The sequence below is a fragment of the Sorex araneus genome, chromosome 6, assembly GCF_027595985.1.
Source record: "Sorex araneus isolate mSorAra2 chromosome 6, mSorAra2.pri, whole genome shotgun sequence".
Classification (NCBI taxonomy): domain Eukaryota; kingdom Metazoa; phylum Chordata; class Mammalia; order Eulipotyphla; family Soricidae; genus Sorex; species Sorex araneus.
Window position 1 is genome coordinate 83,458,887 of NC_073307.1, and position 101,681 is coordinate 83,560,567.

General features: G+C 39.9%; 1 protein-coding gene across 1 annotated transcript; it reads left to right on the top strand.

Moving 5' to 3' along the window:
* Positions 1–23,466: 23,466 nt before the first annotated feature.
* Positions 23,467–92,181, top strand: SENP1 (SUMO specific peptidase 1). The gene is made up of 19 exons (XM_055144139.1): positions 23,467–23,889; positions 24,605–24,744; positions 29,398–29,445; positions 33,535–33,665; positions 34,285–34,369; positions 39,048–39,207; positions 44,220–44,391; positions 54,027–54,130; positions 54,211–54,497; positions 57,168–57,222; positions 62,395–62,433; positions 63,853–63,937; positions 64,168–64,323; positions 65,164–65,295; positions 81,189–81,392; positions 82,236–82,315; positions 84,446–84,530; positions 85,380–85,475; positions 86,974–92,181. The coding sequence occupies exons 3-19, from the start codon at positions 29,442–29,444 to the stop codon at positions 87,034–87,036; spliced, it is 1,938 nt and encodes a 645-aa protein (XP_055000114.1). The 5' UTR covers positions 23,467–23,889; positions 24,605–24,744; positions 29,398–29,441; the 3' UTR covers positions 87,037–92,181.
* Positions 92,182–101,681: the final 9,500 nt, after the last annotated feature.

Genomic DNA, 101,681 nt, shown 5'->3' on the forward strand with positions numbered 1-101,681 from the left:
CTGCAGTAAGGAGGAATTGCAGGGTTCTAGCAGTGAAACCATGAGTAATCAAGTCACCAGGATCCACCCGCCGGAACATGAGTCAAGCCCTCCCAGAGGGAAAGGAGCACCTTTACTCAGATCCTTTCCACTCTTCCCTTTCTTTCACCCATACTTGACTACCTCCCGGAGCCTCTTTTCCTTGCTCTTTCACACTCCCTCCTCTTGCTTTTGTTTCTACCCCCTGCATGTTCTGGTTACAATGAAAACTTAGGAATAATTAAACAGTAAGACTAGGATATAAAACCAACTTGATTAACAAGGTTGACCTTTGTGCCACAGTATGGTCATCAAAAGGTGAAAAGAAAGCCCTCCAGAATGGCAGTGCCCAAACTCTTGCAACTCAATCATAAGAAAGATTTTAAAATATTCTAATAAAAATGGGCAGTGTGGGGCTGGCGCAGTAGTACAGTGGACAGTACCTTGCATGCAGCCAACTGCGGTTCGATCCCTAGCATCCACATCATCCCCAGAGCACCACCCAGAACTAAATCTGGAGTGCTGCTAAACTAGAAGTAACCCCCAAGCATCACCGGGTGTGGCCTCAAACAAAGCAAAACAGGGCAATGGGGCCAGGAATGTAGCTCAGCTACATAACACTTGCCTTGCGAGTGTGAGGTTCTGAGTTCAACACCTGAGACAGGGAAATAATTGATAATAAAAATAAATTTTTAAAAAAGAGACAAAAGCATAAACCTATACCAAAAAAGAATACAGATGGCAAACAGTATATAAAATGGCATTCGACATTAGGTATAATAAAGGAATAGCAAGCTAAGACAGTGAGATATCGCTATAACCAATTAGAAAAATAAAAACAAAAAAGTGACAATGCTGACAAGAATGCAGAGAACTGTGCAGAAACAGGAATTCTCATTCATTATTGATAAGAATGCAAAACAGGACAGTTACTTTAAAGAAACTCTGTCCACCTCTCAGCATCATTAGGTGTGCTCTCCCAAACTAAAAACTTAGAGATGGGGAGAAACACCATTGTTATAGAGTCTGGGGGGCCTGAGAGATACTACAGGGGGAAAGGAGCTTGCCCTGGATGTGGCTGATGCCCGTTTAACCCCTAGTACTACATTGTCTTCCAAATACTACCAGTGGTCAATACTGGGTACAAAGCAAGGAAGAGCCCCTGAGCTCTTCCCAAACAACCAGGAATGGTCCCAAACAACCTCCCCTCCACACCAACAGAGAACAAATATTGCTTAACATCTGATACTAAATTACACTGCTTTTACCTAAATGAGTTGAAAACTACAGCCATATAAAAATTTGCACACAGGGGCTGGAGTGATAGCACAGCAGGTAGGATGTTTGCCTTGCATGCGGCCGACCCGGGTTCGATTCCCAGCGTCTCATATGGTCCCCTGAGCACAACCAGGAATAACACCTGTGCATCGCCAGGTTTGACCCAAAAAACAAAACAAAACAAAATTTGCACATAAATATTAATATTAGCTTTATTCATAACTGCCCCAAACTGGAAGCAACTAAGATGTTCCTCAAAAACTAGCATATCTATATAATGGGATACTATTCAATACAAATAAATGATCCTGGGGGCTGGAGAGATAGTTCAGCAAGCATGGCACTTGACTGGGCAAGCTGCTGACTCCAGTTCAGTCCCAACACCTGTGGTCCCCAATATCACGAGGAGTGATCTGTGAGCACAGAGCCAGGTAAGCTCTGAGCACAACTGGGTTTGGCACGAAACAAAACAAAAAACAAAATATCTACCGAGCCAGTAAAAACATGGAGCCATGCAGGAACCATTGATTAAGACTGCACCTGAATCTATCAAGTTGGGAAGAGCTGACATCTTGACAATTTTGCTTAATGAAAGAAATTAGTCTTAAAATGCTAGGTATTATATAATTATAAGTACATAGCATTCATAAAAAAGATGAAACAATAGAGACAATTTAAAGATCAGTGGTTGTTAAAGGCTTAATGTAAAGAGGCAGGGATGAATAGATAAAAGCATGAGGGATTTTTAAAGCAGTGAAACCATTCTGAACGAAACTTTGAAATTGCATACATGACTGTAAGCATTACTCAAAAATTCACAGATGTGAAAAATCAAAAGGCTAAACCATAATATAAATAATGGGAATTAATCAATAATACATAATATTTGATCAAGAATATCAATGTTTTTTTTCGGGGGGGCGGTCACACCCAAGATACACAGGGGTTACTCCTGACTTTGCACTCAGGAATTACTCCTGGACCCTCAGGGACCATATGGAATGCTGGGAATCAAACCCAGGTCGGCTGTGTGCAAGGCAAATACCCTACCCACTATGCTATTGCTCCAACCTCTCAATGCAGAATGTTAAAAAGAGCAGAGAATAGAATACAAAGAAACTGAGCAATTTGCTTAGATTTCTTTCGGCATAAAATACATCTAAAAGATAGTCTATTAATTTAATATTTATTTTATGTTCAAAGAAATATAAAATAATGATTTAAAAAATCACCCACCTGAATTCAATCCCCAGCATCCCATGTGGTCCCCCTTAGGAATGATCTCTAAGAGCAGAGCCAGGGGTAAGCACTGAGCACTGTCCAGGTGTGGCCCAAAAAACAAAAACTGGGGCTGGAGCGATAGTACAGCAGGTAGGGCATTTGCCTTGCACACGGCCGACCCGGGTTCGATTCTCAGCATCCCATATGGTCCCCTGAGCACCGCCAGGGGTAATTCCTGAGCGAAGAGCCAGGAGTAACCCCTGTGCATCACTGGATATGACCCAAAAAGCAAAAAAACAAGAAAAAAAACCCAAAAAACCCTTAGAACCCTTTTATATTACTGGTAGGAATGTATTGTGCACTCACAATGGAAAACAACTTGGCAGTTACTCAAAATGCTAAGCATAGTTTCTGTATGACTCAGTAATTCTCTGAGTCATAAATCCCCAAAAGAAAAGACATGTATATATATATACACATAAGTGTGCATACAAAAATATTCATTGCACTGATATTCATAATAAGCAAAAAGTAAAATTTGCTTAAATGTTTATTCACTAATGAGTGGAAAAATAAAATAATTATCCATATAATGGAATGTTACTTGGCAATAAAAATAATAACATATTGGTAAAGAATATTGGATGGGGGCTGGAGCGTTAGTACAGCGGGTAGGCGTTTGCCTTGCACGTGGCCGATCCGGGTTTGATTTCCAGCATCCCATATGGTCCCCCGAGCACCACCAGGAGTTATTCTTGAGTGCAGAGCCAGGAGTGACCCCTGAGCATTGCTGGGTGTGACCCAAAAAGCCAAATATATATATATATATATATATATATATATATATATATATATATACTAGATGAACCTTGATAACAGTGCAAAATGAAAGTCATTCACAAAAGACCACATACTATATGATTCCCTTTTAATGCAATTTTTAGAATAGGAAATCTATAGCAACAGAAAACAGGTTAGCAGATCCTTGAGGCTGCAGAGAAATTTAAGAGTAAAGGATTTGGGGGCAGGAGAGAGAGCTCAACAGGTTGAGCATGTGGTGAAGGCTGAAGTCTGATCCCTCAGAACCACCAAGAGTGACCCCAAGCAGAGAAAAAGGAGTATCCCCTGAACACTCTGGGTATGGCCCACAACTTCTTAGAAATAAAAAGTACAGAATTTCATTTGTAGGTGATAAAAGTAACATAAACTTTACACAACTGCACAACTCTGTGAACATACCAAAAAATAAAAAGGTCAGTGAATTATGTTATTTTCATCTTAATAAAATTGAGCTTATCAATTTTTTTTCATGGATCACATCTTTGGGCTTACAATTAAGAGGCATCACCATGACAAGGTCATTTATGTTTTCTAGTGTTAGTTCTTCGACTCTCATAGTTTTGTACTTTACATTCAAGTCTATGATCCATTTAGAATTACCTTTTTTAGAAAGGTGCTAAGTATGTGTAGGTTAAGCATTTTTTGGTCATGGATGGCCAACTGTTCCCATCATCATTTGTTGAAAATTGTCTTAGTTCCTTGGGGCTGGAGCGATAGATAGCACAGCGGGTAGGGCGTTTGCCTTGCACGCAGCTGACCCGGGTTTGATTCCCAGCATCCCATATGGTCCCCTGAGCACTGCCAGGAATAATTCCTGAATGCATGAGCCAGGAGTAACCCCTGTGCATCACTCGGTGTGACCCAAAAAGCAAAAAAAAAAAAGCCTTAGATCCTTAATCAAATATCAGTAAACTGTATTTTATGGGGGTCTATATGTGGGCCTTCTATCCTGTAGGTTATTCTGATTGTTGAATCTTTCTTTGTTTGTTCATTTTGTTGTTTTGTTTTGTATGGACTGGAACGACAGCACAGAGGGCAAGGGATTTGCCTTGCATGTGGTCAACCCAGATTCGATTCCTCTGTCCCTCTCAGAGAGCCCAGCAAGCTACCAAGAGTATTCCACCCCCAGGGCAGAGCCTGGCAAGCTACCCACAGCGTATTCGATATGCCAAAAACAGTAACAAGTCTCACAACGGAGACGTTACTGGTGCCCGCTTGAGCAAATAGATGAACAACCGGACGACAGTGCTATAGTTGTTTTGTATGGGGAAAGGGGTGCCACACCAAATGGTGCTCAGGACTTATTTCTGGATCTGTGCACAGAGATCACTTGTGGCAGGTTCAGAACCATATGGGGTGCTGGGGATTGAATTCATGTTAGCTGCATGCAAGGCAAGCACCTTACATACTATCTCTCTGACCTCTTTTTTTGTCTTTCTTTACAATCATTTTGTTGATAATCCACAAAGTAACCTGTTGGAATTTTATTGGAACTGATCTCACTTGATCTAGTTGGGAAAAACTGACATTTGGACAATATTGTGTCATACTATAAAAAACCATTTCTTCATTTTATTTTCAGTGCTTCTATTTCATTGATCAGTTTTACACCTTTACTGAAATAGACCTTATTTATATTTAGTTAAAATTATATACATGTTTCATTTGGGAGGAGCGCTAGTGTACATGATGCTGCCTGTCTTAAATTTTCAAATTCCATTTGTTTATTGCTGGTATAAAGCAGCAACTAACTTACATTCTTAAGTTTTTTGTTAGCTACATAGAGGATCATTTTACCTGTGGACAAAGATAATATATTCCTCCTAAATTTGTATACTTTTTATTGTTTTTTCTTGTCCTATTGCAGTAGCAAGAATTTCCAACAGATGTTGAAAGAAGTTATGAGGAGCTGGAGTGATAGTAAAGAGGCTATGGCATTTGTCTTGCACATGGCTGATTTGGGTTCAATCCCTGGCATCTCATATGGATGGCCCCCTGAGCACCCCCAGGTATAAATTCTGAGTGCACAGTAACCCCTGAGAATCTCCAGGTGTGACCCAAAAAAGACAGAAAAAAAGAAAAAAGGAAAGTTGAGGTTGAACATCCTTGCCCTATCTCTGATCACAGGGGAAAATCTTCAAGTTTCTTGCCATTCAGTATGATGCTTGCTGCAAGTTTTAATAGACAGCCCTTAACAAATTGATAACATTCCTTTTATCCTTAGTTTACTAGGAAATTTTTTTAGGAATAGGTCTTGGTTTTTGTCACATCCTCTTTATTTTGGGGGGACTAAGAGGTTCAAATAGTTTTATCAAACTTCATAGACTAGGGTGAGTTGAAATTGTTTATGTATATTCCCTCTAGGCATCTTGTCATCTCAGTGGTTTGGAACATCTCAACGGAGGAAACCCTCAGTAGTAACGCCTGCCCTACTTGTCATATCCTTTTCTTTGGTCACATGAAAGACTCCATGAAAGTCTGTGCATGACTTAAGATCAATCCATCTATCTTGTAAGACCGTAACACAAAGTTCATGTTCAACCGATGGACCAATTTGGAGTGGTGATATTGATCAACCCTTACATTGGGAAGAGATCATCTTTTCTAGCTTCAACACTGATGGGTTTTGAGGATCCAGGACAAGGAGGCACAAGTTCCAGCTCTGGATTCAACTGTTTTTGATCACGTTTTCTGAAGATATTTTCTTCTATGCTCATAAAAGATGATCTTTAATTTTCTTCTTTTTATATAGACCTTGTCTAGTTTGGGTATTATAGTAATGTTGATCTTAAAGAATGAATTAAGAGGAAGTATTTCCTCTTCTATCTTCTGAGAGAGATCACAGAGAATTGGTATAATTTCTTCTTTAAATATTTTTAAAAAATTCATCATTGATGCCCAAGAAGATAGCTCAAAGGGTTAATGCATAGACTTGCCATGTGGGAGGTCCAGGTTTGATCCGATATCACATGATTCCCTGACCACTAGTGAGAGCCAGGATATAGTCAAAAAACAAATTTCCCCAGTGAATCCATTATTGGCCTGGAGCTTTATTTTCTTCTCTTTTCTTCCTTCCTTCCTTCCTTCCTTGTTAATAATTATTACTTCCATTCTTTTATAGGTCAATTACTATAAAAAATTTTTTTCTTGTGGACATTTTGGAAGACTGTGTCTCTAAATAAATTGGCACACTTCATCTAGGTGTCGTCACAGTATTATTCCAAGTATTCCCATTTGGAATGGAGGGGATGTGGGAGGATGGGCCAACTGTACTCAGGGCTTACTACTGGCTCTGAGCTCAGGAATAAGTCCTGGTGGGGTTAGGGACTATATGGAATGCCAGGGATCAAACCTGGGTTGGCTGTGAGCAAGTCAAGCACCTTACCTGCTGTGTTAGTGCTCTGGTCCCAGTATTTCTTTATTAACCTTTAGTTTCCATAGGATCTGTAGTAATATCTCCTCTTTCATCTAATAAATGGCAGGGGTTTTGTTCGTTTGGGGGCCAAACCCTGTGTTCAGAGCTTACTCATGGCTCTGTGCTCAGGGATTACTCGTGGAGGGCTTGGTGTACCATAATGGGGCACTGAGTATTGAACCCAGGTTGGCTGTGTGCAAGATAAGTCCCCAATGCACTGTACTATCTCTCTGGCCCTGTGTCCTATTTTATTTTTAACCTAGCTAGAGGCTTATAGTTTTTTTAATCTTTTGAAAGTAACAGGTCTTGGTATTACTATTTTTCTATATCGTTTTCCTGTTTTCAATTTTATTAATATTTTTTCTAATTCTTATTCTTTTCTTCTACTTACTCTCTGGATTTAATTTGCTATCTTTTTCTAGTTTCATAAGGAGAAAACATTCATTTTAGTTATTATTCTTAATATATATTCAGTGCTATAAATGTTCTTCAAAGTATTATTTCTGCTGCATCATATATTTTTACAGGTTGTGTTTTCACTTTAGGCTGGAGCGGTAGCCTTGCACACAGCTGACCCGGATTCGATTCCTCCGCCCCTCTCGGAGAGCCCAGCAAGCTACCAAGAGTATCTCGCCCGTGTGGCAGAGCCTGGCAAGCTATCTGTGGTGTATTCAATATGCCAAAAACAGTAACAACAAGTCTCACATGGAGATGTTACTGGTGCCCGCTTGAGCAAATTGATGAGCAATGGGACAGTGACAGTGACTTCAGTGACAGTGTTTTCACATTAATTCAAAACATTTTTTCAAGGGCTGGGAAACAGTACAGCTGGCAAGGTGCTTGCATTGCACATGGCTGACCTGGGTCAATGCCTGGCACCACACAGAGTTCCCCTGGCACTAACAGAAGTAAACCCTGAGCACAGATGGCTGTGGCAAAAAAAATTAAGTTGTTATAAAAATTCTTTGATCTATGTATTATTTAGAAGTTCATTGGTTAATCTCTATGTATTGAAGGATTTTCCTATTATCTGATATTGATAGTACTGTAACATATCTAATATGCCACAGGTATCTTGCCAGGCAAATGCCCTACTCGCTGTGCTATCGCTCCAGTCCATCTGATATTGATATCTAGTTTAATTCCAGTGTGGACTGAGAGTAGACATTCTGTGATCTCTTTCTTTAAAATTTGTTGAGGTGTGGTTTACGGCCCAGAATGTGGTCTATCTTGGCGAGATTTTTATGTGAGTTTTAGAAAAATATTTGTTATTGAACAAATTGGCAATATCAATTACATTCAATAATCTTAGTGTTGGGTTCTTTTTTGTTTGACTTTTGGTTGTTTTGTTTGGGGGCCACACCCACCTGTGCTTAGGGCTTTGTTTCTAATACTCTGCGCTCAGGGATTACTCCTGGTGGGACCTGGAGGACCATATACAATGCCAGGGACTGAATATGGGTCAGCAGCATACAAGGTAAGAACCTAACCCGCTCTACTACCTCTCCTTTACTGAAAATATTATTAAATTCTTACTTATTTTTGTCTACAGAATCTATTCATTCTGCCTTTTTTTCCTTTTTCCCTTTTTGCTTTTTGGCGAACCCAGCGATGCTCAGGGGTTAGTCCTCGATCCTCACTCAGGAATAACTCCTGGCAGTGCTTAGGGGACCATACGAGATGCTGGGGATCAAACCTGGGTCAGCTGCATGCAAAGCCAATGCCTTACCCACTATTCTATATGTCTGGCCCATAGAAATGTCTAAGACATGAATGTTGTAGTCTGCAATTGTGGTACAGACAAGTCTTTTTTATACTTTCTAGGAAGTATATTCTAGGAAGTTTTGCCTTGAATAATTTGACACTTTGCAGTTAGGTGTACAAATATTAAAAACTGTTACATCTTCTTGGAGAACTGTTGTATAATTATATAATGCCCTTCTTTTTTTTTTATAATTTTGCATTCTCTAAGTCTTCTCTATTTCAAATTAATACTCCTGCTTTCTTTTGATCAGCATTAGTATGTTAAATTTTCTCCACCTTGTTACTTTTAACCCATATACGCTTTTATATTTAAAATTTGGTTCTTGGAGACAATAATTATTTTGGCTATATTTTCATCATTTCTGAAAATCTGCTTTCTTTTTTTCTTTGTTTCGTTTTGAGGCCACACCCAGCAGGGCTAGGGGACTACTACTGGCTCAGTACGTGGAGATCCTGCAGTGCTGGAGATGGAACCTGGGTTTCCTGAATGCAAAGCATACACTAGGCCCATTGAATTTTCTCCAGTTCTAAAAGTTATTTTTTAAGTTAATATATTTAACACATTGATATTCAAAGTTATGATCTGATACAGTAAGGTTAATATCTAACATTATTTTCCATTTTTTTCACTTACTCCATTCCTTTTTTTGTTGTCGTTTAAATCCTGCAGTGCTCAGGGGTTACTCCTGGCTCTGCAGTCAGGAACAAGTGCTCTCCTGGAGTGGTCAAGGGACAATATAGGATGCTGGAAATCAAAGTTGGGCCAGTTACTTGCAAGGCAAACATCCTACCTGCTATACTGTTCTACGGTCCCTTTGTTTATATTTTTGTCTTCCATTATTTTTGTTGTTCTGGTAGTTTTAACAGAGCATTCAGATGATTCCATTTTCTCTCCTTTCTCAGTATATTATAAATACTTTTTACTCTCTCAGTGGTTGTTCTAAGACTTGCAATATATATTTATAATACATATAACTTTCAAATAACATTATACTACTTACTGAGCCAGAGAGATAGTTCAATGGGTTAAGCACATATTTTACAAGTAGGAAGTCCAGATTTAATCCCTCAGGAAATCTTTATTCACTCAGGAATCACCAGGAGTAACTTCTATACACAGAGCAGAAGTAGCCCCAAAGCTCTACTGGGTATGGTCCCAAAACACACACACACACACACACACACACACACACACACACACATCTTCACTGGTAATAACAAAATTGCCCTACACACACACACACACACACACACACACACACACACATACACACTCTTCACTGGTAATAACAAGATTGCCCTAATTTCTTTCTTCTCAAGACTATTGCTCTTCATTTCATTTATATTCATAATCAGATACATGACTGATATTTTTTATTTTGAACGAATTTCATTTTTAACGTTCCTTTATTTTCAGTTTTGGTGTCATAATCAGCTGTGCTCAGAGAACCATATGGTGCTGGGAATTGAATCCAGGCCTGTGAGAGGCAAAGCATGTATACTAGCTCTTTGAGCTGTCTCCCTAGTCACACTGTTCCTATTCCTGCCTTGATGTTCTTCTTTTATTTATATAGATCTCCATTTCTGATCTAGAGATTTTTTCCTACCTCAAAAGAATTTAACATTTGTTACAAAGCAGTCTTACAAGCAATAAATTACTTTGATTTTTTTCTGACAAAGTCTTGATTTCTTCTTCATTATAGAAAGATAATTTCTCAGAGTACAGAATTCTAGGTTGGGGAGTTATTTTCTTTTGGTATTGTAAATATTTCACTTCATTTTCTCCCTGCTTGTATGGTTTTTCAGAAGATGTCAATTCTTACCTTTGTTCCTCTACAGAGAAGGTAGGTTTTTTTCCTTTTGGTTTCTTTTAGGACTTTATCTTCGAGCTTCTACATTTATAGGTAAGAGATTTATCTTTTTAGTGTTATCTGAGCTTCTTTGATCTGTGCTTTAATGTCTGATAGTAATTTATGGAAATTATTCAGCTACTCTACTTCAATACATTCTTCTGGTACTTTTTCTTTCTTTTCCTGGTATCACCATTATGCATACTATACCTCTTAAAATTGTTTCACAGTGCTTGTTTACTTTATTTCAGTATTCTCTTTGCTTTTCAGTTTTTTATGATGCTACTGTTATATACTCCAGCTGAGATGATATGTCTTTTAGCTCAGCCATGTTTAATCTATTAGTATGTCCATCAGATTAAGGTAGTCTATTGCTTCAATTACAAGGTACTCTTCATTTCTATTACCCTTAATTTCTATTTCAATCTCTAGTATTTTTTTTCTTTCTCAATAGTTGATTTCTCTGTTTGCATGCTCATGTGTTTTAGCATTCTGTCAATTTTATCCACATATAGACTTTAGTATATTAATTTTAATAATGTTAAATTATCTGAAACATTGTAGCCAAGTTTATTTCCAATGTTCTCTATTTATTTAAAGTTTGTCTTTTTTGCTATTTTACATACCTAGTAACTTATTTCCTCAATTGTCAGTTATGATATGCTAGTCTTTAGAAATGGGGTGGTGAAGTGGGGGAGAGAGAAAATGTTCTATAGTCCCATTTTTAGGTTGCCATTTTTTGCTAAGCTTATGCTTCTGGAAGGTGAACTTAACAGAAATTTTCTACTTTTTTTTCTTCTTCCTTTGGTGGAAGGAATTGGTTATTTCTTTTCCTCTAGGTAGGTTTTAGAGTGGGCTGAAATTGGTTACTTCTTTTCCTCTAGGTAGGTTTTGATAATGCCCCAGCAAGTTAGGCTCTAGTTAACCAGCTGTCCTCCAAAACAGATCCTGTAAAGAACAGACCAATGTGTATATTTCAAAAAATGGTTCTGTTTTTCCTCCCCTGCAAGAAGCCTATAGGAATTTCTTCCAAATTTGTGGTAGAGCTTTGTTGAGCTTGTGGAAGTAAATCTCACAATGTTGTATAAGCCTCCAACTTCCCCTTTGAGCTCTCTGGAGTTTTTAACTTCTAGATTTTCTGTACCTGCCTCTACCAATTTATAATACTGAATTGGATGGCAAAAAATTTCCCCAGGTTCTCCCTCCTAATAGATTCAAGAGGAGTTGTTGGTTTTTCAATCTTTTTTTCCCTTGTTATGATGAAATGGCAACTTCCAACTCCTTACACAAGAATTTAGAAAATGGAAGTTCAAATTATACATTGTTAAATGGGCAAATTTTATAATATGTGATTTATATCTGTGAAGATACTTAGAAACTTTTAAAATCTAGGTTATTTTGGTGGCAGGGGGTGGGGGTATGGAGGCAGGAACACTGGTTATGATCAGGGTTTACTACTGGCTCTAGACTCAGGGATCATTGCTGGTGGTGTTCTAGGAACTGGTACGTGATGCTGGAGATGAAGGTGGGATCAACCAAGTTTAAGGTAAGCCCCTGACTCCTGCATATTTTCTGCTCAGATTTTTTAATTTGGAAAAGGAAAAATCCTGGAAAGTTGCCTATGTATTCTGGAGTTTCAAACCTCAATGATAAAGGTGAATACTGAAACTTGAGGGGCAAGCTATCCCTTCTCTCACATATATACTCTAACCACAGCCAACTCCTACGTCTTCATTGAAAGTGTTTATAATGAATCACTACATTGATGCCATCCCTTAATTAGGTTAAGGTAAGGAAATGTCATTCAGTTATTCACAGCCTTATACCAAGACTCTTGATCCTTTAGGTCCCTTTTTCCATCCAAACTTCAAGCATCTTAAGAGTTCCCAGAAAATTAAATATGTACAAAATTTAGGCAACGTTATATCAAGAGGCACTTCATGTCAGATTGAGGTAGAAGTTTCAGAAAAGAATTTTTTTCAGAAATATTAAGACTTGTGTATGATCATCTTAGTGCAATCCCCAAATTTGAAGTTTAACAACTTTTTGAGCCAAACTAATAAAAATCCACATAAAATAAAGTAGCCTAGGGGAAGAAATATATAACATTAAGAAATGGCTGTAAATGTCCAATATATAAGGATCTTACGTCCTTATATATTAACTAATATATTCAATAAATATTTATTGAGGACTCATTATGTGCCAGTCACTGTCAGGTACTAGGGTATATTAAGATCTCACTGAGTTTATAATCAGAGGGACATTCAAAGTTTCACAGGAAGGTTATATTTCATTGAACTTGGGATATAACTAAAAAAATAGATAATACAATAATGGTAAAGTATCTAATTATTACATACATATGTTAACAGAGGGTAAATGACATTTGAAAAAAATGTATGGAGACCTGGAGTGTGAGAATTTGGCAATGTTTAGTCAGTACTACTGAGAACAGTACTAGTATTCACCAGTGAATACAAATATTCTAGCATTAGTATTAGATATCATGAAAAGTGATAGTTCCTTAAAAATGGATTTTATGGGACTGGGGAAATTTCTCAAAGTATAGGACACACAATTTACATGTGGGAGACATGTAAATTAATCTTTAATTTAATGGTTTAATCCTTAGCATGGTCTCCCAAACTCCATAATAGAGGAACCTGAATATGGAGCTATGTATAGCCGTTATATTTCAAGTGCACCCCCAAAAAAGATTTTACTTTAGGGTGGGAGTGACAGTTCAGCAGGTAGGCCATTTATCTTGCATGTGGCCAACCTGGGTTCAATCCCTGGCATCTCATATGATCCCTTGAGTAATGCCAGGCGTAATTTCTGAAAGAGAGCCAGGAGTAACCCCTAAGCACCACTGGATGTGGTTCCCTTAAAAAGAAGAATTTTACTCATGTTCTAAACTCTATACCATACATTTAAATTTTTCCATTTTGTTTACCAAATAGGATTTTTCAAACTATAAAACATTTTTCAAAAATAAAGTATCAGGGACTTCAATACCTGAAGGGGTATTTTATATAGCTATTTGGACTTCTGAAGGGAAGTTTGCACAGATAATTTGATCATGGACTGATAAAAAAAAAGAACTATTAGATATGTGATGTTCTAGAAAACCTGGTTTATGGCTAAGCCTCATCCATCCAAAGGGTCAAATTAAGAAATGTCTCTCAGGGCAGGGTGTTGGTGCATGAAGCACACAGTAAACAAAGAGATATGCTTACCAAGGAAATATACTTGAGGAAGGGGTCTAAACATTTATATTACAAGCTAGTGTGTTTATGGAAAGTGTCAGAAGTACAGAGCTTAGCAAAATTAGAGGACTGAAAATCATAAGAGCAAAGTAGCAAGTCAGTTACACAAGTCATGGTGTCAACAAATTTTAAGGCAATTAGTCTAATCTAGTTGCTGAATTCATATGCATGCCAAGACTATTTGCATTATTGGTATAGTTTAATGGGGTTAAAAAAGGAAACCCTGAAAAATTCTGTGTTTTCACTGGAGAACGGCTTGGGAAACTTTGACACAAGCTTCTCAAGAGGACTCTGGCATAGTAATTAGATACGGGTTTGTCCAAAGTAAATACTATCGGATTTCTTCACTTTTTGAAATCTATAGCAAGAACTCTGGATATAGAGGAATTGGCAGAGAGTGAGGAGAGGAAATAATTAAATCCAAAATGTTATTTCCAAATTACCTCTTTTGAACAAGAAAGCCTTATTAGTTAAAGTTGCCTACTCTATCCTATACTACACCTGGTGTTTTTCAGCATGTCAGGTAAAGCTAATGAGCACAAAGAAGAGCCACATTTATCTCACTTTATATGTCACTTATTGGTATCCAGCAGTGAAAAGCATATTTGTTAAATTAATCCCCCGTGTACAGAGAGACATTTAAGAAGGTCCTCTTAGGCATCCAGGAGCCCTCTGTAATAATAAGCTACTGAAGATTTGGCATGGAGTTCAGGAAAACAGCACAGAAAATATTATAATTATTATGAAGTATAATGAGAAATTATAGACATAAAATATGTCTAAAGAGAATTCTGCAGCAGCTAGATTAAAAACTACTTCAGCAAAGTAAATACCAGGTTCATATACTTTAAAGATATAAAATAGAGCTTTGGACAATACCCTCAAAATCAGGATAAAATCAGATATTACTGCCAAAACACTGAAGAGTTTATTAAGACAATAGATCTCTTTGATAAGGAGATGCCAATGGCTGACAAATATGAGAGGGGCAATAAAGAACAGGCTGAATATCATACTTATATTACTAGGATAGTGTCATGACCATGAGATGTGCCTACATAAACTGTAATGTTGATGAAGATGGTGTTAATGATTCTAGGGATGATGTACCAAAATATTTTGAAAAGAGAAGTAGACCTGATAGTCATCCACGTCAAGGAGAACAGTAAATAGTATATATTTATAGGTTTCATACTCATAAACAGTGCTAATTACTAATTACTAGGCACTGTTCTAGGTGTAGGGGGATCCAAGAGCAGGAAAATAAACCTGTCTGTCCTCATGAAGCTTACGTTCTAGAGACAGTGATAATAAATTATTTAATAATAGCTATATCAAATTGAGTGTATATACACACACATATATCACTAAATTGCATAATGGTGATGAGTGCCACGAAGAAAAATAAAGCAGCAAAAAATATGAGAGTGACAAAGATACAATCTTAAGTAGGGCACACTGGAAATACCTTTCTGAGATAACATTTAAGAAGAGGTCTGATCAAAGCAGAAGCCATGCTAACATTTGGAAGAACAGTTTCAGAATAGCAGAAGACAGAGGGATAGTTTTAGAATAGCAAAAGATAGAAGGATAATTGTTTCGTATCAGAAAACTACCAAGATTTCCTATGGACTAGAACTGTAAATGGGCTACAGTGACTTGGATTGAACTATGAGACACATCAGTTTGGCATGGGCCTCTCTCAGGGTTGAAATAAATATGTATCTTGCTATCTCATTCTATAAGACCGCTAGATTCTATCTAGCTATTATCTGACTACATAGTGCTTATCTATTTTCCTCCACTAGAATGAAAGTTCCATAAGGATTGACTCTGGGCACTGGTCACACTGCTGTGATCTTGAGCTCTAAGTAGGATAGGATGATCCTTGGATACAGAGCAACCTCCACTTACAACTAATTTTAAAGCTTCTGGACACAGGCTTAAGATATTGTCAGTCTTAGTCCAGCAGACTCAGCATTATCCATGTACTTATTAGAAATGCAAATGTTGATCAATATTCACTAAGCACTATGAAAGAGTTAATGAAGTTTATTTTTTTCAAATACCTTTATTTTTATATGTAAAATGACTTAAATATTTGTTGAATACATATAAAATGCTCAAGATAAAACAGTGTAAGAAAAGGGGCTGGAGGGGGCTAGAGCAATAGCACAGTGGGTAGGGCGTTTGCCTTGCATGCGGCCAACCCGGGTTCGAATCCCAGCATCCCATATGGTCCCCTGAGCACCGCCAGGAGTAATTCCTGAGTGCAGAGCCAGGAGTAACCCCTGTGCATCGCCAGGTGTGACCCCCCCCCAAAAAAAGGGGGGGCTGGAGCATAGCACAGCGGGAGGGTGTTTGCTTTGCATGTGGCCGACCCGGGTTCGATTCCCAGCATGCCATATGGTCCCCTGAGCATCGCCAGGAGTAATTCCTGAGTTCAGAGCCAGGAGTAACCCCTGAGCATTGCCAGGTGTGACCCAAAAAGCAAAAACAAAAAAACAAAAAAAAAGTCTAAGAAAAGACCAAAAATTTTATAAGAAATTTTTATCCTAATTTTACATGATGATATTTTTACGAGTATTCTATATATATGCACATCTATCTGTATATGTATCACAATATTAAAAAAGTAAACATATACTGCAAATTTTAAAAGGAGTTGTTAAACAAAAGGGAAAAAATTAATTCTAATTCTTAGACATTACAAGGTACCTAGTGAAATTAGATTCTATCTAGCTATTATCTGACTACATAGTGCTTATCTATTTTCCTCCACTAGAATGAAAGTTCCATAAGGATTGACTCTGGGCACTGGTCACACTGTGTTATGTTGCAATGTGTTTCAAAATTCTCCAGGGGTAAGAAATCACAGCTAACAAGATGAGCCTCACTGCTGAATAAGGAACTACTTTCAAGTCGTAGCTGAGGCAGAAATTCTTTAGCTAAGGTATTTGGTTTCAAGCTTTGACCAGATAATTTTTTTCTTTCCTTAAAAAAGTAATTGGGAGGGGTGGCAGTAATATCAAAGCAAACACAAATAAGCATTTTAAAGATAATCCTACAAGTCCTTCACTTTAGATTTGCTAATACCTTTACAAGAATAATATGGGAAGGCTTAGCTATTTAGTATATGGCCCAGGGAAAATATCTTTAGACTTTTAAGTATATATCTTCCTAGGTTAATCAAGAAGTAGTTTAATAGGACCACCAGAGTATAGATGGACCTAGAGGATATACAAGATCTTTTTCTTTTTCATTTTAGGACACACACAGCGTTGCACAGGGGTTACTCCTGGTTCTGCACTCAAGAATTACTTCTGGCGGTGCTCAGGGGACCATATGGGATGCTGGGAATTGAACCTGGGTCGGCTGCATGTAAGGCAAATGCCCTCCCCGCTGTGCTATCACTCCAGCCCCAAGATCATCTTTTTTAAAATCAATGAAAAATGGGAAAACTGCTAAACAGTTCTACTGGCATCCTTAAGTATTTGGCTGGAAGCAAAACACCTCAAAGGCTATTTCTACCAAATGATCTTTCCTATTCAGTGGACATTATAAACAAGAACCCTGGAGTTTTTAGCTTCATGAAAATCCAAGTTCTCTGAAGCAGATCTTCGAAAGATGGGATGAGGAGATCAATGAATAACAAGTAGGCTGAGATTAAGGTAATGCTGCTAGTGGCTAAAATCCCATTGATTTTCCTTTAGCAAGTTTACAGGTTCTTGGATCACTAAGGTACAGTGTCTATATAGAGAAATCTTGAGTCTAATTCAGAATTCAAGTATACATGCTTGGATGAAAAGTAGACTGGGGAGCAAATAATTCCTTCATATCAATTGCATTCAGTATTAGGAATCTTTGTATTCTTATCCACATAAATCATCTAGGTGTGATTATATTGTTACATAAACAGAAGGGGAGCAAGGACAATACTCGGATGAAATCAAGATTATGGAGCAAGGGTTTATATTTCTGGGGAAAGTTGAGACACAGAGGTCTGACAGTCTTGGCATGCTACCTCATTAGCTGCCAGTAAAGTATCACTGGAGTCACTAGTTATCAAGGCCAGGTGCCCATCATGAATGGAAGAGTCTTATGCATAGGAGAAGTTTCAGGACAAGTGGAAAGTTGGATCTGCTAGACTAGAGCCAGGTCCACAAAGTTGCCTGCTGCCCTGAACCTTTTTCCTGGTTTGTTGTCCTATACTCAACAAACCAGGAAAGGTTATACTCAAAAGTTAAGAATCAGGACCTAGGGGTAAAGAGAGAAGTCTAGGTGACATTCTAATTTCCTTGCTGTGTCCTAATGGCTTATGTTTGGATATGATCCTCTGCAAGCCGAAAGTATTTATAGGTCAGAGCATACACCATCTATATTATAGTAGTACTAGCACAGCTTATTGATGGGTAGTGAGTTGGAGAAAGAAGTGCAATAGGTGTTTTCCTGCCAAGTGTGAGGCTAGAAATACTATAAACATTCTATTGCTATTTTGAGGACTAGAAATCAGCATCTCTGTATTTAACTTTCCTGAGAGCAAGAATCAGAGCATTCTGGGAGGAGTCCTTATATGCTCACCTCTGCCAAGTACACTATTTGATGGCACAATTTTCTCACTTGTGCCCTAGAGGATCTAGGCGTGAGGACTGGAACAAGGAATTCCTAGCACCAGAGGCACAATGATCTAAAAACACAAACGTGTTTAAGATCCTATCACTCATCAGCTATTTCTCAGTGCCCAAATCTACGTGGTCGGATATGATTTGGCACCAATCATTTGGCACCAATCTGCATAGTACACTCCCCAGCTACTCTTCCCTTCATTCAAGTCACAGTAGTTTAGTCTGCTACAATGAGCCAAACTTCTCACTTCAGAGCATACTCTTCTTTTTCATAATATTCTTCTTCCCACTTTGCTTGGCTGTAATATTTATCTCAGATGCTTTGTTTTAATGACACACCTGATGGTACTCAGAGTTTAATCCTGGCTCTGGGCTCAGAGGTCACTTCTGGGGTTGCTCAGGGGACCACATGCAGTGCTGGGGATTGAACTGGGTTCGGCTGCATGCAAGACAAGCACCTTACACTCTGTGTAAAAATCTCTTTTGCCCTTCTCAGATCTTCTTAAGAAAGGTTTTTCTGCATTCTCAAATCAAATTATGTCCATGGCTTTATATTCTGATTACATGGTACTATTTTCTTTCATTATAGCAGCATCATGCTAATTACATAAGCATGTATGTGTGATTACTGTTTTATTCCCACAAGACTATAAACTTCACAAGGGCAGACAATGAAATTTTGTTTACCTCTTTATTCTCATTACCAAGAACAGGGCCTGATATAATATGTACTCAACACATTTTTTTTGGAAGAAAAAAAAGAAAAAGTAGAAAAAATAAAAAGCAGAGCAGAGATTAAAGAAGGAAACAAGGAAATAATGGAGAAGAATAATGGAAAGGCAGAAAAGGAAAAATGGAGGCACCAATGGGACTAATTAGAAAGATATTTGACCCTCTAATGGGAAAGCTGAAAAAGAGTAGCTCTTACCTCAATTAAAGGCAGAAGTTGAACATCAGATTTTTGTCCATGGGATAATGTTGAGTTCAAACCAGACGCAGGTCCAAATGGGTCATCAAAGCAAAGGGGGTCTGAGGTGAGTATTAGGTATAGAGCAAAATGAGAATGAAAAAAGCAAGGAAGGTGGAAGAAAATAAGAAATAATCTACATAAACGCAAGAAATTGTAGAACAAGGTTACCAGTTGAACCTAACCTTTTTATGCATGGGAACAAGATGTCTGGTTAAAGGAATATAGCACACAGTTTTATATATATGTATATATTTGTATATATATACATATTTATATGTAGCTTCAATTGCTGAATAAATTTATATTATTGTGTACAAATAATTTTATTGAGTCTTAATGACTTCGAACATACTAACAAACCTGAATAAATTAGAGCTTGTGCCATTTTATTTTGTTTTTGTGTCATACTCAGGTGCTCAGGACTTATTCCTGGCTCTATACTCGGGGACCACTACTGGCAAGGATCAGGGGAATATACAGGATGCTGGAGATCCAACGTGGGTCAGCTATGTGTAAGGCAAGTGCCCTACCCACTGTGTTACTGTTCTCAAGCTTATGCCACTTAAAAACCTAGGACTGATTCTTGGACCACATTGTGTCCTGCTGATAGAATAAATAGAGCTCAGTGAATATAAACTCTACTTAAGTAGTCAGTTGGCCCCTCCTCTCCCTGCATCTTAGTGGCATAGTCTTTTGAAATTCAACATTTTAAGTCAAAGTTACCAAGCATTTAACTTATACTTTGTCATATTATCTTCTGTCTTGATCATCAGATCCTGAGATTGATAAGGAAAGTGTCTAATTTATGTCTGACTTCCTAAACTTGATAATTTTTAAAAGGTTTTCAAAACAATATTGAATATTTTTGTGTATTTCATAGGTACTGAAATAATCTGATTTGTTAGTTTTTTTTCTTCTCAAGGTGCCAGGGATGAAGCTCAGGGCCTCATATTTGCAAGCACTTTCCTATTGAGTTACAACCCTGGCCCCTGGATTTGATGACTTCTTTTTAAAAAAACAAAACAAGAAAATACCTTAAATTAGGGGCAAAAGGGATAGTACAGTGGGAAGGGTGTTTGCCTTGCATGTGGTTGACCAGGATTCTATTCCCAGCATCCCACAGGGTCCCTGAGCACTGCCAGGAGTGATTCCTGAGTGTAGAGCCAGGGGTAATCTTATAAGTAGCAATGGGTATGCCCCCTCCCCCCCAGCAAAAACAAACAAAAAACCAAACAACCAAACAAACAAAAAAAACCCTTAAATTCCTTCTGAAAATATAAGAAATTGAACTAAATCAACATTTATAAACTAAAAACTATTGGGACAATGATAAGACTGTTTTATATAAATATTTACAACCTCTTGATCATTTTAGTATATTACTGAGCATATAGTAGTAACTCCATAAATGTTTGCAGTCAACATACTGTAAAATAGATGTACTAGATGTACTTAAATTGAGAAGAATGAGATGTTTCTGAATTTTTATATAAATTGCTTACGAGTTGAACACTGTTTAAAATACACAAGAGAAATTTGTTCTACATGGATTCCTAAGATTATTTTACACTACTTGAAATCACTTTATAATATAGTATATCCTCCAGTTTTATATTTTAACATAACACATTTTCTGCTAAGTCAGATAGTTTATAATTATGAGGAAGCTAATTGAATATTATTGACTAAATTCAGTTATTTTTCTGGGCAGGGTAGAACATATGGCCATACTCAGGGGCTATTCCTGGCTCTGTGCTCAGGAATGATCCATGACAGTGCTCAGGGGACCATTTGTAGTACCCAGGATTGTTGTACGCTGTGTCAGCAGCATGTAAGGCAAAAATTTTAACCCCTATATTATCTCTCCAGCCATTATTCTCAACTGGGAAAACTTCTCCTATCTAGTTTCACAGATGATTTCCTACTCTGTCTTCTTATTGCATTCCTCTCTCTCTCCCCCCTTTGTCTCACACACACACACACACACACACACACACACACACAATTTTATTCCTTGTGTCTTAATTAGTATTTCAAACATGGAAGGTCTATTTAATTTTCCAATAGTCCTTTCTATATTCCCTTCCCTCCACCCCCCTTTCCCAATCCTGCCACATGTAAGCACAGGCCTCACCCTCTCACCCTTTTCCAATGTAGTTATACCTTTCATGGTGTCTGTAGCACTCATTGTAACTTCACTCTTCAGTGCTGGTGGTGGCTCATTTATGGGCATGGTGGAAGTTGAAGCATTCCCAGCTGAGAAGCAATATCTTTAGGTCACCCTCAAAAAGGGACTCAGAGGGTGCTCCTTACTCTTTTTCACTCTCTCAATAACATTCATCTATTCAGGGCCCCCTTCCCCACTAAATCCAGTAAAAATTAGAGAAGTGATAAATCCTCAATAAAGTTGACACATCAAAAAAACTTCTACTCCTTTGGGTCGGGAGGAATAGTTTAACAGCTTGGAACGCATGCCTTGCATGCCCTGGTTCCAGGAAAGCATAACCCATACATAGAAATTTTGAAACTGGGGTGGGAAGAGTCCACTTTTGGTTTTGGAGTATCAATTACAATAACAAGCACGTCCATAGATGAATCTGAAAAATACAACCATGGGCTATAAATCTTCTCCCTCAACTATTAATTCCTTTTATGTGCCTTGGACCTTTCCCCATCACAACCAGGCCAAAAATCTCACTTGATACTTGTATAAAAAAAGGACAATAACAGTGAAAAATAAAGAGATGGGGATTTAAAAAGATCATTTGCTTCTGAAAGGCTGTATTTACACAAATAACTCTTTAACATCTAGGATTGAGACTGCCTGCAAGAAAACCCATTCTGGAATATGATAGGAGACAATACCTGTTTTCTGAGGAGTCCTGACTACCTTGCGACTCACATACATGCAATAATAACTCAGGTGAAATCCCTTTCTATGCATGGTTGCCTCCTAGAAATAGAGACACAGTTAAACGAAATGATCAAATATGTGCAATGAGTAATATGAAAAACTCTGATTATGAATTAGGCATGCTCACTACTAGTAGCCTTAGAATCGGATTGCATAATAACCTATTGCGTGATATAAATGTGCTTTTCCTTCTCACAAATCAAGAAACCATGAATTCCGGGTTCTTTTTTCCTCAGTTGCTGAGTATTTGAGAAGAGCGATCTCCAGAGGCTCTCATTCTTCAAGTCCGAGCTCAAAGCCCCTCTCTAAACCTTCTAGATAGGGCCCAAGTGTCCAACAAGTTGGTTTAAACGAACAAATATGGTTTCCCATTACTTTCTCTTTAAAAACACTGAACATCGCTTAATCATTTCAGCTCCAGGAACAGCACCAGGTCCATTGACTTCTTCAGAGGTTATACTCGTGAGTCCTTCCTTAGTCTCACTCACAAAAGCAGATCTGGTGGAGCCCCACCCCCGGCCCCCACGAATTCTGGAAGCTTCTACCTGGTTCTAGAGCCTACCCCCTCTGTCACTTCCAATCTTAATCGGTCCCTGTTCTTTTACCCTCATTGGCCAGTCACGCGTGATGTGGCTCGGAAAGCACGGGGATGCAACGGAAGCTTGTTTCCCATCGGATGCGCTTTTTTTTAGACCAAAACACCTGCGAGTACCTGTGTAAGCCCTAACGTTCTGATACTCAGTCACAGACAAAATGAGCCTGAGCTCGATTCCGCTCGGTCTTCATCTGTCGCGGCGGCTACCGGCTCCCAGTCAGGGTCAAGCGGCAAGCTGCCATGGTAACCGGGGCATAAATGCTACATTCGCCAAGCGGAACCATAAAGCGGCGGGGAAAGAGTCCTAGGGAACAGAGAAAAACGGGGGACGATGGGCACACGAACGGTCTCGAGGCCCCGGCCTCGCAACGAGGAGCAGCCCGACGCGAGGCGAGAAGCGGCGGCTTCAGCCCCGGCGGCCCGCAGGCTCTCTCGGGCCTCGCCCCACTGCGCAGGCGCCCCGCGAGTCTTCCCCTTTGCTCTTTGACCTCCCGCCCCACCCCCTTCCACCCGCCTTCCCCGCCGCCGCCGCCGCCGCCGCCGCCGCTGCCGCTGCCGCTGTTGAGCGGCTCTTCCGGTCTTGTGGAGGCGGTTCCGGTTCGCGGCGGTTCCCGGCTTTTGCGTTCCGCGCCCGGCCGGAAACCCTTTCGCTGAGCAGCCGGTTCCGGTTCGGTGAGTGGCGGCGGGAAGCTGGGGGAGGGGGAGGATGGAGGGCGCCTGGGCCGAGAGGCGGCGCGGGCCGGGCCAGGCCGCCTGCGCCGGGCTGGGCGGAAGCGGGGCCGGCGTGGGGGGGGCCGGCGCTTCCCCCGGGCCCCGCCCCCTAGGACCACCACCTTCCCTCCCGCCCGCTGGCCGGCCGCCGCCGCCACGGGCCGCCCGGGGCCGTTAGCGAGGCTGCCGGCGGCCGTTCCTCCGGGCCGCGTCGGCGGAGAGGCCGCCCCCTCGCCGCGCCGCCCGGCCCCTCGCAGCGGCCAGCGCCGGCGGGGAGCGCGGAGCTTTCCCGCCAGAACAGGGGCTGCTCGGGAGGGAGAGCCGAAGTCGCCGGGGAGCTCGGCTCGCTTCCACCCGCCTCACCCCCCGCCTTCCTTGGGACCTGAGAGACCTTTCTCGACCCTGCTCCTGCGTCTCACGTAAACATTTCTCCCACTCTTCCTCGTGCGCTCTCGCCCTCCCTCCCCCTCGCCCGCCCCCCCTCCTCGCCCGCCCCCCTCCGCGCGCTCCCTCGCCGAAACGCGCCGATCGCTGGCGCTGCCCTCCGAGAGGAGCCCCCCGCCCGGCTTGCTCGGCCCGCCTCGCCGCCCCGGTGGCCGGCTTGCCTACCTGTGTCATCGCCGTCCTCTCCCCGTGCCCCCCAGCGTGCTCTCTGCCAGACGCCCGGCTTCCCCCTCGCCCGGTGCGGGTGCGGTTATCGGCGCCTGCAGCGATCCCCCTATCTCGCTGGCCATGACGCCCCTTTATCACTCCCGACCCAGCCTCGTTATCCCCCCCCTGACGGTCGGTAACGCTCGCCTGCTGTTCGGGGGCCAGCGGGGATGCCCGTCCAACGGGCCGGAGGCCTCTGGCCCGAGGGTCGGGTCCCCGCTGTCGAGCTGGGCGTTCTCGGGGAGGGAGAGTGATAATGGGAAAGACCGTTTGTACCAAGGACTCTGGCTGGAATACCGGTTTCCTGAATTTGCAGGGACCGTTTAGGTGGAACTGGGGCTTCTCTGTTAGCAGGAATCAGTGACCTTCGGATTTAGAGCCCCGGCCCCAGCCACGCACTGCCCACGCATATCCCCCCTCGCATATCCCCCCTCGCATATCCCCCGCTCGGCTCCTGGAAGCTTGGTTTGTTTTTGATCTCAGATGCCTGCTTCAGTTGCACCCGATTCAGTGGATTTTCCTGACTAGAAAGCGTCTTCATATCCCCTCTCTGGTGAATTAAACCTAAAAGGAGTAAATGGATTAAAAAAAAAAAAAAACAGGTTCAGCCGCTTCGGGTTCAGGTGATGTAACTCTTGACTGCTGCTCCGGAAGGTCATCCTCCCGACTCCCACATCTCCTACCAGTTGCACCACCAGCTTTATTGTCTCTTCATGGATATGGTTTCCCAGCCACACTTCTCAGTTCTTATTTATCTTTGCATTTCCCGTATTCTGTTTATGGTTATGTACAGTGAACGTATATGACAGAAATGGAATACTTAAGGTGTTACAGTGTTACGGTGTTTAGAGGCTAATTGGCAGGGATTACATGTAAAAAATGTGAAAATCAAAAACATACATGATCATTTAACACAAATTTACGTATTTGTTACCCGGGGTACAGGATAGAATTATATGATCACTTTTATACCCTTCTAATATCATAGGCTATTATTCTAACTACATCTTAGCTCTGGATAAAGCTAATTGTAAAGGCCCCTGATATGTTTTGTAGAAGCTGTATTATAGCTGTAAACATTCTCTTTGCATGTATGTAAACATACATGTTTAACATCACGAGATATTTTACAAAAAGGACCTTGCTTTTTTCTATTGTATTCATCTACAAACCGGACTACATCCAAATACCTGTTACTGCTTTTTACTCTTTCAGTAAAATAAATGATTTAGGAAATGAATTATTAGAATAATTTTTGTGAATCAAAATAGATTTTATCAAAACTTATTGAGAACAATGTGAGGGGAAAAAAGAAGTGTGTTCAAGAGAGAGAACACAGGCTTCTCCAGAATGGAAGGAAATAAGCAAGCACAGAAACAAAAAACAAGCAAGCAACATACAAATTCAAGGGAGAACACTGGCTTTGAGAAACATAGAATAGGTGAAATTTTTTCTGCTTGAAAGAATTGGTGGCATTAATGATTCCAGACCCAACATTTTTCATTCAGTCTTGTAAAATATCCCGTTACCCAGTGTTTCTGCAAAATACCATAAACACACTGAAGAAACAATGTCTTAAGTGTGGGTTTTCCAGAGCTAGCAATTGATTACTTTTACCTTGACAAAGTGTGGATCCTTTAGGATATGCTAAAGGATGTGAAGTTTCTTAAGCACATTTGCTTGGGAGTCCAAATATCTTTATCTTTTTCATTCATTTGCTCTATCTAAAGTGGTTTCCGGCAAGTCACATAGCTTCTGGGCATCATCTCTAAAATTCTTTGATTTCTTGTTTGCCTCTCTTTGCTTCTGTCTCAGCAATACAAAGAAAGTTAGAGTGGGATTGTTCTACTGACCACCCAGATTTAAAAATGACCTTACTAATTTAACAACAAACATCTAGTGATAACAATTAGGAAATGACCCCAGTGAAATGTGAAAGCTCCAGCTAGGTCATTGATAAACTCCCCCCACCCCCCAACACACACATGTTTTGAGACCCAGAGAATTCTTTTATTTTTTTTTCTAAGAAAAAAATTAACAGCCAGAGAACTATTTGGTTAAAGGCTCGCCTTGCCTTCGGCTGACCCTGGTTTAATCCTCTGCACTGCATATGGTTCTCCCAAGTATTGCCAGGAATGATCCTTAAGCTCAGAGCCAGAAGTAACCCTGAGGACTGCTGAATGTGGCTCAGTCCCACCTCCATTCCCACCCCCAAATGAAATAACCTGAAGAATTTCCATATAGATGTCTTTGTTAAGTTAAATATCTAGAAACGTTTTTGAAGCCTAAATCCAAGGTTGAATTCTTTGGGAATTTGCCCTGAAAAGACTAGGTTATCAGATGATTTCTCTGCTTAGCCTGTAGTTAACATCTTACAATAATTAAAGCAGCTTTTTAAAAATTCCCTTTCAGGGACCGGAGTGATAGTACAGCAGGTAGGGCATTTGCCTTCCACGAGGCCGATCCGGGTTCAATTCCCAGCATCCCATATGGTCCCCCGAGCACCACCAGGAGTAGAGTAACCCCTGTACATCGCTGGGTGTGACCCAAAAAGAAAAAACAAAATTCCCATTTACTTAAATGGGAAAATTTAAATTTTCTCGTGGCTGGAGTGAATCGTACGGCAGATAGGGGGCTTACCTTGAGCCAGGCCAACCTGGGTTCTGTCCTCTGTACCACATATGGTCTCTTGAGCCAGCCAAGAGTGATCCCCAAGTGCAGAGCTAGTAGTAACCCTCCAGGTGTGGCCCCCAAACAAAGTTCTCTTGAAATAATGCTGGTATATAACATTACATATAATTTATAACACGTACATCACTATAAATCAGCATTTGTGTATTCTACTTTATTTTACTAAGGTTAAAGATTTTTTCTTTCCTTTATTCCACAGTTAATCTCATATCCAATATACCTATCTCTATTTTCTCTAACCATTATTTCTAGTCTGGCCTGCAGTCTAAGACTTTGTTTTTATTTTGTTTATTTAATTTGTTTTGCTTCTTTATTTCATCAAGAAATCAGACCGTGGTTTGACTTATTTCACTAAGCATAGTACCTACTATGCCCATCTGTGCTCTTACAAATACCACAATTTCATCCTTTTAAAGCTAAATACTACTCCTTTGTATTTCTCACATGTTCCTTACCTAATCACTTCTCCTTTTGTGTGCCTCACAAATATTGCTGGGGGCTAGAGGTCAGTCTAATTGTTGTTCAACCAGCCAGAATTGTTAATCCTAAAGCCCAGCAATTCTGAGGGTCACCAGGGCCACCCATTGGTGCTCAAGGGGCAGTGCTATACCAGGTGTTAAATGCAGGACCTTGCATTGACTCTTGAACTCTCAACCCCAGTCATCTCTTGATGGACTCTTTATCCAACTTTAGTTTTTTGTCAGTAATACAGTGATGAACATGGGGTGCTTATATATTTTTGAATCAATGTTTTCATATTTGGGGAATAAATACTTAAAAGTATAATAATGGAATCATAATAAATTTCTACTTTGTGGGGTGGAGAAGGGGAGAACACCAGATTCTGCTCAGGAACGCCTAAAGGTGCTTGGGTGGACCATTTGTGGTGCTGGGAATTGAACCAAGGTTGTGGCTACAGCTGCATGCTAGGTATGAGCCTTAACCTATGTAGAGTATCTGTGGCCCTGGAATTTCTGTTTTTAATATCTTGAAGAATCTGTACTGTTTTCCATTCTGACTAGACCAATTTTCTTTCAATCAACAGTGTACGAAGGTTCTCCTCTTCCTGGCCTCTCAAACACTTGTTTATATTTTTGATTTTCACTGCTATCACATGTGTGAAGTGATGTCATTGTGGTTTTAATTTGCATTTCTCTATAATTATGAGAGGATGGATTTTTTTTTCTCTCTCTGCCTTTTGTATATCTTCTGCAGATATGTTTACTCAGATCCTGTGCCTGTGACCTGGTGGTTCAGGCCTGACGGTTGAGTGTTTGGTCTGACAGTGAGCGCTGCCGTGACTGGGTAGTGCTGGGGATATAGTCCAGTGGTACATGGGGGAATCACCAGGGCTACTATTGGGGTACTTGGGTGGCTGTGTAGTACCTGGGGCCCCCAGTATATAAAGCATGCAGTCTAATCATTTGAACTCTCCAGTCGTTCTCTGCTCTTTTTTTAAAACCATGTTTTATTTGTTGTTGAATTATGTAAGTTTTTTTAATATAAATGAAGATTAACCCTTTGTCAGATGTATGATTTGCAAATATATTTTATGTTGTAGGATGCCTTTTGATAATTTCTTTCATAGTCAAATGCTTTTTTTTTTTTTTTGGCTTTTTTGGGTCACACCTGGCGATGCACAGGGGTTACTTCTGGCTCTGCACTCAGGAATCACTCCTGGCGGTGCTCAGGGGACCATATGGGATGCTGGGATTTGAACCCGGGTCGGCCGCGTGCAAAGCAAACGCCCTACCCACTATGCTATCACTCCAGCCCCTCAAATGCTTTTTTAAAAAGGAAAAAAACGATCTGCATTATTATCAAAAAAAAAGACATTCAATTTTCTTAATACCTTGAAAACATGATATTGTTTATGTAGGTGATAAAGTACTCAATTTTTTAAAACTACGGGGATAAGAGTATGAATATATATATATATATATATATATATATATATATATATATATATATATATATATATATATATATATATATGGCCATAGCACCCTTAATCTATTGGAAATCTGCCAAGAATCATTTATGTCAAGGGTGTGTTTATTGACCTAGCTGAAATCAGCTAGACTTTTAACTTCATGTAGGTAAATAATTTTTGGTTGTGATAGTTTAATAATGTAGGAGAAAGTATCTAATGAATCTTAAAAGATAGTCTTTAATTGTCCTCACAAATATTAATCCATTATGTAAGATACATGAAAAAGAAAGTCTATAGGACTGCCACACATAATATGAGAACAATAGATGTGAAGAACTTCTAGGTTATAATTTGATTTCCATCAGTAATTTTGTGATCTTAAGTAACAAAATCTCTAAAGGGCTGATTCCCAATTTTTCTAATATTTTATGATTTTGTTGATAGTTTATATTTCTGTTCAGGATAGCACAGGTTGCAGGAATGTTTGAAAACATCAGTCTTGTTTTAATTCCATTATCTTCTCATCAAGAAACTTCCTTTTATAATCATATTTTTTCTACTATGAAGTCACACCTCACTTTTGGGTAGCTTTTTTTTTCATAATACTACGAAGATGTTTTGTATGTTAACATTTAGTTTCCTTCTTTTATAGGATTTTGTATCATTGCTAAAATCAGTGATGTGAAAAGACCTGACATGGGTAAGTCATTCATTTCTTTTAGTTACTCTGATTAATTAAGCTGGAATAGAAGTGATGTTTCCTAATATTTTCCTATTTGTGCATCTTTATGCTTAGTAATAATTTTAAGCAAGATCTGTTATGCAATACTGTTACCAAGAGCTTTCCTTTGGTTTGCATTTCTGTAACATTACTTTAAAGCATGTTCATAATGTCAGATATACAATACAAAATACTATATGCAAGGTTCTTTCTAAGTACTTAAACTCCATTTATTCACTTGATTTTTATGTGTCCATAATAGTACTTAATGTTGCAGGTACTATTACTACTCCATTTCTGTCAACAAGGAAACAGATTCAGAGGTTAAGAAATTTGCCTAGGATCACACAAGTATGACTTCACTTAAATTTGGGAAACTTGGTTCCAGAATCCTTGGCCTTTTGTACGCTACTGTACTGACTACTATATGAAACTCATTTGATTAAGCCAAAAATAAAAATTTTACTTTAATTTTGAGTTTATTTACACTTTTTATCAGTTCCAGTCAGGAAGCAGCAAATCAGAAGTGGTTAGGAGTGCTCCTGATTAAGGTAAATTTTAAATTTCACACTGCTAGTAGGATTGAGAATTTTTTTTTTTTCTTTTTGGGTCACACCCGGCGATGCACAGGGTTTACTCCTGGCTCTGCACTCAGGAATTACTCCTGGCGGTGCTCGGGGGACCATATGGGATGCTGGGATTCGAACCCGGGTCGTCCTCGTGCAAGGCAAACGCCCTACCCACTGTGCTATCACTCCAGCCCTAATTTTTTCTTTTTCTTTAATCTTTTCTTTCCCCAGTCATTTCTTTCCTTTTTCCTGTCATTACCGATATCAGTATAAGTCATTTGAGTTACTGAGTTTCTTACTCTGATTTGTTGGGTTTTTTTGTTTTTTATTTTTTACTGAATTTCGTGAGGTATACCATTACAAAGCTGTTCATAATTGGGTTTCAGTCATACAATGATTGAGCACCCATCACTCCACCAGTGCACATTTCCTCCCACCATCCCCAACACCATCCTACTACCTCTCTGGCTGGCGCTTTTCTACTCTCTCTCCTTTTGTGTATTATGGTTTGTAATACAGATACTAAGGTAATTGTGTTTGTTCAGGGCGTTCAGTATTTTTATCAGGATGGTAAGGCTAGAGTAGCTTTTTTAACTGGGTGGCAGCTTTGGGGTGTGGACCTGACTGCCAAGACTTCCAGAAATACAGGGATGTGAGGGTAGCCCATCCCAATCCTGAGAAAACCTGGAGATTTCATAGTCACAAAACCCAGATTTTCAGCAGAATATGAGTGAGGTCGGTGAGGTCCATCCCAAGACGGTGGAGTCTGGTCAGGGGCATGGTGGCAATTTTGGATTGTGAAAGCAAGTGACTGCTGGAGGCTCTGCTTGGGTGGGCACCAGGTTGACCTGCTTCCCTATGATTTACCCTGGTCTATTCAGCCTTTTGCAGGTCCAAGATTAGCTGTGGCTTTTGATCTTTTTCAAGATTTATTTATGGGTCTTTGAAGCAAGGCTGGTTAAAGAACTTACATGGTCGCGCTGGAGTTGGTTCGTGGGAGTGACTGTCAGTGCTTTCAGAAGTATAGGGAAATGGGGGGAAGTAGTCCATCCCAAACCCAAGAAAGCCTAGAGTTTCAGTCACAGAACCCGCATGCCTAAATTTTCAGCAGTTTATATCTTGGTGAGGTCCATCCTGAGACAGTGGAGTCCAGCCAGGGGCATGGCATTGATTTTGGATTGTGGAAGCAAGTGGCTGCCAGGAGCTCTGTATGGGTGGGCACCAGGCAAACCTGTCTCCCTCTGCTGTACCCTGTTCTGTTCAGCTTTGTGCGGGTCTGAGATTAACTGCAGCTTTTGTTCTCTTTCGAGATTTATTTATGGGTCTCTGAAGCAAGGCCAATAAATGAGCTTGTATAACTGAACCAGAGGTGGTTAGTGGGCGAGGCTTTCACATACCAAACTTTCAGTCATTTAATTTCTCAGGAAACTTGGTCCCAAGTTTTTGGGGTTCAGCCAGAGGCACAGTGGCAATTCTGGGGTGTCAGGAAGCCTGAAGGTACCATCAGGCTGCTGATGCACTCATTCCTTGGGTACAGGTTGACTTGCTAGAGGCACTGCACCCCATCTTTTTTTTTTTTTGCCTTTTGGGTCACACCTGGCGATGCACAGGGGTTACTCCTGGCTCTGCACTCAGGAATCACTCCTGGCGGTGCTCAGGGGACCATATGGGATGCTGGGAATCGAACCCGGGTCGGCCGCGTGCAAGGCAAACGCCCTATCCGCTGTGCTATTGCTCCAGCCCCCCGTCTCTGTTTTTATAGCAACAAAAGACCTAAAAATATGGTTATGAAGTAAGGGTTGCTATATTATCACAGAAAGTGGTTATCTGTTAAGAGCTATAAGAACAAAATCATGCAATTTTCAGCAACATGGATGGAACTAGAATATATTATGCTGAGTGGAGTCATTCAGAAGGAAAGGGATTGATACAGAATGATCTCTGTCATATGTGGCATTTAATGATACACAGCACGGTAGCAACAAAGGTCCATATGCATAATAATGGCAGAACTAATCTGCAGATTGTGTTGGTGGGAAGGAGTTGGGAGGGAGAGGTGTGTTTCTTGAGAGAGAGAAGGGTAATAAAAATATGTGCATGAGAAACTATTATTAATGGCATTATAAACAATTTTTTAAAAATTTAAAAAGAGGAGTGTGGTGAGATAGGACAGCCAGTAAGGTGCTTGCCTTGCACAATGGTCACCTGCGTTCTATCCCCAACAGCCATATGTTCCCCTGAGCACTGCCAGGACTGATCCTGAGTGCAGAGCCAGGTGTGAGCCCTGAGCATCCCTCCAACAAAAAAGAAAGGAAAAAAGAAATGTGAGACTATCACAAAAACGTCTTATGAGTCATATGAATAAATTTGACTTTTGCATAAAAATAATATTCAGTTTAAAACTTTTTTTTTGTTGTTGAACCACTGAATTACATAGTTGCAGAGTTATTCATGATTGAGTTCCAGGAGAACAATGTTCTAACACTAATTGCTTCACCAGTGTCCACTTTCCTCTGTCAGTGTCTCCACTTTCTCTCCTGTCTCCCAGCTCACCTCTATGACAGGCACTTTTTCTTTTTTCCCTTTAGGTACTGTGGTTTATACTACTTCACTGATAGATATCATGCATATTACCTCCTTTCAGCACCTAGTCCTGGTCCAAAGTGACCGCTTTCCTCTATCATTGTCGTAATGGTCCCTTTTCTCACCTGTCCCACCTCTCCATATCCCCTAGGTTTGTTAATTTTTAAAGCATCTGTTTGAATTAAAATAAGGAAAGAAACCAGTGTTAACAGCATTTTTTTCTTTCTTTCTGTAGGTATTTGAACCACTCCTGGCAATGCTCAGGGCTTACTACTGGCTCTGTACTCACGCATCAACTCCGGGCAGGGCTTGGTTGAACCATGTTGGGTGCAGTGGATTGAACTTAAGTATGCTGCATGCTAGGCAAAGATCCTACCTGCTATACTATCATTCTGGCCCTAACAGCATTTATTTCTTAGTGTAAAATTATATTTCCTTTGCCTTGCATGAGACCAACCAGGATTCAATCCCCAGCACCACAAAAGGATCCCCAGCACTTCCAGGAGTGATCTCTGAGCACTCAGCCAGGAGTAAGCCCTGAACACTGCCAGTTGTGGCATCCAAATAAATGTGTAGTTAACATTTTTCTATTATTTAAAATATTAAAAATAGCATTTTTGGAAAATTATTTTAAGAACTTGAATGAGTTATTTTGTATAAACTCATAAACTTTGAAACATCTTTTTAAAAATTTGAATTACTTAGTGGATACTAGTAAATAATAATATTAATTAGCTTCGCACTTGGATATCTTCTTATGACCAATGATATTTTGCAGTTTCTTGCTTGTAAGAGGTTTTATTTGCCTATAGAGTTGTTTGAGGGGAAATATTTTTATTAGGTAACAGGATTGATTCATAAGAAAATAGTCATTGAAGAATTATATAACTTGAACTAATCTGGACTCTTTCCCCAGATGAAATTGCTGATAGGATGAGAATGGATGCTGGAGAAATAACTTTAGTGAACCATAACTCCGTATGCAAAACCCATCTCCTGTCACAAACAGGTTTTCCAGAGGACCAGCTTTCACCTTCTGACCATCAGGTTAGGAACAGTTTTATTCCCTGAATTAATAAATTGTTTTGGCTTAAATTTTTACATGATATGGTTTAAATCCCACACTAAAAATACAAGGATATTTGTAAAATTTTTCAGAATCAGTACTTCTGGTATTGGAATTCTGTTTGCTGTGTTGAAATTAAAGACAGGTGTTAGGTATGGTAACATGGGTTAGGTTCCATGGTAAGCATACCATAAAACTGCAGTTCTTACAGATAACACAATTATGTACATACAAATTCTTTTAAGCTAGTTATCTCAAAGATGCTGAGGATTAAATGGATGAGGGTAAAATATTAGTAGATAGATAAAACCAGGTTGACTTTGGCCAACCGCTTTGATATATATCATACAACTTGCTTTTAGAACAGAGTTCTTTGAATGCATACTTAACTTCTAATGAACATCCTTTGAGTTGATTATGATACCGAAAGAATGGGTATTTTGTCCTCATTTTTCCTTAAGTCTAACTCATTTTTTAAATTGTATCTTTTCCTTTTTATTAACATGCAACTTAATTTATAACATATGCAAATATGAATAGTTTTATTATCAGGCTTATTTGTCATGAATGTGATTTAAGAAAAATCTTCTCCTTTGTTAGATTTTACCTTCCAGACAAGGAAATTTGGACCCATCTTTTACATGTTCCACAAGAAGTGCAGCTTATAATCCAAATTACTATTCAGGTATGATACATTACTTGAAGTCCAGGCATTTTTCCTTTCAGGTTTCTCCAGATTATTGTGTTTATGATTGCTAAAGTAAAAGCATCAAAAGGAAAGTGGAATCTTCTCCACTAAAGCATCATTTTAATGAAGTCATTATCACTGTACACACATGTGTGTTGCTGTAATATTTCTTTAGTCTCAATCAAAAACGAATATTTTAATGATACAGGTTTTCTATTGGAAGAATAATCCATCATCTATTATGCCATTGTAATAAACAGTACCGTTGTGTTTTGCCTGCTTGCCTACCTGCCTTCGTTTTTTCCTTCCTTTTTCCTTCCTTCCTTCCTTCCTTCCTTCCTTCCTTCCTTCCTTCCTTCCTTCCTTCCTTCCTTCCTTCCTCCCTTCCTCCCTTCCTCCCTCCCTTCCTCCCTCCCTCCCTCCCTCCCATGTTTGTAATGTAAAGAATATTTGGTTTATATTGATTTAAAATGTAAATGTGTATTATGCTGGAAATCATGAGTCCTGAAAGTTAAATTCTGCCCGAGCTTGTCCTTTCATCAGGGCAGGATTTGTTGGTTACTTGTTTCTATCTGTACCTGCCACAGCCATGCTTGCATATTTCCAGGACTCGCCTATTCAGTTTGTGACCCATGACAGAAGGTAGCATTCTCTAGGCTATTTCTAACCTCTGGCCTATTTGACTTTTCATCTGCCCCCTCCTAAGATTTGGGCTTCCAGTGATCTTGTTTCTCTGTCTCAGGGAAATCTAACCGTATTTTTGTGGTTAGCCTCCTGCCAATAAACCCAGGTGACTATAATCTTCCCATGTTTTATCACTCCTCATTGTTTTAATTTTTCTCACCTTAATCACAAATTTGGTAATACTAGTAATACAATTGAACGTTCCTCAATGGGATTTTTCTAAGGATTAGTTGAGGTACTATGAAATGCAAATAATAATTACTGTTATTTGGCTCCTCAGGATTGTTTATCAGCAAAATGAGATCTCCCTTAAAAAGGTGTTAGTATGGTGATCTTTTAGAGTTATATATAAGTGTCATATAGGTGTGTGGTACTGAATTGCCTTTCTTTGGGTAGTAATGGGCTCCACACAATATTGTGTAATTTGTACAGAAAAAGCAGTTAATTTGCACAGAAATTAACTGTCATTATTATCGAAAAGATCTTTGTGGTGGGCAGTTAGTCTGGAAATCTGGTGTATTAATCTTAAAAGAAGGATACAAATGTTTATAAGACAAATTAGTCATAATCTGAGCTCAGATTTGGAAGGTTTATAATTTTATTGATTAGATAGATTTAGTAATTGCTTAGTAAGAACTATAAACAAAATGTCCTTATCATAACTCAGTTTTTATTCATGATGAAGAATAAAAATAACAATAGAAAATAACAAAGTCTTATTATTTTAGAAATTGTTGTTAGAAAATAACAAAAATAACAAAGTCTTGCTGAAAATGGGGGTGCTGAATTCTTAGATTCATTCTTTATATTGTAGCCTGAAGGAGAGCCAAATTGTATAAGTCCCTGGCCAAACAAACTTTTGGTCAGTAATAGCCCAGACTTCTAAGGATGTTCCCTTAACAATGAGAAATTTGAATTTGAATGCCAAGAATCTATATACTTTTTCTCCCTTCAAAAGTCTTTAATTCATACATATGTATTTTTTTACCTTATACTTTTAAAAGCTTTGTTTCTTTGTCATGCCCTTTCCAATTAATCTCAGGTCCTGCAGAATTTTCTCTTTGCCATCCCTTTTGGATATGTCTTTTCTGATAATCATCACATTTATTTTTGTGTTCAGTCATTTCTTTAAGGGAGACGGATTTGGGTGACTCCAAGTGGTGCCCAGGGCTTATTCCTGGCTCAGTTCTCTGAGGTTGCTCTTGGTGGTTCAGGAGACCACGTCTGATGCTGGGGATTTAACCAGAGTTGACTGCATGCAAGGCAAACTCCAAAACCCCTGTACTATCTCTCTTGTTCTTGTGCCTGATCTCCTGATTAAACAGTCTCAGTTTACCTGCCTTCATTTTATTCTGACTCTTCTCTCACCCTACTATCTTCTCTTCCACTAAGAGGAAAACTTCAGTATTTAGGGTCTGAAACTTTTTTACTGCTTTACTGGACCTAAAATTTTTTTAGGTCTAGTCATACAGTTTAGTGTGCATGTCTTATGCGTGTGAGGTCCTATAGTCTATTCCTTGCCACTGAAAAGTATTCAGAAAGTGAAGAAAATACAATACTTTAATGATTTTGTTATGGAGTTCAAGGGTTTTTGATTTTATTAAGAGGTTGACGAGAAAATGAAAGTGTACTTTAAACAAGGAAAGTGGATTGAGACAAAAAATTATTTTGCTCATGCTTGGAATCATTATTACTGTTCTGTCTTTAGGAAATTAGGTTGCCAAATTTAATGTTTTGTAGGCAAGATGTTTTAAGAGTATTGTTCAAATTAGTAAATCTTAAGCAATTCATGGTTAACTTTGGTAAGTGGCTACCTGACATACTTCTTTTTTTTTCTTTGCCACACTGAGCAGTGCTTAGGACTTACTCCTGTCTCTGTGCTCAGGCTTCATCCTTGGCAGTGTTGTGGTGGACCATATGTGGTGCCTGGAATTGAGCCAGGGCTATCTGCATACAGGGCAAGCACTTTAACCCCTCTACTATCTATGTGACTCCAGAAAAAATTCTCAAAATATAAAATGTATTGCATATATTTATTACTTAGATATATGTGTGTTTATATGCATGTGCACAGTGATCTTATTTATAGCATTTACTAAATTGATTTATTGGTGATGACAGAAGTGATAGTACAGCGGGTAGGGCATTTGCCTTGCACGCAGCCAACCCAGGTTCGATTCCTCTGTCCCTCTAGGAGAGCCCAGCAAGCTACTGAGTATCCCGCTTGCACGCCAGAGCCTGGCAAGCTACCTGTGGCATATTCTATATGCCAAAAGCAGTAACAACAAGTCTCACAATGGAGACGTTACTGGTGCCCGCTTGAGCAAATTTATGAACAATGGGACAACAGTGCTACAGTGACAGAATGCTATTTTAAACCTTGGTCTTAAAAAATTATCTGTAACCTACTGCTCATTCTTTCCCAGCTTTGCTTACTTATATCATTCAGTCATTTCATTGAGCAGGGGATAGAACTACCTGATTCTGTACTGGTGCCTGATTCTGTGCTTTTGCCCTTCCATTTAAAAGCTGAAGCTACTTCAAATGCTGTTGAAGAGGCTAATCTATCTTATCCTTGGGCTCAAATATCATTATCTGTCAATAGGATTTACATTTTTGGCAGACATTTTTCTTACCTAGACATCTCTGATCAGATTTTAGCCCAAAAAGTGAGTCAAGGATTACTGCTGTTATTACTTTGTATTCAAAGGTAATAATTTTAATTCTTTACTGAGATTCATCTTCATTATCCTTGTAGCTCTATCTTTAAAGTAATACAGATAGGTGTTTGGCATAGATAGTAGTTACAAAAGGAAAGCTTATAATTTCTTTTGAGTATAGTAGATAAGGCTCATTTACTGATAAGTCATCTGTGCTATTACCACCCTTAACTGCTACTTTTTTCTCTTCTTTTGCCTTAAATCTTGATAAGCATGACCTACTGAAACATACATATATGTGTCTGTGTTTATGTATATATATATGTATATATGAAACATTCTTGGCTGCTTTACTTTTTTGGACAGGGTTCCAAAAACTCCATTAAATATCTTAAATAGTATAAATATATAATGTGCAAATTTTATATTAATATGAAAATTGAAAGAGGATCTTCAAAATGTCAATATTGGACACATATTCAACAGTAAGAGAATTATTTGTCATTTTTCCAGTTGATGACTCTCCAGTTTATAACTTCACATATTTTCAAGGTGCTATTTTCAGTGACCTAATCCTGCTGATAAGTAGAGGTGGGCACAGAAATTATTCTATTTCTAGCGGAAACTTCAAGAGGTTTCTGTTACCACTGTTCGGAAGCCACAAGTCATAAAATTCAAATAATTAAATGAAAAATCACTTAGTCTGATAGCAGTAGCAAACCTTGGAGTATTGATTTGTCTGATCATTATGACATTAAATGATTGAAGGTTCTCATACCAGAACCAACCAGATGGGTCATCCCTGCCAGTAGCCAGCCAGAATAAGCAGCAATTAGGTTATCTCTGCTCCTAGAGAGAACCCTTGAGCTGTGAACATGGTAACTGAAGACAGGAAAGTGACAACCAGCTGCTTATTAAGCAATAAATGTTGTTCATTTGAATTACAATTCTCCTTGGCCCTCCACCTGCTTTCTTACTGGTCTGGCCTACCTTCTTTCAGGCCCAGGCCTGGGAGTGCTTGCAAGATATAGTTGGGGTAAAATGTTGACTTTTGGTGGACACCACGGAGTCACATTGATGCAGATAAGGCACATGGCTGTGGCAGGATTCAGCTTCTTCATCAATTTTCAGGTTAGTATGGCAGAATCAACTATAGTTTGTAGAAAAGTTTCCTTACTGCAGACTTTACTGGCAGTTGAGACTGGGATCTTTCTTCCATGAGAGACATGATGATATGCCATATTACTTTGGAATACCATGTTCAACATGGTTGCAGTCCTTTGGAGAACCAGTTGAAGGAATTTAACGTACTCAATTTTTTTATTTTTTAGACAACCCTCCTTCAGACAGTTTTCTTGGCTCAGAAGACTTAAGAAACTTTGGTAAGAGTGCAAATGGCCAGTGGAGAAATTCCACTCCAGCATCAGGATCAACTTTGCAGAAATCAAGAAACAGCCGAAGTCTTTACCTAGAAACCCGAAAGACCTCTGGGTAGGTATTCTGGCTGCTTAGTTTATAAGTCCAACCTCATATATAAGAAAAAGTGGTTATAAGATAGCTATTACAATGGCATTTTAAAAGATTGGCACCTTGTTTTAACCTAAATCCCCAAAAATACAGACAAACCCATTTCCACTCTTAACTTACTTGGTGTTGAATTTTGGTGACGGACAAATACTATTACTAGATGAGAGAATTTTTGAGGGAAATATTGGGGGCTCTTCTGGATCACCGTGGCTATTAAATATCTTAAGGTGACTTTTATTCTTGTTTCTATAGCTTTAGTAGCAATGAAACTAGCACATTTTATAGACTTATAAGAGAAGGGATTTGACTGAAAGCATCTCTGCTTGGTCTAAGTCAGCTCCTTAGAAACAGCTTGGTCTAAGCTGTTTCTTAGAAAATCAACTCATCTTAAAGAACTGATTTTACTTAGGCCAACTTCATAAGCCCTACCTACACTGTTATAATAATAAAAATAAAATACTTCTTTTTTGTAATACTACTTATGACAGTTAAGATTCTCATGGGCATGTGAGATGGTTTAACAGGCTGGAGTCCATGCTTTATATATGGGAGGGCATAGCATTTCATGGCACCCCAAACACCACCAGAAATGACCCCCAAGCACTGAGCTGAAGAATAACTTCTGTGTACTTCTGGATATGATCCCAAAAACAAAATAAATAAAAGTCAGCTTTGATTAGTTTTAAGCATATTGGATTATTTCATTTTCTGCTTAATCTGTGCTAAGCTTTCTGGCAGTTGAAATTACAGACACACAAGATAGCTTTTTTCAGTGCATGGGCTATACGAGCAATAATATGTCTCAATACTCTCTCTCTCCAAGAGTCATCTTTCCCAATTAATTTTCTTTTTACTTTATTGGAGAGTGGGGCTGTGGGGGGTTGAGCCACACTCAGCAGCCTTCAGGGCTTATTCCTGACTCTGTTCAAGGGTCACCCCTGGCTGTGCTTTTGGGAGATCATATGTAGTTGCTGGGGATTGAATTAGGGTCAGCTGCATACAAGGCAAGTTCTTTAAACCCTGTACTATCCAGTCCTCAACTTAATGTTTTTAAAAATCATATAAGAACTCATTAATTCTCATTATAAAAATGAAAACATGATAGTAAAACTTAATAGTACGCACAAATTTATAACCTTCCCTTCAGTGCTTTTTTTTCAAGCTTTTTTTTTGGTGCTTTTTTTTTCTCTACTTTTCTATGTAAAGTATATGATATTTATACTTTGGCTTATATATTATTTTGTATTAAAGAATAACACTGCAGAAGTATTGTACATATGCTTTCAAAACATAAAATACAGATAAATAAAAATAAAGGTACTACATTACCATAATATATTGATACAGATCCTTCTAGATATTTTTCCTATGGATTTACAAATTTTAAAGATTAACTTTATTCTTTTATAATCTGATTTCTAGTCTTTACATTTAGTAAAACACTTTTTCACTGAATTCGTTTTAGAAATTTCTAGTTGACACAATAGTTTGTAAACTGTAGTTTGTCCAAATCAATATTAATCTGAGCCTGCATCATGTAGTTATTACCCATATTCTATATAATCTGTGATATACCTCCTGTACCCTAAAATTTTTTAAATCATTTTTATTGCAGTACTAGGATTTATAATACTGTTAATTATACTTTCAATGCATCCATCATTTTCACCCCACACCCACCACCAGAGAGCTGCTTCCCTCCACCTGTTCCAAAGACCGCCCCCCTCCCATGTAAGTGCATTTCTACAGATAAAATCTTTAGTTCAATGACAGCCCCTTTTAAATTTTATTTTCTTTCTTAATTAGTTAGTTAGTTAGTTTCGGAGTCACACTCCATTGTGCTCTGGGTTTACTCCTGACCAGTCCTGGAGGTGCTTGAGGAATCATACGGTCAAACCTCAGTCAGCTGTGTGCAAGGCAAATCTCCTACCTGCTCTACTGTCTCTGGTCCATCCCCTCCTTTTTTTTTTCTTTTGGTTCTTGGGCCTCACCCAAATGTGCACAGGGCTTTCTTCTGGGGCTCTGCACTCTAATTTCTCCAGGTTGGGTGGCCATGTGCAAGACAAGCACATTATCTGCTATACTATTTCTCTAGCCCCTTATTTTGTTCTTAACCTAACCCTCTATTGTAAATTAGATTTTTGACTTGTATAAAATCGAATGCTGTTACATCATATTAGGAAACCTATAGTGATCACATCTTCTGTCATTAATAATAGTGAATTGATCTCTGAATTATGGAGATACAGTTTGGCGTATAGGTAGGTTTAATTTCTGTAGTTAGGTTTTTCCTCTCTGCGACAGGAATAAACCTAAAATGATATTATTTTGGTATTAATGTGAGTGACTAGTTTCACATCAGCTTAATGGTTTCTAATATCAATTGATATTAAAAATGAGGATGCTACCTTCACATAATGGCAATTTTATAGCAGTTTATGGAATAGCATTTTTCTTATATCTTTTTACTTTATTATATCTTTTTTACATATTAATAGCCATTCAGCTATGAAGGAAAGGTTATTTCCCTGATTAACTGGGAATATTTTGTTGTTCTGAAATATATTTCCTATTAGGAGAGGATAAATGATTAGCTTTTTTTGTTACTGATATTCAAAGTTAGTTTTTAAATAGCCGTTTCATGTGGTTCAATTTAATTTTGGTTCTGCCATTGTGGGTTCATGGTGTTTTAAACCAGAATAATCATTCATTTCATTTGTGGGGAAATGGAACTCATGTGGTGCTCGGGAAACCTCTACTGGGGATTCCAAACTTGCTGGGCCAGTGGTTCATTGCAGTGGTCTGTGGATATAGTGCTGCTCCAGCCATGTGTACTGAGTGGTGCCTGGGGGCTCCCAGGGTTGCATCTGGTGGTATGTAGGGAGCCACATGGTCTGGGGATCAAACCATGGCCGCAGTCTTTTGTAAGGCATGCACCTTAACTCCCCCTGTACTGTCTGTTCAACCCAAACCATTGTTCTTTTAACGTTCATACTAGCCAGTGCTCATTTTTTCAGGCTTGCTTCTGTGTCTCACTCAATCATATTAATTATTGGTTGTGTGTTTGTGTGTGTGTGTGTGTGTGTGTGTGTGTGTGTGTGTGTGCGCGCGCTCGCGCGCGTGTGCTCTCAGGGTAAGGTCAGGTATTTGCCTTACTTACTTACTCTTGTAAGGTATTTGCCCTTAATTGTTGGTAGGATTTTTTTTGGGGGGGGCATTGCAAGATGGCCTCATAGTATTGCTTATCTTTGGGGTGGGAAGCACACTCAGTTATGCTCAGCACTTACGATTCTGCACTTGGAGTTCACTTCTGACAGTGCTCAGGGGACTGTATGAGGTGCTAGGGATTGAACCAAGATCATTGTGCGCAAGAAAAGTACCCTATCTGCTGTACTGTCTCCTCGGCCTCTCTTCCTGTGTAACTTTTAAAAAGTAATCCTTTGCATTAAACACACTGTCTTACTCTAGGAAATACAAATTCAAAAGACATGCAAAATATGTATTATATCTTTACCAAAGAATATTGCCCTTACCATTTTCATTCCACATCTGCTCATCATATGAAAATAAGTTTATTCCTCAAACTTATTATTAATGAGTTCTTGCTTCTTTCCCCACTCTAACTCATATAGAAACCATACATTTGAAGAGTTGGAGAACATGTGCTTCTTTTTTCCTTAGGCCTGTTCTGATTCCATTTGGGTCCAGATTACACGTACTGATTTTAAGAACTGATTTTATTGAGTTCAACTTAGTCAACGCTATCTCTATTTTGTGACCTCAGTGAAAAAAAAAAAAAGAAAGAAAATTGTCATTATGCTGAGGCTGGTACTTCAAACTTGCTGTAATAACAGCAATAATAGCAATAAGAACTTTGTCAAATGTCTTCAGTTTTATTCATTTCCTCCAAAAGTCTTGGAGGAGGGAGCTGCTTAAAGTAGAAAGTACATGTTTGTGTTAACATAAGTAGTTTGCAAATATTCTAATCTGATATGCTAGAGTTGGAGTCTCACTTGGCACAGCTTCCTAACCATCTTGGCTGCTGGGCTGCTGTAGAGAAACCCTGAGTCCTGGCCTTGAGGAGAGTAAGCTGTTGCCAGGGCAACCAGCATTCCCCAGCAATTAGCATGGCTCAGTGGCCTTGAAACTGCCTGTGGCCGAGGTTTGAGAGTGGGAGAGCAGACACCTGTAGTGTCTGTAAAGCTCATTGTTCCTTCTCTGCATTAGCTCAGAAACCCCATGACACCTTGTGACACTTTGTCCCATCTAGCCCATATAAACCATAGATTCCACTTCCTTGTCCCATTAATGATTCGCACGTAATCCGTTCTTTTCTGCCCCTATGTAACCATTATCCTTGATTAATAAACTTTGCCATATGACCATAAGTTCGTGGCCTGCATGGATGGCATCTCCCAGCGTATCCATTGTGTGCTTATCTTGAAACCAACAGCCCTAAGTTGCATAATAGTCTTCTGTTTTCCCAGGTCTTGTAGCAGCACTAGCAGCTACACCACACAAACTCTGTTTCTTATTTGTTTTGTTTTTGTTTTTGGGTCACACCCATGGTGCTCAGGACTTAACTCCTGACTCTGCTCAGGGATCATTTCTGGTGGTGCTCAATGGACCATATAGGGTGCCGGGAATTGAACATGGTCGGCTACATGCAAGGCAATCATCCTATCCATTGCACTGTTATTCTGGCCCATCATACCATTTTATTTCTAACCAAAGGAACTTGTAGATTATAAGGATAAGAAATAAAAATTTTAGTTGTTTGGTAATTAAATAGTTTATCGTCACTAAGAGCTCATAAATGACAACTCGATGTAGCAGTTTATATTTTTTACAATTTCCTTCAAATGGTATATCTACAATTCTACTTGCTAAGTTTTGCTTTTGCTATACCTTAAAAGTGAAAGTAATAGATTAGATGTTCTTATTTATTGTTACTTTCTTACGAACTTTTATTTTAGTGGATTGTCAAACACTTTTGCGGGGAAGTCAAACCATCATTGCCATGTGTCTGCATATGAAAAATCTTTTCCTATTAAGCCAGTTCCAAGTCCATCATGGAGTGGTTCATGTCGTAGAAGCCTTTTGAGCCCCAAGAAAACTCAGAGGCGACATATTAGTACAGCAGAAGAGGTAAGGAAAACTTGTAACAAAAACTATCAAAGATTAGATTGTCTCCCAATATTCAGCCATTATGTTTTCATTTTCGGTACTTACTAGCCATTCTTTTTACTTACTCCTTTCTGTGCTTCTCTCTTTATGTTTGTTAATTTTGTGTGTGTGTGTGAAGTAAGATAATTTTATTTAAAGAAATTTGCTTAGTAGAGAGATATGAGAACAAGATATTTGTCTGAGACCATGTGAGCTTTTCCAGATAGAGAAAAGTCTCTTCATACTTATTTTGAATGATATCTTTTCTAAAGAAGTTAAGGAAATATTTCAGCAGACTTAATAATTTTGGTGGGGGTTTGGACTTGGGGACCATACCTTGTAGTTCCTCAGGGGCTACTTCTGTCAAGGAGCTCTGTGATTGAACCCAGCCTGAACTTTATGTGCTTTAGCCCTTTGAGCTATCTTCCTAGCCCAATCTCTCATAATTACATGACCATATTCTATTCCTGTTGAATAGCAGGTTTAATCTTCAATATTTTTATGGCTTCTCCTAGAGCAAACTGTTTCTTCTCTCTCTCTATTTATTTTTGACCCTTCCTAAACTGTTTCATGTGGCAAAACTGTTAGCCTTACTGGATATAATGAAATATCTGCCCTCATCATTAGGAATATTTTTACTAATATAAAAGAAAAATCAATGAGGCCAATTAAATAATTTATATTCTTCATTAAGAATATTTTTAAGGACCAGAGAGATAGTGCAGGGGTTAGATGCTTGCCTTGCATGCAGCCAATTGCTCCTCATTTCCTAGCACTGCACATGGTTCCCTGAGCACTGCTAGGCGTTATCCCTGAGCAGAGCCAGGAGTAAGACTTGAGTACCACAGGGCATAACCCAAGGACCTCTTGCCAAATAAATTTAAGAGTGAATAATATTTTTTACATCATTGACCTTCTCCGAAAGAAAGATGTTCTTTTAAAACTGGGTGAATTCAATAAACCTAAAAGAAAGACAGTTTTGTTAACACATTGATGCTAGTTCATAGCATTGATTGCTCACACTTTTTATGCTATGACAATACAGAAATATTATAATAAACTAAATCAGTGAGTAATCACCAGCAAAAGAAGCAACAGAAATGTTTTCTGTTGTCAAAATTCATAATACACTTAAAGTTGGTGCCATTCAACAAAGCAGAGCACTACTAATGAAGTCACCAGATTACACAAATTACAGTGCAATGTTAATATGAATTAGAATGTAATTTATACAATAGGAAATGTGCCTATACCTGTTCACCTAGATACTTAAAAACCATGTATCTGCCAACTTTGTACTGCTTGCTGTGGCAATACATGGGAACAATAGTGATCTTACATTTACATAGCATTAGAGATTTTATTGTGCTTTCACATATATTATTGTTTTTAAGCTTTTTAACACTATGAACTAGAGATGAGGTAATATCTGTATTTTACAGATCTGGAAAATAAAGGTCAGAGAGTAAAGATCAAGGCATGGTCAGCCTACAGCCAGGTCTTCTGAAGGAGTCTAGTTTGATATACTCTGTTTTATAACATAGTGATGTGGTTCCTGCCATTAGAGCATATCTAGATCATGGAGTCAAGAATACAGCATTACCTGGTAAATAATTATATATAATTATGTAGAGAACATTTCTTAGGTGGGAAAATTTAATTATTTGTGACATGGTCAGAGCATTTTTTTGTGGGGGGGGTGATTAAATTTTCATTGAGTCTAAAATATTTGAGCAAAGGATGGCAGAACTAGTAATCATATTAAGTACTGGAGAAGGGATAGGCAAGAGACCTGTAATATTTGCATTTGCTGTTATTGAATAGAGCTGGGCAACAGTTATGAAAGGGGAATTTTTTTCCGCTATATTTTTGTGCTGTTTATTTTAGTACCAACTCCATATGAAGTATTAAGACAAAATATTGAACCAAACTACTGATTTTCAACACATCATTTAGATTTTTTATCTAAATAATTATATCTTCAACTGGATAAAAGGATAATCCAGTTGAAGATGTAATGCCTTTCCCTCATGACTAAAAAGTTTATTGATGGGAGTTTGCATTTGAAGGAATATATATATTTTCCTTGGAAATGTTAGTACCTCCTGGGAAGATGTGGTTGCTTATGTTAAAGAAGAAAGATGAGGGGCTGGAGCAATAGCACAGTGGGTAGGGCATTTGCCTTGCATTTGGCCGACCCAGGTTCAATTCCCAGCATCCCACATGGGCCCCTGAGCACCGCCAAGAAGAATTTTCTGAGTGCATGAGCGAGGAGTAACCCCTGTGCATCGCCGGGTGTGCCCCAAAAAGTTTAAAAAAAAAAAAAAGAAAGATGAAATTAATAAAATTAAATAAATTTAGTTATTTATTTTTAACTACTCATTGGGCAGAGTGAGTAGTGGTTTTCATATTGAACAGTGTAGGCAGTTCCGTGACAGGTTTTGTTAAATAGCACCATCACAGAGAATGTGAATTTCTGTTTGGGAAAGAGACATTACATTCTGGGCCCTACAGTTGTTTTTTTTAACAGATCTCATCAGCTTAATTATACTTCTACTGTTCAAATCTTTTTTAGTCCTTAATAAAGGATGTTTTAAAAACATAACATTAGTCAGTTTCCTTTAATATATTTTCAATTATTGATCATTCCTCTCAATTTCTCAATGTGCCTTTTTAGTAGAAAATAGTTTAGTAACACACACAAGAAAATGTTTTATTTTCTAGTACCAGAAGCTCAAAAAATAAGGGGAAGGAGGATGGGTGTCTTGTGTTTTTTTTGGGGGGGCGGTTGGGCCACACCCAGCCCTGCTCTGGGCTTGCTCTTGGCTCTGTGTTAAGAGATCATTCCTGATGGGCTTTGGGGAACCACATGGGGTGCTGGGGACCCAACCCAGCTCAGCCTCCTACAAGACGAACGCCCTCTCTGCTGTACTGTCGCTCTGGCCCTTTCTTTGCATTTTACTTTGGAAAATGTTCTATAAATTATATATTTTATATGTTATTTTAATTTTATGCTGTATGTGTTTTGTTTTGAGACCACACGCAGGGGGAGGATATGCTGAGCTGGGGATCAAGCTCAGGTGGCTACATGCAAGGCAAGCTCTTTACCAGCAGCTGTACAGTCTCCAGCCTGGTTTTTGTGATTCTTTGTTTGTGGGCATACCTGGTTGTGTTCAGCTACTCACCAGATCAGGCATCAAGGGGTCAGTTAATATTTGTGTTGCTGGACTGGAGTGATACTACAGTGAGTAGGGTATCTGCCTTGCACACGTAACTGACCTGGGTTCAAATCCTGACACCCTATATGGTCCCCCAAACCTCATCAGTAATGATTACTGAGTGCAGAGCCAGGAGTAAGCCCTGAGCACTACCTGTGTGGCTCAAAAAAACAAAACCAAAAATACTTCTTTGCTCAGGAAGCCGTGTGTTGCTAGAGGCTGAACAACCAAATCCTAAGCCTCCTTAATGCAAACCATGCCCTCCAACCCATTGTGCTATCTCTCTGGTCTATCTTTAAGTCTAAAGTGGTTCTGTGTGAAGAACCACTGTTTTTCCTTTTTTAACAAAACCCAAAAGAAAAAAAAATGCCTTGCCTCAGAAAAGATAAATTCTTTTGACTTTCATTAATGTGTAGAACATGAAATGTATTTAATCTTTATTCTGTATTAGCTTTTTAAAGCCATATATTAGTTTAAACTGAAACTATGAAGCTTGATACTGCCTAATTAACTAGGAATAAGAAGCATTTATTTCTAGTTTATGTTGCCTACTGATTTTGATATTGTTCATGCTCGTCTTTCTTTGAAGCTATATTAATTTGGGATTTATGGAATTTTTTGGATGTTTTAAATTGATTTTTTAAAAATTAATTTCTGGGCCTAAGAGATAGTACGTTGGATACGGCACTTTCCTTGCAACCAATCTGTGTTGGATCCTCTGCATCCCATATGGTCCCCCAAGCACTGGCCAGGAGTAATTCCTGAATGCAGAGCCAGGAGTAACCCCTGCACATCTCCAGGTATGACCCAAAAACAAACCAAAAACATCTGTTCCATATAGGCTAGAGAAATAATTTATGAGTTTAGATGCTTTCTTATGGCTGACCCATTTCCATTCCTTGACTGTACAGTCCCCTGAGCACTGCCAGGAATGACCCCTGAGTATGGAACCAGAAGTAACCCCCAAGCACTGCCAGTTTGACCCTGTTCTCTACTATCATTAATCAGTTCCTTATATTGTATATATTGAATATACATTTCTTATAATTTTAATAGCTGAGTCACTGAACGGCATTTTGGTTTTTTATATTTTATGTGTAACTTTTTCCTAACGAAATGTTTTTCTACCCAATGAGAGCGAGGAGAAAAGTAGTTTTACTTTTGTTGTTTTTGTTACTGTTTAATATACCAGGGACCAGATCCAGGGCCTCATCCAAGCGAGGCACGTTCTATGTTTATGTCATTGAGACATTTACGTTTCCATGTATTCTATTTTTTGATCAATTGTTTAAAAAAATTATTATCATAAAGTTGTTCATAATAATCGATCACATTTTAATATTTCAACACCAGTCCCACCACCATTACACCTTCTACCACCAGTATTTCAAAGTTTCCCACCAACATTCATGTCTGCCGCACAGGAGATGCTAGATAATTTATTGTGAATTGCTTGTTATGAATAGTATAAGATGTCTGTAAGGGTTTGTTCAATTTTTTTTGTTTTTGTTTTCTGCTTATTTTGTGCCACACTTGAGTACAAGGCTTACTCCTACTCTTAGCTCAGGGCCTGATGGCACTTGGGGGACCCTGTGGGGAGCTAGGGATTGAACCTGGGTTGGCTGTGTGCAAGGCAAGTAACCTGCCCACTGTACGATCTCCAGGCCCAATATTCTTATTTTTTATTTTATATGGTTTCGTGCTACACCCAACAGTTCTAAGGGCTTACTCCTGGCTCTGCTTGGTGGTGCTCAGAGACCATATGAAGTGTGTGCCAGGGATCAGGGATTGAATCGGGTCATCTGCATGGAAAGACAAGTTTGCCTCAATTCCTGTGCTAGCTCTTGGGTCCTGACCAGGTTTTTTGTTTTTCATTTTTAATTGAATCACAGTGAATTACAAAGTTATAAAGGTATTCATGATTGAGTTTCAGGTATACAATATTCCAACACATCTTCCTTTACATCTTCACCCCAAGTATTCTTATACCAGTTTATCTGCTTTACTTATTATCTTCCCTAAGGTATCATAATATGTTATCAAAACTTATAAAAATCTGGTTTGGTAGGACAGTGAAATGAACTAAAATGATTGACTAATTTAGATTTAGTTGATAAGGCCCAAGGGTCCAAGTTCAGTAGTGGAGTGCTTGCCTTACATGAGTTTTATAAAACTCAAAAGTCTTGAGGTTTTTTTTTTTTTTTAACTCAACAAAGGGATAAGAAAGAAGAAAAGTTAATTTCCAGGATCAGGCAATATTGCTCTTTTGATTTCCTTACCCTCTCCCTATTTTATCACCTAAAAACAACATACTGAACATCCATTTTATTATGGATTCAGTGATTTAAATGACTAGGTTATTCTGGATTGGTATAGTGAAAAAGTTCATTCTTCATTTTTAGGGCCTGGGTGACCCTTAAGGCCTGAGATGTGTGCTTAAGTACTGGAGGCCCAGGTTCAGTTCCTAGCACTATACCGTCCCCTGAGAACTATGTAGCATGTGGCATGGAAGAAAAAAAAGATTTTCACTGAGAAGTATTAAAAATCTCAGTCACAGAGCAGAGAAATAGTACAGGGTAAGGTAAGGTCTTATCTTGTACCCTGCCAACCCTAGTTCAAATCCCTGGCACGTTTGGACCCCTGAGACCCATTGGGGGTCTGGGGCAAGGTGGGGGTCACTCCTGAGCACAGCAAAGAATAGAAGGAATAGGCTCTGAACATTTCTGGATGTGGCCCAAAAGCAAGCAAACTAAAATCCTAGTCAATAAAAAATAACTTAAATACTGTTGTAAGCTGATACCTCAATTTAATTTTTTTAAGAAATAATTTATTTTAAATTTAAAAGAAAAACGGGGATATGGTGCTACCAGCAGGTCAACCTATACCTGCAGGGCAAGTGTATCAGCAGCCTGATACCCCAAAATTGCCGCTTAGGACCCCAACAACTTGGGACCAAGTTTACCAAGGAACTAAATGGCCAAAAGTAGGTGTGTGGAAGCCACCCTGGAAACCACCTCTGGCTCAGCTGAACAAGCTCATTTATTGGCCTTATTCAGAAACCCATAGATAAATCTCGGAAGAGATCAAAAGCCGCAGAAAAGCTCCGACCTGTGCATGGCTAAACAGGCTAGGGTAAATTGGAGGGGGATGGGTTGGCCTGTGCCCCCCCCCCAAGCAGAGCCCCTGGGAACCACTTGCTTCCACAGTCCAAAATCCCCGCCATACCCCCAGCCTGACTTTACCGTCTCAGGATGGACCTCACCAAGATACAATTGCAGAAATTTTTGTAACGTGCATCTTGGCGCATCAACAGCCCTGACCCAGAGACACAGCAGGAAGTCTTGGAAGACATCACAGCACCAGAAATCTCTCAGGGCCCTATACCAAGCCAATTTCACCAGAGCATCCCAGATGGAGCAGGTGTGCTCTCCCCACCTACTCCAGATGGAATCCCGGTGACCAAGAGCTTCCACAAGCAAGGCCCAGGTATGCAGGTTCCAGGACTAAATCTCCAGGCCGCATGTGGCAGAACACCTGGGCTGTCCCTCCCCAGGTCCCTGTCCACCCAGCAGACTGGCTGTCACACCCACAATTTGCCTCAAGGTGCCATCTTAGCACACCAACAACCCTGGCCCAGAGACGCCCAATTGAATCCCAAAATGGATTAGTGCCATACAGAGATGTCTCTGGAACCAACCATTTATAATATAGAAATTTACATTTACAATTGTGGCCAGTGTGAGTTCTCATGATATTCAAAATGACCAGTGGAAAATAAATTATCTAGCATCTGCCCCTGCAGGTAAGCTTGAATGGTAGCAGGAAATTTCGAGTAAAACATAATACCTAAAATTAGAGAGTATTGAGGAAATTGTCTGCCATAGAGGCAGGGTGAGTACTGGTATGTGGGTGGTAGCAAATGTGCACTGGTGGAGGGATGGGTTCATTGTATGCTGAATCTCAGACAAGAAAGCTCTGTAACTCTATCTCAAGGTGATACAATTAAACAATAATAATAATGTGGAGTTCATGCCCAATTCATTCAGCTTAATTGATGACTGAACAAATAGCAGTACTCCTACATTATTTTAAAAGAAGAAAAGAAAAGAAGTATTACCAGATAATACTCTATTCCTGTATCTAGTTAATAACTGAATTTGGTTTTAATTCAGTTGTCTTCTAGTTAATATCTGTATTAACTAGATACAGGAATAGAGTATTATCTATAACTCTAAATAACTTAAAAGTTATTAATACATGGATGCTTTATTCTTCATATTATCTACTTAAAACGTTTATAATAACAAATATGAGTTTAGTAGAGATGCTATATTTATTTCAGGATTTTTTTTTTTAGTCCATACGTAGTGGTTCTCGGTAGTATCCAGCTCTGTGCTTCTGGTTGATCCCAGCAGTGTTAGGGGACTGTGCGGTACTGAGGATGGAGACCAGCGCTCCAGCACAGAGACAGAACCCATGCTCTGGCCCCTTCACCTACCTCCCTGGCCCTAAACCAGTGTTGTTGTTTTCATTGTTGTGTCTAACACGTTTTTCGGCTACTTATAGTCTCTCCAGCAGAGTAGGCAGAAAATACAGATTTGATATTAATTTGTACCTGGTAATTACCTTTTTCTCATTATTTTAAAATAAAGTGTTACACTATCACTGAAATGCCTATTACTGTAGACAGTCTCTTTGCAAACACTAGAAAACCATTTTCATCTTAAATATAATATTTGTGTCTAAGAATATAGATGATGGATTAAAAAAAATAATTTAAAAAAAGAGAACTTTGCAAATGTATGCCCTCTTTTGCCTTATTTTTCTCCACGTGCTCAACTAATTTTACTTATTATTGCTCAGTTGGGGCCACATTTGGTGATGTTCAGGGGGTTACTTCTGGCTCTGCACTTAGGAAAGACTCTTGGAGTCATTGATTCAGGGAACCATATGAGATGCTAGTTATTGAATCTGAGTTAACCACATGCAAGGCAAAATGCTATACTTTCGCTCCAGCACCTTCATTCTGCTTTTAGCAGATATTTGTAATTGAATAAAATGCTTACATACATGTTGAAATGTCACAGTGAAGGTTACTACTAGCCCTGGCACAAAGTATTGACATTTTTGTGATTATTGATAGTTGCATTGCATTAAACTATACATAGATTTTTTAAAATTAAGCTGAGGCATGTTGTTTAGTGAATGCACTTCATTGCAGTGAGAGATCTATGTAGATGCTATACTGTGTGTTAGAAGTACTTTTGTATTCTGATTATCTGTTAAGTAAACTAATATGATTTTCCTGATTCACACTGACTTTGAAATACCTTGAGTATATAAAGCATACTCCTCTTTTCAGGCTTTTGCATTTACTGTTTATCTACCCTAGAATATTCAATATTTCTGTAACTGACTTCATCCCTTCACTTAGATTTCTGTTAAAGTGGCACTTCTTACCTATTCCTAAAGTTCTCTTTCAATCACATTTTGTTTCTTTAATTTTCTTTATACAACTTGATTTATTCTTTGTCACTCCTTTAACTGCAATATTTCACAAGGGCCAGAACTTTATTCCGTGCTTTATCTTGAGTGCCTGGAATATGGTAGGTAGATAAATCTATAAAAGAATTGGGTGCTGGAGAGATAGTGTAGGGGTTATGGTACTTGCCTTGCATACTGCCGACCCTGGTTTGATTCTGGCATTGCATATGTTCCCGAGTACCACGAGGAGTGATCCCTAAACACAGACACAGGAGTAAGTCCTGAGCACAGCCAGATATGACTCTAAAACCAGAAATACATAAATGTATGCTTTTTTAATTATTTAAGAAATATATATTATGAATAATACTCCTGAAATTCATTATTGGCTTTCACACTAAAAATAAGTAAATATTGATGATAAAATCAGCTCTGGAAAATATATAACACTGATGTAGTATATAGAGTCGAAAACCGTTAGATATATCAATCTAATATTGACTAGTCCAGTAATTTATGATTTTTTAGAAACATGTCAGGAGTCAAGGAGTTTGTTGAAATCCTAATTTAGAGATCTCAAATATTTTCTTTCTGCATATCTTTTGGTTGATTCAAAGTGATTGCCTGCTGTCCTTCTGGTTTCCTATCATGTGACTTCTCTGTTAATTATATATCTGTCCCATAATGTTTTAAAATATAGCATCTACTCAGCTCCTCTTAAAGTCAATTTATAATTTACTGAACTGTACTTAGTGAAGTGTAATTCTTAGTTGTTGTTTTTTTTTTTTTTTTTTTTTTAATTCTTAGTTGTTTTGAGAACTCTGCCTTTGGCTCTACAGAGCTTCTAGGGTCTAAGTGTGTCTTTGAGAATCACTTGCTCTTTGAATATGTTTAAAATTTTTCTTTCTTTTACAGACTGTTCAAGAAGAAGAAAAAGAAATTTACAGACAGCTGCTACAGATGGTTACAGGCAAACAGTTCTCTGTAGCCAAACCCACTACACATTTTCCTTTACACTTGTGAGTAATAGAAAAATATTTCAATAAATGTAATCCTTATTTTGTCATTTGATATTGAAACTATTCTCTTTTTTGGCTAGGTCTCGATGTCTTGGTACTGGTAGAAATTCTTTGAAAGATCCAGTCTTTAAAAATGGCAATTCTTATGCTTCTCAAATCATTGGTTCTGATACTTCGTCGTCTGGATCTGCCAGCCTTTTAACTCCCCAGGAACAACTGTCCCACAATGTGTTTTCCATACCATCTTATACCCCAGATGTTGCTGCATTTGGATCCAAAGATTCTGATCCTCACCATCAACCCCAGCATCACTACTCTCTTTCAGTTCAGCCTGATAATTTATCAGCTTCAAATACACAATCTGAAGGTAAAATGTCATATAACTATATAATAATAATTTCAGTTCTAATACTTAACTGTTAATTGAATCTGTGAATTCAGACCAGAGGCTGGCAAGCTACCCGTGCGTATTGGATATGCCAAAACCAGTAACAATAAGTCTCTCAGTGAGAGAGACATTACTGGTACCCGCTCGAACAAATCAATGAGCAACGGGATGACAGTGACAGTGAGTTGAGTCAAGATTGTAATACACATATAACTTAACATGTAAGAGACCTTCACTGATACCAGTTTTGCCACTAGTAAACTAAACTTACAAGTAACTTAGTATTTTCTTATGAGAAAATGCATATAATTTGATAAATTTTTATCTTAAAAACTAGTTTTCTGAGTAGAGTCAGAGTACATTCAACCCAGTTACATTCATTTCGTGTTTCTAAATGCTTCAATAAAAATTGAGTATTCTGAAGTTTCAAAAGTTTTGGAATACATGAAATTATGTAAAAGTTGTTCCAAAGTAATACTTAAAAAACATGGATAGTAGGTTTACTGCATTTTAGAATAGTTGTCAGCAAGTGTTAGAAAAACAATTTTTTTTTTTTTGAGCACAGGCCGGGGTTTAGTTTTGAGGCCATATCTGGCAATGCTTAGGGCTTATTCCTGGTTCTGCACTCAGGAGTTACTCCTGGATGTGTTGGGGGACCATATGGGATGCCAAGGATAGAATACACGTGTCAAGCACTCTACTCACTGTACTCTCTCTCCAACCCCTGGAGTTGTTTTCTCCCTATCTTACATCTAACCAAAATAGCCTTTCTTGTAGCTTTCTAGTTAATTAAAGTTTTGCTGTCAAGAGTTTTATTTGCTTGGTTTTTCCCTTCTTCAGATATATATTTCTGTTTGATAGTCTAGCCTCCAAAAAATGTCCTTCATATCATACCACTTAACCTATAAATACATATCTAGTCACTATCATTACTGTCATCCCGTTGTTCGTCGATTTACTCGAGCAGGCACCAGTAACGTCTCTATTACACTCAGCCCTAAGTTTTAGCAGCCTCTCCATATTCGTAATCACCATATAATCTTGTAATTGCCATGTAATCCCACCATCGGCCAACATCCAGAGACTCTAAGACCAAACTCCCAGAAGAACAAGCTCTAATAGCTTTGTTCTCTCTTCAAGAACCTGACAAGTGTAAGAGTGTATTGCCCGCACTACACTTGCAAGCTTGCAAGCTCCCCATAGCATATTCATATCCCAAATACAGTAAAAGATATATATCTGCCTCTTGGAGAGCCCAGCAAGCTACTGAGAGTATCCCACCCGCATGACAGAGCCTGGCAAGCTACCCATGGCATATTCAATATGCCAGTAACAGTAACGATAGGTCTCATTCCGCTGACTCTGAAGGAGCCTCCAATCGTTGGAAAAGACGAGTAAGGAGAGGCTGCTAAAATCTCAGGACTGAACAGCTTGGAAACTGGCCTCACATGCTGGGGGAAAAGGCAGCTCAGGTAGAGAAGGGAACACCAAGTAGAGGATATTGGAAGGACCCATTCAGGTTGGAAAGTGCAAACTAAAAGTAGACTATAGATCGAACATAAAGGCCACTCAATACCTCTGCTGCAAACTACAACACCCAAAAGGAGAGAGAACGAAAGGGAATGCCCTGCCACAGAGGTGGGGTAGGGGTGGAGAGAGTTCCTGGGATCATTGGTGGAGGTGAATGGGCACTGGTGGAGGGATGGGTAAACGATCACTGTATGAGTGAAATTCAAACACAAAAGTTCGTAAGTTTGTAACTTTACACCATAGTGACTGTCTAAAAAATTTTTTTAAAAAAATAAAATCTCAGGGCTGAGTATAATAGAGACATTACTGGTGCCTGCTCGAATAAATCGACGAACAACGGGATGACAGTGATTAGATATGTATTTATGGGTTAAATGCTATGATAGGAGGGACATTTTTTAGAGGTTAGACTATCAAAAAGACTCTTGAGTGTCCTCCTCTCCTTCCTTTGGTCTTTTATTTTTAATTTAGTCCTCACATTTCTAAGATATACTTGGGATTAAAATTGGAAATATGTATGTACATGTATATATAATTTTTTCATAAAGACATTAAATTTCATGGTATGAGAACTGTAATAAGGGGAAAAAGCTTTTAAACTCAACATACATTTTGTGATGAATACGTATTTACAACTGGAACAAATAAGCTACACTAAGCAATTCAGTTAGTTTGCTGTGTAATTTAGATTCTTTTGTTCCTCTTCTTTCTCTTTTTGCCTTCCCTTCCAAATTCTTCTTTCTTTTCTCTCTTCTGCTCTTCCCTCCCACTTTTTCTTCTCCTTTCTTAATCAATCTCATATAGTTCGTGAACTTTTAGAAATCTTGACATGCTCTTATTCCCCAAGAACAGGTGGAGGAAGCACTAATAGTAAACACAGCCAAGAGTAGGTGCCGAAGGGCATATGTATCATATGCATTCTGTAGTGTGACTGTCTTATTTGTAAGACAGACTCTTTCCTATTCCTGTTTCTGACTCAGTGAAAATAGACTTGCTTCTTTCTTTTCTGTCATACCTCTGTGCTTATGTTGCTATGTTATTATTATGGAAATAGATTATAATGGAATGTACAACAGTGTGAAATTTTATTAATAATCAAATACTCTTATGGTTGTTTAGGATCAGACTCTGTGATTTTACTCAAAGTGAAAGAGTCCCAGACTCCAGCTCCCAGGTAAACTTTCTTTTCCCTCTACTTAATTGATTTCTTCACTAAGAGATATAAAAATACCTTAATTCAGACCTCTCTCATGTTGATTTGTTTGGATAGATTTTGTCATACTTTCTCTGACTTCCAAGTTTTTCTTCATTCCATCTTTCATCTGTTCTGTAATCATTTTTCTGCTTTGTCTGTTTTCCATTCCTCGACAGGAGTGATCTTCCTAAATGTATTATTCATTTACCTTTCTCAAGGGTGGCTTGTAAGACAAAATCAAGCGTAAACTTATTATTATGGTACACAAGGTACTTTCTCCACTATTCTTCATATCATCACATTCTTTATCTACTATTTATAGAGACACTGTTGTGTTAATGCCATATAGACATTGCCAGTAACAACAGTGAACAAAAGTAATAAGTTGCTCTCAAAGAACTTATTTTCTAGTTGTAATGGGTAGGATGTAAGGGAGTGAGTGGAGGGGCAGATAATGAAGAAATATATATGCCATTGTAGCTGGAAAGATAGCTTATAGGACTGGAGTGAATGCCCCGATTGCTTAAAGCTCTGAGTTTGCTCCTAAGTACCACATGCTGTGCCCCTCCCGTCCAATCCTCTGCCTCTCCAACACTGCCAGCTGTGCCCCTGGGAACCTCTGAGCACTGCTGGAGAGGCTCTGGTTTTCCCAGCACCACTGGACTCCAGCAGCACTGCATCATTAGGGTCAGTTATCTCTAGAACTGTCCCTGGGTGTGGCTCCCCCAGCCCCACACACAATGGATGGCATTATTTGTCTTGGTTGACCAGGGCAAGTCTAATAAAGTGACATTTGGTGACAGACATTGTAGAGGTTAGAGAAGGAGCACTATGGAAATGTAAGACTCTAACTTATCACATGCTAAACTTCCTTAAGTGGGATGTGTGCTTCCTACCTTCATATACAGTGTTCTTTCAGTCTGTTTTGTCCTCCCCGTGATGGCCTGTCTCTTTGGTAGTGTTCTCTATATTATCTTTTAGTCTCTGTTCAAGTGTGATCTTCTAGACCTGGGATGTAACTCAGTGGTAAAGTGTATTTTATATATATATATATATATATATATATATATATATATATATATATATAGCTCTAGTTTTGTTCCTCACATTGAAAAATAGCAACAATAAATGAGAATCTTGTAAGCAGAGTTATAGTTGATAACAAAAGCAAATGCAGCCTTCTATATGAAACTTCTTCACAGTTGTTATCAAGATCTATGTTCTGTGTAATCCTACTTAAAATCTTCTCCCTTTTAAAAACTTTTACCATATATGCCTAAGATAGTTCAGTTGTTAGAGTGATTCAGTTGTTCTCCTGCCTTTTCATTGAGAACACTAGGGATAATAAAATAATGTTTTCCACCTTAGTTTCCCTACTTCTTGACAGTTCCCATACACATTTGAATCTTTAGGTATTAAAAAAAAATTCTCTATTACAGTTTCTTAGGGGGATTTGACAATTTAAAAATCTGTTTTGTTTGTTTTTGTTTTGGGGACACACTCAGCAATGCTTAGGGTTACTCTTGGCTCTGCATTCAGGAATCATTCCTGGCAGTGCTCAGGAGACCATATAGGATGCCGGGGCTTGAACCTGGGTTGTCCATGTGCAAGGCAAGCACCTTATCCACTGTACTATTTCTTTGTCCCCTAAATTATTATTATTTTTTAATATAATGGCCCTGATTTATGTTTGTGCCTTTTCTAGACTTCATGTAACTTTGAACAAGTTACTCTTCAGCGTCTGTTTCCTTAATAAAATGTCAGTTTTGATACCTTATTCTCAAATTATAGTGAAGATTAACTTAGAAATAGAGATAAAGCACTTATAAAAGTGTTTTACTTACAGTACATAATAGGAGATGTTTTTTCCTTGGAAAGAGATTGATCTCAGGTAGAATGCTCTCAGTTCCCTAATGGTTCTTTACTAAGTCTGTCTTTTGTTTATGGAGGATTTCTCCTAGTGATGATTGAAGAATGACATGGAAGGAGAAATGGCCTATTGGGTAAGGCTAATTGAATAATGCTGTTTATTAAAGTTGGAGCCTGTTCACCCAAGGCTTGATTGGTTGACTTTTAAATCTTAATTTCCCACTACTGCCTCTAGTTAAGTTCCAACAAAGAGGTCTGCTCGTATTTTCTAAAATATGCCATGCTATTTCATGCCTTTGCTACTTATTGTACATTCTGATCCATTTCCCTGGAATTCCCTTTTTCTTCTTGCCCACCCACTAGTTCAGCTTTTCATAATCTGACTCGTATTATTTTTTTCTCCGAACATTTCTGACTTCCCCAGATAGCAACAGTCTTCCCTTCTAGGTACTGCTATCCCTGTACCTTGTTCTTTACTAACACTTCTGCACTTGCCACTCAGTGCTCATAATGGTGCCTGCACGTGATGGTGCATACATCGCTTTTAAATAAATGGATTTCCTTGAAAGCCAGAAGTGCTTTATTTGAATAGCCTAAGTACTCAATTTGTTTTGTCTTAGTACTTAAGTCTATAGAAAAGTAATTTGCTGTAGTAGAAAGAAGAGTTTTTAGGGCTAGACAGATGCAGTTGCAGGTTTTTGTTGTTTGCTTTTTGTTGTTGCAATTGAGAAATTGAACCCAAGGCCTCGCACATGGAGTACATATGCTCTACCACTAAGCTACAGCCCAAGCTAGCTGCAGTTTGGGTTTCATTTGGTGGAGGCCCCAAAGCAGTACTCAGGGAGCACTGGGGCCACTACTGGCAGTACTTGGCCAGACAAGACAGTTCAGCATTGGGCCTCAAGATAGGGCACTGCTTCAAACCAGCTGAGCTGGGAGCCTCTAGCGATGTCCTGGAGATGTTCAGGGGCCATGTGGTGTCAGGGATCAAACTTGTGGCATTGTACATGCAAGGTGTGCACTTTCTGACCCCTACGTTATCTCTCCAGCTGCAGAGTTTTTTAGTTATGGCTTTTCCAAGACAAGTTGTCCTACACCTCAATTTCCTTTTCTGTACTTTATAAGTAACAGGTTCTTATTAACATTGTATTGAACTTTAAGTAATAAGGGTATAATTGTGAAGCTTATTTGGTAATTAAAACACCTAGAAGTTTTATTCACAAAATAGGTGATAGATAAATGTAGTAGTAGTTATGCTTCAGTTATGAACAGTAATGATTAATGTGTTTGAAAAGCAAAGATTTGGGCTGGAGTGATTATACAGTGGGTAGGGTATTTGTCTTGCACACAGTTGACCTGGGTTTGATCCCCAGTATCCCATATGGTCCCTCAAGCAACACCAGGAGTAGTTCTTGAGTGCAGAGCCAGGAGTAACCTCTGAGCATCACTGGATGTGACCCAAAAAGCAAAAAAAAAAAAAAAAAAAGCAAACATTTTTGCTTTTCTGTTTTTTGTCTTCCTAAACCAGCAGATACCTATATTTATTAAAAAGGTGCCTTCCCATACATTGTTATTTTTTCCATAATTGCTAATTGCCCACTGTGTACCAGGCACTGTTCGGGTGTAGAGCATATAGGGATAAATAGAAACAAAAATTCCTATTTCCAAGTTTATATTCTTAAAAGAAAGGCAGACAAATTTGAATAGCATGATCCTGTACTGTGAAATTCTGCATGGTTCTTGGTAACTCTTTTTTTTTTTTTTTTTTTTTTGCTTTTTGGGTCACACCTGGCGATGCACAGGGGTTACTCCTGGCTCTGCACTCAGGAATTACCCCTGGCGGTGCTCAGGGGACCATATGGGATGCTGGGATTTGAACCCGGGTCGGCCGCGTGCAAGGCAAACGCCCTACCCGCTGTGCTATCTCTCCAGCCCCCTCTTTTTGTTTTTTGATTTTGGATCACACTGGCTGTGCTCAGGGCTTACTCTTGGCCATGCTGGAGGATCAGTCCTGGCAGTGCTTGGGGAACCATATGTGGTTCCAGGGATCAAATTTCGGTCCTTCCGTGCAAGCAAGCACCTGGCTTCCTTTACTATTTCTCCAGCCCCTTTTCTTTGTATTGTAATAAATGTATTCTCAAGTTGCTGTTGTATTGTGATTGTTGCATCAATTATTGATCATATTAAAGGGATAGACCACCTTCTTGTATGTTCTATTATTAACCATTGTAATAAAAATCAGAGGCAATAAAATTTTTATTGCTAAATTCCAGCCAAAATATGATTAGGAAATTAATTTTCAAATATTTGACTAAGGAGCAAAATGTTTGACTGAGTCCTTGGTCTTACCTTTGCTATGATAGATTTTAGAATTTCAAGAACCATGCTAATCACTTTATTTCACAAATCCAGAAACTAGAGCCCATGGAAATGAAGTGGCTTGCTTGGGGTCACAGTGCTAATCAGAAACAACTCCAGTTCTTCCTAAACTTGTGCTTCATTCTTCTGTATACCCGAAAACTTTCTTACTCCTCTTCTACTTGTTTTTATGAAAGATCTCTTACATAAAACTGGAGTCCCTGGGACAATTAGATTGTCAGCAAGAGCACTGTGGAAGAGAATTGCTCTCATCTTTGGAACGGAGTTGGATTGTTGATTTTCCTCTCTGATTCATTGACTCATTAGCTAGCTATCTGGTACAGATTTACTATGACTGGGGATTTTTAGTACTATGATTTTTTTTAATATATTGTAATTTATGTAGTAAAATTGACCATCGACCCATAAAACTTAATTCATACTTAACTGAACCATTTGTGAATAAATTTCTAGCTTAATATATATTGACAACTTATAAACTACTCTCACATAATGATAATCTCATGTAAGTAGCTATGCTAAAGTTACATTTTGTTTATTTTTGTTTTGGGGCCACACCTGGCAGTGTCAGGGGTTACTCCTGGCTTTGTGCTCCGGAATCACTCCTGGCCAGCTTGGGGACCATATGGGATGCTGGGGATTAGTCAGCTGTGTGCAAGGCAAGCACCCTACCACTGTACTGTCACTCCGGCCCCTGCTGTGCTGAAGTTAAATTTCTCTGCTGAACTTTGGGTGATCTTTATAGCTAACATATATGCAAATAACTTACTTGTATTCTTTTAGTTCCTACATAGAAGTATTTGTGCTGTAGGTAACATAAAGCAGTTTTGCATGCTGTTGGGGATGAATGTTTGCATTTTCTCATACACCTGATTTGTTATATCTTTCTCTTCTTACTTATAGCCCAGCTTTTTTCCATGCAGAGCTGTGGATCAAAGAATTGTAAGTTAATGATTTTGGTATCATTTTTCTTTGTTTTTATTTTCATGTTTTTGTTTAGATGAACTAAAAAATTAGTCACTGTGCCTCTATGTAGCCAGTAAAAGTTCTTTATTTAAATCTATGTTTTTTTAAAATTATAGATTATGTCTATCTTTTAATTTGTACCTGTTTAAACTTGTTTTGGGGTCACATTTCATGGTATTCAGGTCTTACTCCTGTTCTGTGCTCAGGAATCACTCCTGGCGAAGCTTGAGGAACTCTTTGGTGCTAGGGATTGAACCTAGGTTGAGTGTGTGCCAGGCTCTATGCTCTCTCTCCAGCCCTCTATTTTAACTTTGAGTTTATATTCATCTTTGTCTGTAAATTGTTGAGTGTTTAAAGTTCTCTTGGCATTGAAACATTTCTGTGTTGAGGTTATTAAATCTAACTGTTGTTTAAACTAAATAGAATTTAATTCAGAATTAGTATAAGAAAAGTAATACCGGGGCTGGAGCAATAGCACAGCGGGTAGGGCGTTTGCCTTGCACGCTGCTGACCCAGGTTCAATTCCCAGCATCCCATATGGTCCCCTGAGCACCGACAGAAGTAATTCCTGAGTGCAGAGCCAAGAGTAACCCCTGTGCATTGCCAGGTGTGACCCAAAAAGCAAAAAAAAAAAAAGTAGAGAAAAGAAATACCTTTATTTTCTAGAATTTGCAAAATCTCCAAAGTTTTAGTCTCCAGTTTTTAAATACTCACTTGGAGTTGTGCAAAACTGTGGTCTTAATGATCCCTCCCTCCTTCCTTCTATCTCACCGAGCAATGTTCGGGGATTACTCCTGGCTCTGCACTCAGGAATTACTCCTGGTGGTGCTTGGGGAACTTTATGGGATGCCGAGGACTGAACCCTAGTTGGCTGTGTGCAAAACAGATGCCCTACCTGCTGTACTGTCGCTCTAGCCCCTTAAGGATTTCTTTAAAGAAAAAATTCAGTATTTTAATTAAAACCTCAGTAATATCTTGTAACATTTTCTCCATTGTGATTTAGTCTCATTTTCTTTGATTTCTAAAATGAAACACCACTATGTTCATAATCTTAGAAGCATACTTACAAAAGAGTACACATTTACAAATCTCCAGTCAGCTGTACACTTTTAGCAACAAATTTCAGTTGCTAAGTATAGTAGAATAATTCCAATAGTATGTTATTTCAGTCTGTCATAAAATGTGTAGCAATAAGTTGGTGTGAAAATTTTGAGGGTTTTATATTTGACTTTCTACATGTGGGTTCATAGTGCATCATTTATTGTACTTAATGCTAAGATGTCAATCTTCCAATTCAATCAGCTTAATCAATGACTGAACAAATAGCAATACCCCTACATTATTAAAATTTTTTAAAAGATGGCAATCTATTTTTGTGTTTATTTCAATTTCTAGAACTAGTGTATATGATTCTCGAGCACGGGAAAGATTGCGCCAGATTGAAGAGCAAAAAGCACTAGCATTACAACTTCAAAATCAGGTAAGACAAATTGGGATAAGCTCACCCAGTTGGGAATAGCTCATCAAAGTTGGAACTGTTTTGAAAGGTAATATTGATTAGTTAACAAAATTGTTGTGTTTGTAAGATTGTGTGATAGTTAAACAATGAATAGTAATATATGTTCTTGGTCTTTCCAACCAGTACCAGTCAGTATGTATGTAAGACATAAGATTTATTTATCCCACTTATTCTGAAGTTCTGCTTTTCAGAGACTGCAAGAACAAGAATGTTCAATACATGACTCAGTAGAACTGCATCTTCGTGTACCTCTTGAAAAGGAGATTCCTGTCACAATCCCTCAAGAAACAGAAAAGAAAGGTTATAGATTAAATGATAGTGAAGATGAATTTCCTGAAATTACAGAGGTAAATTACATTTTATAAATTCCACACTGGCAGTTGTTGGGCTTGAAAAGATGAGCGATATTTTAGACATAAAAGCAATAGAACAACTGATAACTGAAATTGTTTTGCATACTTTTGTCATTTGTAACACATTTCAGCCTTGGTCCTATTTATTTGGCTTTATTTTTAAAGAATTACTGAATATTGAGAAAAGCATTATTGCTGATTTCAGTAAAAAAATTTGTGGTTTTTTTTATGTGCTTTTATTAAAATGCATGCTTATAGAAAGTTAAATAGTAAGCTGTTCTTTTTTTAAGTAATAAAAAATCATTCTAGATGTATATATTTTTCAATTTGGAAAATATATGAGAGTATATACATTTTAAATGATGAGCTCCTTAATTTTGGCCTTAGATATATTTTCATGTAACTTGTGAGTTCATATGTTTGTTAAGAATTTTGCCAGATTCCTTATTATGCATTAAAAATAAAACAAAAACTAGGAAAATGCTTTAAAAAGACACTACCTTTGTTCTTTAGGAAGGACTATTTTATGAAATCATCTGGACCAGAGATTAAAAATTAAATTGGGTATTGCATGGACTTAGAAAATTTGATAATAGAAAGTTATCTTAGACTTGAGAAAAACTATGGAACAAGGGTCTGGAAAAAAGAGAAATGAGAAGATCAGATAGAATGAAACAATGAAGTAGTCCGCAGATAGGACTAGAATCCAAAATTAGGCAATGCAAAGAGTTAACTATTGATAAATAAGCATAAAGATTGTGTGGGTTTTGATGAGAAACATGGTGTGTCTCAAGCAATGAGTGCTTGATTTTTTAACACCTTCTGGTTCTCTAGGAAATGGAGAAGGAAATAAAGAATGTATTTCGAAATGGAAATCAGGATGAAGTTCTGAGTGAAGCATTTCGCTTGACCATTACACGCAAAGATATCCAAACCCTAAACCATCTGAATTGGCTCAATGATGAGGTAATTATTTATGTTACCCATTTTATGTTCAAATAATAAGTGAACATTAAGAGGAATTAAATCAAGGTATTATTTGGCTTATGATTTTTTTGTTTGTTTGTTTTGTGGGAGTTTGTCACATTTGGTGGTGCTCAGGGCTTATTCCCTGCTTTGTGACTCAGATACCATGAGTGTTGGTCAGGGATCAAACAGATTGGCTGCATGCAGGGAAGCTCCTTAACTCCTTATACTGTTTCTCTCGCCCCCAGGTTTACATTCATAAGTTGTGGTGCTTAGAAGATCTGCATCAAAATCAGTTCTAAAAGGTCTCTTTACTCTCCTGAGTAAGTGTAAGGCAGTGTGTAATGAGCATATTAGACAGATCTCTTGGGCAACTTATGTGCATCTTTTAAGTCTGAAAATTGCTGAATTCACCTTTGTATATATTGCAAACTTGGAGACTGAGGGAGTGGACATTTACTTAATTGGTATTCTCGCTCTCTTTAAGACATCTACTTCATAGATGACATTTTCTGAGCATATGTAATAGCTGAGTATAATGCTGCATGGAGGAATAATGTAGCATTCCTACATAGATTCCAGGTCTGCTTCCCTTTCTTTCTCTACTAGCTTTAGGTCACCTAGATTATGATAAGTACATTTACTAAACTAGCATACATACTTTTTAAAAGCAAATACTGAAAAGGTTTTACTATAAATATTTTATGGATGGGGAAAGAAAGTTATGGCACTTAACTTCTGATAGTCTGAATATTTTAAGTAGATTAATCACTATAATCTGATTTGTCCTATTTATAAACCTATAGAAACATTTTATTTCAGAATGTATATATAAAAAATGTTTTCATATTTTTTATCTTTGTTTATAATGCTATATAGGATTTCAGGGCTATGACTTGATACCACTATATACACATATACATATGTGTGTGTTTATACATACATATATATATGTACATACATATGTATCTGTACATATATTATGTATGTTTCACTGTATCAACCACCAAAGTTACAGTGCTGTTCCCATCCCCAAGAAGGGATAGCACTGTCCTTTGCCCAGTCCTTCTGCGGCTCCTCTGCTTTCTCTTCAGTGACAGCATGATTTTCAGTAAGTCTAGGAATTAGTTTTGTTGTCTTTTGCTAGTTAATTTGCTTTAGTTATTTATATTTCATGTGTAAGTGAAACCACAGTCATCGTCTTTCACTTTGTTATTTATTTCACTTAGTATAATCACCTCACGACTATACTAATATTAGTTTAGTATAAAATTAGTTCTTTTTTCCCAGAAGGCACAATTTCATCATTTTTAATGACAGCAGTATACTATTGATTATATACCTTGCACTTTTTTATCAAGTCATCTTTTGATGGACATTTAGTTTGATTCAGTGTTGTGGGTATTGTAATGTTACTATCGACGTAGGAATGTAAATATCTTTCTGAGTTAGTGTTTTCATAGCTTTTGGATAAGTTATCTTGGAATGTTATTGCAAGATCATATGGTATTTTTTTTCTTCTTAAAACATCTTTATACCTTTGATGCCCAAATTTACCACCAATGGTGTACCAGAGTTCCTTTTCCCCTACATTCTTGCTTATACTTTTTTGCCCAGTGCGTTTTGGGAGGGTGTTGAAGCCCTGCCAGTAGTTCTCAGGGACCCAGGGTTACTCTGAGCAATACATTTGGGGCCTTATGATTCGTGTTCAGGGTTGGAAGTGCTCAGGGAGCTGTGTGGTGCCAGAGATTTACTTGATGCCTCACATTGCAACACTATGCTCCAGCCATCACATTTGTTTTGGTAAGGGCTACTATACTCTTTTTTTTTTTTTAATTTATTTATTTATTTTTTGCTTTTTGGGTCACACCCAGCGATGCTCAGGGGTTACTCCTGGCTTTGCACTCAGGAACTACTCCTGGCGGTGCTTGGGGGACCATATGGGATGCCGGGGATCGAACCCGGGTCGGCCGCATGCAAAGCAAACGCCCTACCCGCTGTGCTATCGCTCCGGCCCCAGGGCTACTATTCTCACTGATGTGAAGTGACATACTGTTGTGGTTTGGTTTTGGTTTTTCATTTATCTTTCTTTCTAATTCCTAAGTGATACAGAGCATATTTTTCATATGTCTGTGAGCCATTTGTCTTATTTTGAAGAAATATATTTTTATATCAGAAGGGTATTTCAAAAGCAGAATAGAACTAAGTTACATAGCTTTTTCTAAGTACCTGCCTCCTTTTTAAAGGCCCAGGGGGAGCATCTTTTCCTAATAATTTAGGGTGATTCTGGCTATCAGGATTTTTATATACTCGGGCTACCAACCACTACATACTCAAGTTCCCTATATTCTGTCTTGTATGCATAAGACTTTGGAAAATAACAGTGTTGGTTAACATGTTCAGTATTTGCCTCATATTAAGTAGTATTCAAATGTCTTATGTGTTCTATTCATAAAACCTACTGGTCCTTTGAGGTAGACACTGTAGTTTCATTACTATTCCTTTCATAATGGGATCACACCCAGCAGTGTTCAAGGGACTACTCCCAAATTGCTTGAGTCATTCCTAGTCAAGTAAAGGGGACAATGCTGGCGATGGAACCCAGTTTTTCTGCATGCAAAGAATGTGCTCCAGACCATTGATCACTATAGATGGTACAGTTTTACAGTCCCTCTCTGGCCCTAGGCAGTATAGTTTTATCGTCTCCATTTATAGTTAAACAAATGAAACATAGAAAATAAGAAACTTTCAAGGTTGATTCATGGTTAAGAAGTAACAGAGTTATGATTCATACTCAAACATCGGGTCTTATCTGTTATATCATACTGCCTGAAAATATTGTTTGTTACTTATTTTTGCTTGATTTTGTTTTGGGGCCACACTGTGGTACTCAGGACTTACTCCTGACTCTGCTCACAGGCATCACTCCTGGCAGGGCTTGGGGAACCATATGATATTGGGGATCCGACCTGGGTCATGCATGCAATGCATGCGCTCTACCCACTGGACCATGGCTCCAGCCTGAGAATATAGGATTCTGTTTTAGGATTAGATGTATGGAATTGGAATGTCATATATTATGCCCAACATGTTGACTTTCACCAGGACCAGCTGGACAAGCCTGATTCTCTTTGCCACTAATAAATTTATAGACTAAATTTCAGTAGCTCACCACTTCCTGAATAATGTTTGACCAAGAATAATCAAAAAAGGTAGGATTTGCTACTTTTTTATTTTAGGGGAAATGACCCTTGCTTCATTCAGCCTAGAAAAATGGATCATGAATTGGATCAAGTTACAAACCAAAAACAAAATGAATATCTCAAGTATTGAACAATTTGTAAAGATTCTGTTTTAATTTAATTTTGGTAATACCTGGTGCCCCAAATCCTCTGGGCCTGGATCACTGTGTGCAAGGCAAGCACCTTATCTGCTGTGCTGTTTCTGCAACCCTGAAAAAAATTGTTTCAGAAATAGTAATATGTGGGTTTTTTTCCGCATTTTGTTTCCTACTGCTAGATGGGAAGAGGTCTGTGTTCTCTATAGAGATTGGAGCCCTGTTTGTTGTAAATCATGTAAAATCTTCCAGGGGGCAGCAGTGAGTAGGAAATGAGCTGCATTCTTGCTCCTGCGATGGTCACCTTACAGAGACTACATTCATCAGTACATATTTTCCATTCCCTGGGCCCATCAGAGCCTGAGTTTTTAACAGCAGAGTTAATGGAAATTTCATTTTTTAAAAGAGACTGGGAAGGAAAGATTCCTTGTCTAGTTTATAACAGCTACTTATGACATTTGTAGGGAGCATGTATCCTCTAAGTTCAGAATATTGTTAACCTTGGAAGCAGGTTCAAACTAACAGCTATTTTTTAAAGCCACCATCTAAAAAATACCAGATTTCTAAGTTACTGCCTTCGAGAAGCTAATTTTCTAATGGTGAGTTAGTAGCTAATCTCTTACTTATTTATGCTCATTTAAAATACTTGTTTCTCTAGTTAGAATTCTCAGTATTCTTTTTCAAGTAGCAAGTTCTCTCTTTGCTCCTATTCTTTTTCTTAAATAGTTTCATTAATAATCATTTCTTTTATCTCAAATGTCAGTTTAATAGATGAATTAATATTTTCAAAAAATTTTTTGAGAATTTCTTCAAAGTAGGTCCCTGATTCTTACCATTTTATAGACAAGGAATATAAAATTATGAAAGTTAAATGTCTAAGATTTAGTTTATAAAGAATACTAAATACAGAAAATCATAATATTTAGCATGTACATTAAAGCCATCGGCTATCCTTTGTCTGGCCTCTTTCTGAATTTGAATTTACTTTTATGTCCTTATAGTTTCGCTTCTTCAAGGGCTTCATAAGGGAAGGTAATTTTTTGTGACATAAGATAAATTTAAAATATGTGGGTAATACTTAGGCATTCAAGCAAATAGGTTTGACGTCTATCATAATAGGATAAATGGATCAGGTTTACCCTTTAACTTATTTAGAAAACTAAACAAAATGTGAAGTAACTTTTTTTTTTTAATTTTAGGCACCTTGATCTGCAACAAATTAGTGATAGGGCTTCATACACACAGTATTTCACATTACATCCTCCACCAGAGGATGTAATACACAGTATTTCACATTACATCCTCCACCCACCTCCCAGCCTAGACTCAGTGACTCATTGCTAGAGCTTTCACCTTGACTAAAATGTGCAAGGCTGGCACTCTACTCATGCCATGTTTGATCCCTGGCACACACCTCCTACCACCACTGTCATTGGGTGGAGAACAGGGGGAGTGCCAGCCTCGTATCCAACTGCAGGGTGCAGTCCCTATTTGGGAAAAAAAAATCTGCTTAAAGACCTTGAGATTGAACTAAAACTTGACTGTATAAAAGAGTAAACCCAATAATATTTAGAGGAATACTGCAAATTTTAATAATAACAGTTGCTGAAAACTAGTGTTAAAGAGGAGAATAAAGCAATCAGTGAGAAAAAGGTGATGAGACCATTCTGTCAGAATTGCTGATAGTACAGTTGATAGGGTACCTGCCCCTGGCTCACCCCGTTTGACCCCAGCATTCCGTATGGTTCCCAGTCCCCACCAGAAGTGATCCCTGAGCATAGAGCCAGGAGTAAGTCATGAGTACTGCTGGATGCAACCCCAAAACAAAGAATACATGGAAACAAAATCACATTATAGTTACATTTTAACTACCAAAAGGGTCGGGGAAGTTGTCAACCTAGATTCTGTATCTAGCAAATACATCTTTTTTTAAAATGGAGGGGGGCCTGCATACTTGTTTAAACAAACAAAAGCTGACAGAATTAATAATAAGCAGATCTATACTATAACAAAAGGAATATCATAAATGCTAACAGAATTTATTACCAGCAGATTTGTACTATGAAAAAGGGAGGTATCTTGCTGAGTAAAACGAGTCAAAGGGAAAGAGATAGGCACAGAATGATCTCACTGATTTGCAGGATGAAAAGGGGGAGGTATTGGCTCTCTCCACTTTTCTCTCTTATCCCTTCCTCCTTCCCTCAAAAAGCCTCTAAATAAAATCTGTTTACTTCAAAAAAGGGGAGGTATCATGCGGCCCAGAATGATCTCATTCATATGCGGATGTAAAGAAACATAGTAGTAGGGGAATGACTAACACCCCATGACACCATGACACCCCATGTAAAGCAGAAGAACTGGACCTCAGTGGGAAACTTGCCACTGGAGGTGGGATGGAGGCTGAATAGGTCAGGGAAGGGACCACTATGACAGTGATAGAGGAAAATGGTCAGTCTCGAGGACAAGATGCTGAAAGGTGGTAAAGTGATCTGCATGATACCCTCTCAGTAACAATACTGGTGAAGAGATTGGTGTTAGAACATTTGCATACCTGAAACTCAATTATGAATAACTTCATAAATCATGATGATTAAATTTTAAAAATTTTAAATAGAAAAATGTCAGTCTGCATAAATATGTAGCAGTAGATGAGTAGCACTGTTGTCCCGTTGTTCATCGATTTGCTCGAGCGGGCACCAGTAACATCTCCATTGTGAGTCTTGTTACTGTTTTTGGCATATCGAATACGCCACAGGTAGCTTGCCAGCCTCTGCCGTGCGGAGTAGAATGAGTAGCAGGTATTAATTTCGCTGAAAGTTAACAGTGTGTGCAAAGTAGAATAAAGCTATTAGTGTGGATTTTATAATGTAAAATTGAAATACATATGTATGTGTATATATATATATATATATATATATATATATATATATATATATAGGCTACAGTTCCTAACAAGTACATGAAGAGGTGTGATGCTATGTAGATGGCCTGTAATAAGTTAAGAACATCACAATCAATCACAATCACAATATCCGGTTTATCACCGATTTCTCCGGGCTCAGTAACATCTCATTTTGTCCTTTCCCTGAGATCTTAGAAGTCTGTTTCGACTTGGCCCTCCTACTGATATTGCCCTGGGGGCTCTTCAGGGTCAGGGGAATGAGATCCAGCTTGTTACTGGATTTTGCATATGAATACACCATGGGGAGCTTGCAGGGCTGTCCCATGGGGGCAGGAAACTCTCAGAAGATTGCCAGTTTCTCCTAGAGGGTGAGGTAGGCTACAAGATATCTCGAGACCGCACGCTTCTGAGAGCTTGCTTTAGTCTCTGGATGTTGACCGTTGATGGGGTTACACACACCTGGGTTCCTCTGCCTGTACCTTCATGCATGAGGCATGTCCGAACGTGTGGAGAGGGGCCTTGAGCATGGCTGCAGCTAGGTTCCAGTGGTCTTTGGTCACTGGGAGCTCTCCTTGGGGTGGGGAGGGAAGCTGGAGCCCATCCCCTCCGAGGGGCCTCGGGGAAGACAGCCAGGCATGCAGGCAAGAGACTCTCTGTTTTTGATACACATATGAAAATATTATTAATTCTAGAGGCATCAGTAAAACAAAAAATAGGTAAAGTGAATAAGTAAAAAAGCCAGAAGTAGATAAAGTGTAGCACTGTCATCCCGTTGTTCAGCGATTTGCTCAAGCAGGCACCAGTAATGTCTCCATTGTAAGACTTGTTACTGTTTTTGGCATACTACCCAATACACCACACGTAGCTTGCCAGGCTCTGCCATGTGGGCGGGATACTCTCGGTAGCTTGCCTGGCTCTCCGAAAAGGACGAGGAATTGAACCCGGGTCGGCCGCATGCAAGGCAAACGCCCTACCAGCTATGCTATCACTTCAGTCCAGATATAAAGTGGAATTTTAAAAATAGTTCAAAGGAAGGCAGGAGAAAGAAGAAAAGAACGTTTTATAAAACTGGTGGGATAGATTTAAAAAAGGGCAAGATACTAGATTTTAGCCCAGCTATATCATTAATTATGTTTGTTAGATGTGAATGATGTAAGTTCACACTGTGACCCAATAGAAATATGTGAACCACATATGTGATACAAAATTTTCTAGTAGTTATCTCTAGAAAGTAAAAATTGGGGATGGAGCGATAGTATAGCAGGTAGGGCATTTGTTTGCCTTGCATGCATTTGATCCGGGTTTAATCCCTACCATCCTATATGGTCCCTCAGCACAGCCAGGAGTCATTCCTGAATGCAGAGACAGGAATAGTAACCCTTGAGCGTTGCCGAATATGGTCCTAAAATAAAACAAAAAATAAAAATTCACTATCCACTGTCCTCCCATTGTTCCTCGATTTGCTTGAGCGGGCACCAGTAATGTCTCCATTGTGAGACTTGTTGTTACTGTTTTTGGCATATCAAATACGCCATGGGGTAGCTTGACAGGCTCTCTGAGAGAAACGGAGGAATCAAACATGGTCGGCCATGTGCAAGGCAAATCCCCTACCCGCTGTGCTAAATAATTTTTGATAAATTTTAATTAATTGAATAATGTTTTTGATCCGTTATTTTGGCATGCAACATATTAAAGTATTATTTATGAGGTGTTTCACCTTTTAAATGTGGAAATGTTTTACATTTAGAGCACAATTCATAGCACAATTTGGGTTAGTTATCTAGTGCTTAATAGTCACATTCAGCTAGGAGTTCCCATATCGAGCAATGTAGATTTAACATCTAATTTAAGTATATTGTCAGATTGGGTAGAGAAGTCTATAAGAAAGTTTGATGTTTTGGGACGGGGACTGCCTTAGAGGGTTGGGGGTCACTCCCAGCAATACTCAATCAACCAGGCTAGGGTTCAAGTGATACAGTCTGAGGATGTGGTGCTGCTCTGCCCTTCACTACCAGGGACTTTCAGGGCAACACTGCTGGTGCTTCTAGGATGCCACCCTGGATGCGCAGGAGGCCAGGTTGTATGGGGAATCAAACCTGGGTCAAGCACATTCAAGACAGGCATCCTAACTCCTGTACTATCTCCCTGGTCCCAAGAAACTTTAAATTTTTGTTTGTTTTTGAGCCATACCCAGCTGTACTCAGGGGTTATTCCTGGCTCTGCACTCAGGAATCACTCCTGACAGTGCTTGAGGGACAATATGAGATGCCAGGGATCAAACCTGGATCAGCCATGTGCAAGGCAAGCATGCTATCCACTGTATTATCTCCCCAGCCTTGAAATCTTAATTTTTTAAATTTTATTACTAGGGTAATGTGATTTATAATAGTAATAATGCTTATGCTTTAGGCATCCAGAGTTACTGTAACACCACCATTGAAATCGAAAAGGCCGAGTCCAGTCCTTAGGTCTGTTCTAGTCTACCACATCCCTCCCCTTCCTCCACTGTGTTAACTTCAGCACCTCAGCTCTGTTGTTAGACAACAAAGGAAACCTTTTTTAAATATAAAGACAGGTTAAAAGTAAAAGGATGGAAAAAATACATACCTGAAAACACCAATAGAAAGGTGAAATAGTTTCTGTTTATTTTTTGTTTGTTTATTTTATGGGCACCCTGTGGTGCTCAGAGCTTACACCTGGCTCTACATTCATTGATTACTCCTGGCATTGCTCAGGGATCATATGGGATATTGGGAATTGAACCCAGGTTGACTGCTGCAAGGCAAGCACTCTACCCAGCTGTGCTATCACTCTGGCCTCTGGAATAATTTTTAATATCCAGTTAGCCAAATAAATTTTAGAAAAAGGAATATTTAGAAAAAGAATTATATTGATAAATGTGTGAGTTCACTAAGAATTCTGATGATCTACCCTAAATAATTTGTACGCCCTCAAAAACAGAAGCAAAAATGAGGGGGAAGAAATAGTACAGGGATTAAGGCACTTGCTTGTATGTAGTTGACCCCAGTTTGATCTCCAGTAACAAAAATCACTAAGAATGCAGAGGACTGAAACAGGTAGACAAATCCCATGTTCCCAGAAGTCTGTAAGCAGAAAACAGTTTCTTTGCTTTGCAGTACATGCATGTGGAGAAGTAGGGCTGAAGCAGCATTTCTGATTTTCCTCTAGGGTCTTAACATACCTTTACTACTAATTTAAATGGATGTATTGAGAAAAAAATAAAAGCAAGTAGACATTTTGGGGATCTGGTTCCACTTTGCAAATCTATGTTATTTATTGCCAGTTGTTTTCAAAATGAAAAGTATTGATCTATTGAAATACCACATTTCTAACTTCACTGATTGGGAAAGATCATATGCAAAAGTCTTAGAACAAATATGGGGAGTAAAGAGTATGCTCCTAGGAGAAATGAAGGTAGAACCTACACAGTAGATTGTAACTCACTGATGACACAGTTAGCCAGACAGTTTTATCACCTATTTTGTATGTCTAGTATTGCAGAAATGTCTTTCAAGCTATTCTGCATTAAAATAGGTTAGTAATTTGAGACAACAAATTACTGTCTGTCTGTGTTGAGTAATCAAGTATTAGAGTCAGGTTAAAATCAGAAGTAGAAATCCTTAAACCATCCAGGAATTTAAAAGTTTAGGTATTTTTGGAACTTGTTAAGCAAAGGGGCTGCAGCGATAGCACAACGGTTGGACTTTTGCCTTTCACGCGGCCAACCCGAGTTTGATTCCTCCGTCCCTCTCGGAGAGCCCGGCAAGCTACTGAGAGTATCCTGCCCACACGGCAAAGCCTGGCAAGCTACCCGTGACGTATTGGATTTGCCAAAAACAGTAACAAAAAGTCTCTCAATGAGAGACGTTACTGGTGCCCACTCGAACAAATCGATGAGCAACGGGATGACAGTGATGACAGTGACAGTAATTTGAGAAAGTATTTTTACATAACTGATCCTGTAGAAGAAAAAAACTTTGTAAGGGATCAAAAAAAATTTTTTTTTAATTTTTTATTCTTTTTGGTTTGGGCAGGGGGGCCACAGCAGCTGTGGTCAGGGCTTACTCTTGGCTCTGCACTCACAGATCACTCCTGATGGACTTGTGAAACCATACGGAGTGCTGGGGATTGAATCCAGGTCAGCAAGGCAGGTTCCCTACCCACTACAGCTCTGCTCCCTAATCACCAAATTTTTAGTTACAGAATCAGGGACAGTACATTACTGAGATAAAGAGCACATTACTCTTTATCTAACATTTTAATGCTCACAACATAAATCTTCAGCGGAAATGGGAAATTGGTAATGCTCAGAATTTTAAAAAATTGTTTAGAGGGAAGAGTTAAATCCAAGTAATGCCTAGTAAAGAGAGAAAATAATCTGTAAACAGTTAAGTCCAATTAGACAAGCTGAACACAGGGGAGAAGTTTTCCATGGGTGCTAAAGACTGATCACATAAAAGGGGGGAAATAGACAAATTAGATAAATTAATGATTTATCTGCACTAATCACTGAACTTTCACAGTAGAATAAAAACATGGATTTTTAAAAAATATTTTTAATAATTTACCTCTTTAAAATATTTAATAGAACTAGTCCTGGTAAATAAGAGATTTGAGTCATTACAGTTGTCATGACACCATAAAATTGTCTGGTTTTTGCTAAATTTTTATCAGTAATGATTTGTTAATTATATTAACAAATGATAAAAATCTTTTTTTTTTCACAGTAAAAAATGAGCTTACTTCTTCTATTATTAGGTTAAATCATTTGCATGAATGGCCTTCTGACTTACAGTATTCAAGTTCTACCATTTGGCTACTCTTTGGGGCTTATTACTGACAAGAATAGATTTAATTTAAAAATCAGGATGGGAAAGGCTAGAAAATTTAGAGATAAAATAGGAAAATTTAGAAATAAAATATGAAAAATGACATTTTCTCGTTGAAAGTTGACTTGGTTTCTCCTCAGGAATGCCCTCATCTTTAGTGCTCTAGAAAGAAAAAAAAAAGTGTTTTTCTTGGTAACCAAGTAGAAGGCATGTAATTAGGAATTAAAATTAGGAAAGACTTGGGGGCTGGAGCGATAGCACAGCGGGTAGGGCGTTTGCCTTGCACGCGGCCGACCCGGGTTCGAATCCCAGCATCCCATATGGTCCCCTGAGCACGGCCAGGGGTGATTCCTGAGTGCAGAGCCAGGAGTAACCCCTGTGCATCGCCAGGTGTGACCCAAAAAGCAAAAAAAAAAAAAAAAAAAAAATAGGAAAGACTTCAAGTTAAGACTTCACACTAGTAGGGGAATATTTTGCTTCCAAATGCATCAGAAAACAGTAGTTTGTTTTACTAGCAAGACAAAAGATACAGATGGCAACAAGTCATTGATATCATTGTGGTAACATGCAGGAAAAATAGAAGTCCTTAGTTTGAAGCATTATAGATTTTTCTTTTTAAGAGAAACTTCTTTTTTTTTATTTTTAGCTTCAGCTGGCAGCTCTTGAAATAAAATCACAAAGGAACAAGATACTGTAAACAACCACTCTAACCCCAAATAGGATTGCATAGACAAGTAGGCGCTCATGGCATGGCAAAGGCTGTAATAGCAGGAAGGATAGGCCCCAAGAGCTACAAAAAGCCAACAGAGGCAAGTAAAGCCCCCAGAGAGTTACAAGTAGGAGAGTACGAGGCCACAAGTGCTGGTGTCTTGGCAAGATAAAAGGTAGGGATAGGGCTATCTACTACGTTTAGCTCCTTGTTTCAAGGTGAATCAGTTAGTGCTATATAGAGCACATGTCCTAAAAGTGGACAACTTGGATTCTGTCCCCAGCACTGGAAAGCAAAACAAAGTAAGAGAATTAAAGATCCTCTGGAAGTAAGGCTTATATGCAGGAAGGCTGTCACCGCTGGGGGAGAGGGGGACCCTGTCCTTCACAAAATACAGACAGATGCACTCACCACCACTGCTTCTCTTTCATCTTAGGCATTGTGATGATCCCGTCTCTCATTTCTTCATATTAAGCCCTCTATAAGATAACATTAGGGTTCTTTTTGTTCTTTCTTGTTTTCTTGGTATAATTATGTCTTGGCTGAGTTGTAACAATTTTCCTCTTTGGGCAGAATTCTTAAAAAAAAAAAAGTCAGAGAAACTTTAACTTCTAATTCAGGTTTCACATGTTTAGCTTTGGGCCATGGAAATGTGCGGGGAACATTGGGACCACCAAAATTCTTCCTCCTGGGACATGGAGAATGAAAAAGAATCTATATCCAGTTAATAAGCTGACTTTGGAGAAGGCCATTTCCCTCTCAAGAGGAGAAACATTGTTTGGAGACAGAACTAAAACAACTGAAAAGAGATTCTCATAGGACACTAATTGCTTATTAGATTTTTCTCCTCTTCAACTAGGATGGTCTTGTTTTATTCTTATAAAATCACGATCACAATCACGATCATGAAATCCTGTTGATCGTCGAGTGGCTTGAGCAGTCTGAGTAACCTATACAGTCGTCCTATCCCTGAGATTTTAGAAACCTCTAAAGGCTTCAGTGTCAGGGGAATAAGATTCAGCTGGTTACTGGCTTTGGCATATAGATACACCATGGGAAGCTTGCAAGGCTGTCCCATGTGGGCAGGAAGCTCTCAGTAGCTTGCAAGAGTTTCTTGACCAGAGGGAAAAATAGGTTATAAGATATCTTCTGGGAGCTTGCTTTTAAGTCTCTGGATGTTGGCCGTTGATGGGATTACACACACCTGGGTTCCTCTGCCAGTACCTTCATGCGTGAGGCCTGTCCGAACGTGTGGAGAGGGGCCTCGAGCATGGCTGCAGCTAGGTTCCGGTGGTCTTCAGCCGCCAGGAGCTCTGCTCGGGCCAGGGAGGGAAGCTAGAGCCCATTCCCTCCGAGGGCCCCGGGGAAGACAGCCAGGCATACAGGCAAGAGACTCTATTCTTATAAAATAAGACAATAAAAGCCAAGTAAGACTGTAAATCCAGCTAACATTCACTTGTTTTCTGGAAACCCTTTTTATTTAGTTAATTACCTTGTTGGTCTTGGGGCTAAATCCAACGCTGATAAGAGGTCACTTTTGGTGGTGATTGGAGGGTGATGCTTGCCAGGATTGAACCCAGAGCCCTTCCACATGCAAAAGCATGTGCTCAGCCTGTTGAGCTATCTCTCTGGCTCTGGAAATCTCTGAAAATAGGATACCTGCATGTACCATGATATTTATGGCATCCTCTTTTATTTATTGATACCTCTCTGATAATGGGTGCTGGGGGTGGTATCTCTCCATGGTTTTCATATGCTTGGCTATCCTTACCTCCTATCTCACTTGTAGTTCTTATTGCCTGTTAAAATATATAATTTGTATGCCTTATGGAAGATTTGGCTTACCATGATGGTCAGTAATCTTCCTGCCACTTAACCTCCTAGAATGAGGGTACAACTTCATAACATTGCCAGTATTTTTGGATGGGTAAAATGCCAGTAAAATCAGTCCCATCATTATTTTCTCTCTTACTTATAAACAGATTATAAATCAAGAAATCTGCAGAGCAAAATTCCCTGCACTCCTGACTGCCTACATAAGCCTTCTTTAGCAAAGTATTTTTCAACTGGGACCATATAGTCCCCTAAAGGTCCCCAGGATATTTCAAAGAGGCCACAGGTGAAAAGCATGTAAATAAGGTACCGTGGCATAAGACTAGGGAGACAACATAGTCTTCTGTGATGGGGCTGGAACGGGGGAAGGCAGCACAGGAAGGAAACAAATTCAGAAGTTAAGGGAAAAAGGCGGAAAGACACTGCTTTTTCCTTCGTGTGGAATTTGAATGAATACTTAGATTTGAGAAATCTGTTGCCTTAATTGTGTCTTGAGTCATCATGATTAGTAACTGAATTCCAGTAAATTTGGAGTATCATGTAGAACTGTCTACAACATAAGATCTTCAGATCTGCGCGGCCTGTTGCTCAGTTTTTGAATGCAGGTAAAATAGCATTTTTCTTCAGTCCTACCCTCCTCACCCCACAACCACACTCCCAGAGCTCTTTCTCTTGACTCTGGTTCCCCTGCAGCTGCCTAGGCATCCTCATCTGTAGACCCTTTCTCTAGTCTAGACCAGGCTCCAGTGTATCCCTGGCAGTGTTCCCTACTGACTACCCTGTATGTAGTTGACTACTGTTAGGCAGTAGCTCACTGCTCTGGCATCCTACTGTGTAAATATTTGTCAAAGGATGGGGGTATTTTCCCATTCCCCAAAAAGCATTCTGAAAAATGTCCCTGTTTTCTTAGTCATATTTCCAAGCTGTGAATCAGTTAGCCCATTCATTCCTTGCAATTAACAGACACTGGCCTGGTCTCAGCTAGCGGCATAAAGTAAGTGTATAGTAGCTTCTAGCCCAAAAATTTTCTAGCTTTAGTACCAAGGATTCCTGGATCTAAAGAAACCATAGATGACTTAGTCACCGTTAGAGAACACATAGTCTCATTAATAGGAAAAGATCGAATATATCTCATACACACATTTAAATTTCTTTTATTCATGCTTAAGAAAGACAAACATATAGGGGGAAACTTTATTCTCAATGTTTCTGATTTTCAGACCTCATGCTTGTGGGCTTTCATTAAAAAAAAAATCCGTGTCCAGAGCCCGGGGATAGTACAGCAGGTACTGTGTTTGCCTTGCATGCGGCCGACCCGAGTGCAGTCCCTGGCATCCCATATGATACGCTGAGCACTGCTGGGTGTGGCCAAAAATAATTCATATCTATCTCGATAAAGGTGACATTTGCAGATCTGATGTTGTCTAGAGATGTTTTTTTTCTGGTATAGTGTTTATTCTGAGATTCAGTTCTACTTCGGATTAAAATAATTCACCTCTGCATAATGGCTGAAAAAAGGTAGTCTTTAGCCATGGAGCAGTTTCCTAGTTTAGTGCAAAACCAGGTGGCCCAAATACAAGGTTTGAAATTAATCTTAGTTTTATTAACTATCAGCTTTTTTTTCTTCCTTCTGGTTTGTGAGGCCTACCTGGCAGTGCTCCAGCATCATTCCTGGTGGTACATAGGAGACCATATATGGTGTGTGAATCGAAGCACAGAGGCATATAAAGCAAGTGCTTTAAATGCTGTGCAACTTGGGCTGAATGAGGGCTAGAGACTGAGCACAGCGGCCACTCAACACCTTTGTTGCAAACCACAACAGCTAATTAGAGAGAGAAAGCAGAAGGGAATGCCTTGCCACAGTGGCAGGGTGGGGTGGGGGGGAGATGGGATTGGGGAGGGTGGGAGGGACACTGGGTTTACGGGTGGTGGAGAATGGGCACTGGTGAAGGGATGGGTTCCCAAACTTTGTATGAGGGAAGTGTGAGCACAGAAGTGTATAAATCTGTAACTGTACCCTCACGGTGATTCTCTAATTAAAAATAAATAAATTAATAAAAAAAAAAAATTAAAAAAAAAAAATAAATAAATAAATGCTGTGCAACTTGGCCCTTTAGTCAGAATTTTATGTAAGGCCTTGAAGCTGTTGGGCATTGGAGTCTTAAATTGATTAGGAAACACATAGTATGCAATGCAGCAGTTGCTTTCCTTTTACACAACTATTTTGAAAGCCATTCTAATATGTGTGATTTCTTCCTACAGATCATCAATTTCTATATGAATATGCTGATGGAGCGAAGTAAAGAGAAGGGATTACCAAGTGTGCATGCATTTAATACCTTTTTTTTTACTAAGTTAAAAACAGCTGGTTATCAAGCAGTTAAACGTTGGACAAAGAAAGTAGACGTATTTTCTGTTGATATTCTTTTGGTTCCTATTCACTTGGGAGTGCACTGGTGTCTTGCTGTGAGTACCTCTTTACTTTTTGATAAAACTGAAGTCATTATAGTTAGAAAGTACACAGAGTAGTGAGTAGTAGTTCTTCTTTACTGGATTACTGAGAGAAAGAGCAGTATTTAGTTAGCTAAAATTTGGATAATCAATGAACCCTCTGTGAAGAGTGGGAGTTGCTTTGAAGAAAGATGTGGAATTTCCTTTTCTAGAAATATTTGAAAGGGATTTTATAAATCTAAGCCTACTCAAGGTAAAACAGGGGGAGAAAAACTTCCTGATGACGCTGCCAGCTCGTATTCTGTGACTATTTCCTGCCTTGCATGTTTGGAATTCTAATGTTTTTTTCTGACTCTGAGAACAAAATATATTAATGTAATAATAAAAATTATCTCCTCAGAAGTAACTATTTTGAGTCAAATTAAAAAGAATAAAGCCAGGGGCTGGCATACAGCATGTGAGGCATAAACACAACCACGCTGGGTTTGATTCCTAGCACCCCATATAGTCCCCCAGACTGCAATGATCACTGAGTGCTGCTGAGTGTGACCCAAAAACTGGGGGTGGTGGAGCCTGTGGGGAGGAGCATAAAACCAAAAGTAGGTTCACCTGGTAAAGAAATCATAATATTCTGTCTTTCTGAAACTACGTTGATAGATCTAATGTCTAGGATCTAATGACTAGTCTCCAGCACAGTAATTCCTTCTTCTTGCAGATTAAATTGGTATAATGCAAGTTATCAAATCTATCCTAATGTCATGGGAAATTTGGCAAATAGTTCCAAATTCTTGGGAGGGATAAAGCTTCTCTGAAAAAAACAGTTTTCTTTTTATAAATACAGATATTTTTGGTTTCCAGGTTGTGGACTTTAGAAAAAAGAATATTACCTATTATGACTCCATGGGTGGAATAAACAATGAAGCCTGCAGGATCCTCTTGTAAGTAAGGACTTAAGGAATAAAGAGCTTGGTGCCATATGTATATTATGATTTTATAGCTATTGAACTCTCTTTTTAATGCCTTCAGTGGAATGAAAAATATGTTAAGGAAAAATGAATAGTTTACATCTAAGTAAAGTTTAGCAACCATTTAGTATCAGGAAACATGCCCCAATGGGGAAAGTTACTGTCCTGGTACACTATACCATAATAGACATATGTGTGTGGATAAAAGAACCTACCTAGAAATTACCTAATCCAGCCTCCTAATTTTTTCAAGACCTTGGGCCAGAATAGTACAGGGGTGAAGACACTTTTGTTATGGCCCACATTGGCTTGATACCCAGTATGACATTAGTTTGATACCAAGTACCCTGAGCACAGAGCCAGGATTTAGCATTAAAAGCACGGCTAAGAATAACCAGCACCCTTTACCATCGACGTGTTTCCCCCTCTCCCCCCCAAAAAATAGATTTCCTGGACTGCAGAGATGACGTTTTTTTTGGCTGGGGGGCTCACACCGGCGATACACAGGGTGTCTTCTGGCTCTGCACTCAGGAATTACCACAGGCAGTGCTCAGGGGACTATGTGGGATGCTGGGAATCAAACCCGGGTTGGCCAAGTGCAAGGCAAACACCCTACCCGCTGGCTATTGCTCCAGCCGCCTGCAGAGATGACTTTCGATATGCCCAAGTCCTACTAGTGAACGGCCACTTTGCAAACCAGAATGAAAATATCTTTATACTCATCTCTTTTTTTTTTCTGTGATGAATTGTCAGCTCTTTTTATTGTAAATTTATGATGGATATTTTAATTAATATTCTACAACCAAATTAACATTTCTTGGAAAGGCCAGAGAGATAATAGAGCAGGTATGGTGTTTGCCTTTACATGACTGAGCCAGGTTCAATTTCTGGCATCCCTCGTGGTCCCCCCCAAGCACTGTCAGGCGAAATTCCTGAGCCCAGTGCCAGGAGTAACCCCTGAGCGTTTGGTGAGGCCCAACAATCAAAAGAAAAGAAAAGCAAGTATTTGGATTTCTAAGGCAAAAAAATGTATCCCCATCGCTTTGGTATTGACCAAACACTCACTGTATCTCTCTGGGGGCAAGGAGAAGATAGGTTTCAGAATGAAGCAGATGAGCTATTTGCACTTTAGAAAGGGTGTTTCATAATGAGATGTGTGCTTTGTTGTTGAGTTGATTTTTTTTTGTATAAGCAAATCCAAGACTGAAGATGGGGTCAAAGAGCTAGTATAGCAGGTAAGGCTCTTGCCTTGCATGTAACTAACCCTGGCTCAATCCCCAGAGTTGCACATGTGCCCCTAAGCACTGCCAGCAGTGACCTCTGAGCACAGAGCCATCAGTAGCCTGAGCACCACTGGGTGTGGCCCAGCCCCCCACCCTGCCAAAAAAGACTAAAGATAGTACATTGTAATATTATACATCAGTATTGTTAGAGAACCATTCGTTGTTGTTGTTTTTTTATAATTTTAGGCACCATGATTCACAATACTGTTTATGGTTTAAAAAATGGTTTACTGCATAAAACATTTCAACACCACACCCTACGCCTGGAGTGTTTGCTTCCCTCCACCATGGTCTTAGTGTCCCCTGCCCCATCCTCCCCCATTGGTAAGCTTCCTACTTAGCAGTGAAGAGAACCATCCTTATTTTTCAATAAACTGAATTCTAAAGGACCTCATAAACCAAGGAAAAGAACTACATATGCTAATTTAAAAGAATCTGAGTATCAGAGTGGAGGATGGGAGGTGATGGGAGGAACCTGGGGCACTGGTGCTGGGAAATGTACACTGGTGGAAGGATGGGTGTTGGAATACTGTATGGCTGAAACCTAATCATGAATCCCTTTGTAAGGGTCTATCTCACAGTGATGCAATTAAAAAAAAAAGAAAGTCTAGATATCAGAGGCAGAGATGTTGGTAAGATAGCTATGAATTGTGGGAGCCTCATAGGAAGCACAGTATTTTAAAAGATTCCCTGCCGCCCCGCATTATATACTGTTTTCCTCAAATGTGCAGATAAAACTTGTTAAGGATTGTCCACTGCAGTCTCTTGAATGGCTATCAGTGTTCCCCAGGCTCATTTTATTCTCTTCTAATTCCTTTAGACAATACTTAAAGCAAGAAAGCGTCGACAAGAAAAGAAAGGAATTTGACACCAATGGCTGGCAGCTCTTCAGCAAGAAAAGCCAAGTATGGTTTCTTTTATTTTCAATTTTTCTTTCCCTTTGAAGCGGTGTTCAGGAGACCCAGAAGCCCCTCCAGGTGATGTTCAGTCAACCAGACTTCCGGCAGTACAAGAGCCTGAAGATACGGTTGCCTGAGCCCTGTTGTGCTGGGAATTACCCAGAGTAGGGCTATGGTGCTTGGGGGCCTTGTGCACCTTGTGATGCTTGGGGGAGCACTGTGTTGTCTGAGATTGAGCTGCATGTCATGCAGTCTATCGCTCCAGCCTGACATTTCATATTTTTTCGTTGTTCTTTTTGGGCCACACCCACTCCCTGCAATGCTTGGGCTTACTCCTGGATTAGTCTTGGCTGCTTCATTGGGGGAACCATATATGGTGATAGGAAGGCAGTTGCCCTACCTGATTGCTCTGGCCCTATTTCATTTTAATGATGTGGAAATCCAGAAATTTGGATATTGGGGGGGAGATTTGATTTCCTTTATGTATAGTTGTTTGGTTCCCTGAGGAAAATAGAGTAAACTATTTGTGGGAAAACTGTATTTTTATGTAAAACTAAGTTCATTAAATGCTAAGTTTATCACTCCTATGGAAAATGTTTACTGAATGTTTGACCTCTTGGGGGTGTCAGTTTTTATACCGTTGTATGCCATAGGAACCTAGGATTAGATAGTTATCTTTCATGAGATAAAAGTATACTACCCTGACTGAATGCCTTCCCCCCCTCTTGTTCTAAGTAAGGAACCAGGTTTACCTCTTCACAGATACCTACAAAATTTAAAATCTTTGATTTTTATTCTTATTCTAATAAGAAGGAAACTTGAGAAGATGTCACTTTTTTGTTTTTGTTCTTTTAGGAAATTCCACAGCAGATGAATGGAAGTGATTGTGGGATGTTTGCCTGCAAATATGCTGACTGTATTACCAAAGACAGACCAATCAACTTCACACAGGTAGCTTGAGTCTTCAAGAGGGAGTCTGTGTTTACCCTGTTTCCAGGCTGACTGTGTATATATTTTTCTGTCCCCTTACTCTGTTTAGGGGCTCTGCTTCAGGCCTGGGGGGCATAATACTGGTAGTTATTGCTCACATCACATCACATTTCCCAAGAGAAAGCATAGCAATAGGCTGTCTTGTGTTTTGGGTTACCCATACATAACCTGTTGGAGTCAGGGAATTCTGGGCATAGCAGAGCCTCCTGCCTTCCCTCTCTCTTACAGATACCTTCAATCTTTTTTTTTTTTTAATTTATTTTATTGAATCACCAAGTGGAAAGTTACAAAGTTCTCAGGCTTATATCTCAGTTATACAATGCTCAAACAGATACCTTCAATCTTCTACTAAACAGAATAGGGACCCGAGCAAGTATTCTTTAGTTACCCTTATTTGGCTAATAGTAAGGTTTTGTCATTGGTGACAACTTGATCTGTTACAAAGTATCATTAATTATACTGCACTCCACCCCTGCTCTTAGTTTATGTTTAGTTGTTTCTCTTCATCTAGTTTTTCAGAAGCCCAAAACATTGTCACTGTCACTGTCACTGTCATCCTGTTGCTCATCACTTTGCTCAAGTGGGCACCAGTGACGTCTCCATTGTGAGACTTGTTGTTACTGTTTTTGGCATATCAAATACGCCACAGGTAGCTTGCCAGGCTCTGCTGTGACCCAAAACATTGAGATTAGAGATTATGGATAGTCTATCTCCCATCTAATGCTTTCACTGTCACTGTCACCCCATTGCTCATCGATTTGCTCAGGCGGGCACCAGTAACATTTCCATGTGAGACTTGTTACTGTTTTTGGCAAATTGAATATGCCACAGGTAGCTTGCCAGGCTCTGCCGTGCGGGTGGGATACTCGTAGCTTGCCAGGCTCTCCGAAAGGGGCAGAGGAGTCGAACCTGGGTCGGCCACGTGCAAGGCGAACACCCTACCCACTGTGCTATCACTCCAGCCTACCTATGAGGGGTTTTCTTTACTGTATCTAATGCTTTAAGTAAAGATATTTTGGGCCAGTAATAACAGCTGCAGTATTGGATGAGACTCCAATTTCAAAAATTAATTAATTGCCTTTCTAGAAACGGTCAAAGCCCTTGGGTGAAACTGATTTGCAGTTCCCACAACTCTTTCCCTAAAAAGTGAATTTGATTTTCAGGTTTCAGATGTCATAAAGTTATTTAAAGTTCAGCCTAGAGGACTTAATAATTGATGCCATTCCCAAAATGACATTTGGGTATAGAAAATCCCTAATAAAACTTAGAACAATGGAATAAAGCAATAGAAAAATGCATTAGAGGAGAAAAATTAATGTGTAATCAACATGAGAAATTTTGAAAGACAAGAAATTCAACTAAGATTAATTTAATTGAAAAATCTCAAGAAAGGACTATATGGCAGTATTGGGTCTGAGTAAAAGAAATGAAAATTAAGGGTGCTTCTTTGTTTTTCTAGCAACATATGCCATACTTCCGGAAGCGGATGGTATGGGAGATCCTCCACAGAAAGCTCTTATGAAGACTGACTCGGCAGACACTGACCTTGTCGGGGACCAGCTCTTTGTTGTCTACAGCTGGAGACCTTGGAAACAGCTGCTCGCAACCCTCTGTTCTTATAAAGCCCTTGATCCCGGACCAGGCCCTGGCAAGATGCATTCACAAGCACATCTGCCTTTCCTTTTGTATCTCAGATACTATTTTTGCAAAGAAACTTTGGTGCTGTGAAAGGGGTGAGGGGCATCCCTAAGCTGAAGAGAGAGATTGCTTTTTAATTCTTCAGTTCTGCCATCTTGTTTTCAAAGGGCTCCAGCCTCATTCATTTTTTATCAGAGTATTGGGAGAAGCTTGGGAAGACTCTTGGTTTCATATAAACTCTTGTTAGGCCTTATTAAGAGGTAGGGAAGACCCTGGGCAAAAGGTAGGGATCAAAACCAGCAGCATATACATGCACATGTTAATACACAGATGATTTACAGGACGTGTAGCTAGGAAAATGACTATTTTGGAAGTAGACTGGACTTTGGGCAAATGCCTAAGTTCCTCCTCTAAGACTTTTTCTGTTTAGGTGCCCTCTGTAAAATCTGTCTACTTCTCTTTTTTGCTTTTTTTTTTTTTTTTTTTCCCTAAAATCACCTGTAGCTTTTTCCCATGAGACATGACACATGAGCCCTTGGTATATCCCAACCCAGACAGTCCTTTCCATAAAAGCCAAGGCATGCATATGCACATAACACATGACAATGGGAAAGACCCACCAAGGGGGCGGGTGACACAGCTTTTACTGCCACCTAGTTCTGACCAAAAAGGACATCAGTCTTTAGTATAAAAGTCCAACATTGAGTGAATGCAGATAGTTTGGTCTGTGGCTAAAATATGTTTCTAACCACAGGAGACACACACACACACACACACACACACACACACACACGTACGTATGTATGCACACACACATTTCACAGGGATATACTTGTTTTTAAAAGGCTGAATGTGTTTCACCACTTTATTTAGCCTGCAAATTTATTTTCATTTTCCAAATTTAGCTCCAGCACACAGAGATCCCAGCCCCTGTATGTAGGGTGTTTGTGGACTTTCTTATGGAATATTTTGTGAGGCCTGGATGAACTTTGGCTTAGGGATACAAGTTACAGAGGGAGGTGAGAGTTCCAACTGAAACACGGGTGGAATTCAGACTGATCAGCGTGACATTTGAAATCTCTTCCTTTTGCTCCTTCTAGCATCCCTTCCCACCCTCAGAGTTCCTCAGGCTAGGTAGTGAAATGATCCAATGCCAGTGTCATTTTGTACTTAAGTTCCAAAATAGGAACATTTTATACTTTTTTCTGTATTGTAATAGGTAGTTTTGTATAAAATCTTTTCGCCTTCCCTTGTACCCCATCCTTTACAGCGTTGTGCTTTAAAAACCCCTGGGCTTATTTGACAATTTTGCTCTGTTTTATACCAAGCTTGTTTAGTACATTTTTCTATGTTTTACCACAGGTTACAATTTGAAAAAGAAAACTATTTTTTTTAAATATTCCATTGTTAACTGAATGTTAATGTTTTCACTCCAGCAACCAGATGTGTCCTACCTTTTTCGTAATTGCCTGCGTGAGTGTGGGGAAGACTACTTTTTTTATTTTAATTTCTGTTCAGCCGTGTGTGCGAATGCACTTGCTCCGTGTGTGCGCGCTCTCTCGCTCTCTCCCTCTCTCCTTCTTCCTCCCTCTCTTTCTTTTTCTCTCTTCCTCCCTGCCCCCGCTCTTTGTGCTTCCTATAGGTAATAAATAGCTTTCTACATATGAGTTGCTGGGACCTTTCACATTCTCATTTTAAAATTTGGCATGCAAACTCATTATAGGACTCTTGAACATTGACTCTTAGCATATTTAAGGAACAGCTTGATTGGTGGCAGCATGATATAGATTTGAACTATGAGTCAGAAGACCTGAGTTTTTCAGGCTTTCTCACAATTGTCTAGGGGAACTCAGAACAAGATAGTTCTCTATTTTGTGTCCATTACATGACATCTGTCTTACCTTCCTCACAGACATGTACAGACTAAAGCAACAGATATTTATTGTCTAGTATAGCAGAAAATGAAACATGCAGCAAAAGCATTTTGAAAAATGTGTGAGGAGTTGTTGAGCTGTCTGAATGTGCCTCCTCCATTTTTGACCAGTGCAATTAAAAATAGCTAGTGATCCTAAGACAACCCTAAAGGATAGAAGTAGACCAAATTTTGCCACACATTGTGTTCCAGTATGGCGTAGTGGGAAATAATTACAGATCTACACAGTGGGCCCTTTTCTCTTCCCAGAGAGCTACCCAGGAGAAACAGGACCAGCATCTAGAGACTCGCTTTCCTTCCTTCAATAAAGGGTGAATGAACTTTGATGATCAGGAAGGGAAAAAAAAATTCCTTCATTTCATGGTCAAGGGTCTATTACCAATATCTGACTCAATCGACTCTAAGGTGAACAAGCCTATTGCTTTTCTTCTGTCTTCTCCTCGCCTCTGTGCCCAGTGCTCATCATCACCTACCTCTGCTAAGAAAGCAACACTTCATGGATGAAAACTCGATGCCAGGCATAGTCCTCAGGAGAAACCCCAGCCTGCACAGTGACCCTAGCATCTTGCATAGAGAAAAGCGTCCCTGGCCATTGGAGAACACATGGGGTGAGTCAGAGGCTAGTTTCATTCCATTTGTTGTTGGGGGCTCACTGTTGATTCAGGGAGTCCTGTTTAAGGTGGAGTACAGGAGTTCTTTCCTAGCATCCAGCCAAAAGACTTGATAGGAGTTGACCCATTATGTATAAAGGGCTTCATGTTTCTCTGGTGTCAACTTCTCTCTTTTTTAGCTACTGTATTTAGAATCTTCTACCCATTGGCACTGGTAGGATTGTCCCCAAATTTTAGACAAGTCTTACCAGAAAAGAAAAATGAATGGCACTAGAGTTTTGTCTTTCAGTTGCTCCACCTGAACAGGTCAAGATAAGTCAGAACAGTATGCTTTAACCTTGTGACCTCATATAACCAAGAGAGAAAAGGTTAAGGTTATTGGGGATCTGATGTTGACTCAGGTATGACATTTGCTCTTGGGAAAGTTTTCCCTACCTAGGAGCAAAGTCATCAAATTTCAGAAGGGACAAATCTCATCACCATTATCCTTCCTTGTATTGAAGGTCCTTATTTAACCTGTGCTGAATATTAACATCTGCCGCAAAGAGCACAAAAATACCCATTTCCAGGTTTGGCAGGAGGGAGTGACATAAAGGTTAAGTTCACCTCCGACTAAGATAAGGGAGAGTTTACACATCTTTTCTGTAAGAAAGAGAGAATATAGACTTTTAACTGGAAGATGAAATTTAAGTGTTAGTGCAGCCTGTCAGGGATAATTCAATTTGTGAGTGGTTGGACCAGATTCTAAAAAGTTACTGTCGGGGCCAGAGCGATAACACAGTGGATAGGGCGTTTGCCTTGCACGCGGCCGACCCGGGTTCGATCCCCGGCATCCCATATGGTCCCCCAAGCACCGCCAGGAGTAATTCCTGAGTGCAAAGCCAGGAGTAACCCCTGAGCATCGCTGGGTGTGACCCAAAAAGCAAAAAAAATAAAAATAAAATAATAAAAAGTTACTGTCGTCTAAGATTCTGAAAGTTACTGGGAAGCATAATGTTGCTTGGAATAGAAATATCTCAAGGGAGAAATTCAAAGTTAAAAATTGAAATCAGAGTTTACACTGATTTGGTTAAGGTGAGTGTCTGATCCTCATGTACATCATACTCTATCCTAAGTTGAGAAGTAGCCATCAACTGCTTGGCTTCTGGAGATTGTCCTTGCACCCTGTGTAGAACATAAGAGTGGGGGAAGTAGGGAGACATTAAAGGGGTTCAGAATCTTTAGTCTGCTGGGCATCCCTCGTTCAGTCCACTAATTGATTCACACACAGAGCATGTTCAAAACCCCTTTCCTTGATGGCATCTCTGATCATATCTTCGAATCTCTTGTCTGGATACCTGCAATCAGCAAATAATACAATCCCACATGTTACTTGTAATCTCTTATATCTAGAGTAGACTGAGACATGTCAGCATTGAAGACCAGTGAATGGTGCTTATTAAATCCAGGTAGGCAAACTGTTTTTCTCTGACCAGTCTGCAGAACATAAATAATTTCATCAAGTACATATCTAGAGGACCAAGAGATAGAACAGGAATTAAGGCAGTTGCCTTGCACATGGCCCACTCTGGTTCCCCCAGCACCGCATATGTTTCCCTGAATACTGCCAGGACTGATCCCTGACCATATACTGAGGAGTAAGTTCCAAACAGGTTGTGATCCAAAAGCAAAAATTTGGGGGGAACATTATGAGGGGTTGAGAAATAGCGATACTTATGACTGCACCACAGTTCACCTCTGGTTCTAAACCTGACACTCCGCTCTACCCTTCACTAAAACCTTTGCAGCATCCCGGCATGCTCTTCCGTGGCCTCGGTCTGCTCCTAGGGCTAACCGAAGTGTGTTTTCCATAGATGCATCTTTCTCTAGTACAGTTTTCTCTTTCTTCTGTTTCTAGTGATAATGTACCTCCCTTACTGAGATTCTGGCTCCTTTTCTGACTGCCTTGTTAGACACAGGTGGTATCCAACCAGACTTTTACATACTACCTGTATCGTACAGCACTGTCACTCATCCCGTTGTTCATCGATTTGGTGGAGCGGGCACCAGTAATGTCTATTGTGAGACTTGTTACTGTTTTTGGCATATCAAATACGCCACAGGTAGCTTGCCAGGCTCTCCTATGGAGGCAGAATTCAGGTGAGACACACAGCTCTCTCACCTGTATCGTATAACCAGAGCTAAATTCCTGGAGGACATTTGCCTTTTGAGATACTTAGGAAGCTGAGTCCCTTAGGTGAAGGATGGGGTGAAGAGGTGATTTGATCAAGGAGATAAAAGCCACCTGTTCTCAAGGACGTCATCGCTTAATTTGGGAGACCCAGCTGACACCAGCATTCTATCAAGAAGACTGATAGCACGTAATTGTGTTGGAAGCTGGATGTGGATGCTGGAGGGGCAGAAGTAGGGATCAGCCAGGGATGACATTGCCCTTCTGTATGACTCTCCCTGGTTGACTTATTTAAAATAAATTCTGTGAATTTTGCTTTCTTGCTTTGATTGGAAACTCCTTGGTGAATGAAAGGACTTGATGCTGTTTGCCTCTTTGACTATTTGTTCTGTCTCTGTCTCTGTCTCTGTCTGTGTCTGTGTCTCCTGATCCAAGCTTTCCCAGTGATTGGATCCTCAGTGTGGTCTGGATTCCTGAGTCCACCCCTTAACCAGAGTCTGAATACTGTTCATTCATTCATTTCATTCCACATACCTGAAGGTGGAAGCCTGGAACGCAAATAACATGCAAATCTGTGGCTCCCTGGCACTTTAAAAAGCCAGACTTGTCTGTGGAGCCAGCCAAAGAGCCCTCCTGAGCCAAGCACGCTAGCTAGGACTCCAACCCACCCTACAACAGCATTCGTTGTCTCCCTGTTCCTCATCCATACCCCTTTCTCTTAAAAATCTAACTTCAAAGGAGTGCTGTCTCTGCAAAGCTTATGTGCAGAAGGATGAAACATAAGAAAGCACCAACTTCTAAATCTCCCACTTTGGTAAAACGATTTTATCTATTGAGAGCCCCTTGTAATCTCCAGAACAGTCTTGAATTCTTTTTCTAGGCCTGGTTACGATTTCTTAATCATTTGAAAGTGAAGGAGCGAGGAAGAAAACCTGCAAGCCACTGACTTTCTTCATTTCAGATATGGTTAGAGAAATTGGCAGTTGCCCATGTCTGCAAGTCTGTCAGCAGAGAGACGAGGACCCCCTGAAGTGGTCGCCTAGACCTGATTGTGGGTCAGAGGCAGTCTCCCTGGGTTCCTCCTTCCGTCTTGGGAACTGCAAACCTGCAAAGAGAAGGGGAGTGAGATCACGTTTCTAAGGAATTCACATCATGCTCTTCTTGAGTGCCAGGACAGGGGCTTTGTTCCTTGTGTACCTGTGCGCCCTTGAGGCCCCTCCCTCAAGGGCCACTCCCTCTCCACATGCACCCGCACCTCTGCGCGGGAGCAGTGGGCCCCAGCCACACGTGCCTCTTTGGTACTTGTTGCTCGATGGTTCTGTTTGCTGCTTCTGTGTCTGGGTGGCTTGCCTTCACGACCTCCTCATACTGTCTCTGAATGTGTCATGCCGCACCTCCTCCACACTCCGGTGCTCCGTCTGCCCCACAGCCTTGTTTCTTCTACTGCCTAGCTCCCTTAACTATAACTTTTTAACCTTTTTTACCTTCTTGTAACATTTAACACCTGCCTGTACTATTTATTTGTTTTTTTCTACTTCTCACTAAGGTATATGTTATGTTCATTCTGTGTTCATTCTGTGTCCCATGTGTCTGTGATCCAATAGAAGAAAAGTGTTGGAGTGAATGAGTGAACAGAACTAAAGTTTCATTTTTGTCAGCCTTGACCCTATTCAGAGCCTCACCTTATGGTTTCCAGGTGTCTTACTCAAGGCCTCTGGCTTTGTATTATGACCCACTTAGTGGCGGCTAACTTTCTCCCTCAGTCATATGAAGTATTAAGAGAAAGAATTTATTGAGGTCCTCCAGCCTTATTTTATGTATCAAACATGTTATCTGCTGTACCTCACTTAAACCTTACAAATATACAGGTACTGTTACCTCCATTCCTCAGATGAGAAATTAACAGAGGCTGAGTAACTTGCCTGAAATTCCACAGATTGCCAGTGATAGAAGCAGGCATTCCAAGCCAAAAGCATATGTATCCAAAGATTTTAAAAGACATTCTTTCTGCTGCTTTGACATCATTTCATCTCATGAGGATAAACACCTCCCCTAAACATTATGGGGACTGACTCAATATGAACCATAGAAGATAACCTTTAATGGATTCACTAAGTTCAGTTCTTTTTTTTTTTTTCCTCTCACAGGTTCTTATCTGTCCCGTGACCTTAATCTGTGTGGAGGGTCAAGGGGAGTGATAGGACCCTTCCTCCAGCTTGTCTCCTGGCTTGTTCAGGATAGAGTACCAAAGACTTTCCAGCCTCCTCTTTTGGGGGGGTTGGAGGATGGGGTGGGGGAGGGGAAAACCCAGCAATGCTCAAGGGTTACTCCTCGCTCTGCAACTCAAAATTTACTCCTGGCGGTGCTTGGGGGATCATATGAAATGCCGGGTATCAGACCCAGGTTGGCAGTGTACAAGACAAGCACCTTTCCCGCTGTACTATCATTCCACCTCAGTCTTCTTTCTAGGGCAACTCTACCCAACTATTATTATTGTTTTGCCTCCTACTCTTTTAAAACTGGTTGGGCCTTGTGTGCTAATAGTTTTGTAATCAACGCTGGTTGCCTTCTACTTCAAATGCCATCCAGTGAACTGTAGAGTATGAGATGTTGCATGGCCACAAATGCAGCTGCATGCTCCAGGAATTCTAAAATTTTAAATAGGGTGATACAGCTGGAACTAAATTTTTAACTGGATGGTGACTTTGGGTTCTGGAAGAATCTCTGCAGTTTGTTGACCTCTTCCGGGATTTATTTTGTGAATCTCTGGATCATGAGCTTATATGGTGTCAGAGGCAGTTCATGGGCATGACTGCCAGGCTCCCGGAAGAGCAGGAAGAAGTGGGAGGTCACCCATCCCCACTCTGAGAGCCTGGAGAGTACAGTCACAAAACCTGCATACCTGAGTTTCCCAGCAGATTCACTCGGGGATGAGGCCCCTCCAGACCTGTGGAGATCAGCCGTGAGCATGGCGGGGATTGGGTTCTGGAGGCTTCCAGCTGCCAGGGCTCTGTTGGGGCGGGTGTGCCCACCACCCACGCCCTCTGGGGTGCCCCAGATGTGCCTCCGACTCCTGTGTCACACTCTTTGACTGCTTCATATTTACAAAACTTCCTTTGAGGTATCTGGGTCTACCTCAAAAAGGGGAGGGCTAAGATGATTAGTAGGCAAGACTCCAAGCAAAGTAAAATGTGTGTGGCACCCGCGTGTGTGTGTAAACCTCCATTTTATGTTTTCACTGTGTGTCTCATAGTCTGTCCCTTGGATGAAGCTTCCTCTGCTATTCAGGTGAGTTTGAGAATCCCAGGAATGCGAAACCTGTGCCCTCCCTCTCCATACACAAAGCCCCTGTACAGGTGGAGGGCCTCAAGCTCTGTGGAGGGGGGGCGGGGAGGCCTGCTCTGTCGTTACTGAAGAGGCGAGAACACATGCTCAACCTTTCCCCCCAACTCCTGTTTGGTCCTTCCTGTCTTTCAGCCACTTTTGGCTACCTCTGAAGAAACCGTTCTCACCCTCTCACCTCACTAGAGTGCCTGTCGATGCTAATTAGTCCTAATTTTTGCCCTTTGCCTATAAGGCTTTGCTTACCCATAGCCAGCCATTCTGTCCAGAAAATGGGCTTAGAGGAGAGGCAAGTCTCTTTGGACTTCCAAATTGAGAATTTTTAGATTTAATTCAGTTTTGACCAGGAATGAGTTTGAGGGTTGCTGTTGGACTCTCCCAAGGCAAACTGCATCAAAGGAGTAGTGGTCAGACTGAAGGAGAAATATTCACAGTAATTCTAACCTGGTCTTCTCATAAACATCATAGCACCATGGAGAATATATTATCTGTGGTCTGGGGGACAGGACGCTTGAGTGGGCTTTCTGTAAACCAGTCTGTTCCTGGTGGTATGGTTCGGCTTGTCTCTGGAGCAAATCCCCACCCCATCAGAGCGCTAATCTCATCCCCAGCCCCCTTATACTGTCCTATGTCCTAGTCAGTGGCTTGAATCAGAGCCTTTTGATAGTTTGGGACCACACAGCCACACTCCCCCCTTGCCCAGCCCCCCCCCCCAGCTCCACACACACACACAGGTGCTCACACATGTACACATAATGACAGTGTTGTCAATTGCTGCCGCCAGTTCTGGGTCAAGACCACTAGTTTCTGGGGCTGGGAAAAGATGAGGTAAGAGGGGGAAGGCAAACCATGCCTAGTGGGGGTGTTGAGAGAAACTTGGGTGGGTGCAAATATGCATGTACCTCTGTTTTTTCCCTCAGCAGACCGGCTGACCTGGATTCATTCTACTGCCACAATGTCCTAATGTACTGAATGGGTCCAGAGCTCCAGAAACTCCTATATCATACCTCTGGGGATATTAACCATAAATGACATTTCCCCCCCATTCAGCATATACTAAGTGCTTACAGACCCCCGGGCTTTGTTCTACAATGAACCATCTCCCCCAACTATGCCCCTTCAAATCAGCCTGACACAACTTTTCCCTCCTCTCTGGGTCATTGCTCCTTGGCCTCCTGCAGAGCACCTTTTCTAGTGGAAAATGAAGTCTCTACAGAAAGAGCCAGAGAAATAGCCATTAGGGCAGAGATTAATCCAATCCCAAGCCTGCAATGGATTCCCAATGATTCACCATAAAGGACCTCTGGGCAACAATTTTCTTTCAAGTCAGGATCGAATGGCTGCGCCTTCTAGACAGGGTGATCTCCCTCCTGTCCCATGTGTAGACGAATTCACTAGGTCTTGGGTCCTAATGAAGAACCTTCCTTTGTTTATCCATGCATGTGGGTCTACTCTGTGTCCTGCACAGGGAGAAGAGGGAAGAACATGCTATAATCACTGCCCTCTGTGAGTCCATCTTTGGGTCCCTAAGGTTATTAGTTACTTCCTCTGAACCCGGATCTTTCTTTGCACTTCAGGGAGCTAGATTTCAACTGAAAACATGTTCCCAAACGTAGCTAGAAATCCTGAGACAAAGCTCGCTGATCCTTGGGACCAGCTGGGGGAATGGGAGGCAGACTCGTGGTTGAAGGGATGAGGAAGGCACTGAGCCATACCACTGAGCCCATTACTGTGGTCTGGCAAGTTTGGTGACAAATAGCAGTTTCGACAAGTGTCTCCTTATGATCTGAGCTCTGGATTGCTCCCAGACGGGAGTGCTCCATTCAACAAAGGGCAACAGGGGATCAAAGAATACAGACCATGGTGCAGCAAGACCTGCAGGCTGAGTTGGAGACATGAACACGCGTTGTAAGGGCTGCACACATAATGGCAAAGAGCCACACAACCAGATCTAGACAAGAAGATAGACTCAAAAAGTATAACCAGCCACAAAATCTCTCTGGAATATGTTTTACTACACTAGCTGAAAATTCTTCCCCAAAGATGGGTAACAGGATGTTAGTAACAAGGCTGAGAAGAGCACCAGAGGTTATGTCTGTGTGCTTCCGCACATGTCTGTACTCTAATCAAAATGGGTTTGCTCACTCTATTTTCCTTTTTTGCCTTCTACTTCAAGCTTAGACTTCCCCAGGCTTCTCCTCCACTTCCCATCTGCAACTGAGGGACCTGCACACAGAGAGGCTCACAGAGTCTTGGAAACAGAGGCTCATTCATACAGGACACTGGCACCTCTTTCCCAGACGGGCCTGTGATCCTGGTCCTGTAGCACCAACCCACAGAAGTGAGGGACGTGCACCTCTGCACATGCAACCTCCCTCCCAGGGATCACACACGCAGCTACTCCAGCCCTGCTGCCCCTTCACGGTTATGCTGGGCGGGGGGGACTCGGCTTCGGCCATGGCTCTCAGCCTTTATCAATCCTTTTACCTAATTCTGGATCCATATAAATTAGCTGAATCCTTACCTCCTTGAGACCCCAGGGTTCCCACTGTGGGCTTGCAAAGTCTCCAGTGACCAGGAAGGGAAGTGAACATAGTCTTAAACCAAAGAACGGGATGAAGGAATTTCCTTCCGAAGGAGGAAAAAAGGGAGACGATCAAAGTCTGGGTTCAGTTATAGCTAAACCGTTTGTAAGCTGTGGGTCCGCAGCAATCCTTCTGGACTTCAGTCTTTGAAATTTGAGGTGGATGAATAGACCTGAAGTCTATAGATTAACTGACTTAAATTCTGTGTAGAGCACCTAGAATTATGATTATGAAAAAGTTTCATGACTTTATCCAGCTCATAGGTCCCTGGAATCATGCTAAACTTAAGAACCAGTGAATTTCCAAGGTCAAAGGTGTAACTCAGAATACTTGCCTTGAATTTGTAAAGCCCTGTGTTAGAATCCTGGGCACTGTAATAATAATAACAATAGTAATAAAAGAGCCATGAACTTTGAATAAAGAACAATTCCAGGACTCTATAAAAATCAAGTTCTTTAGGGCACCAAAGAATAGTACGATGGGTAAGGCATTTGCCTTGCATGCGGCCTACCCCGGTTTGATCCTCAGCACCCCATCCAGCCCCCAAGCCTCCAGGAGTGATCCCTGAGTGCAGAGTTATGAGTAAGCCCTGAACACAGGTGTGACTCCAAAACAAAAAGAAGTGCTTTGTAAGTGATGCAAAGGTGGCCGTTTTAAGTTCACTGAGTGACACTGAAGTCAGTGTCAGAAGTCAGTGAGGTCAGTACCTCCTATTTGACATCTATTTCAATAACCCCAATGACCTCTACAAAGAAGGAGTCTATTTTGGGCTTACTCTCAGACACTCTTGTTTGATGAACCCAATTTCTGGGTGCAGTCAGACTGGGGACACATGACCGGCAGGGGTCCTGGGGCAGAAAAAAAATAGAGGACAGATTGAGATTATAATAGCCGTGATATTGATGATTATTGACTATTATGCCAAATATTGGGTCACCAACCAAGGAAGTGAAAAATATTATTTGCATTTTACAGATGAAGAAACAGGCTGTGGCATCACTGAGCAACACTTGTAGAAATTAACTCTGGAAGCAGGTCTAATTCGAAGTGTTTTAAAAATATAAAAACAAATAAGGGGGGACTAAAACAACAGAAAGAGAAGGAATAAGAAGACCCAAAGCTGAAAGATGGAAGACTGGTGCTGTTTCAGATTAACGGGCATCGTACTACAGCATGTGGGGCACAGAGCTGCAGGGGGGCTCTCCCCTGGGAGGACGGGAAAGCCAGCACACTGCAAAGCAAGTCCTGGGGTTGGAGTCGAACAAAACTCACTGGGACTAAGGCACTGGCACTTTGGATCTTTGGGCAAGATTGAACTTACAGGGGGCCTAGAGCAGGTAGGGCGTTTGCCTTGCACGCGGCCGACCCAGGTTCGATTCCCAGCATCCCATATGGTCTCCTGAGTGCAGAGCCAGGAGTAACCTCTGTGCATCTCCAGGTGTGACCCAAAAAGAAAAAAAATATATTGACTTTATAGGGACTGGGTTTGAAAACCACTGGACCCACTTGGAAGAGACTTGCACAAAAAGTCATGAATATTGATACTCATTAGCTCCTCCTCTGACAGAAGGGCCAGGTTATGTTGGGGTCTCCTGGAATCTGTGCAATCAGAACCATGTCCAGCAGTTTCCAAAGGTGGTGTTGTTCTTTTTCTCTCAATAAACAGTTCAAGCAAAAAGCTGTATAGATTCTTTGTAGGAAGGCCAGGTAAGAGATAAAAAGTAAGAATTTTGGTAAGTGTACCAGAATACTTCTTTAAGGTGATCCAATTTCAGTCTTCATTCTAGGGATTCTGTGTCAGAAACTCTGGCTCAGTTTTTGGGGAGTGATCGAGGGACCATGTCACTGTCCTTATACTTCAGACAGGACTTCTGTTCTCTGCTGCTCTAAATTCTGTGAGGAAGTCTCCATACCTGGGTCTTCCTCCTCACCCTCAGGAATCTTGGACTGTTCCACTAGCATATAGGGGTCCCCGGTCCCGCCCACCCCCAGTCAGGAAATAGCCAGTCCCCATCATACCACAGGATCCCCTAGAAGGGTGGGTGGTTGAAGGGTTAGGGCCAGAATTAGGGGCATGGGGTGGGCAGGAAGGACCTTGTGAAGGTGAATCCGAGTGGAGGGATCGCCTACTGGTTGCTTCTCAAATGAACACATTTTATTTCTTTTGAGGCAGAGAATCAAAGACTTACTAGCTGTTTGTTTTTATACTACTTAAAAGAGTTTTGTGAATTCTTATTAGTTTGTAATTAGAGGGCTCAGACTCCCCCAACATTTGTCTCTACTCTTTCCAGACTTTTTCTTCCCAAGGTCCTTCCCATTGCCCACGTCAGCCTCTGGGTATCAAAAGCATCAGGAAAGAGGGGAAAATACACCAGCTAAATTCCTCATGAATGAAGGAAATCGCCCTCTGTCCCCAGACTGGATTCTAGAAGGAATAAGAGAATGATGGAAGGAGCCTTTGTCCAAATGAATTCTGGACTGTGGGATCAGCTCTGGGCTGGAGCGATAGCGCAGTGGTTGGGCTTTTGCCTTTCACGTGGCTGACCCGAGTTCGATTCCTCCGCCCCTCTCGGAGAGTCCGGCAAGCTACTGAGAGTATGGAGCCGGAATGGCAGAGCCTGGCAAGCTACCCATGCATATTGGATATGACAAAAACAGTAACAATAAGTCTCTCGATGTGAGACGTTACTGGTGCCCGCTCGAACAAATCGATGAGCAACGGGATCAGCTCCACCAGAGAATGAGTAGTGGGATCTCCAATCCTTTTGCAGCTCTTTTGCCAGACCCCCCCCCATTCTTTTCACTTTTTTCACAAAAGTTAGTGAGAATTTTTTTGAATTTTTTAATGAAACACCATGAGATAGAATAACAGACTTACACACTTTCGTGATTGCATCTCAGTCATACAATGGTCAAGTACCCATCCCTCCACCAGTGCCCATTCTCCACCACCAATGATCCCAGTATCCCTCCCCCGACTCTCCCTATAGCCATCTCCGTGGCAGGTGGATTCCCCTTTACTCTCTCTCTCCCTTTGGGTGTTGTGGTTGCAATACAGGCAGTAAGTGTCCATCATGTTCGGTCTATAGTCTACTTGCAGCACACATCTCTCATCCAGAGCGCGGCCTCCAAGCATCCTTTGCTTAGTGGTCCCTTCTCTATCTCAGCTGCCTTTCCCCACAGCATGTGAGGCCAGCTCCCAAGCCATGGAGGCATCCTCCTGGCCCTTATCCCTCCCATCCTTGGGTGTTAGTTTCCCAAGACCCTCCTTCTCACTTCATTTTTGCTTGGCTTTCACTGAGGATCCCGTCACTCCTCCTGCCTTAGGGTAATGATGGTGTCATTTTCACACAGCCCAAGCCCAGGAGAATATGATTCCAGTCCCACAGGACCCTCCTCTTCTCTGTTTCCTTACCCTGCTTCGCAAGGGAGAGCACAAACCTGCCTTCCCCCTTCCGACTCACTTGCCCCTCCACCCAGCATCTTTTTTCAAGTGCTGGGATTCTGCACTCAGCAGTTGCCCCCTGCCCCCAACAAACCTCTCCACCCAAAGGGCTGCTCAATCGCAGAGTCTCGGGTCAGAGCAGTGCGACCCCCATTAGGCTAGTGGGAAATAAATCTTCATGAATGGCCCCAACCTAGGCTACAAACAATTTAGGACACCAGTAAGGGCGGTGGGATGGGGACACTAAGTAAAATGAAAAGTTAATTTCTGATACTTGGATGTTTAAGCATAAAAGCATGATTGTTTAAACCTGAACTGATTTTAAGCATTAAGCGTGGTTTTGAAAGCATCACGATAGAAAGCCGACTTTGTTGAGATTCTTTACACTGACTTTGCCACTAGAATTGTTTCTTTTGCATAATAAACTTTTACAAGCTTGACCC

Excerpts from the sequence above, each read along its gene's own strand:
- SENP1 (XM_055144139.1), top strand. Across the intron at positions 54,131-54,210 it reads ACACATTTTCCTTTACACTT|GTCTCGATGTCTTGGTACTG; the intron begins GTGAGTAATAGA and ends TTTTTTGGCTAG. Across the intron at positions 81,393-82,235 it reads GAGTGCACTGGTGTCTTGCT|GTTGTGGACTTTAGAAAAAA; the intron begins GTGAGTACCTCT and ends TTTGGTTTCCAG.